This window comes from Sceloporus occidentalis, unplaced genomic scaffold (assembly GCF_023333645.1).
Source record: "Sceloporus occidentalis isolate IW3139 unplaced genomic scaffold, rSceOcc1.0.p SCAF_6, whole genome shotgun sequence".
Taxonomy (NCBI): Eukaryota; Metazoa; Chordata; class Lepidosauria; order Squamata; family Phrynosomatidae; genus Sceloporus; species Sceloporus occidentalis.
The window spans coordinates 101,450,297-101,588,892 of record NW_028316986.1 but is presented as its reverse complement, the minus strand read 5'-3'; the positions used below and the strand labels follow the sequence as shown (position 1 = coordinate 101,588,892).

At 41.6% G+C, this 138,596-nt stretch overlaps 5 protein-coding genes across 6 annotated transcripts; 3 read left to right on the top strand and 2 right to left on the bottom strand.

The window, feature by feature from the left end:
- The first annotated feature begins 18,463 nt into the window (after positions 1-18,463).
- LOC149311197 (dermatan-sulfate epimerase) lies at positions 18,464-66,881 on the top strand. Of its 2 annotated transcripts, XM_089530536.1 has the most exons (6): positions 18,464-18,542; positions 40,919-41,387; positions 54,935-55,188; positions 59,069-59,308; positions 61,775-61,982; positions 63,153-66,881. In XM_089530536.1, exons 2-6 carry the CDS (start codon positions 40,972-40,974, stop codon positions 64,918-64,920), a joined length of 2,886 nt encoding a protein of 961 aa, XP_089386662.1. In that variant the 5' UTR covers positions 18,464-18,542; positions 40,919-40,971; the 3' UTR covers positions 64,921-66,881. The 2 variants fall into 2 exon arrangements, with proteins under 2 accessions (XP_089386662.1, XP_089386663.1); XM_089530537.1 differs by lacking the exons at positions 18,464-18,542; positions 40,919-41,387; positions 59,069-59,308; positions 61,775-61,982 and having other exon boundaries at positions 55,042-55,188.
- LOC149311196 (uncharacterized) lies at positions 66,100-80,717 on the bottom strand. The gene is given in 3 exon segments (XM_089529486.1): positions 66,100-66,254; positions 72,601-73,492; positions 80,565-80,717. Coding segments are annotated over 3 exon segments (1,200 nt in total).
- Positions 80,718-82,938: 2,221 nt separating this feature from the next.
- Positions 82,939-93,136, top strand: CALHM6 (calcium homeostasis modulator family member 6). The gene is made up of 2 exons (XM_089528502.1): positions 82,939-83,475; positions 92,335-93,136. Exons 1-2 carry the CDS (start codon positions 82,939-82,941, stop codon positions 92,755-92,757), a joined length of 960 nt encoding a protein of 319 aa, XP_089384628.1. The 3' UTR covers positions 92,758-93,136.
- A 4,873-nt stretch (positions 93,137-98,009) lies between these two features.
- LOC149311194 (trafficking protein particle complex subunit 3-like protein) lies at positions 98,010-113,243 on the bottom strand. Its single transcript, XM_089528501.1, has 5 exons — positions 113,202-113,243; positions 109,244-109,341; positions 103,437-103,536; positions 98,939-99,124; positions 98,010-98,132 (listed from the first exon to the last, which is right to left on the bottom strand). Exons 1-5 carry the CDS (start codon positions 113,241-113,243, stop codon positions 98,010-98,012), a joined length of 549 nt encoding a protein of 182 aa, XP_089384627.1.
- A 9,092-nt stretch (positions 113,244-122,335) lies between these two features.
- LOC149311193 (RWD domain-containing protein 1) lies at positions 122,336-132,557 on the top strand. Its single transcript, XM_089530535.1, has 7 exons — positions 122,336-123,013; positions 125,083-125,148; positions 126,535-126,665; positions 127,667-127,810; positions 129,489-129,621; positions 130,698-130,760; positions 132,278-132,557. The coding sequence occupies exons 1-7, from the start codon at positions 122,941-122,943 to the stop codon at positions 132,388-132,390; spliced, it is 723 nt and encodes a 240-aa protein (XP_089386661.1). The 5' UTR covers positions 122,336-122,940; the 3' UTR covers positions 132,391-132,557.
- Positions 132,558-138,596: the final 6,039 nt, after the last annotated feature.

Here is a 138,596-nt window from a genome sequence, read left to right as displayed (position 1 = left end):
CTCCCACTGCCACCATTATTAAAAATTTCCAGTTAGACAGAACAAATAGCAAAGGGGGGGAGCATACAATGCCTTTGTAAAAAGGAACTACACTTGTCCCTCCATATTCGCTAGGGTTAGGGACACAAGACCCCCGTGAATATGGAAAAACCACAAATAACAAAAACACCATGTTTTTACCTAAGAGGAGACCTCTCTAGGAATCTCTAGGCCCTCCAGTGCAACTCTGTGGTCAACGTCTGACAGACACTGACCATAGAACTGCACTGGAAGAGCTACAAAGGCCTAGTAGAGTATTCTCTCTAGGAATCTCTAGGTCTTTCAGCGCAACTTTTAGTTAAAGTTGAATATAGAATTGCACTGGAGGACCCAGATATTCCTGGAGAGAATATATTAATCAAATCCATGAATAATCAAATCTGCAAATATCGAAGCCGCAAAGATGGAAGGATAAGTGTACTTTGACTGAGGAAAGCCTACATAGTTGAATTATTTTGTGGCTCAACTTAAGAATCAATAAATTGTTTTGTTTTGTTTCATTGCTGTTACATATAGAACTATAGTGGAGTCTGAAATAATGGGGGCATTCACACTAGCAAAAAGAAAGAAAGCTGATCCATGGCACCCACGGATGCACCCATCCCTGGGCTCAAATCCCCATGCCACACACACGGGTGCATCCATGTCAGGCGCAAATAGGCTCAAGCATGAACATGGCATATATAATCTGTTCTGATCCTCTTTGCAAACTGGTGTAAATCATGGTGTGAATGAGACCAGTGTAGAGTTTCCTGCTAGTATTCTTCTTCAGCTTAGATACACTATTCCATTCTTAACTGCTACTTAATCTGCTTATTGTTGAAATGTGTCATAGAGGTACTTAATTGTTAAAAGGGTGAGCTGATAGCATCACATAACTAAGGAATTCTAAGGTGAAAGCTTGTATTATAAATCACCCAGCTCCTGAACCATTTATATCTTGGTAATAAATTGGTATTGTAAGTCACAGTATCAGAAAGCAGATGTCAGATTTCATTGAACCAAGGATACAAACATCAAAAACCGTGTAAACATGGAGCTCTGTGTTTAATGCTCTTCTTATGTAAGAAAGACTAAAGAAATAAGAAGTTATTTCTAAAAGAATAAAAGATTGCAACCAGATGACTTCCAAGAAGTCTGGTACTGCCGTTGTTAAACAAAAGTTTTGCCAATAAATAATTGGAGTACTGTCAGTGTCATTAAAAGATTCACATTCCTCCCCAATGAGTCCCAAAGTCTTAGGAACAGCTGCTAATATAGTGTGTTTATAATGCATGGTAAAGTTAGGTTGAAATGGTCAGGATATTATGGGTATTCTATAGCATTTTTCCCAGGAATGCCCCAGTTCAAAACCATCAAGGGGTGTGTGTGTCTGTGTTAACTGAACAGATGTTATTGTTTACAGTTGCAAACATCTGAGGCTTGGTCAGTACTATAACAAAAGCATTTTCAACAAGATCAAGCTAAAGGCCTTCCTGTCTTCCCTAGGCAGAGTTCAAATGTAGGTCTCAGGACATGTGAATTTCACATATTTGTTCTTCTTGATGGGGAGATGAAAACCAAGCTAACCACTTCTAAAAGCTTTCATGGTTTAGGTTGCTTAGCCAAATTAAAGGGTAGAACACCCAAAACAACCATGTCACAAATGGGATATAAAAGCCAACACACTGCTATAAGAGGTCATCTCATGATTCCAAGCGGAATAAAACTCTTGTCCTTTAACAGTCTTGTCATTAAATCCATTTTTTAAAAAAGCATGTCACTAAATCAATACCGGGCTTTAACAAGTCCTACATAAGTCATTACATCAAAATTATAATTTCAGTGCTACTGGGGAATTGTTTTACAAAAGTAGAGAGGGTTGATCTGTTAGGGAAATGGAATTATAAACCTTTTCTTTCACAGAGATATTTAGGTGTTTTATTAAACTAAATAACAGGCCTTGTGTAAAAGAGAGCCTTGTGATCAAAATTCAGGGATGATACTATCTTACCATTACTTAACTCATTTTTCTAAGGATGGCCACATGCTTCCTCAGATAACAAGATAACCAGAAAGTGCACAGAGAACTGGCACTTAGTAACTATCCTCTAGATCAGGCACAAGTGTGGCATTCCCATACCCTAGCTTAGTCTAAATTAACCCAGTATTTTCCAAGATGAAACATATCTGTAATTGCCTGTATGCTTCTACATTCTTGGAACTAGCTAAGAGGGTGACCAGATGCCCTCACTGCAAAGGAGGGCAAGTCACAGCAAAATGTAGGACATTCAAAAACAATGTAGGCCATTACAAAATAAAAGCTAAAGACAGTCACAGAAATGTAAATCCATGCTTCTTAGTCATGTACAAAATGGAGGGCATTTTGGGATTCCTCCTGAACAGAGGTCTGAACTCTAGGGCATGTCCAGGAAAAAAAGGCCATCTGGTGACCCTGGCTCAGATGGCTGCCACAAGTAAACATAGCTATTGGATTCAACAGAGATCAAGCAATATAGATGGCACTAAAACAAAATGTAATGCTTAAGTAATGTAATATTGCTACAGCTTTCAGACTGTAACTTCTGATTAATAATTTCAAAAGGCTCAGTGGAAATTGGTGAAAATCAGTTTTCAAAATGTTGCATGAGAATGGCTATGACATATTATCAACAGGAGGGGAGGTGGAAGAGCACAGGGGAAGGAGTGAAACGAGGTATTTCAAGAAAGAGACGATGCAACTTGTAAATGAAGTAGGTACAGTCAAAACAAGAACTGGAAACGCTCAGTACTTCCAGAGAGTTTTTTTCCCACCTGAAGGCACCATACCATTTCCATATAAACTTATTTCATTTGCTTATGAAGAATCACCTGCATGATATCCACAACAAAACCTGCTGAACTTTTGGGAAAACCCATTTCAATTGACATACAATTGTTGACAACATTGACCAGAGCTGAACAAGATACATCAAAGTGTTGGTCAAGTGACAAAGACATAAGGTTGGATATGATAACAACAACAAAAAGATAATAAAATAAGACAACAAAAGTATTAATCCCTTGCAAGTCTTTGTATTAAGAACTTTCTTGGGTAAGTCTTGATGTATAACTCTTTTCTATTAAAATGTGAAAATAAAATCTTTAAAAGGGGAGGGGAGCATGAGCATTCATTTTTAAGCCTTCACCTACTATTCCAAACTGGATTTTTTTTTAATTTACCCATATTCCCTTCCTCTGAAGACTGGGACTGCAACATGGGAAAAACAATAGAGAAAGGTCTTGGTTTTTTGGAATGTGTGTGATCAAATTGGTTCATTTTTTTTTCCTTTTAGGGAATGTTTTATAGCTGTAGTTTTGAAATGTGGCCACTGATTCCTGTCAGAAATTTCTCCACATTAAACCAAAGATAACTCCTAAATCTATGTTGGCTGCAGGATCCTGGGAATTATAGTACAGATTAAGGAAAGCTGGCCTTGGATTCGTTTATGAAGAATTTTGTAGGCAATTATATAGAACAGAAATGTCTTGCTTTGATTTATATAATCAAAGTCTTCCAAGCAACCTTCTAAATTGCAGTGGGTGAATAGAATTCAACAGGGAGCCCAATGATTATTTATGAAGTTGCCCAGCAAAAGTACGGAATCCTTCTGTATGTGCATGTGGCTCCAAAAACAGGCCATCCCCTTTCCCTGTGGGATGGTGTAGCTCTGGGTGTGTGGACCACTGAATTGGGAGGAATGTTATTAGGGAATCTCAAACAGATTTCATTCTATACTTGCTTATTATCTTGACTCACTCTCACATCACAGAGAGTTTGTCATTAATTCTGCCCACACACACACATCAGTTTTTCTGGGAACTTTCCCTTTCAACACACTTTGGGCTTTCAAATGCCTAAGATCAGAAACTAAACTGAGTTGTGTTATTTCAGAAGATGAGTGTATATTTAAACAAACTCAGTGAGGAGCTTCACCATATGCAGTTCTGTGTTGTAACAGCAAGTGCTACAGTACACTTTTGGTGGGGAGCTCTTAGGAACTGTGTGTAGATGCCACTGATAATATAATTATCTTATTGCAGTTGCTAAGTGCTAATAGAGATAATGGTAAATGCTAACAGAGATAATGAATGATAATGTAGAGGAGGAAGAGACTTTCAGCTCCATATAGTTGAAAAGCCCTTCTTGAGCACTGTATGCTCTCTAAAGTTGCCCTTCTACTGTGTGGCAAAATTAGCATTCTATTCAGCTTGAACCAATGCTATTTGAAGGACCATATTTCCTTTTTATATTCCCATTAGAGTAATAGAAACTTCTGGAGAGGCCCTTCTCTCATTCCATCACTTTCTCAAGTGTTAGGTGGGAACAAGGAGAAAGGTCTTCTGGGTGGCTGTTCCCAGACTTTGGATATCAATTCAAATTACAAATCCTTTGTATATGGAAATGAAGTTGCAGGACCAGTTCTAATGGTGGTCATCTGTGCACAAAGGCATAAGAAACTGGTCTTTGTGCATGGAGATGAACTGGCAGATCCAGTTTTGCAATAGGACTAGCCTGTGGTGAGGGGAATAGATGAATGTAGGGCACTCCCATGAGGATGGGGTCAGACAGTGTTGAAGTGCACATAGTGTGTCAGGAAACCATTGTCTTTGTTCAATCCATTGCTGAGGGACTGTAGTTTGTGGATGAATTCCAGTTCTGCTGTTTCTCTTTCCAATCTACCTTTGTAGTTCTTTTGTTCAATAACTGGTGTTCTGAGGTCTGAAAGGAAAGCCCAGGGAGATTGAAATGTTCTGCCACTGTTTTTTGTGTATTCCCATTCTTAATGTCTGATTTATGTCCATTTATCCTCTGTCGCAGGGACTGGCCTGTTTGTCCAATGTAGAGCACTGGGAAGAATATATATTATAGAAATATATATTAATAATCTCTATAACCTACTAATATATTAATACATAATATTTTATTACCTAATACTATTAATCATCTAATTTAATCAAAGCAGACTTCTTTTAAACTAGTCAAAATACCCTCTGTCAGTAACTCCATTTTATTTGCTAACAATCTATCAGCTGTATTTCTCAACCACCCATAAAAGGAGTTACAGTTTTCATCCCTTTATCATTCCTTACCTGTAGTTTTCTGTGGGTTTTCCAGGCTGCACTGTGGAAGCATTTATTCCTGATGTTTCTCCTGCATCTGTGGCTGGCATCTTCAGAGGATGGTTGCATGGAAGTATATGCGCTGGTAACCTTACGTCTTGTTTTCTGGGGCTACCCTCGGGCTTGGTCTGGAAACTTCAATTAGTTCAGAACATGGCAGCCAGACTGGTCTCTGGTACATCCAGAAGAGACCATATAACACCGATCTTAAGATCACTTCACTGGCTGCCCATCAGTTTCCGGGCCCAGTACAAGGTGTTGGTTATCAACTTTAAAGCCCTAAATGGCTTGGGTCCAACCTATCTTCGGGACCGCTTCCTTCCATATAATCCTCCCCGCACACTTAGATCCTCAGGGGGAAATCTGTTACAGCCTTGTAAAACAAGGCTGTCCATGACCTCCCAGAGGACCTTCTCAGCTACTGTGCCCAGATTGTGGAATGGCCTGCCGGACGAATTCCGTCATATTACCACTCTGAACAGCTTTAAAAGAGCTATAAAGACGGATCTCTTCTGGCAGGCCTTTCCTGAATAGTTCTCTGGCTATCAGAAAGAAAATCTAACTGCTGACCTGGCTTCTCCACAGTTATCGTATTGTTTTTAAGTATGTTTTATGTTTTAAATTCTACATTATTTAATTGTATTTTAAGAGGGGGTGGGTTGAGGGTTAGGACTGTATATTTTAATCTTGTAAGCTGCCTTGATTGCATTTTGTAGAGAGGAGGGATATAAATAAATTTTATTATTATTATTATATGGGGTATACATACTTGTGTGCGCCTTGGTTGGAAGTGATTTTCATGTCAATCTGTGTGTTGGTCTGTTGTTGAATGACAAGGCCTCAGGGTGCGAGGATATGCGAGAAGATATGTGTAGCTATTTAATTAGCAATCCATTGCCTATGGAGAAACCCCCTGACCCTGGGTGGTGTTCATTTGCATTTGCTGAGTCATGATTTTGGTGTTCTTCAGGACTGGTAGCCAAACTTTCTTTGCATTCAATGTTTATTCTTGCCTGTTGAAGTTGTCCAGGTGCTTGTAGATTTCAATTGCCTCCCTGTGCATTCTCACCTGGAATTTCAGTGTTTTCAAACTGCATTCTATGCCTAGGTTGGTTTATGATGTGTTCTTCTACTGGCATCATCCTACATCCTTCTCCAAATGCCCCATCTAAAAAGGAACAGGGACTATTTGGTAGTCGTTCCCCCACCACCCTAAGAGAATGCCTTTCCAAGGGAGGTGTGCTTCATACCAGTACTTCAAAGTATATGAACGCTTATGTCAATCTCATTGCTTCAATTAGTCTATTCTACTTGGCACTGAAATTAGAATTAGGACTCTGATTTTTGTCTGCCAGCTATTTTGTATGTATTTAATGGTATTTTGCTTCTTTTTAATGCTTGCACACTTTGTTGAAATTATTGTGTAAAATATGCATGCTTCTCTTATACTTTGTCTTCCCCATCCCAATTTAGCAGCAAATTTCTAATTTGGGATGGATAAAAGCATTGCTTGGTTACTTTTCAAGTTTGAAAAATCGTTTCTGTTGGAGAATGGCATTTTTTAAAAAAAGAAAAAAATAGGTATGTTAAATCAATCATTATGCCAAAATAAAACCTGAAGAACATCTAGGTAGAATTTAAAGACTATGTAAAGAACTGATTTGCATTACTAAGCTTAACTGACAGGAAGCAGAGAAACTCTGAACTGAAACCAGGAACACTATTAGGAAAGAATGCAAAAAGATACTTATCTGTAGCCAAAAAAGGAAAGAAAAACATTGTTGGATGACAGATGAAACTTTTCAGATGGTTAAGAAGGGATGAGAACCAAAATTAAAAGATGACAGAAACAGGGTCAGGAACCTCAGCACAACTGTTCAGTGACTTCTGTCCGTTAGAATAATTAATGCAAAGAAATAGATTTCAACAAAAACATATAAGAAGAGACCTTTTCCACAAGATCTTTAAGAAATTAAAGGAAAATTCAAACAAAGAATAGGTATGCTACATGACCAACAGGGAAACATATGGCACCAGAACTGTCTCACAAAACTACAGTTCCCAGAATTCCCTAACATTGAGCGAGGGAAGTTAAAGCGGTCTCAAACTGGATTATTTCTGCAGTGTTTTGGGCCAAAGTAAGTTGAGGAAGTGTCAAGCAAGGGGGACAACTTAGTCCTGTCAATACTTTTCAACGTTCCAAAGGATAATGATGCATATTTTAAAATGTAGTTTTAAAGGACATGATAGAAAGAGGAAATTATCTTGGTGCCTGTTTCTTATTTTGTATCGTGAAATGAGAAAATGTGCAGGAACAATGCTACAGTATGTACTTTATGATAACTGTCTTCATGCCAGCTGTTGAAACATTATTCTTTGGGAAAGGAGTTGGATATTTTGCCAGAGTTCACTAAGCGTTTTCACCTTCCTTCATTCGCTGAACTTGCTGATGTGGCACTTTACTTTTGCCTGCAAAAATGTGCTGTGATATTTCACTCCATCGCTTCATCTAACTAACTGTTGGCCTCAAGCTTAAATTCCACTGAAGCTGGGTAGAGAAGGAGAACGGAGAGAGACAGAAACAGTCTGGGAGGAAAAATCCAGAGAGGAATGTAAATCATTGGGTTAAATTTCACAAGAAGAGGCCTTAAGGAAAACGGCTATGGGTTTCCCTTGCACTTACTGTTGTTTCTGTTCAACAGCATCAGCACAGAATAAACTAAGCTGCGGGGAATAATGAAAGTATGAAGAGTATGTGAGCTGGTGAAAACGTAGGCAGGGCTTAGATATTTATGCCACAATGCAACTAGATGAATTTGAATCACACACTTGAAGTAGAGAAAGCAGAAGATAGAAATGTGTCGGGCAATTTAATTCCTTTTATAGCACTATAAATTGAGGTGGCAACTTTATAAGCAATAAATAAAAAGAAAACAAATATCATGCTCTAGTAACATCTAGGCTCCTTTACTGTAATATGTTGTAATTGGGACTGCACTTGAAAACAGTTTGAAAACCTCCTGTGGTTTAAACACAAAATTGCGTATAATCCGTGCCCTGAGCATATCATGCCAACATTGAAAGTGCTGTGCTGGCTATCACTTCAATTTAAGATCCTGATCTTACTCTAAAGCTCTATATGATTTGAAGCTGGAATATTTGAAAGAGTTCCTCTCTACCCTTTACCCATGATGATGTTTACTAACTAATGTCTTCATCTAAGTGGCTTCCTTTTTAAAAGCTATACAGGTGGACTAGAAGAGAGGGGACCAGGTTGTGTGCCTTCAAGTACTTTCTGACCTATGACAACTCTAAGCTGAACCACAAATTTTTTTCAAAAAGGTTTCCCATTGCCATTTTCTGAGGCTGAGAGAATGTCACTTGCCCAAGGTCGTCTGGTGTTTTTTGTATGGCCGAGAAAGGATTTGAACCCTGCTTTCCAGAGTCATAGTCCAACACTTATACATCCCTAAATTAATTTGCTTCCTAAGCAGTTGTGTGCCTCAAGCTTTTTTTTAATCTTTGAGGCCCCAAAGTCTGCCATGTTTTCCCAGTCTTTTAAAGAAATCTGGGCTGGCATTTTCAAAATAACTGTTTTCTTGGTTTGTATTATTTTTATTGGGTCATGGTTTTTAAATGTCACAGAATTTATGTTGCATGTTATCACTTTTGTTATGTTGTCTTTGTTGTTTTGTTTTGCAGTATGAACCACCTTTAGACATCTGCAAGCAGGACTGGATAAAAATACTGACATACATTTTAAAAAGCCCTCTCACGTATGTGTAAACGCAAGCTATATCTATTCACCTTAAGTAGTAGTGGTTTGAGTACTGGACTCTGTAGACCAGGGTTCGATTTCCAAATCGGCCGTGAAACCCACTAGGTGGTCTTGGGCATGTCACATGCTCTCAGTCTCAGGGAAAAGCAATGGTAGACCTCCTCTCAACAAATCTTGCCAATGAAAACCCATGATGGGTTCACCTTAGGGTCACCATAAATTGTGAAACAGCTTGAACACACACAACAACAAAACCCTCAGTATTTTTTTTCCCATCATGGTCATGCTGCAGTCTTTCTCCAAGGAAGATTACATTATTCTTCCAAATACTGTCAGAGACGTGGCCAAATTACAATCCAGGTTTTTGCAATTCAGGTCCAGTTATTATTCTCCTATATCACAGAAGATCTAAAACAGCTTAAGTAAGGCAAAAATTATTATAATTATTAAAAGCAGTGGGAATGGGGAATGCAGAAATAACCATAGAGTAGCAAATGGCTTTAACTAAGATGCCCTTAAAAGCATACAAAGATTTTGATAAATAATTTACTTGCCCCAGGAGACAGCAATGGGTTGCCAAACTGCAGTAGAAATTAGTGCTTATACTGTATACTACAAGTGGCTGTGCATTCCTGCCTCCAGTAAAGAGATGCAGTATGTTCATATTCATTCATAACAAGTAGACTGTAGTGTTGCAACCAAGCAAAGGGAAACAAGTTTGTGAAAAATATCAAGAGCACATAATTAGAACAGTGGTTAATTGAATGGGGAACACTTTAAAACAGTTGATGGGAAGTAGAGAAGAAAATGGGGTGGGGTTCTCATGCAAATATTTTACACTTTAAAAGGGGGAAGGAGATTGTTGAACATCTGAGTACAAGCACAATCTGTACTCCAGTTTTATAATTTATATTTTTCTTATGGTTTTTCTGAAAATCTGGATTTTTCATTCCCCACAATAGTGTTTTTTCCTCCAAAATAGGACAAAGATCTCTTTCTTAGTCATTAACACATATACCAAGTCAAAGCAACAATATGTTCCTTGCTTTTTATAACAGCCACATGAAGAAAGTGGGAGAGAATGTCCTGATAAATGAGGTGAAGTCTTCTCAGTATGCTCATGATAGTATGGCTCTGCTTTAACACTCATCTGTCCAGGTGAAGTTGTTTCTGTGTGCCTTCAAGTCATTTCCGATTTATGGTGACCCTAAGATAGGTGTCTGAAGGAGTGATGAACTGGATCATAGTGTCATGAAACTCAGGCCAGAAGGAGATATCAGTAGTGAGGGATCCATCTGAACTCCACATTAGCATGATCTCTTCTATTAAATGGGGTCAAATTCGTCATAAAGTATTTGATCCACAGCTCGAAGATTAATTATGGCTAATGATACAGGGTTCTTCTGGCTCACTGTGACCAAGGTTGCCTTTAACCAATTACAGGACAATTATTAGGAGTTGTATGTTGATTACTAGAGAAAGAAGTGAGATGTTGGCTATGGGGATTGTGAAAAAAATCAGTATGGTTGTATTTATTTATTTATTTATTTATTTTAAAAGATAAAAATGGCCATTGGAATTCTGAGAAAAATAGGGTAAAGATAGAAAATATAGTTTGGGCAGCTGGAAGCTGAGGCATAGACAGAATTAATTGAGAAATGTGGAAAGTTAAAAAGGAATATTAATTAAACAATTTCAACATATTTATTAACATTTGTTAATCTTTACCCAACAACTCCCCATTCTGCCACAACAGATTCTGTCTTAGCAGGCAGGCAGAAAGTTCATTGTCTGAGTGGGAGATATGACCTCATAAACTCTCACTGTTACACTGTGGAAAGATGTGTGGCTACTACTTCCTCAGCACTGGAACTGAGAGATCAAGGAGGGCAAAAAGGAGGTGTTCAAAGACGTGGTTGAAGAGATTGTGTATACACAGTGATGTAGCCAGGATTTGAGAAGGGGGGCTCCAGACTAAGTGCCACCATTAGAATGGGGCTTGGCATTGTGGCGCGGCAGAGCACGCCATTCATTGTATTTAACGGAAGGGAGATCCGGACCCCATGGACACCCCCCCCCCCATGGCTACATCACTGGTATACATCTTCCTGGACCTGATGTTGCATATTTTCACTCTCATTTGGACTAGCATAAGAACCTGGGGGTGGGTCATCAGGATAATGGGGAAGGAATCTACTATGATAGCTCCCCAAATAGGAGACAAGCAAAGGAAACAATGTTTTCCCACACTTTCTCCCTGCTAGTGCTAACCTTGCAGGGCACAAGAAATGCCACTTCTCCCTACTGTTATGCTCCTTTGCCCAGTCGGATTGCCATCATTAACATTTTAGAAGTAGACTGGAGGAGATGCATCATATGGTGGACAAGTGAGGGGGGAAAACTGATACTGCTTATGCACCACCTAGTCTGCTACCCAACAGCTTTCATGTTCAAGCTGGGCAAGAGTCTTGGGTATGGAGATAAAGGAGACCAAAACCACAGTCTTCTATATCCATGCTAGTTTGTGTGTTTTAACTTTTGTATGTTTTTAATTTTATCTGTATACTGTTTTAACTGGGTTATTTTAATTGTTTTTAAAAAATGTTTTTAAGGTGTTTTTATCTTGTGAGCCACCTTGGGTCCCTTTTTGGGAGAAAGGCAGCATAAAAATTAAATAAATAAATAAATGCTGTACTTGCCTCTGGACTCGCTTGGGATTTCTTGGCTTCTAAGGTAATCTTTAAACTGTCTTGGGTTGTCATCTGTCCAACACTCAATAGGTCATACCTCATGGAATGTTTGATCTTCCTGCTAGACCACTGTAGGCTTCTGAAGAGGCACTCTTGGTGGTGCCACATGTTCCTGCGGTCTTCCTTATGGCTACCAAGAGCTAAGAGCAGAGCTTTTAATGCCTGAACTTCTGCTCTACAGAACCCACTATCCTATTGCAAGGTCAGCAGGTTAGCAGTCTGAGGCCCAACTACCATGTGACAAAGGCGCGTTACAGACCGCCTAAAAGCGGTGGTCTGCCGGCAGCGCCGGTTGCTGTGTCGGGAACCACAGCGGCCAAACCGTGTGATTCCCAGGTGCAGCCGAAAAGAAGCGCCAAAATGGCGCTTCTTATTGCGCCCTGGAATTGGTGCCGCAAGGTGCTAGTCGTGCACTCACGGCATCACTTCTGCCGTGCGACATCCGGACGCTATGCATCCACGGCGTCAACATGTCGGCCCCCGTGTAGACGGGCGCCGCCATTTTGTATGGACCCAGTCCATACTAGGGTTGAGGGGCGTCTAGAATACACACCCCTTTCTAACCCTAGCACGCCCCTTCCTAACCCTAACACGTTTTTTCAGCACCTGTGTAATGTGCCAAAGTGAACTCCCATCACTAGTCCCAGCTTCTGCCAACCTAGCAGTTTGAAAGCATGTAAAAGTGCAAGTAGATACATAGGTACCACTTCAGTGAGATGGTAACAGTGTTCTGTGCAGTCATTCTGGCCACATGGCCACAAGTCATCTTTTGATAAAGCTAGGCTTAGTAATGGAGATGAGCATTGCCCTATATAGTTTGACATGACTAGACAACCTTGTCAAAGGGAAAACCTTTACCTTTACATTTACCCTATTAATATTAGTGAGGAACCAACAGTTTTGCATTTTATATATTCACTTAAGGTGAATGTGTTCACTCGGGCTTTCCATTTAGTATGACTGAATAGTGTATATTGGCTTTATTTTTATGTGATTTTTAATATATATTTTTCTGCATAAGGGCATGCTGCTTCTGAACATCCTCCTTTGCAAGTAAGCCCCCCACTACCAGTTGGGAGGGGTGTTGGGGGTTAGGTGGGCAGTGACCCATCTGCCCAAACAGTAGGACCAGTGGTATAGAAATTTGAACAGATAAGGCTATGGACCAAAACAAATCCATGAAAATTGCTTCCAAGACAGATTAACTTGGGTGTGGAGAAAGTGATATGAGGAAATGACATTTGTGGAAGGAAGGCAACTGATCTACTTGGCCGTGGATGCAGACAGTGGAACAAACTCCCTCGGAGTGTAGTAGAGTCTCTTTCCTTAGGGGTTGTTCTCACTTAAGATTTGAAACGATTTAAGATAAAACGGTTTTAATAAAATCGATTCAAAATAACACTGTTCTTATCCCGCTATCCGAATCGCTTTTTTCATCGTTCCCATCTGGTTATTTAAATCGATGTTTTTACCTGCAAGCGTTCCTACTTGGCATGAAATCGGTGTTTAAATAAAGCGGTTTTTCTCCTCCATACCTTATTTGGAGCTGTCAATCAATAGTACGTCAGAATGACGTAACCTTAACCCGGATTATTTGGAAGCGATTTATCTTTCGTCCTTGTTTCCATTTTTTTGACCGTTTGCAACAGGCGCTTAGTTAACAGGGGATCCAGGAGCTTGAACGATTCAGTGATTGAGCGCCTCTGGCAAAAATAAAATATTAAAAAAAAAATAAAACGAGTCCTTACCTTTCTTTGCAAGATCAAGGCTTGAGCAACGGACAAAGGAAAGATGGCGGCGGTCACGAAGGATGGGGACAGAAAGGGCAACTCCCCCAAGGACAGCCCCCATCGCAGTCCGCTCCTCCCATCCATCTAACACGATTCCAAGGCTGTCGTTCCTATTTAAATACTCCGGTTCCTAACTCGAATCAATGGAAAAACGTAGGTCGGACCATAGTGTTTTTTTAACACGCGTTAAATGAGGAAGACTCGATTTAAATTTTTATCCCGCTTTACAATTCGATTTCTAGTGGGGACGATTGCGGGATGCTCTAGAACCGTTCTAGGTTTAAATCGGATCCTAATAGGAACTCCACTCCTTGGATTCGATTCAGAACGCGGGGTTTCACCTAGTGAGAACAACCCCTTTGAGGTCTTTAAACAGAGGCTGGATGGCCATCTGTCAGGGATGCTTTGATTTAGATTTCCTGCATGGCAGGGGATTGCACTGGATGGCCCTTGCGGTCTCTTCCAACTCTATGATTCTATGATGGAAGGCTTTTCAAGTAAGAATATTTAAAAAAACACCTAAAGTAAATAAATAAATCATAAAGGTAGAAGTGTGTACATCATGTAATTTATGGGTGTGGATAAAATGATAATGGTACAGACCAACGCATGGCTAGGTTAACTGAAACCAATAATTTCATTTCATATTTAAGTAGAACACCAAGTTATTAATACTTATTTCCTGATTTCCAACCCTACATGTCATGAATTTTGACAGTCCTCTTTGCTATTTTGAAAACTTGACAAAACCAGTCTGGACAAAATAGTCTCCTGAGGAAGTGAATAGAAGTCCCAGAGAACTTGCAGAAAACAGAAACACCCAGAGAAGTTTCTTCATATCTGCTCCTTGGGCAGGAAAATAGATTCAAAGGACTTTGGAATTTTGAAATTGAACTCCAATTAAATTAACACATTTTTTAAAAAGCATGCCAACTTTTATTTTGAAGGAAATGCAGCAGATCAGTAGATACTGCTAGTGAGAAGAGGTAAGTAAACAGGGAATGGTCATTCTGTCTGCCTTGGCAGTGAAAGAAATCCTACTGCCAGTGCAAGAAAGAGGAGACAGAGCAGTAAAGACTTTGCAGTAGCAAGATTTGAGCAAGTGATTTTTGTTATGCCTATGGTTTTCACCTGTTCTCATCCATCACCATGACCTAGGGAACACAAAGTAATAACTGTTAGTCTGTTTTACTATAAAGACATAAAGAAATCCAGTAGCACCTCAGAGACTAATTGGGACTAAATGGTCCACTTTATCATATGCATGAAGTGAAACATCTCTCACTCTTTCTGTGTACGTATATAGTATTGGAAATGCAAAACAAGTCAGCATGGTGGTATTAAACAATAATTGAAAGGACAAATATAGGAGACAGGTTTTTCATACAATCTCACAAATGCAGATAAACACATATGATGTATTATAATGGCTACTTTGGGGCCTTTGCAAGGGGAGAGGTGGAATGTAAAACAAATAAATACAAAGTGGAGGAAAGTCTTTGTCTTGCACATTGATATGGGTTCAGGACCTGTAAAATATTGTCACAAAGCAAACGTATGTGGCTGTGCTGAAAACTAGTATTTTAATATACATAAACCTCTTCTCAGGCCTGTGGAGATTTTCAAACAGGGAAAAAAAGCTGGGGAAAAAGGCATACTTCCAGCATAATTGTGCAATCATGCTGAAGATTTTCATACACCTTGCGCTCATCCAGGGACTCCTCGTGAATGGTTTGTTGCTGGAGCATTCATAGATTTTGTAAGTCCTGGATGAGCATGGCATCATCTGGAAATATTCAGTGCTATCGCTTGATTATGCCGGGAGTATGCCTTTTACTCCTGACTCATCCTCCCCCATCTGAACTGGATTGGAATTCATGGATACATGTCCTACCGTAATTAATTCAGTTGTTTCCCTGTCCAATTTCCAATTGGCCTAGTGAGGGGACATGAGGTATCTGTGCCTTTCAAAACTAAGTTTTCAGCCTCCACCACCCAGAGGCAATGAGTTGCTATTTAAGATGTTTAGGTAGACAGCAGTGTACTAAGCTGTTTACAAAGTGTAAGCTAATTGCCCCCAACAAGCTGGGTACTCATTTAGCAACCTCGGAAGGAAGCCAGACTGAGTCAACAGGAGCCCCTGGCTGGTAATGAATTTGCAACCTTGTGTTTTGTGAGTGAGTGGTTGCAGCATAGGCATTTAACCACTGTGAGAGAGGGCCATGCAGTATTCAGGGAGATTATAGGGTGACTTTAGGGTCACCATATGTCAGAAATGACTTGAAGGCACACAACAATAAAAAATGGGCGCATCCACACTGTAGAAACAATGCATTTTGACACTACTTTAACTGCCATGGCTCCATCCTCCTGGAACATTGTAGTTTTGTGAGGCGGCAACACTTTTTTGGCAGAGAAGGCGAAAGACCTTCTAAAACTACCAAATCCCAGGATTCCATAGAATGGAGGTGCAGCACCTAAAGTGGTGTCAAACTGCATTATTTCTATGGTATACATATACCACAAGAGAGAAGAGATAGAAGCAGAAGCAGCCAGTGTCCATTCTGATTTGTCTAGATCCCTTTCCCTCCCTTACCACCAAAGAGGTGGGGAAGAAGAGGTGCTGCTGGAAGCTTCAAGGAGACTTCCATGCCTCCTCACTTTTTGAAGTCTGTGCTGCAGGGCAGGAAAGTGGTTATTTCCTGTTATTGCCTTTCTTTAAGAGCAGCAGGATCAGGCTGAGTGGTGCACAGCCTGTTTAAAAACCCTGCTTAACAAAACATGTCCTGTATTTTCCTTTAAAAAGCTTTGCCTGGCAAGTCTGTGGCCAGGGTGACCAGATGGCATCATCATAAAGTAGGACAAAGCACAGGAAAAGGGAGGGCAATCAGGAAAAATGGAGGACATCACCAAACAAAAGCTCATGACACTCCTAGAACTGTAAGCTGCCTTCATTGTCTTTTTGACAGAGAGACGGAGTAAAAATAAAGCTGCTGCTATTATTATTATTATTATTATACACTTATTTATGAGTCCTGCTCAAAATGGAAGACCTTTTGGCATTTCTCCTGGACAGAAGGCTGAAACAGAGGACAGGTCCTAGGAAAGGAGGATCTCCTTGCTCAAAATGGAAGTCACTTGGAGATTCCTCCTGGACAGAAGAAGGCTTAAACAGAGCACAGGTCCTGGAAAAGGAGGGCCTCTGGTCACCCTGAGGGCAAAGCACTTTAAAATGGAGGACATTCAAGGGAAAAAGTAGAATATGAGCAGGTGAAAGCTCATATCAGTGTAAATCCATGCTTCTTCACCATGCTCCAAAAAGTGGACATTTGAGAAGTCCACCTGGAGAGAAGGCTGCAATCTAAGACATGTCCTCAAAAAGAGAGCATTTCTGGTCACTCTCTCCTTGAGGCCAAGACTATATGCCACTGATTTTGCAGTGTTCTTGCTCCTCTTCGGTGGGGCTGTGTGTCAGGGTGACCAGAGTCCCTCCTTTCCTTGGACCTCCATTCCAATCTTCCCTCCAAAATGCCCTTTCCGAGCCTTGACAGAGAAGTAGGGATTTCCATTCCTGGAAGTCAAATCTATAGCTATATGTGAGTCTGGAGCAGGCCTGCACAACTGAACAACATATGGCCCACCAAAAGATTTCAGGCGGCCCACGAGGATGTGGCGAACATTTGCTCCTCAAAGCTCCTCCATTGCTTGGCTTTCTCCCAAAAAGAGATCTGGGCAGAGGAAGAGAAAGACAGACAAGGCTCCTCTGCTCTTTGGCTTTCTCCTGAGAAAAGAGGGCTGGGCACAGGAGAAGGGGGATGTTTTACTAAACCCTTTCCTGTATTGTTATGTATTATTTATATGTATTATGCTACTATTTCTTAGATTGTATGCCATGGGCAGATTTATTCGTATCTATTTTATTGTTTGTATGTACATCTTTGTGCAAATCTACAGCGCTATATAAATAATGCATACTAATTAATATTAATTATTATTAATAGTAAATATTTAATTGAAATCTATCTGCGGCCCTAAGAAGTTTAGCTTATTTTAATTTTGGCCCCTATCTATGACCAAGTTGTGCAGGCCTAATCTGGAGCATCAGTATGGAGAGAGTCCTCTGGACTTTATCAGACAAGGGAAATTGGAAGTATAACCCAATGGCAATCTGAACGCAATCATGGGGTTTCATGTTATTGCAAGATAGACTACCACACGCAATTTTGGGCAATGGGAGACCTCTTGTAGCAGCTTTGGGACTCAAAAAGGAAAGAAAGAAGCGGGCAGCAGGCACTTTCGTAGAGTTCAGTCTACATTTATAGGTGGACAGGTCCTCCATTTTTTCCCCTTGCATCGCATGCCCTCCTTTTTGACCTCCTTTGGCAGCGAAAGCCTCTCCTCCTCACCCTGCTTGGGAAAAAGAAGGCATGCATCTGAGGAAGAAGACTGAAGCCTAGTAGGAAAGCTCATGCTGCCAATTTCTTTCAAGTGAGTCTCAAAGGGGCTACAAGCTCTCTCTACATTATTGTGGTGATGATGATGATGATATCCAACTGCATCTGAGGAAGTAGATCAGAAACCTAGGAAAGCTCTTGCTGCCATTGACTTTCTTTCAGTGAGTCTCAAAGGGGCTGCAAGACATTGGGTCCCCTTCCAAGAGACCCCTCTGCTTTGGCGGGAAAAGGCTTCCTCCTCCTCCTCCTCTCACTGCAGGGGGGGGCTGACCCCTCCCCAGAGACACAAACCCCTGCCCTCCTCCTCCTCCTCCTCCTCCTCCTCCTCCTCCTCCTCTGACGTGAGAGCCTCCTTCTCCTCCTCCTCCTCCTCTTCTTCCAAAAGCCCTTCTCCTTGCGCTGGCTCTCTCCTTTCTCCACCCCAAACCAGCATCCTTCCAGCGCTGCGGCCAGAGACCTCCTCCTCCTCCTCCTCCTCCTGCTGCTGCTGCTGCTTCTTCGTCCCGGAGAAGCCAAAGGAGGGGGCACCCCGGGCCTTGGTGGGCTTCCCCGCCATGGAGTGAGGAAGGCTGCGCCAGGAAGAGCAGAGGTAAAGAGGGAGAGGAGAGCAGAGGAGGCGCTGGCTTCCCTCTACTGCTGCTGCTTCTTCTGGGCTTGGAGGGGAAGTGAGGGGGAGAAAGAGAGCAGGGAGCATTGGGGGCTGCTCTAGGGAAGCTGGCCCTGGGTGCGTTGCCCACCCCCATCCCCCCGAGGGGTCGCCAGGAGGTGCCTCTTTGGGCATCTAAAGGGGGGGGCAACGCACCCAGGGCCAGCCTCCCTCCCTGGCTTGGGACACCCCCCCACACACACACACACTTTCTGCCCTCTCTTTCTAGGGAGACACGTCCCTTTTGAGGAGAGAAGTTGGAAGTTGGAGAAGACGAGTTCCAGGGATGGGAGGGAGAGGCCTTTCCCCTTCTTCCAAGCAAGTCGTGGGAAAGGAGCCGAGTGATTCATCTCCCTCCGTCTTGGGGACTCCGACCAAAACTAAGGAAGGGGAGTGGGTTGGGCCCGGAGGGGGTGAGAGAGAGAGAGAGAGAGAGAGAGAAGGGGAGGGAGGGAAAGAATATCTGTGTGTAAGTGTGTGTGAAAGAGAATATTTGGTTGTGTGTGTGAATGTTTGTGTGTGAGAGAAAATATTTGTGTGTGTGAGAGAGAGTATTTGTGAGAGAGAACAGTTGTCTCTGAGTGTGTGTGTGTGAGACAGAATATGTTTGTGTATGTGTGAAAGAACAATGTGTGTGTTGTGTGTATGTGAGAGAGAGAAAATGTGTGTGCCAGAGAGAATATTTGCGTGTGAAAGGTTTGTGTGAAAGAGTGTGTGAACGAGAGAAAGTGTTTGTGCATGTGTGAGAGAACAGTGTGTGTGTGTGTGTGTGTGTGTGTGTGAGAGAGAGAGAGAGAGAGAGAGAGAGAGAGAGCACTGTTCAGACTCTGACTGGTTCATCATTTTGGTTCTGCAGTCAAGAGGCCAGCCTCCCTTGTAGACCCCAAGAGCAAAACGAAAGCAGATCTTGGCACTTAAATGTGAAGTTGTTGTTTAGGCAGGGAAAAAAGGTCTAACATTTTAGCCTCTTGTGGTGATGCTTTCAGAGATCAGGGCTGCTCTGCAGCAATGCCACCTTGCAGCCAGCCACGGGTCTTCACAGAATGACCCTGTTGCATATTTGCTCAGAAATAAGAAGAAGACAGATTGGGAAGGGCAGCTGTGAAAGGACTGGACAAGATCATAAAGTGTAAAGATACATTTCTGAACACCAAAGTGAGGATTGTTGTTAACTGCCTTCAAGTCATTCCTGACTCATAGTGACCCTGTGGATGAAACAATTCCAAGACTGCCTGGCCTCCACTGCTCTCCTTGGATCCTGTAAGTTCATACATGTGTCCTGATTGAGTCTTTCTATCTAGCATGCAGCCTTCCTCTCTTTCTGTGCCCCTCCACCTTTCCTAGCATTATTGTCTTTTCTAGTAAGTCATGCCTTCTCATGATGAGTCCAAAGTGCAACAGCCTCAGTTTGATCATCTTGCCTTCCAGGGAGAGTTTAGGACCCTTGAAGTGAGAATTGTCCAAGTCGTCGTTTTCCTCATCACCATATACTAATGTGAAAGCTGGACAATGAAAAAGGCTGATAGGAAGAAAATCAATGTATTTGATATGTGGTACTGGAGAAGAGTGGTGAGGATCCTGTGGAAGGCCAAGAAGGCAAATAAGTGGGTTATAGAGTAGATCAAGCCTGAACTCTCATTGGAAGCAAGGATGAATAAATTGAGGCTCTCATACTTTGGCCACATCATGAGGAAAAATGACTAATTAAAGAAGACTAATTAAAAATACTAGGAAGGGCGGAAGGCAGTATAAAGCAAGGAAGACCACATGCCAGATGGTTAGACTCAATCGGGGAGGACACAGGTATGAGCATGTAGGACTTGAGCAGAAAGTTTGAAGACGAGTCTGGGAGATGTCTCGTCCATAGGGTTGCCAGGAGTCAAAGTCAACTGGAGGGCAGTTAACGACAAAATTTCCTCAAGACAAATGGGACTTACACCTGCATTTATTTTAAAAAACAGCCGCAGACCACTTTTATAGGTAATGCTAAATTGTACAATTGATCCTTTTGCACTGTCTGGACCACAAACAGCATATGGCTCTCCCATGTTGCTCCAAGTTCATCTGTGACTCCAGCTGGGAACAAATGTACACATTTGTGCATAAAGGCCCTTTCATACTTCAAAATTATAATGCTATGATTCCACTTTAAGGCCCTGTACAGACAGGCCCTTTGCAGCATCATGGTGACATGCTAGGGTTGCCTTGGGGCGGCACGTGCACATGCCCCGCAACCCTAGCACGTCGCCATGATGCCATAGCTGTGCGGCATTGTCCAGACGGCACACATAGCTATAACGTCACTGTTGCACAGCAGATGGAGCCGTGCAGCAACAACGTGCTTGCACCACTGCCAGATGTTTACAGCGGCGCAAAAAGGAGCTGCTTTTCACCGCTCCTTTTTTTGTGCAACCGCGCCACACAATTTGGTTGCTGTGGTGCTGCTGCATGAAAAAGAGAGGCGGCTCTCAGCCACCTCTTTCTGGCGGTCTGTACCCCACCTAAGTTACTTGGCTGCAGCCTATAGAATCCTGGAATTTACAATTCAGGTCGTTAGAATTCTCAGCCAGATAATTCTAATTAACTATGGCATGGTACAGACCGCCCAAAAAGGGCGGCCTGCTGGTGCCTCTCTTTGCTCTGCAGGAGCTCCACAACAAACAAATTCTGTGGCGCTGCTGCAGAGCAAAAAAGGATCGCCTGCAAGCGGCTCCTTTTTGCGGCGCCGCAAATCACCAGAGCTGGCACAATGACATGGCAGCTGCGCCACCCTGTCTGGAAGCGGCGCAGCTGTGACATCACCATTACGCGCCCCATCTGGTGGGCGCACCACAGCTGTGGCGCCCTCATCACATGCGAAGGTTGCCGGGTGTGTGGCTTCTCCACCCACCAGGCAACCCTCGCATGTGATCAGGGCACCGCAAAGGCCTGTCTGTTCTGGGCCTATGAATCCCAAAGTTCCATAGGATGCAGTCATGGCATTTAAAGTGGAATCATAGAACTGTAATTGTGCAGTGGGAATGGGTCCTAGGTAGGTTATGTAAGATTTCCCCATAAATTTGTACTACAGTTCCCAGCCTTCTCACCATTTAGTTTGCTGGCTAGGGTCTCTGGAAGTTGCAGCCTGATGATATTGGAAAGTTATGCAATTCTCATTCTGGTTTGACCAAGGTAGGGCTTTTTGTATTTGCATTAAAGATTGAACATCCCTGAGAATGAGGTTGGAGGTGCATGTTTGAGGTCAGGGTTTTTTTTTCATCAATATATGCAAATATTTGGAACAGTGTGACCCAATGTAGAAAGCTCACCCCATTCAGTGTATTTAAACTCTGGCTCAGTACACACGGGCACTATGTGGCGTGGCGGCAGCGATATTAGGGTTCAGGAGTGCACAGAAACTGCATGTTCCTGAACCCTAATACATATGGGCGCCAGCATCATGGTGGCCTCCCATCCAAACAGGGGCCGCCATGATGCCACCACCACCATACAGTGACCAGATGTCACTAGCAGGAAGTGGCATCATGGCAGTGCCCCTTCCTGCTTCCGGTATCACAAAAAAGAAGCTGCTCTAGGCAGCTCTTTTTTTTGAGGCACATCTATGCTGCAGCATGGGGATTCGGCAGCACAGACACAGGGCTTGCTGGGGCGGCACGGCACGGAGCCTCCTGTCTGTACTCCCTTCTGTTATTCTGAACTGTATTCTGTCCATACAGAATAGTTATAGTTCTAATTCTGTAACAATTGCTATCAAAACCACAAATACAAACTGCCAAGTTCTCTCAAGAAGTCATCAAAAAGAATCTCTAATAAGACTGTCAAAAGAAAGCTGAAAAAGAACTCAGGGTAGGTGTTTAGGGAAAAACTACATGTGAATACATTCAGCCCTCTACTTTAGCAATTTTGATTTCTGGGGATTTGATTATTCATGGATTTGATTAATATGTTCTCTCTAGAAATCTCTTGTTCTTCCATTGTGATTCTATGGACAACGTCTGCCAGAAGTCAAGCTGGAGGAACTAGAGATTCCTAGAGAGAACACTTCTCTAGCCATTTGTAGGTTCTCCAGCACAATTCTGTAGTCAGCTTCTGGCACTGGAGGATCTAAAGATTCCTAGAGAAGTATTCTCTCAGGTAAAAATATAGTGGTTTTCCAAATTTCACAGGGGTCTTGTTCCTGTAATACCAGTGGATGTGAAGGGCCACCCTACTTACCTGTAAGGGAGGCACATCAAAGTTGTATAATCTTTTTTAAAGGAATGTGGGTTCCATTTTAAAATGTAATATAGAAGGTGTCCATTCAGATGTCTCAGAGAAATGTCTCATGTGAAATGTGAAGTGCTTTTGGACATCTCTATAACTGAAGAGAAAAAAAGAAATGCATAAGATCCCTCCCTGGCTCCTGCCACTGCTGGTATAAACATGGACGCTGCAGATTATTCATTAATCCAGATCTAAATACACAGATACCAGATTTTGTAAACAAACTGGGAGCCTTATTGCAATTTTTGTTTTTCCTGTATTGCCGTGTTAAGAGTTTTAAGTTCCCTTTTCCCTCCTGTCACCCACAAGGTGATGCACACTTCTGAGTGGGATGTTCATATATTTTAAACTCTTTTTGCTTTGTAGAAGGAGCCACTATTAACAAGACGGTGTTATCTTTTGAGTTAGAAAAATGTGCTACCAGTTGGACTCTTTAACCATGGATTTTACTCTGATTTGTAGAGATCTGGGGAAAGAGAAGGGGCAAAAGAGGGAGAAAGCCCACTGCAAGTAAAGCAAGAGGTATCAGAAGCCACCATTGGAGATTTTCACCCAGGGACAGGATAGGGACGGGATTACTCCTCCATCCTTATCCCATCTATGACTGCGATGGCACAAAAGGCTTTCAAATTGTAGTGTTGATCCCACCATTAACCTGTCATTAAAGCAGCATTGCATTAATGCAAACTTCCTTTAATGCAAAATGCTGGCCAATGTTGCTTTAATGACAAGGAAATGGTGGGATAATGATGGATCTGCAGGACTTCATCTGAAAGCCTGAGCGCAGTCGCCATCATTCGCACTTCCCCAACGGGATAAGTGCGAATCCCGTCTGAAAGTCCTTTCCACATAGGGTTGCCATATCCCGCCTGGGGGTGGGACTTTCCCAGTTTGGGGTGTGGCCACACGGTCCCGCCCCAGTTTGGCCCCGCCCCCGGGACCCCCCACCACCCCCACCGATGCCAGGCAGGGAAAAGAGCCTCGCCTCAGCAAGGCTCGTTCCCTGCTTGGCCTCCTCCGCCGGCCAGGGAGGCAGCCTGGGAGGGCCAGGGGAAAGGGTTTCGCCTCGGCAAGGCCCTTTTCCCCTCCCTTGCCGCTTTCCCCGCCGGCCACGGAGGCTTCAAGGCAGGGAGGAAGGGTCTCTCCATGAGGGGAGACCCTTTCCTCTCTGCCTTGAAGCTTCCTCCGCCGGCCAGGGAGGCTTCAAGGCAGGGGAAAGAGCCTTTCTTCTTCTTTCTCCTCCTCCTCTTCTTCTGTCTCCTCTCCTCCTCCTCTTCTTCCTCCTCTTTTTCCTCTTCTTCCTCCTCTTTTTCCTCTTCTTCCTCCTCCTCCTCTTCTTCTCCACCTCATCCTTCCCCTCTTCCTCCCCTTTTTCTTCCTCTACTTCCTCTTCTTCTTCCTCCTCCTTTTCTTCTTCTCCGCTTCCTCCTCCTCTGCTTCTTCCATTCTTCCTCCTCTTGTGGTTTTTGGCCAGAAAGGGAAGCACATTTCTGCCATCTGTCTAGGAATAATGCCAAATGTCCTCCATTTTTATCATGCCTAGGAAACATGCATTTATATGAATTTTTTTAAAAAAACCATCAATTTTTGAGCGTCCTCCATTTTTTCAAAATGTGCCCTCCATTTAAAAATTCTGTCCTACATTTGTCCCAGTTTGGAGGTCCTGACTTATGGCAACCCTATTTCCACAATCACACGGGAAGGACAGGGACAGGACATCCCTCGTCTGATAATCTCCATTGTTGCTGCTGGTTTAGCCTTCTTGGACTGTGAGCTACTTCCTATTTGCTTTGTACTGTGGGAGATTTACAATATAATCCCATACATATCTACTCAGAATAATCATTTAATTATCTGAGATTTACTCCCACATATTTGTATAAAATGTTATTTAAAACAAGGTTGGGAATCATGTGGCATTCCATATGTTTTGGACTATAACTCCCAGCAGCCTTAGCAAGCATATGCATTTGTTAATAGGAATGCTGGGAGTTACAGCCTAGCAATATCTGGAGGGCTGCTTGATCCCCTGCTTTTAAAAATAATTGTCATTTGTGTGCCTGAAAATGTCTTGCTTCTGTTGTCTTTAAAAATTAGGAGTGATGGGTTAATGGAACTTTAAGATGTGCTGCTACTAAGATTCTGGGACACTACAAGCTAAAGAAGGAAAGGAGAAATGTAAGAGCAAGTGTTTTTAGTTTTCTGCTTCTATCCATTTCAAAGAAAACAAAACAAAAAATTAGAATTAAAAATGCCCCTCCCTTTGAGGACAGTCCTACATAATATAGAAGCATTATATAATGGAAGAGTAAGTTTTTGAGTAAGTTATTGAGACGGTGGTGTGCTAACTTCCAAATACACATGCATAGGATTGTGTGGCATATATAATGCTGTGGAATGTAGCTATCATTGTGTGATGCTCTGAAAATATTCCACTCTAAAATCAAAATATCGTCTTCCCAGGCTCTCTTACCAGCAAAGTCTGCAGTCATACTGCTCATCTCAACACACTCTGTATTTGTCAGTGTTAAAGCACATGTACAGTATAAAGAGTGAAGGGAAAAGAACTGTAGAAAGACAGTTTCTCTTATGGCAGGATTACTATCTTGAGATGGCCAAATAGAATCAAACAATTTAGAATTAAAGTTCTGAGCACTGCTTACCACTCTCCAGTTTGGATTCTAGTTTGAATGCTACAGGAAAGGGCTCTGAAAGGACAGGAACCCTGGTGATCAGTGTTGCCAATTTCGCGACTTTCACGCGAAAACGGGGACTTTTCAGAGCTTTTCGTGTGATTTTCGCGCCTGACTCTTTTTCAGTGCCTTTTCGGCGACTTTGGCCCTTTCAGCTCCAGACTGCTGCAGAGCAACCAACCCTGGGCTGGAGAAAAAACTCTCTCTCTCTCTCTCTCTCTCTAATGACTCCCTCTGAGAGCCAGAGCAAGCCCAACCAACCCCAACTGTTTGGAGGAATAGTTCAGCCAATCAGAGAGAGGACAGTGATTGCTTTCTTGGCTGGCTTAATCCCAATTGCCTTGGATTTCCAAGTAAGACATAAGTTTTAAGGCACACAAAGGCAATACTTGATCATGGTATCATGGCTTGATCTTGTGGACTTCTGTGTGTGCCTGAGAGTGACATTTGAATTTCTGAATTCCTGAGCTTGGGCAGAGTGCCCCAAGCCTACCTCTCAGGGTCGTTGTTGTACTGTCAGGACCATTTGGGTTGTGTGATGTGAATGTGATGTCCCTGAGTGTGTGTGTGTGTGTTAGTGATTAAATATGCCTCTGAGCATGGGCAGAGCACCTGGTCAGTTGGCATCCCTGCCCTGTCTTCCAAGAATTTTGTTTTGTGGCTCTCTTTTTCGTTCTCTTTTCCATTGCCATCCATACTGCAGAAATAATCCTGTTTGGCACTGCTTCTAACTGCAAGGCTCCCTGCGATGATGGGATTCTGGGCACAACAAACCACCAAGCCCAGAATTTCATGCATGGAGCCCTGGCTGCCGGTAAAAGCAGTGTCTCAACATGTCACAACAAACTACAATTCCCAGGATTCCCTGGTTGAACAAGGGAATTGCCTCCACGCTTCCAGATCACAGCCCCAGAGAATGAGTCTACAGGATATCAGTGTTGCCAATTTAAGTCCAGTTCTTCAGCTGCATTTGGATTTAATAATGATAATAATGGTGATGATGATAGAGAGATCTTGTAGCACCTTTGAGTCTCACTGAAAGGAAAGTTGGCAGCATGAGCTTTCTTAGACTTAAGCGTATTTCCTCAGATGCATGGGAATTGTAGTTCATTGTGGCACCAGAGCTCTTTCTCACAAAACTACAATTCCCAGTGTGTCTTGGACCCAACTCAGGTTGCATCTTCACTCCAGACTCCAGAGACAATCCAGTTTCATACCGTTTTTACTGCCATGGCCCAGTGCTATGAAATCCTGGGAATTGTAGTTTGTTGTCACACCAGAGTTTGCTGAGAGAGAAGGTTAAATGTCTCTGAAAACTAGAATTCCCAGGATTCCCTAGCACTGAGCCATGGCAATTAAAAGGGTGACAAACTGGATTTATTTCTACAGTGCGGTTGCAGCCGAACACATTTCTATTTGGCACAAAGCTTCCTGAACCCCCTTCATGTCAAAATGAATATCTTAAAAGGACTGAAAGATTCTTTGTTTGGTTCAATGGTGATTTTGAGGGTTGAAATAAGTTACAATTATTTTTATTCAATTATGTTTACGTTTATTTGCAAAACATCTGCCATTTTAACATTATGGGAATTTTCCGGGAATTGTGACTGAATATTCCGTGTGATCTGGGGGGATTCAGCGGGTTTTGGACAAACATTTCCAGGAATTATCTCCGAGGCTTGTTGGCAACACTGCTGGTGATAAAGGCATGCACAAACAGGGCAGCTATTCATCATTTGGGATTTGTTCCTAACAATCTCAAGATTGCAGTATGAATCCTTGAAAGATAGGTGGAGATTAATCTCTCCATTCTCTTCTAGATTTTTTTCTTCTTCCCTTTAGTATTGGATAATACAGTGTAAACCTCTTTGCTTCACAAGAGACTAGGTAACTTCCTGTGGCTGAATAATAACAGAGATTATTAAAGGTGTCAGAATAAAATGTTTATAGTTTTTTGTGGGTTTTTCAGGCTATGTGGCCATTTTTTAGATGAGTTTAGTCCTAACGTTTCACCAGCATCTGTGGCTGGCATCTTTAGAGAATGCTTTCTCTGCAGATGCCAGCCACAAATGCTGGTGAAATGTCAGGAATAAGCTCTTCTAAAACATGGCCACATAGCCTGAAAAACCAACAAAAATTATGTATGCCAGCCATGAAAGCCTTTGATTTCACAAAATGCTTATGCTTGTTTTCTGTCTGTTATATTTGCAGAAAATGCACTGTATATGCAAAGCATAGTGTGGAATCTGCTACAGTTTTGTAGACCTGAAAAATGGGAATAAAATAGTTATCAAATTGAAAATAGACTTTTAAAAATTAAGTTTTGATATTAAAAATTAACTCTTGTGAATAATCTAATTCTGTTCACTGGGCTAGCAATTTGGAAAATCTAATATCTGGATTTTGGAGTGTGTGTTTGCAAATACTTAATGATATCTTGGAAATGGGACTCAAGTCTAAACATAAAATTCATTTATATTTCATATATAACTTATACACATAGCCTGAAAGTAATTTTATAAACATTTTTTTAATGTTGTGCATGAACCAAAGTTTGCGTACACTAAACTATCAGAAAGCAAAGATGTCACTATCTCAGCCACAAATGAAAAAAGTTTTGGATTTTAGAGTATTTCTTATTTCAGAATGCTAGATAAGGGAGACTCAACTTGTAGTAAAAACTACAGTCGTGATTTGGACACTGTACAGTAAGTAATGAAATCATGATAATTGGAGATACTTATTTATGCTTTTAGTAACCAGGAAGAGGGCTTTTAAAATATTTTATTAGGCAAGAATATGTCATATTATGCTTTAATCTATAACCTGCCTGATATACAAATGAATTTAAAAAGACATGCTTATGTAACCCCAGGTTATATGCATATACTCATGTGTAAGTCTAGAAATTTAGGTCAAAAAATTGACCCAAAAAAACCTGAGTCGACCTGAGTCGGTTTAACCATGGGTCAGTGTAGGTACTGTGCTTTAACTCTCGTTAAAAAAGGAACAAATCCCTGGTGAAAGGCAAGAGTGTCATCTGCCCTGGAGTCAGTGAACCCCCTTTATTTTCTCATCCATCCAGCCTTTAGTATGAACACAAACAGTTATGCCTGCTGGAATTTTGTAAGTACTTTGGCATTGTTTTCCTTTGCTTCGTCCTTTACATCCTTTGTTAGATGCCTCTAAACTTTACTCTTGATTTATCCATGGGTCATATCAAAAACCATAATTTTGGTCCCAAAACCTGCCCTTAACTTATACATGAGGTCGACTTATAGTCAAGTATATATGGTATGTCACCTACAAGATTCCAGCTATTTTGCTTTTATTCTTTAAAAAAATACTTTCATTGTTTTAAATTCAATATTATTTTAAACTGTTTACACTGATTTTATTCATCCTCCACTTTGAAATCTTGTGATAAAGAGTGTGATGTAAATATTTTATTAAATAAAATAAATAACATACATGAACCCCCACAACATCCAGCCAGATAAAGGCCATAGCATCCATGGGAAATGACATTTTTCTGGAATAGCATGTGAAAATATTTTCTGCCTGCAGAGAAATCTGTAACTCAGCACACGATGGATGTGTGAGCACAGCTCTTTCTGTACAGGAGAAGGTTGAGGGACATTAGCAGAAGGAGGAATGAAAGCTACAGCAGGTACATTGTGTAGGTTGGCACCGTTAAGATGAAGGGTAGTTAAGTGGGAAAGGAAATTCAAGAGGAAACAGGAGATGAATGTTTTGAGTCCCTCTGGGGAAAGGCACATGTGGCCTCCACAGGGCAAAGCACAGTTTGGAGCATCCTGAGGGCAGCAATAAAGATATATATGAAAAGGGAAATCCCATTAGCCACAGAGGAGTAGGGAGAAGGCAATCTGAGGCTAGGGGGTTGACTGTGCAGGTGAAAAACCCTGTGCTCATCTTGAGACTGGTGCTGACTGTTTGCATGGTGACTTCTGGTGGACTACTGTGGACTACTGTGGGCTTTCCCCATTAAGTGGACTTTGTCCCAGAGTAGACAAAGACAAGGAAAACCCCAGTGTTTCCCCTAAAACCTGGGGTGAGTGCATGGTTTTGTGGCATGTGAACAGCTGGATTGAACCCAAATTGAGCCGAGCTTGCAGTTCACATGCCAGGTGCCGCAACATCCCCTTCTCCATGCTGAGAAGCACAAGGGAAAAGGATGACTTGTCCCAGAGCCAGCACTTCAGTATGGACAGGCCACCAGGTTCCTGGCTTCCTATGCTCATCATGACTACAGAACATACACAACTGAAATAGACACAGGTTGTTGTACTGCAGCACTTGCGAAGTAAGCTCTAACAAGGGGTGCTTCTAGATCAGTTGTTCTCAACCTTCCTAATGCCACGACCCTTTAATACAGCTCCTCATGTTGTGGTGACCCCCAACTATAAAATTATTTTTGTTATGTGTTTTCCGATGGTCTTAGATGACCCCTGTGAAAGCGTAGTTCGACCCCCACCCACAGGTTGAGAACTGATGTTCTAGATAAAGGATTACTGATCCAAACACACTGTGCAGCTGTATCATCATTTCTTCTTTAATTTAATTTCTGTGGAAATAAAAAGGAAGATACAGTGCACCCGTGACATAGGCAGGCACCCCATATGCAACTTCCTGCTTACGCAGAAGCCATACAATGGGAGAATGAATGGTGCGCCCATGCCCGTGGTTCACGTGCTCTCCCACACCGCGAGCACGAGCCCCATTCAATTGAATGGGACTTCAGCTTACACATTTTCCGGATCAATGGGGGGGCGGGGGTCCAGAACGGTAAGCCAAGGGACTAATGTACTAGGAGAACAAAGATAGTGAGAAATCAATCAATCTCTGCTGCTCCAGAGAACAGGACCTGGAACAATGGATGCAAGCTACAGGAAAAGAGATTCCACCTGAACATTAGGAGGAACTTCCTGACAGTAAGGGCTGTTCGGCAGTGGAATGCACTTCCTCGGAAGGTGATAGAGTCTCCTTCCTTGGAGGTCTTTAAACAGAGGCTGGATGGCCATCTGTCAGGGATGCTTTGATTTGGATTTCCTGCATGGCAGGGGGTTGGACTGGATGGCCCTAGTGGTCTCTTCCAACTCTAAGATTCTATGATTCTATGAACTTAACCTGAATGTTATGGGATTTGTGATATGAGAATTTGATCTTCCTTCAAACTACATAGCAACATCTGGTGGACATTGCTGCTAGAGTACCATATATATTTGATTATAAGTCAACCTCATGTATAAGGCAATGGCCGGTTTTGGAGCCAAAATTATGGATTTCAGCATATGCTGAAAGCCGCGTGGGGAGTATGATCAGCACACCCCAGAAGGGTTAATGGTGTGCGCGCCTGTGGCGTGAGCACCACACCACGGGCACAAGCCCCATTCTTTTGAATAGGGCTCGAGCATACACAGAATTTCCCTTATGGGGGGGGATCCGTAACAGATCCCCTGCGTAAGAGAATCTGTTGGGATTTGGTTCCAGGACCACTCATGGATAACACAATCTATGGATGCTCAAGTCCCATGCTGAAGTCCCATTAAATTAAATTAAATAGCAATAAATAAATAAATAAATAAATAAAATGGCAAAATCAAGATTTGCTATTTGGAATTTATACTTTTTAAAAATATTTTCAAGCCATGAATTCTTGAATCCGTGGGTAAAAAATCCGTGGATAAGGAGGGCCAGCTGTATTATGCTTTGTTGTCAGAAGTGAAATTTGGGAGCAGTCTTGTCTGACCCAGTAGATGGAATTCAAGAACAAAATTACTCTGTCACATTATTTTTGCTCGTTTGTGAAAAGTCCATTTGACTAAGATCATTGGTGTCTACTACTCTAGTCTGAATGTTATGTACGGTATGCACCCCTCGAGCAAATTGATAGGGAGTGGTCTTTCTGAGATTGTGGTCTAGTAATATTTGGAGAATTCACAGCTGCTATTATCATAATCATAAAAGGAAAAACTGCAAAATGTGTGCCTAGAAAGATCTGTTTACACTTTCGAAAAGGCAGCCAAATAACCAGAAACAAATTATTGAGGAAACATGTAACATCATTTCAAATCATGGGGAGGGAGAGTACATTTTTTCGAAGATGATGTCTGCAATACAGAAGTTATAGTTTATGTTTTTCAGTTTAATTGGTGAACGCTTTGCAGTTTTGCCCAGCCGAACCTTGTGGGAATATTTTCTGTTCTGATATGTCTCTCAGAATTGATAAAATAGTGACTGAGCATTTGTTTATTTTGGGCATTTAAGCTTTGCTACTGTTTTCAATAAATAGATGTTATCATGTCATTTGTATTACGTTCATACCATGTGTAGATACAAGGTAATTGAAGATAATCTAAAATAATTTGTTGTATTTTAAAAGCATTTTCATTTTTATTTTTTTAACTAGAAAATTAATCTTGGCAAAATCAAGGTTTGCTTTTTGGATTTTTAAAAAATTAATATTTTCATTTCATGATGGTTGAATCTGTGGATGCAGAATCTATGGATATGGAGGACTGACCTTATTTATGTACTCTCTCTCTCTCTCTGTGTGTGTGTGTGTGTGTATCTGTACATGTACTGGTAGTTGCATAGGGAGGAATTGACTACTTCCTATGCACAATGCACAATCCCTTCAAAACCTGCTTTACTTATGCTGCCCCCTTCCAACACAGCATTTCACTGGCCAGTGGGGAGTGGCTGAGAATCATTCATTTATGTGCTGGATGTACAATGTCATCCTGCATGGCAGGTGATTGGACTTTGTGGTCTCTTCCAGCCCTATAATTCTATGATTCTCTGTGGCCTCCTTGGGATCCTCTCGAGGTCCTGGAGAATCCTACTGCAGAGGAGATGGTGGCCGTTCTTGTCTGTGCTTGTCCAGTGCTCACACTGATGAATTTTGGGGTGACCATTTTGGCTGATTTGGGGGCATTGGACATGGAAGTTTTGCAGGCAGTTTTGGGTCTTTCAGGTTGGTTTGGGGGTGAGGAATCTCCTGAACATCAATTCCCCATAATTTAAAAAGAATTTTGTGGGTTCTGGGGGATTGAGGAAGCAAACCACCACTTCTTTGGGTGGTTTTTTAGGAGGTGGTCAGTTCAGGGGTAAAAAAAAATGCTCCAAAATCATCCTGAAAAAAATAAATACTGAGGGTTTGGGGACTTTGGGGGGTTTCAGGAGCTGTATGCAGCCTGATAGGACATAGTTCTACCTTAGTGGAATTTATGCCCAATCTCCCGATGTAGGATCTTGGCACCTGTCTTTTCATCTGATGGGTTTGGGGTCATAGGGAAAAACAAAATACAGATTGAGTCTCCCTTATCTGAAACGCTTGGGAACAAAAGTGTTTCATATTTTGGATTTATTTATTTATTTGGAATATCTATATTTACAAATACAGTATGTAGATAATGAGATATCTTGGAAATGAAACCCTAATCTATGTCTTGTCATTTATGTTTCATATACAAGTAGCCTGAAGGTAATTTTATGCAACATTTTTAATAATTTCCTGCATGAAACAAAGTTTGTGTACATTAAACCATCAGAAAGCAGAAGTGTCACTATTTTAGTCACCCATGAAAATTTTTGGTTTTTGGAGTATTTCAGATAAGGGCAGCTCAACCTATATATCCTGCAAGCTTGTGCATGAACTTTAGAATATGTTAATATAGTGATTACTTCACTGTGATTGTACACCTTGCAATTCACATGGTTGTTATGAGTGATGACACCCTTGGAAATGTTAAGCAATTCAGAACTGAATTTCCTGAGTTCATTGCCTGATCTCTAGTTGTAATCTCTTTCTCTCTCCTGTGATGGTACTGCTTGCTTGGGTGAATTTCTCACCACTGTTGGCTTGCCAGACTACTTTCTCCTTTGATGGAGCTAGTGGAAATGCTCTGTTCCTCATAAGTTCCAGTGCTCTGTTTCCAGACCTCCACTCCCCCATGCATGCCTTCCATATCTCAAATCTCTGCTCTTTAGTACCAGAAATCATTGTAATGTCCAATGATTCTTAAAAATCACTTGTTTATCTCTCTTGATACTTTTATTTTGTATATTTTATTACTACTTGTAACAACAAGCAACAACAAAGTTGCTGATCATTCATGCAGTCAGCAAAGAGCAAAGCTGGAAAGACAGGGCTGTGATGTTAAGTCTTCAAGGTTAGAGGTAGTTTGGGACTTCAGCTTCCCAAAGGCTCAGAAGCATGGCTAATACTCAGGTGTTCTGGAGTTGAAATCCAAAACCAGTAGAGCTTTTGCAGGCTTTCTGACCACAAGAAGCTAGGAATGCTAGAAAACAATGACAGTGGCACATAACTTTCAAAAGAAGGAGCACAAGCTCTTTAGCTTACCTTATTCAAGTAAGCTAAGTCCTGAAGCCCTGCACTGATGCATTCAAAGAAATCTTGAAATTCTCCATACCCCTCTGAAACAGGGAAGATCTTGTAAAATGACAGCTGGCATAATACTTATATTCATTCTTTTTCTTGAGGCGATTGATGTCTTGTTTCAGTGTTTGTGTCTGTATCTGACTGCCCTGGGAATGTTCAACAATTGTAGGAGTGATTCCCCACCCCCAAATGTTTGGAAGGTAGAAGGAATTTGAAACAGAATGTACCATACCAAAAATATTTCTGACAGATGTCTAACCAGAATTTATTAGAATGCCTGCAAGAAAGGAGTATGTATACCTATTCTTAAATAACTTGTGGAAGAACTGTTAAATATGTGCCATATAGGAGAAGAAGAATGCCTACTTCTTAGGGCAGTATGCTCTTTGTAAAAGGACTTAGTGTAACTTATTGGCGAAGCAGACTGGCACAATACACCAGCTTTGGGGCAGTGTGGGGGCATGTTGTTTAGATGGTGCACACCCCAACACCAACACCAAGCTGATCTCACACTACCCGCCTGAGCACTTGGCAGGAAATGTTACGGCACTCCAGCAGCACAGCGTTTATATGCCACACACCATAGAAACACCCAAAAGCCACCACTGTAGTGGAAAAGCCAGCAAAATGGGGTGTGGCGTGTAGTTGCTGTGGCCCCAACCCAGCGCTCAAAGGGGTCTGCTTTGGCTCTTAGTACTGTTTTAAATTTGTGAGCATATTTAGTTAAGAATATATACAATAACCCAATTGCTGCTCCTAGTTAAGAGTAGAAAATTGAAGAACTCGGGTTTATGCTAAGTGTTGACTTAACAAGCCACTGATTCACTGGACTTATGTTGAGAGCAACAATCGGCTTTAGGACTTAACATGGCCAGTCTTTTCAAAACCAAAAGCCTGGAATAAGACTCTGGAGTTCATACACAGAAAAAAAAACCATCCATTTCTAATTCTTCTTAAGTTGAGAGCACATATTAGATCATTAAAAATGACACACAGGATTCCATACAGAGGTTGGAAATAGGAAAACTGGGCCCAGATTTAACCTGTTACAACTACAGAAACAGATACCTTGGTTGCTGCTCCGTTAGTACCAACATGCTCCCTCTATCACATTTTTTTTAAAGGGGGAGGAGTATTCTTTGATGTGAGCAGGGAGTGAGATGAGACAACAGATCCTTTGGGATATCACTGATGCAACATTTATTAGTGTGTGTGTGTGCGCACGTGCGCATGCCATAATGTGGCACCAGTTGTAAAAGAGACCATCATTATTTAGGTGAATCCCCTTAGCTCGCATAGTACATTACTTAGATTACTTCAGAAGAAGCCTTCAGCATAAACCAGTTTATATTAGATCAAATTTAATGGAGTTAATCTATCATTTTCCATTAAGATTGCTCCCTTTGGCATGCAAACATGGTGGAAGTGCACTTGACATCAATGTAAACAATCTTGATAAGAGAATCAACAAGGAATTTAAATACAGTGGGACCTTGATATCTGCAGGGGATCCGTTCCGGACCACCCCCATGAATACCAAAATCCACAGGATGTCAACTCCCACTTCCCCAATAGTGGCAGATGCACATGGCCATTAGAGACACTCCCCGTTGTCCCCAGTGGTGGCACGGACACATGGCCATGTGCCACTATTAAGAACAACTGGAGGCTGACCCTAATGACAATGCGGTCATGTACCTGTGCCGCCATTGGAGATAACTGGGGGCTTGCCATCTGTGGATGCTGAAATCTGCAGATGGCAAGTCCATGGATAAGAATGCTCCACTGTAGTGAGGCAGTTTTTAGTTTGGCTACTGAAACATTGCTGTGATTTGTCATCAGTGGACTTCTTGTTAAACTTCATACAACATAATGGACAGAATTATGCCTATAGGCTAAGTATCCCTTACCCAAAGTGTTTGAAACCAGCTATTTTTGGAATATTTGCATATACATAATGAGATACCTTGAAGATGTGACCCAAGTCTAAACACAATATTCATTTATGTTTCATATACACCTTGTACATCTTGTACACATAGCCGGAAGGTAATTTTATACACAATATGTTTAATATTTTTTTTTTGCATGTAACAAAATTTGTGTAAATGGAACAATCAGAAAGCAATGATGTCACTATCTCGGGCTGTAGAGACCACCCCTTTTAATGCCAGATCAGGGCCACGGCAACCACATGCTGGTGTGGTGAAAGAGAAGTTGCCATTTTCCTACCAAGGCATTACAAAAATCAGAAGCATTACCATGGCAGAGAGAATATAAGGAGTGCACACTTCTTTCAGGTGGTCCTGGGATGGACTTAAGATCTTGCCTTTGAACACACTACTCAGAGAAAGGAATGGTTTGTTTTTTGAAAAGAGTTTATAGTCCACTATTTACATTGATCCATGGATAAGTTGATTCAGGTTTTTTGGAGGTCAATTTTTTAAACTACAATTTCTAAACTTACACATGCGTATACACAGTAAATACCTGAAAGGCACCAGATCCCATCTGATCTTCAAAGCTAAGCAAGTCAGCCCCAGTTAGGAATTGGAAGGGAGATTGGCAACAAATGCCAGGTGCTGTAGGCTATACAGTTATCCCTCAGTATTCACGGGGGTTAGGGGCAAAAGACCCTGCGGAAGTAAAAAATTCACAAATAATGTGGGGAGGACTAGTATTTTCACACGTCTCCCTTCCAAAGTCTCAAATAGCTCTAGCAGGCTGTTTGAGGCGCTGCAAGGGCAGGGGAGTGCGAGTTCATTGCTTCTTCCTTCCTAAGGATTCAGAGAGGTCCGGGGACTTCTCTGAAGCCTTGGGAAGGAAGCAAAGAGCTGCTGGGTTCCTCTTTTGCTTCCAAGGTTTCAGGGAGCTCATTTATTTCCGAGTCCCTAGCTGTGTGCATGCGCGCGCACACACACACACACACGAATTCTCCTTGTGAATTCTGTTTCATTCATTTGACACTTAATCTTGGCACCTTTCAGAAATGATTCTGCCCATCCTTGGAGGCCCAGTCTTCTCTGATGTCATTGTTCATATTGTTTCCATGCTCTGTGCCAGACATAGTTTTATCCGGATAGCAGGAAAACTATTTTCATTGCCTTTGAAGAAAAATAATGTCTAATATGTTCTATAATCGATATGGAATTCAGTTTTGCAATGTGGATGTAAATGAATTGCAATAATTAGTATTGGTGGTTCCATTGTATGCTCATAATGCTCATAATTAATAGAAAACATTTCTACTGGTTTTATATGTGTATCACTAAAGAAGTAATGCATATATTATATCACTATGTATAGAAACAATACAGCTATTTCCACTAGGTCATGCACTTAGATTCTTTGCATGTTTTCTGTGCAATTTTCTGAGCTGGTTATATGCCCCAAGGATGCAGATAATTTCAGAAGAAGCCTATTTAGTTATGTGTGTAATATTTTCCCTTGAATCCTTATTCCTGTGCTCGAACATGAATTTATTAGTTTAATTTTTGGCCACCAGATTTAGAGAACTTGATCTCTGTGTGTGGCTTCTGTTTACATTAGCTTCTTACATGCTTTCCCCTCTTTCTGAATTTTATGAAACAGCTTTTCTTCAGGAAAAATACTGTGGAATAGGCCTTGAATGCCATTTCTTTGCCCTCAGCCTAGTTCTGGTTTTAATAATTAAAAACTACTGTTCATTATTTACATAAATCCATCTCTCTTGGTCTTGCTTTCCCTAACCTTTCCCCTCTTGAGAATTTCAGGAATTCTTAGACTTTCCTCGCAGAGATCTTAGCCTTTTAAAATCTAAAGCCCAGGTTGAATTGGTTGGTAGTTTTGAAAGGTTTTTGTATATGTGATTATATTTAAACAGTTTTTTTAAAACTATAAGATTGCCATTTTCAACCCTGTTAAAACAGGCATACAGTTGTAGAAAATGTGTCCCCACCCCAACATCCCTCTTTTTTAGTGGTAGACTGTAAATCTCCACATGCAAATGGAAAGATTCTTTTAATCTAAATAAGATTTTAAAAACACACATGCCCTAAAGGCTAGTTATTTCAGATATATTTCCAGAATCCTATTCTGCTTTTTCCTCCCTCTTAATGAAGGCATGTCACAACTGGAGGCCTTATACAACAATTCTAAATGACCCCTGTGCAAACCTCCCACATTCCAGATTCTTTGCTCCACAGCTGTGAACATCAGCCAATTCAGCACAGTGTTGGCTGGTAATAACATAAACTCTCCCTCCTTACCCCTCCTCCTTTTGTACAAGCACAGTGAGAAATGGTTTACATTAGGCTATTTTAACTGTTTTGAAGGCAGAAAAATCTTTTTGTGCCTACTTAGGTTGTCTGTATATTAGAACAGTTAACCTAGAGTGGGGCTGGATTCGGATCACCCTGCGCTATGTAGGGAGGGAAAGGCTATTCAACAATTTCCTGAATGTGGTCAAAATTTGGTGTTCCCAACCAAATTGGCAGAAAGAAAAAGAGCACTTGGAAAGTTCCCACGTCTTGCGGGAACTTTTTTGTTATTCTCAGCACAGCACACAACACAACTCTGTCCATAGCTTTGGAATACAGAGCAACTCTCCAAGGCAAATTTGTACATGTAACTACTAAAATGACACAATTTTTAAAACATCTGAATGACTCAACACTGAAAAGGACAGAAAAGAGTTGAGCATTATTTGAATGATAAGCCTTAAAGTTGTGCACGTTAACTGTGAAAACTATGACTGTGAGTTTTCATGGCTGGCATCCATAGTTCTTCATGTTTTTTCAGGCTATGTGGCCATGTTCTAGAAGAGTTTATTCCTGACATTTCGCCAGCATCTGTGGCTGGCATCTTCAGAGCATTCTGTGAAGATGCCAGCCACAGATGCTGGTAAAATGTCAGGAATAAACTCTTCTAGAACATGGCCACATAGCCTGAAAAACCCACAAAAACGATGACTGTTTTTTTCTTGTAATTTGCTTCAGTCTTGCCAAGGATGGTCCTCTCTTGTCACCTTGCCCATTGCAACTCTCCATGCCCCCCTTTTTTCACTCCTTTCTGACCTGCCTGTTCACTGATTCTGGACGATGAGCTGAGAAAGAGTGGCAGAGAAAGGGGATAGGGGGTAGGAGAGGACCAGCCATGCCAGAGATGAAGCAAATGAGCAGGTATGAGAAGGAGAATCAGAGTAGGCAGGCAGGTTAAGAAAGGAGTTCAGACTCAGAGCCCAGATTGTTCAGGGAGCAAGTTGCACAAGAAACCAGCCCAGAGAAGGCAGTAAAAGGCAAGAGGGAACAGGGGAGGTGAGGCCTTGGCAGGGATGTAGCAAATTAGCAGGGATGAAAAAAGAATTGGGGAATCTGAGTTGACAAGAAGGGGAGCATAGACTCAGAGCCCAAAGAGTCCTTTGTTTGGGATTCCTTAGAGGGTAAAAGGGGGTTGATTGTGATTTTTGCTCCATACCTTGGCCCTTCTATCAAGCAAGACTATAAAAACAGCCCCAAAACTCCAGTATGCAGTACTCCTTGATTTATTAATTGCTGGTATCTAATCCATCTATTCCTGTGTTATCTTTCTCTCTTTCTCAAATCATTGTGCAAAATAAAACAGTTGTTTCTGGTAGCAGACGTGCAACTGTGCACATGTACTTCAGAAAAGTTACACAAGAAACTGCATGAGGGTTTTTTTTGTTTTGTTTTGTTTTGAAAATGTGCCATTTTTTAACTTTGTGGGGAGTTTTCCATCCTTTGCAGGAAAAAAAATACCCTGAATGCTTTGACAGTATGGGAAGAAATATCAATGCCTTTTCTCAACACCTGTTGGGAAGTGGAAAATCAAGAATTTCCATCCCTAGTGCTATCTGTCCATAATGGGATGCCTTCAGAAAAACAAAACAAAGTTGGGCAGTTCACAGTACAGCATACCCATACACTGGCTAGCACCAGCATAGGTTATTAACCCTAACTGCTAGTACAAAGGGAGAAACTGGGGAAAGTTGTTAGCAGAAAAAAGGTAGAACTCATGGAAACAATATGCTTTTCCATTTCTAGTAATATTGCATTTTACGTTGTCAAAAGGGATGGTTTAATCTCAAGTATTTCCACGAAGGTCAGCATAGTTAACTGGCTTCTCCCATGACTATGACAAGGATATGTATTCTTTGCAGTCAGTTATAGCTCACCACATAAACCAGACCAGAAAGCACAGAATTTTTTAAATTTATAAATCAAATCACATCTTTGTTGTCAGCAGTATGCTGAAAAGACATGCTGGTCTTTGTGAAAGTCATTTAGGTCTTTCCATGATGGCACTTAGATCACCAACTCTTCTATTCTCTTGCATTTTCCTTTTCCATTGACCTACCTGGCAGCAGCTTATAGTTATGCTTACCACGATGTTGAATGTACATATGTCCACCAGCTCTGTCCCCTGTCAAATATTGTACCTCTCAAGTAGTATCAAAATGTTTTATAGCTTAGATCATAAAATTTGTGTCAAGTGAAAGATTTCTTCTTGGATGTCTCTGGTTCTCCAAGCAGTCCTCCTATCCACCGCTCAAAGAAATCATCACCAAACAGGTAGATTCTGTTGTTTCTTTTCTGGTTTTCTGGTTGTGTGTGTGTGAGCAGGGAGGAAGGAAGGGTAAGAGACTGACATACTGGATTCATTTCCTCTGTGTATGGATAAGGTATGAGGTATTTTCTGTGTACATCATTATGTGTGGCAAATTTGCAAGTACTGTATGCCGTGGGAGTGCCTTTCAGTGTCATAAAATTCTGTTGGTTATGTTTCATTTCAATATTTGACATGTAAATGCAGGATTATTATAAATTATATCAAGTGCTAATTTAGGCATTGCAAGGATCTGAAGTATATGTGAATGATGTTTCTACTTCTAATTTTGATTTAGGATTAATTACCTTTCTATTCTTGTTTTTGCTGTCTAGGCTCCTTCAAAGATGGTTCGACTGCCATTGAGACCTGGAGCTCTAATGCCACAATGAGGACTCACACACGGGGGGCTCCTAGTGTGTTTTTCGTATATATGGTTTGCTTTGCAGTAGTCTACTGCACCAACAAAACTTGGAGCACTGTGGTTCCCTTCGTTAATGCCAACTACGATAGCTACCCAATGCTCTACTTTTCTAGAGATGAGATGCCAGATTTGCGAGCCAAGGCCACTACTACACACCAACACATCGCAGTGCGGTTGGTTGAAGCTGTACAGATCATGCTGTCAAATCCTTTGGAATACCTTCCTCCCTGGGATCCCAATGACTTCAGTGCTCGATGGAATGAAATTTACGGCAACAACTTGGGCGCCCTGGCAATGTTCTGTATACTTTATCCTGAGAACATGGAAGCCATCAACATGGCCAAAGATTACATGGAAAGAATGGCGGCTCAGCCTAGTTGGTATATTTTTGTCCTTTTTTTAAAGTGCAAAATTAATCTGTTCAGATTAGAATGATGTGAAAACAGTATGATATGAGAGAGAGAGAGAGAGAGAGAGAGAGATCAAGTAAAGTGGTAGAAAATTCCGGCTTCCTTTCTTAATGTGTTTTCCTTTCTTAATGTGCTTTCAGAAAACAAGTATTATCCAATACCTGTACCTAAAAAAACCATGAACAGAATCTTACAGCATTTTCTAAAATATATATATGATGTTATTCACATACTTAAACAGGCATACTTAACCTAATTCTTCCATTTTAGGAGGCAAACCGCCCCCCAGCAACTTTAAATCTTTGATCTGTGGAACCTGTTTCCTGTCTAAATTGGGTACTCCTGTTTTTCTATTGAATAATATTCTCCTATTTGGCTGTTATCCCTCGAGAGGTCGTCTGGACCAGCATTACTATACTCCAGTCTATATGGTGGTTCAGTTATTTTTCTTATACAATCAGTAATTCAGGTTAAACTTGATTTTTTAATATAAACACTTTATTTAATCATCATAACAGGAGGGATCTCCTTGAATGTAATAATAGTTTTGTGGTTTCATGAATAGTAGGTAAAAAAAACCCAACCATTTCAGCATTTATGCTAGTTTGTCACAGTGGGTGTGGACTTCTATAGGAGTTTATGTTACTGATACAAGAGTATGTTGTCTAGGTTATGACAAGCTAATATTAGGATGGCTGCCATTTTACATCAATTGACTGCATATTTGGCCACCAAGCTATCCTTTTGTATAGATAGTTTTTCCCGGTTACATTTATGGTTCTAGTTAATTGGAATTTTTTTTCTTATTTTTTGGCTGCATCCATCCTGCAGAAATAATCCATTTTGACACCATGGTTCAGTGCTGTGGAATTCTGGGAATTGTAGTTTTGTGAGACATTTAACCTTCTCTGTCAGAGAATTCTGGTGCCACAAGAAAATACAATTCCCAGATGGCTGTTAAAGTAGTGTCAAAATTTATGTAGTTTGGATGAAGCCTTCATTTATTATACATACTAGGAAAGTAATTAGATCCCTGCATGTGTTTGTATATAAAAAGTAATCAAAGGATCGAGACAGATGGGCGGGAAATGCCATCATCAGGCCGTAACTAGGGTTCGAGAGCACGCAGCATCCGCATGATCCTGAACCCTAGCGCATGGTGGTGGCCCCATTATGGCGGCCACCCGTCCACACAGGGCGGCAGCGTCCACACATCGTGGTGCCACACTTGCATCATGGGCATGCCACAGTGCACTAATGACGCATTAATGGTATAGGGAGAGGTGGGAAATATACATATTTATTATTATTATTATTATTATTATATGATATTCAAAATATTTTGGAAATATCATATATTCAGTAAGTGTCTATATATTCAGTGTATAGTAAATGTGGGAAGTCTTCATCTCTTCAAGCTTGGCCAGTGATACAACTCCCATTAGGCCCACCAACCCTCACTGATAGTAAAAGTTTATGAGAGCTGTGGTCCAAGATACATGGAGAGCCAAATGTTATCCACCCTTTTTTTTATATTGTATTGAATATCTGGAAGCATAGAATCCCAGTAGTAAATATTGCTTTTTCATATAAACAATGCTTTCAGCTAAGTCTTTGACAGAGAAGTGTGTTTAATAGACACCAAAGCAGAATATCTATATAAGACAAAAGTCTTGATCTGAGCCTAGCATTTATTTTGTGGCTAGCGATAGGAGTTAGATTTTCTGCACCTTAATAAAGACATATTAATTTGGAAGTAAAAAAAGAACACTTGGCACTAAATAAATAGTGTATGTGTGTTTCAAGTCATCTTTCAATTTACGATGACTCCATGAATTTCATGGGAATTTCTTAGGTGGTTCTGCCAGTTCCTTTCTCTGAACAACACCTGGTATTCATTGACAATCAGCCATCCAAATACTAACCAGTGCTGACTCTGCCTAGCTTTCAAGAGCAGGTGAGATCTGGTGCCTTTAGAATATTTAGGCCCCAAATTCCTTGGTACATGTCTCTCAATTTTTATGCCTTTCTCACCTTGGCTGAGTCCAGCACCCCCTCAGCATAGCATAAATATACAGAGATACACTACAGAAGCATTATGGAACCCCAATGCCAAATAACAACACATGATTGACTTGATGCCATTTCACTTTCACCACTGGCAGCAAAATATGGCTGTTGTGCCATGGCAAATAACTCACCCTGCATGAGTAGTGTGATTTACTGATGTGTATTTCACTAACAAGATACCAGCCCTTGTGCATTTATTTTAGGGAAACATTAGTGAAGTGTTGCTAGTTATCAAAATTATTTCAGAAAAAAAGCGAGTCCACTAGAGATGCCAAATAGCATGTCTGTATTGCTAAGATTGGTCTAGAAGAACAGAATTTAACATACAGTTAAAAGTCCTTTTTGGCCATGTTAAAACATTAATTTCAGCATACATCCAACCAACACTTGCTATCACTTTCAATTCCTTTTTATGATTATTATGATCCATCATGTTCCAATACATCTTTATACATTTCCTATTGAATTGTACTTTCTCTTCCTAGAACTTCATAAAATGACCAATTTGGAGGAGATGCTTTTAATAATCCTGAATTGAATTCCATTCCAGTAGACTAGAATAGAATTGTACATTTGCTTGGTACATAGCAGAGGGCTCTGTTCCAATCTCAGTGATGGTGCCAGCCAGGCTCTTGCAGGGAGCTGCTTGGCCAGTGAGGCTGCAGTGTAAGTGGCACTGAGTGGGAATGGCCAATGGGCCTTATGTGGTGATGGCCTGGCTGTTCTGTGTGCACAATGACATAGCATGCCACTAGATTCATCCAAGTGCATGTGGTTACCATCGTGGTCAGTCCAGGGCATAATGATCCAGGCCAGCCCTAGATTCAGTTGTCAGTGTAGATGTACCCAATGTCTAATTTTCTGTCCATAAGACTTGCTACATCCACACTGCAGAAATAATCAGTTTGACACTACTTTTACCGCTATGGCTCAATGCTTTTTGTGACACCAGAGCTCTCTGACAGAGAAGATGAAATATCTCACAAAACTACAATTCCAGAATTCCATAGCATTGAGCCATGGCAGTTAAAAATGTGTCAAACTGGATTATCTGTGCAGTGCAGATGCAGCCTTCACCTTTGTCATTCAGTGACTTCATCATTTTTTTGTTTTGTTTTGTTTTGTTTGGTAGGCATCTGCTTGTCTAGTTTATTTCTTCCATTTCTTCCTTTTTAGATTTTTTTCAATTTAATTCTATATCTTTCCCACCTTTTTGCTAGAGGTCTGAGTGGTTATGTCACTCATGAAACTAAAACAATGATTCTGTTTTTTTTTAAAAAAATCCTGTCAAGTAGGATATTTTATAAAAGAAGTTAGAAACATAATAATAATAGAAGGAATCTGGGCGGGTCACAACAGTAAAAATACATTAAAAATACAATAAAATTCAAAACTAATCCCTTCCCAACCCCCCAACCCAATTATAAAATTACAATATAGGATAATCATAATTTAAAAACACTAAAATACAATAGATAAAAATTGGGCTGATAGAGAGACATTGATCACGATCAAGTCATATTCATATTCGGGGAGAGGAAAGTAGGTTGGGAAGGCCTGCCGGAAGAGATCCGTCTTAAGGGCCAGAAACATATGGCTGTCCATAGGTTATTTGACTACAGCTCCCATCAACTCTATCCAGAACAGCTGATGCTGAGAGTTGATGGGAGTTTGCAGTCTAGGAACACCTGGATGGCCATATTCTATTTGTTTCTCAGTTCATTCTGAGGAGCTTCTTGAAATTCTTCAATATAGCAAAATAGATTTGTGTCACTGTAAAGAATAATGATTTTGCCTATCACTGTCTGTGGGACCAAAAGTAGAGCTCAGGAGAGTGGAGTGTCCTCATGCTTCCAAGCCCTATAGTGCACCACGGGCGCCATCTTAGTGCCCCACCGTTTACACAGCACGCATGATGATGACATGGCTCATCTGCCGCATCCAAATGTTGCAGCACACAAGGGACATCACAGCGCCACTCCAGGGTACTTATAGTGCCTCAGCAGTGGCGGAGAAAGGAGCCACATTTTGCGGCTTATTTTTCCTGGAAGAAGATTAACCATCCATTATGAAGCCAAGCCCTCCCTCCAGTCCATCTGCCTTGGTCCAGGCCTCGAAGGTAGAGAGGAACTGCTGGACCTCTTACTCTTTCCCTCCACCACTCCCTTCTCCTTCTGTGTCATGTCTTTTTAGATTGTAAGCCCGAGGGCAGGGAACCGTCTAACTAAAAAGATTGTATGTACAGCGCTGTGTAAATTTACAGCGCTTCATAAATAAAGGTTAATCATCATCATCATCATCATCATCATCATTGCTGCACTGTGTGGTTGCCGTGGCAAAGGTCCAGAGAAGAAAGGGGCAGCCTCTGTCTGCCCCTTTCTCCCAATCTGTCTATGCCCTGTTTCATAAAATACATGTCCTTGCATCTGATGACATGCATTTTGGGTCACAAAAACATATGCTATAATACATATTCTAGTCCTTAAGGTCCCAGACTGTTGTTTTTGCTACAACATTGCTGGTTCTGCTACAACTGTCCAGCTGTAAAAAAAAATTCTGTACCATGTATTTACCAACCCTCATGCTAGTAAAATAAATGTGATTCAGTAGTATATGCTGGATACAAAGCACCTGACTTTTGAAATAAAACACCATTGAGTTCTGTTTCTGTAAATATATCTCCACAAATGTGTGGCCTATGTTAAGATATGCATTAATTCAGGCTAGAGGCAGCTAGTGTTACTTTGATATATATCAGGAAAAGTTGGATAATCAGTCTTGGGCTGAAGCCATGGGAAACTGCAGCTAGTGTTCAAGAAACAGAGCACCTGGTTCACAGGGTTTTTAAAAGTATGATCTGCCAAAATTTTTCATACAACTATATGGGTTGTTTTAAGGGTCTCCAGACAGCCCCTTTGTACTCTAGATAGTTAGACTGTCCAACAGAAATCCTTAGGATAGATGTAAGCCACAAGACATAACTGTAGGAAAATGTGTACCTACACATGAATCATCTTGTGTTAAATCCTTTCTGCCAGGACCCACTATCAATTCATCTATATTCTGGACAAAAATGGACTGAATCCAGATTTGATCATAGGGGCGAAACAGACTGTTGCTGTCCAGGTGGCTTCAGAGTGTGGCGTTTTGATGCAACATGCTCTGAAGCCACCTGGAAGCAGGCTGCACTCTGTCCGGCTGCCCACATAACCAGCTGCTGGATACCCGGATACTGCACTCTGCCTGTCTTCTGAGTACATTGGCAATGTGTTGTTTAGATGCTGCACGCGGCCAGAGCACCATAAAGCCAGCTTCCAGCTGTGACAGGGAGGAAAAGCTTGCTTTTTGCCAAAGCAAAAAGAAGTGACTATTTGCTACTTCTTTTTTGGCTAGCAAAAAGGTGGATTGGGACTGCAGCTCACGGTTGGTGCAGCCCCAATCCACCTTCTGAATGGTCAGCTTCAAGCCACCTCTTTGGGGCAGTCTGTTTCACCCCATACTTACAAACACTATTAAGTCTCATTGATTTAAATAGGTCTATTTTCATCAGTGAGAGTTCATGAAAGTTGAAACATAATACATGGCAGACACTTCTGAGGCCTGGACCACTTCAACAGAATATAAATAGCAATGATATGGTTTAGTGAACCTCCAAGCCAAAATCCCCTATTGACATTATTCATGGTGAAATCTATGAAATGTGACCCATCATTGCTACATAACACTATTTTCTGGCTAGTCTTTAATCTTTTTCATGTATGGTTCCTGCATAGTAATAAATGTGTAAGAAAACTATTTTCATGTGGAGAATTTTGTAACTACCATATATACATGTCTATAACTCAACTTCATGTATAAGTTGAGGGCAGGTTTGGGAGCCAAAATTATGAATTTTGATATAACCCCTGTATAAGTTGAGGGTAAAATTTAGGGGCATTCAACAAAGGATGTAAAGAATGAAGGAAAGGAAAATGGTGCCAAAGAATGCTTCTATTTTCCTGCCCAAGCATTCAAAAAGGCCAGAAGCAGCACCAGAGTGGAAAGAATAGAGGAGGTTGGTGCTTCTTTTACGTCCTCCTAGAAGGGACTAAGCTCTTACCTTTTGCCTCTATTCAGAGAGGGAGATGGATCCTATTTTGAGTTAAGGCACAACACTTGCATTGACCCCATGGATAAGTCGACCCAGGTTTTTGGGGTCATTTTTTTACTCAAATTTCTAGACTTATACAGTGGACCCTTGTAATACGCTGGGGTTTGGTTCCAAGATCCCCCATGGATAACAAAATCTGGAGATCCTCAAGTCCCATTAAATATAATGGCATAGCAAAATGGTATCCCTTATATAAAATGGGAAATCAAGGTTTGATATTTGAAATTTTTACTTTTTTTTAATGTTTTCAAACCGTGGATGCTTGAATCCATGTATAAAAATATCTGTGTATTAGAAGGGCAGACTGTACATGAGTATACAGTGTGCCCACATCATACGCGGCTTTCAGCATATGAGTGCCACTGCTGCCTGAACCCCATTCATTTAAATGGGGCTCGAGCATAGACAGAATTTGCTTTATGCAAGGGAGTCCAGAACAGATCCCCCGCGTAAAGAAAGGGTGCACTGTATACAGTAATAAATATCCAACCAAGCCTTGAGATTGTGCATTTAAAAAGCAAATTTGTTGATACCATTAATTGTATCCCCTGTGATTTCAGTTTTGTTTTACTGGCTGGAAGTCGAAGCAAAACTGGTTTCTGTGCAGGTATGAGATGCTAGTAAATCTTATGGTTTTATCCATATGCTATCAAATAGAATGTATCAGTGAAAATGAATGCTGAGAAGGCAAAAACACAATGGGGACAGAGCCAAATTTGCCAACATATGATGGAGTCCAAACTTTGTAACGCAAATGTGTGCAGACTTGTTCACTGAGGCGAGTTTAGTACCTTAGTTAATTCATCCAAAAATAGCTTGATGAACTTGCATGGAAATGACAGGTTTCTAGGGGAAATGTTTATAAACCTGGCTTTAGAATCAAATCTCTTGGAAATGAGCCATAACTATTTTGATGGCTGCTTTTGAGAGCTTGATAAGGAAACGAATGATGGACAGTGTTTCAGACTGTGTACTGCAGGCACAGAGGAGAAGGCAAACACATATGGACCACATTAAAAGGAGCATTTTGTTAGGTGACAGCAACTTAGGTCTTGATTAGGAAGAAGTATTGTTAGGAAGGCAAACAAGGCTAGAAATAACAGTTTTAGTCCAGGTGATACAAGATGGCTTCATTAGTGTTTTCTGTCTCCACTTCATGGATTAAAAGTGGCTACATGCTGATCTGTAACATGTACCAATGAGTAGTTTGTTACATCTGTCTGCCTAGTTCTTATCATTACTGTCTCATTCTGCCCTAATCCTGCCCTATTGTGAATACCAGTGTGAAGATGATGGATTTGAAGGGCTGCAGTACAATACCTTTACACCATAAGCATCCCAAAAAATACTTTTGTATTGAGAGAGAGATCTCTCCTCCCATAAATTCTAAAAGTTGCTAGTTACACCATATTTGTGCTTTTCAACTGCACTTAGTTTTTTTATTGGTGCCAGCACTGGAAAATAACTAAGCATGTCCAATCATGCTGCATATGCTACTGCACAAGAGACTAGCAATAATTTAATATTTTAATTAGAATATTCCAACAATTTTCTTTATCATTGAAGGAATTGTATGGTTTAACCATATTCCTGTGATTGGAGGACCCGGAAATCTTTCCCATTTTACAAAGGGATATTTTACATAGTCAAACTGGGGCCCAGGCCAGATTGATCAAACAGAGGATGAAATTCTTCCCAGTAGCTTGCAGAAATTTAGCAACTATTCATCTGTACTTTAAGTCTGTGTGGGATTGCAATTTTGGCAGAATGAAAGTACATAAAATAAGCAATTAATGCCTCACTAAATGTAGGATTTATGGGGATAACTTTCTGAGGTCTAAAATATTTGTTTTGTGATAAACATGGAATAGTTCTCATTATTCATGAAAAATGTGGAGCAGTTCCACATTTTTCTGAAAGTCACTAGCATGGGCTGATTTTTGTGATACTGGCTTCTGTAAAATAAAAATCAATATGGTGGGAAATCGGGATGAAAGTTAAAAGTAAAATAGATGATGGGTAAATGACAGATAAACAAGAAAGAGAGAATTCTTGTCTTTAACTGAAAGGGCTGATGAAGTGACTATTCTGTTTGCTCAAGGTCTAATTCAAACATGAATGCATTGAGTTCATTAATTTTGTACATTTAGAGTAGAAGCATTCGCCAAAAAGAGAAGTAAACGAAAACATCTTTCTCAGTATATGTAATGTTTTAATATGGATGCACGTAGGGGTTGTTCCTTTCAGTTTGACACCCATTGATACAGTAGTACATTTTGAAGGCAAATAAATGACTCCACAGTCTTAATATATGAATGCTTCCATAGTTCCTTTCAGTCATCAGTTTTGCAGGATCATCAGTGGTTTACTCCAGTGTTTATGAACTAGAGTCTTTTAAGGTTTATGCAAACTGTCTGCATTTTTTTAAAAGTGCAGGCCTGCTATACAGCATTACATGAATATAACAGAATATAAAAACTCTATAGTTTTACTTTCTAGACTTTACCACTGCATATCCATGAATAGATTGTGTCAAGTTCTATCTTCTCTGCTGGTGGAAAGAGGCTTCAATGACCTGGAAGGGAGAGAGGTTATTTATTGCTGATTCACCCTTCCTACTGCAGTTCCCTACTGCAAATCTTCTTCAAAGATTTGGAGGATGCTTCAACACAATGAGGATAGTGCTGAAGACTGCAGCAGAAAGGATGAACTTGGAAAAATAATCTTTCTGTTTGCAGAAACCTCTGTGAAATCAAAAAGTCTTTTGCCAGCTGAGGGGGCACATTAGATGTAACACCTAATACTGCAACAGCCTAAAATAAAAAGTCAACTCACAGACTGTACAGATTGGCATTGGGGCAGAGTGGGCACATGGCGTCCACATGCCGGCTACCCAGATGCCACCACTACACCTCACGCCTAACTAGACAGCGGGTGGCCTCATGCCGCATCTTCGGCGCAGCGCTTAGATGTACTGCTCTGAAGAAGCGGTCACTGCAGCTAGGGTGCCCTTTCTGCAGCACAAAAAGGATCCTCTTTTTGCACCACAGAAAGGCCAGATCGGGGCCACGACAAGTAGTTGCAGCAGCCCCGATCCACCAAGGAAAGGGGTGGCTGCAGGCTGTTCCAAAGGGGCAGTCTGTTGAGCTCCTAAGAGTTCCTTCATTTACACCTGTTACTTTATGAGTCTGCCTACTCTGTTCCAGAATACACATTTATTTCAGTATTACTGTTGTACTTCGGACACATCATGGGAAGACAGGATTCACTACAAAAGACAATTATACTTAGGAAGATAGAAAAGAGCCGGAAAAGAGGAAAACCTCATTCAAAATGGATAGACTCAAGGAAGCCACAGTCCTGAGTTTGCAAGACCTGAGCAGAGCAGTTGAGAATGACTTGAAGGTCTCTCATTCTTTGGGTTGCTGCAAGTCAAAGACAGCTTGACAGCAATTAACAACAATAGACTCTTTTCATCCTTGGCAGGAACTGGTCATTCTGTTGGTTTGTGAGATTCTCATTTTTGTGTTCATTTTTTAAACATAGACATTTGTGTAGGCATGCATTGTATGCATGCACTGAAGTCACTAAAGTGTATCTGAGGATTTGGACAGGATCTTGGAGAGGCGAGAGCCACCACATGTGCACTAGCCCCTTGCCCTTCATGGCTAATTAAACAAGCCTGAGGAGGACTTGCTGAATGGGTAACGGAAGTGATTACTGCTTCTTTACATTAAGGCAGGATCCCAAGAGGTAAGACCTCTTCTGAAAAAACGTAGAAGCCCAAGTATCAGCAGTGACGAGGAGTGCATTTGCACAGTTAAAGCTCTTGGTTTTTACATGACAACAAGTTGTCAAATACTTCTTTCTTTGACAGACTGCACTGAAAACTCAGAAATGTACAGACTTCTAAATTACATGTGGTCCCATAGTCAGTTCCGGGTCATGCCAAACTGGAAGGAAAAGGTCTTAAGTCTGAAGAAAAAAGCAGCCCCCCATAGAATAAATTTCTAACCCATCTTTAATCTTTGGCAGGCAGTTTAGTTACATTATTATACAGTCTTTGCCACTGAATCCTGTGCATGCTTATTATGGTCATGCAGTCACAGTTACGCCTTTTATCTGGTTGTGTATTTTGTATGTGTTTTCCTAGGCACCAAGCACAACCCAGCCCAAACGTATTGCTTTAAGATACATTTTTTCCAGTGCTCAGAGGGTTGTTGTAATGCTAGAATGTTAAGGAAAAGGTGTCAGCATTTCCAGTTGAAATCAGTACAACATAAAAGTGCTTAGGTGTTATTATGTACATATTTGTAGTTATACATTAGTAAAGTTGGTAGCTTACATCTCCATAGATCCTAGCACTAAGCATTTAATCAGTTTGGAACACACAGTAATCCAATTCACTCTGATTTCAAAGAACCATAAACAACATTGCTACAAAAATAACTATTTATTTCTCCATTTGCAACCTGTAATTATCTAACTCAGTAGTGAAGACATTCAATACAAGGTAAAATGTCTTTGATACTATAGTCAGACACTAAATAGATGAGTTCTGTAAACATCAAAATTCATTCAAAGACAAAGCCACGTAAATCTGGATCAGTATGCAAAGAGATCTTATAGCACATTTAAGACTGAGAGAAGGAAAGAAAGCATAAGCTTCCATAGAGTTAAGTCTGAAAGCATATGCTTCCAGCTTCTTTGGCATTGCTTTAACTGCTGTGGCTCAATGGTATAGAATTCTGGGATTTGTAGTTTTCTAAGATACTTAATCTTTTCTTCAGAGAATGCTAGTGCCACAACAAACTACAAATCCAAGGATTCCAAAGGATGGCACCATGCCAATTAAAGAGGTTTCAAATTGCATTAATTCTGCAGTGCAGATTAGACCTTAGTCTCAAAGATGCTACAAAATCCCTTTGCTCAAAAATTATGTCAGCCTCCAAACCACTGCCTCACTAAAATGGCAGCCTCTTGTATGAAGTTATGAAAGGCATGCACTAATCAGAGATTACTGGCTTTGTCAGCTGCACTTGAGAAAAGCCATTCAATGGACGGCTTAGATCCAGACTATTTGAGTGACTGTACCTCCCTACATGAACTTGCTAGAGCCCTAAGATCTTCAGAAGATGGCTTTCCCTCAGTCCCACCAAGATCACAGGCTCACTTGGTGAGGACATGAGAGATAGCCTTCTTGGTCGCTGCTCCCAATCTGTGGAATGCCCTTCTGTGGGAGGTTGGACTGGCCCCCTCTCTGCTGACCTTTCATAGACAAGTAAAAATGTTTTTAGGCAGGCAGGCAGGCATTTGATATATAATGCATAGCTGGGTGGTATTTATGGAGCAGGTGGATTTTTAGTTTTTAACTTTTGTATATTTTTATGTGATTTTATATTGGGTGTAGATGTTTTTAATTGTTTTTAATTTTATTGTGATTTTAAATGTTTTGTCTGTGATCCGCCTTGTGTCCCTCTGGGAAGAAAGGCGGCATATAAATTAAATAAATAAATAAATAAATAAAATTCTTCCCTGCAGATGAAAATCAGATCAGGAGGTCCCCCATCCAGTGGTGGAGTTATGCTTAGAAGTTTTGGTGGATTTAACATCTTTACATGTAGTCATGCACTTCCAATAGGTTGAATGGGGAAAGATTTCTGAGTACATGGATCAGAACCACCAGTAAGTGGGAGAGCTCCCCATGTCCTGAGGATCACATGCACGTTGTTATTGGCTGTGGCTTGTTTATGCTAATTGTTTTCCAGTGTGTGGAACAACAACAGCTAGGCAAATCTGTCACTTGAAATCGGGAGTCAGGGAGGCTTGCCTGTGTCCCTGACTTGTCAGACGTCTAGGAGGTGGAATAGGTAGGAAGAATAATAAAATTCAAATGTTCTTGGAAATGAGCTAAGAGGGAAATAGTGGCTTAGCTGATTTCAGTTGAACTTGTTGAACATGAGCCACCTGTGACTGGTTGTATGCGTTCAAGTCATTTCGGACTTATGACCTTATGTGAGCACAAGATAGGTTTTTCTTGGCAAAATTTGTTCGAGAGGTTTGCCATTGCCGTTCTCTGAGGCCAAGAGTGTGCGACTTGTCTAAGGTCACCCAGTGGGTTTCCATAGGCATGGGGAGATTTGAACCCAAGTGTCAGGGAATTTCAGTCCAACATTCAAACCACTACACCAGTGGTTCTCAAGCTCCCCCCCCCCTTTACATTTACATGTGAATGCCAGGCCCCCATTCTATTGAGGTAGTAGATGTGATTTTGCCTTTGGAAAGAGCAAAATGCTCATTACAAAGACAGAAACCACACCAGTCATGGGATTTTGGCTTTGGATAGAGAAAAGGGAAAGAAACATTGCTCTTTCCAAAGTCAAAATCCCCACCAGCCTGGGATTTTGCTTTTTGAAAGAGCAAGGGGAAAGGAAAAGGGCTTAACTTTGCTTCTTCCAAAGGCAGAAATTAGGGAAATTAGAGAAAGGGAAGGGTTTAATTTTGCTCCTTTGAAAGCCAAAAACCACACCAGCTTGGTACTTTGCTTTTGGAAAAGAAAAAGGGAAAGGAAGAGTTAATTGCTTCTTGAGGGAATTTACTTTTGGAAAAAGCAAAGGGGAAGGAAAGGAGGGCAGTGAACTCTCCACCTCCCTCTAAAACTGCCCATGCGCACACAAGTTCCTGCCTCCCCACCCCACCTTGGCACTTTTCTTCCTCTCACTCCCTGCCACATGGTCTGAGCTGAAGGAGATGCTGAAAAAGTGTTCCAAGCATCTTTCCTCTCTGGAGGATCAGCTAATTCACATCTGAGGTTGGCACCCTCTTTGAGAAATTGCCATGCCCCTTGTTGGGGGGGGGGGTTGCCCCATCATTTGAGAAACTAGGCACTACACCACGCAGGCACTCTTATTGTTAACTTGATCATATCTAATTTAATATAGTTTTCCTTGACATGGTGATTGTTTCTTTCTAGACATGAGAGTACTGATAACTCAGATGTACTGTATTCCTCTTCCCACAAAAGCTGCCATTTTTATTTCTGCCAAACACTTCCAATTCAACGAAGGCAGTAAGAGTTCATGTGCACATGAGTGTTAATTTTCTTCTACTGTGATCATCCATGACATTCGTCTGAATTTTAGAGCCATTTGCTAGTCAGCTTGAGTGAATGAGAAGCTGATCTTGGCAGTGTGTATTAACATAGTTTAAAATCTTACATGTTTTTACAGTTACTTTTTTAGAATGTTTCTCTACAGCAAAAATGAGAGAGCGTTGATGCTTCTCCTCTCTTTGACAGGTTAGTAAAGGATGCACCCTGGGATGAAGTTCCTCTTGCTCACTCTTTGGTCGGATTTGCCACTGCCTATGATTTCTTGTACAACTACCTTAGCAAGTTTCAGCAGGAGAAATTTCTTGAGGTAATTGCCAACGCCTCAGGTTATATGTATGAAGCATCGTATAGGCGTGGATGGGGTTTCCAATACCTACACAACCATCAGCCTACCAACTGTGTGGCCTTGTTGGCAGGAAGCCTGGTTCTAATGAATCAAGGTATGTGGTAAACAATGAGACTCCCCTTTAAAGTGTATTTAAAACATTTGTGTTTGCTAGTTATGAATAACCTTTTTTTATTGTTACAAATACATAAAATTACAGTTGTTCACATGATTTAGCAAGATTATATATTTACAGCATATATTGTCTTTGTATTGCAATTTTTAGTCTGTATTCTGTATTTTGTCATTGCAATTCTTACTTGTACATCACTTTGATCACTGTGGAAAAGCGGTTTATAAATAAAACTTCTTCTTCTTCTTCTTCTTCTTATTATTATTATTGTATCCTTAAGTAATATTCCCCTAATAACAACTTCCTTCATTCCTTATCCCTTATTTGTGCTTAACATAGTCTTACAGTCGGTTTTTACATATAATTACATGTTATCTTGTTTTGTACCTCTGGAATTTTACTCTTAAATGTATTTACTTTGTCTTAGTTATAAAAAAAGAAAGAGAAAAAACCTAGATATCATGCACTAAAAAAGCAAAAAGAATGAGATACAACACGCTGTACAAGTACATGATTTTTCCAAATACATTTAAGTTTGTGTATGAACCCCTTCGATCAGCCATCTCGATTTACAGAATTGTATTTATCGGGAACCATTCTTTCTCTATCTTGTCAATGTTTGTCCATCTCAATTACATCCAATAACTTCTGAAGCCACACATCTAAATTTGGTATGTTGCAATTAATAACCTTTAGGAAATGGATACAGTTAGTTCATACATGTTAGTACTCAACATCTATTCTTATGCAACCAAGCGGAAGTATGTACAGGTTGAGTTTCCCTTATTCAAAATGTTTGCAACCCCAGATGTGTTTTGGATTACAGATGTTTTCAGATTTTGGAATATTTGCATATACATAAGGCAATATCTTTGAGATAGGACCAAAGTCTAAACAAGAAATTCACAGAATTATAGCGTTTGAAGAGACCACAAGGGCCATCCAGTCCAACTCCCTGCCATGCAGGAACTCACAATCAAAGCATCCCCGACAGGTGGCCATCCAGCCTCTGTTTAAAGACCTTCAAGGAAGGGGACCCCTTGAGGGAGTGTGTTCCACTGTCAAACAGCTCTTACTGTCAGGAAGTTCCTCCTAATGTTGAGGTGAGGTCTCTGTTCCTGGAGCTTGCATCCATTGTTCCATGTTCTAGTCCAGGGGTAGGCAATTTTTTTGAGCCGGGGGCCAGGTTGCTGTCCCTCAGACAACTGGGGGGCCGAAGCCAAAAATTAAATAATTAAATATTTTTTTTAAAAAAAAATTAAATAAATAAACCGGGACCAATGTAGGACAAAATTTTCAAATGGACGACATTTTTTTTTAAATAAATGGAGGACATGCAAAAAAATTTGCTGATTTTAAAAAAAATGTTAATATAAATCAGGGGTAGGCAACCTGCGGCCCACGGTCCTGCTGCCGATTGCCGCTGGGGCCTTTGGCCTCTCGCGCGCAGGGGCAAGGGGGGCAATTGTCTATAGACGCCTCAGAAACATGCATTTATATTAACATTTTTTAAAAAATCAGCAATTTTTTTTGCGTGTCCTCCACTTTTTTAAAAAAAGTGTCCACCATTTGAAAATGTTGTCCTACATTTGTCCCGGTTCATTTATTTATTTAAATTTTTAAAAAAATATTTAATTTTTTTTTTTGGGCTTCGGCCCCCCCAGTTGTCTGAGGGACAGCAACCCGTCCCCCGGCTCAAAACGGTTGCCTACCCCTGATATAAATGCATGTTTTGGAGGCTTCTATAGACCGCTTGCCCCCCCTTGCCCGCCTCCTCTTGATAGGCCAAAGGCCCCATGCCCTCACGCGAGAGGCCAAAGGCTCCGGCGGCAATCGGCAGCAGGACCGGGCGAGGGCCGGTCCCAAGGCCTTGCCGGGCCGCATCCGGCCCGCGGGCCGCAGGTTGCCTACCCCTGTTCTAGTCTCTGGAGCAGCAGAAAACAAGCTTGCTCCATCCTCAGTGTGACACCACACCCTTTCAAATACTTAAAGAGGGCTATCATACCATCCCTTAACTGTCTCTTCTCCAGTCTAAATATACCCAGTCTATCCTCATAAGGCATGGTTTCCAGACCCATCACCATTTTGGTCACCCTCCTCTGGACACACTCCAATTTGTCAACATCCTTTTTGAATTTTGCTGGCCAGAACTGGACACAGTATTCCAGGTGAGGCCTGACCAAGGCAGAATAGAGTGGCACTATTACTTCCCTTGATCTAGACACTATACTTCTGTTGATGCAGCCTAGAATCTTTTTAGCTGCTGCATCACACTCTTGACTCATATTTAACATGTGGTCTGCTAGGACTCCAAGATCCCTTTCACATGTAGTCTTGTTCAGCCAGGTGTCCCCCATCTTATATCTATGCATTTCATTTTTCCCCCTAAGTGCAGTACCTTACATTTCTCTGTGTTGAAATTCATTTTGTTAGCTTTGGCCCAACTTTCTAATCTATTAAGGTGATTTTGAATTTTGATTCTGTCATCTCAGGTATTAGCCTAATTTGGTATGATTTGCAAATCTGATAAGCATGTCCCTTATTCCTTCATTCAAGTCATTGCTAAAGATGTTGAATAGCACTGGGCCCAGGACAGAACCCTGTGGCACCCCACTGGTCACTTATTTCCAAGATGAAGAGGAGCCATTGCTAAGCACCCTTTGGGTTGGGTTCATGTTTCATATACATCTTATACACATAGCCTGAAAGTAATTTTATGAATAATATTTTAAATTCTTTTTTGCATGAAACAAGGTTTGCGTACACTGATTCATCAGAAAGCAAAGGTATCATTGTCTCAGCCATGCATGTGGACAATTTTGGATTTTGGAGTACTTCAGATTTTTCTGAAGTACTCCAAAATTCTGGGTCAGGGATATTCAACCTGTATTGGGGCTGGAATAGGTAGAGCACTGTTGTCTTCCATCTGAACACAATTTATTTGTCAATGCAGTGAGCACTTAGCATCCAGGGTTTAGTTCTTGGACCCCCTGTAGATATCAAAATGCATGGATGCTCATATCCCATTATATACAATAGCTTAGTAAAATTGTGTCCTTATATAAAATGGCAAATTCGAGGTTTACTTTTTATAATTTGTTTTTAATAGTTGGCCCTCCATATCCATGAATTATTTATCCACATATTCAGGCACTGGTGGTTTGAAAATATTAAAAAAATAAATAAATACAAAAAAGTAAGCCTTGATTTTGCCATTAGAAAATCAGCATGTGTTTTATAGACTGCATAGATCATGCAAGGCTGTGGAATGCTGTTAAAGACATGGGAGTACCAACACATCTGATAGTCCTGATGAGGAATCTGTACTCTAGACAAGAGGCTACTGTCAGAACAGAACACGGAGAAACAGAATGGTTCCCAGCTGTATCCTTTCATCCTATCTGTTCAACTTGTATGCAGAATACATAAGAAAAGCAGGCTTGGACACCACCCCCCACAATCAGTTATGACCAGACATTCATGTCAAGGGACTACCTTTACTTTTAGATGACAACTGCACATTAATCTCCCTCCTTTCTCTTGATCTAACTTTCATGCTATTTACCAAGGTTTGTATACATAGACAATTCAGACCACAAGTAACTTGTGCAAATATGTAGGAGAACGGATCATTCTGTTGCATTTGTTTTGATGGTTCAGAGACCCTTTTTAAAAAGAAAGCTGAAATTCAAGGGATAGTGTATTATTTGTCCACTCCCAATTTGGATGTAGACCCCATGTGCTTATATTTGCAATCCTCTCCATAGATTGCCATGTCTATTTATATCTATTTTTGAAGGATCTTAGTTAATCAATCATGTAGGGATGATATTGGCATTCCACTTACATTTTTTTCTTTCAGGTTATCTTCAGGAAGCATACCTATGGACTAAGCAAGTCTTAACCATCATGGAGAAGTCTATAGTTCTGCTGCAAGAAGTGACAGATGGCTCTCTCTATGAAGGAGTAGCATATGGCAGTTACACCACCAGATCACTTTTTCAGTACATCTTTCTTGTCCAAAGGCACTTTGACATTAACCACTTCAACCACCCCTGGCTTAAACAACATTTTGCTTTTATGTATAAGACAGTTCTGCCAGGCAAGTAGCTCAATCATTTTATTTTTCAAAATCTGTTACTATTAGATCATTACAGTGCCAGATTGTGTGTCTGTATCAAACTCTGCTCTCACTCAAAGTGGGATTCCTTTCCACTCAAGTATCCTCAAGTGACAATTGGTGTCAGAGCTAACATGCACCAGTTGTCTGTAAAGCAGTGCAAGCAGCACAAGCACAACTTCAGATCATACCAGCAGCAGTCCAGAACTTGGAAGAGTTATTGGTTTGCACTAATGTCCCCCCAAATCCCCCAGCCAGCATAGTGCCCAGACATCATGGATACTCAAATAGGTAACTTTTCCAACCTCTGAACTATAACACAGGTTAGAGTATCTGGATTGTTGCTCCACAGATGCACTTTTTCATGCATAAGATGCCCTATGTGCATCTTCTGTTTTATATCCTGTTTGTATCCTGTACAAATGAAATCCAATTATGTTTTTTTCATCCACACAACTTCTTTGACAAATGTTAAGATGTAACTGATATAGAATCTACTTGTAAGAGCAATGTGAGCAGTTCTTTTGCACATTGAATTGCCCTTGCTCTCACAGTGTTCTATATGCAATCTTTATCACACGGTGGAAAAGCGGGGTTTAAATGGACATTATCCCGTGAAAATCATGTGATCGTGGTGAAGATTTTCACACACATCTCATTTAAAGAGGACTTATCCCAGCAATAACCAGGTAATCAACAGCAACAAATCATTAACAGGATTTCCCCATGAATGATTTGTTGCTGGTTATTACCTGGTTACTGCTGGGATAAGTCCTCTTTAATCATGATGTTGTGTGAAAGTCTTCACTTCATTGTGTGATTTTCATGGGACAATGTTCATTAAAAACCCCGCTTTCCCCCCAATTTTGCCTGTGCGACAAAGTCCTTACACAACACACATGTACAGAGTTAAATGACAAAAATTTCATGGTAATAAAAAGCAGTTTTAGAATAAAATAGCCAATCCAAAGTTAGAAAAGTAGTCAAATGTGAACGAACAGGTCTTGAAGATCTTTGTAAATATTTTGACATTGGGACCTTCAGAAATTCCAGTTGGAAGCGCATTCCCTGTCCACTGATCAGTCTGTTGATAGCATTTCCTTCATTTAAAAGAATCATTTGAAGGAACTGAAAATAAATTATCATAATCCTGATCAAAGGAGGATTAAAATGCACACAGGGATGAAGCAGTGTTTAAAACTACTACAGGTACAACAACAACCAACATGCAGAAATGTGAAGCATTTTTAGACATCATCATCATCATCATCATCATCATCATCATCATCATCATCATTTGTTTTATTTATATACCGCTATTCCAAAGATCATAGCGGTGAACAGCAAGTAAGCTAATTAGCAAGTAAGCTAATTTGCCCCCAACAGTCTGGGTACTCATTTTAGCAACCTCGGAAGGATGCAAGCCTGAGTCGAGCTTGGGCCCTTTTGCTGGTCTTGAACTCGCAACCTTGTGATTTTGAGTGAATGGCTGCAGTACAGGCATTTAACCACTGCGCCAACAGGGCTCCTGAGATTTGGCAAGGTATCCTATATGGGAAGGGCTAGGGAAATGATGTAAGAGATTATGTGTTGTTTCTAAAGCTTTGCTGGTTCACATTGGTCAGAACAAAAGGTGGGAGGGGCTGAGCAGATGTTCACAAAAACAGTTCTATCAGATCTGTGTTGCTTTGATTCCGGCCCTGTCATGCATCCACTTGAAATAAGTAGGCCTTAGATTAGCATCGTTGATGGTCTTAATCCTGCAGGCCCTGGTTTGGGGCATAATGCCCTCAGACGTGCTGCTGGCAACAGATATAAACCCATCAAGGTTTTTTTTTTTGAAAAGCATTCCTTTGCAGAGGCACATGGAGTCCTCTTTGACACCAGAAGGACACTTCCACGGCTACCTGGGCTAGAAGAACTGCAGGTTAGGCTTCAACCCTGGATTGCCTGTGGCCCTTCCTCTTTCATAAAGAAGAGAAAGCAGAGGAAAGGCATTCTGTAATGTAAACAGGCACACTGTAGCAAGGACCAGTCGGGTAGTAAATCTGTTCCAGGTATCAGGTTAAATTTCAAAAGACTTACCCAGGGTGCTGAATCATATCCCCAAAATAGATCCATCCACTTGGATAACTCCTGTTAAGTGCTAAGTAAAACCCAGAGCATGAAAGCCACCAGCCACCACAGGCCAGGGGGCACATTTAAGATCTGTGGTTTAAAATGAGCTTAATTTGACAGTTCTAGAAGAATGCATGAGTCCTATAAGAACAAAGTGTGATAATTATGCTGACAAGGAAGTTACTAGTGTCTAGCACATAGCTAAACATAACATTATAGTTTCCTAGGCATCCTGGTTTTAGTGTGACAGTTCCATCATGATGCTTAGATAGTATTAGGTAATTTACTTGTGTGTATGGATTTGTTTTTCATTTTCACTTTCCCTCCTAGGATTCCAAAGGACAGTTGCTATTGCAGATTCCAACTACAACTGGTTTTATGGACCAGAGAGCCAGTTGGTATTCCTGGACAAATTTGTTATGCGCAATGGCAGTGGAAATTGGTTGGCAGATCAGATCAGAAGGAACAGAGTGCTTGAAGGCCCAGGGACTCCATCCAAAGGACAGCGATGGTGCACCCTTCACACTGAATTTATCTGGTATAAGACAAACAAATCCTTAGAATGTGGATTTTAAGAGGGAGAGGGAGGGTTTTGTTTTGTTTTGTTTTGTTTTTTTAGAGAGTCTTACTCATTAGTAATAAGAGTTGCACTCTCGTTATATTGAACCTGATATGCACCAGGACCTGTCCAGTCCTGCAGTACTGCTGCAGTTTACTTAATTATGCAGTCCAGTGCAAGATTAAAAAGTAAGTCAGTCTGTACTAAGTCAGGCTTACTCCAAGGAAACTGTGCACTGGATTAAAGTTTTAATCACACACATCTAATAATTAGCAAATAACAGTCATTGTTGCTTAAGATTAGAAGGAAAAAGGTGAAGATGCACACACTTTCTCTTCAAAAAGCGACCTTAGGGCCTGTACAGACAGGCCAAAATAAAGCTGCTTCGGGTCACTTTGAAGGTATGCTGTTTAAATGACACACACATCTTAAGAGGCCAGAAACTGTGCCAAAACTGCACTCCAGTCCTTAGGACTGGAGCGTGGCTTTGGTGTGGCTTCTGGCCTCTTAGGACGCATGCATCATTTAAACAGCATACCTCCAAAGTGACTTGAAGCAGCTTTATTTTGGCCTGTCTGCATGGGCCCATTGTTTAAAATGCAGCAATATAGAAAAAATAGCATTGTAGGATTTGGGGAAGGGAAAATATTCCTCTAAACCAAATAAATCTCTTTCACTTTTAACAATTCTGTATAACAGAGAGTGACCACTGAAATTCCATCTTCTACAAAAATATTAAAGATTGAGGACCCCTGCCACTTTTGCCATGATATCCCAATACAAAAAAAAAAAAAAAGCATTGGGCACAAACCCCTTTTCAGACCAAATTCATATTGGAAGGGGTATGCTCTGACCTGCAGCAGGGCACAGCTCTCCTGATGAGAAGTTTGCATCCTGTACCCACACTTTCCAATTCAGTTTCATCTCAGAAGTTGCCATTCCTCATGGCAACTCTTTCACAAATCACTTATTTCTCTGAAAGATTTCCTGACCTACTTTTCACCCTTTTTCAAAAATGGAGGGGGGGTAGTGTATGTTACTGTATTCTCCATGTACGGATAAGCAAGGTCTGTACTGACATCTGAGCATACCAATAATTAATACCAGCTGTTGTCATAACATGAGATTATTCTCTTTTATTTTGCTAAGGTATGATGCAAGCCTGGGTTTTGTACCTCCACCAGATTATGGTATTCCAAAGCTGCATTATTTTGAGGACTGGGGAGTTGTAACATATGGAAGTGCACTGCCAGCCGAAATCAACAGACCCTTCCTCTCCTTCAAATCGGGAAAGCTTGGAGGACGTGCAATATATGATATTGTTCACAGGAACAAATACAAAGACTGGATCAAAGGTTGGCGGAACTTCAATGCTGGTCATGAACACCCAGATCAGAACTCGTTTACCTTTGCACCCAATGGTGTACCTTTCATAACGGAAGCTCTATATGGACCAAAGTACACATTTTTAAACAATGTGCTGATGTTTTCTCCAGCTGCATCAAAGAGCTGCTTCTATCCGTGGGAAGGACAAGTTACCGAAGACTGCTCATCAAAGTGGTTAAAGTACAAACATGACTTGGCTGCAGACTGCCAGGGGAGAGTGGTTGCTGCTATGGAAAGAAGTGGGATCATCTTTATCAGAGGTGAAGGAGTAGGTGCCTACAACCCCAAACTAAAGTTGAAAAGCTTCCAAAGAAACCTTTTCCTTATACATCCTCAGCTGCTCTTGCTAGTGGACCAAATACATCTTGATAATGATAGTCCCTTGGAAATGGCAACCAGCTTTTTCCACAATGTGGATGTGCCTTTTGAAGAAACTGTGATTGATGATGTCCATGGGGCCTTTATTAGGCAACGGGATGGGCTGTACAAGATGTATTGGATGGATGACACTGGCTATAGTGAAAAAGCTGTTGTCAACACAAGAATGTATCCCAGAGGCTACCCTTACAATGGAACAAATTATGTGAATGTCACAACTCGCCTACGTAGACCGGTCACTAGAGCTGTGTACCTCTTCATTGGACCTTCCATTGATGTCCAAAGCTTCAGTGTCCATGGGGATTCTCAGCAGTTGAATGTTTTCATTACCACTGGTGAGCATGCCTATGCCATCTATTTGTGGACTGGAGAGGATAGAAGCCGCTCTGTCTTTGCACAAGTTATTGCAGACCGCCAGAAGGTTCTGTTTGACCGAGCTGCTTCCATTAGAAGTTTCCCCATATCAGAAGTAAGAGACTATGCAGTAGTTGTTGAACAGAACCTTCAGCATTTCAAACCTGTTTTTCAGCAGCTAGAGAAACAGATTTTGTCCCGGGTACGAAATACAGACAGTTTCAGAAAAACAGCTGAACGCCTGCTAAGATTTTCAGATAAGAGACAGACAGAGGAGGCCATTGACAGGATATTTGCAATCTCGCAGCAGCAGCAGCAGCAGCAACAGCAAGGCAGGTCAAAGAGGAACAGAAAAGTGGCCAAAGGCTATAAGTTCATTGATGCTGGCCCTGACATTTTTGCACAGATTGAAGTCAATGAAAGGAAAGTTCGGCAGAAGGCACAGACTTTGGCTCAAAAAGAGCTGCCTGTGGATGAAGATGAGGAAATGAAAGATCTTCTGGATTTTGCAGATATTACTTATGGGAAACACAAAAACAGTGTATCAGTCAAAGGCCGATTTGGCTTTGCACAGATGTTTGCAACTGCTCGAAGTAGTGCTCCTTCAATGTCAGCATCTTACACCCGCCTCTTCCTCATTCTGAACATTGTGATTTTCTTTATCATGCTTGCAATGCAAATCACTTGGTTTCAGAAAGCCAAGAGTCTCCATGGCCAAAGATGCCTTTATGCAGTCTTGCTAATTGACAGCTGTATATTACTGTGGCTGTATTCTTCTTGTTCCCAGTCACAATGCTAGCACAAGAAAAAAAAGGCAGGAAAAATAGGCCACAACTGTTAACTTGACCATTCTGTGGTTAGATATGCCTATGCAAAGCATTAACCCTAATAGGGCCAAAGAATGTTTTGTTTCTTTTGTGACACATTCCAGGAAACAGATTGGCTTTTTGCAGTCAGAGAACGCAAGTTTTAATGGGCATTGGAGTTTTGGGCACATTTCTCGGACTACCCCCTAGATACGGGTCAAGTTGGATTTGTCCTATGAATTAATGTCTCCTTGTTCTGAAATCCCATGTATGGCATTGCATTCCCTTCCTTAGAAACAAAATCCCATTTTGCTGAGTTGTTTCATGGTGTGTGTGTGTGTGTGTGTGTGTGTGTGTGTTTCAAAATTCAACTGAGATTAATTTAATATCATCCTGGCTATTCTCATGTGCTGCAGAGACTGGAATGGATGGTTGTATGAAAGCAGTGTTCCATTGCACTTCAAACTCTTTTATGCATGCTGCTGTCTATCTTAAAGCATTGGCACTCCAGCTGCCAGTGGGGCTTTATTCTCATCTCAGTCAGCCTTCCAAAGAAAATACTCTTTGCCTTGCCCCCATCCTACCACTCCATTCAATATGATGTGAAATCATTCTCCCTTCCAATGTGACTTGTTATGAGATAGCTTAACTTAAGAGATAAAGGTAGTAGGAGTAGCTTACATCCCTTGGAACATGAAGAGCTTGGTTGTGCATATCTTTTAAATTAGGGTTGGGAATATGTGGTCCAAAAAGCTTCCATATGTCTGCATAGAATGATAGAGTCATAGAGTGGGAAGAGACCTCAATGACCATCTAGTCTGCCATGCAGGAATACACAACCAAAACACTTCTGACAGGTGGCCATACAGCCTCTGTTTAAAAACCTCCAAAGAAGGAGACTTCACCACCCTCAGAGGCAGCATATTCCACTGTCAAACAGGTCTTACCATCAGAAAGTTCTTCCTAATGTTTAGGTTGAATCTTTTTTCCTTTATTCCTTTGAATACATTGCTCCATGTGCTAATCTCTGGAGCCTCAGAAAACAGGCTTGCTCCATCCTCAATATGACATCCCTTAAAATATTTAAATATGGCTGTCATTCACCTTCTCTTCTCCAGACTAAACATACCCAGTTCCCTAAGCTATTCCTCATAGGGCATAGCTAGCACTTGTTATTTTAAATGGTAGAGTATGATACCTTCACAGGTATTCTTGTCTCCAGTCCTTTTCCCCCATTTATGCTGTGGTGAGGGGGAAGGAGCAACAGTTTCATGTGATTTGGCCAGTGCCACACGCTTCTTCAGTGGGACTAAAAGCTCGCACATGCCTATAAAGCAAAAAACATTCCACATTGCAAGTTACAGAATTAGACACCATTAGTCCTAATACCACAGAGAACTCTTGTAAGACTCTCAAGTTCTTTTCAATAGAGTCTGTTCTCAGAAACCTGCTGCTGGTCATCTACAAATCCTGACTGGAGAATTGGTTTTTAAATTGCGTGAGAATGCCATCATAGCAGGGGAGGAAGAAATAATAGCTGCATAGGTCCAACCCAGTTGTTCAACTGAGAAAGATAGGAAGCAGTCAGGATGAAAGAATGGGATATATCTGTATCAGTGGGTGAGTGTTGGTACTGGGAGTGAGTGAAACTGGGAGTGTGTGGTGAAGTACATGATTGTTGAATGACTTCTGGAGAGGACTATCTTTTTGTGGGAATAGTTGGAGGATGCTCCTGACATTGAAGGCTCACCAGCTCCACAGGTACCCAGATTTTAAAAAAAACAAAAACGGGAAACAGCATTGCTTCTGTAATAAACAGATGTGATACTCCTGCGTGCAACAATCATAGGGATAATTTTTTAATCTTAGACATTTGAAAATGAGAAGCTGAAAAACTGCCTTATTATTGTATGACTTGAGGGAGATAAAACTTTTTTCCCAAATAATTTTTTGCTAAATAAACAGATTATACATAACTCAGTTGTGCAAATCTTTCACTTGATTATTTTTCTTCTTCAGGTTTATATTTCTATAATGAGTATTTTCTGGTCCTCTATATAATGGCCCTCATAGGATTTACTATTTACTAGGATTTACCTAGATTTTTAGAAAATCAACACAAAAACATCTTTAAGACTTATTTACTGTTTAAAATGAACTTTTCAAAATCTGTTATGTATATGTTACATGTGGCACGTTTCCCAAATAATCGTGCACATTGTTATGGACTACTGTTCTATACAATCTCTTTTTTCACAGACCTCTTGTGTCTTTAGCTCCTTACTGCTATCTAATACTTCCCTATCTTTCATAATTCCTATCCTTGTAGACATATTGCTATCCAAGGCTGCAATCTTTGGTGTACTTACATATAAGTCCTAATGAACTCATTAAGACTTGTGTCTAGACAGGTAAAAGGTGCTGTAAGTGTGGATGCAAAATAATTATGCACTAAATTGAACACAGGCACATTTTCTTAATATCATAGAACTGGGTTTTTATAAAATAATATTATAAAATGTTGTTATTAGACAAACTGCATCCTGTTCTATTAATGAGACCTGAAGGAATGCTAAATCTGATTATTGTTTGGACAAAATAATACACTATTTGAATTTGTTTATCCACTGATACAATAGATTGCTCATGGGCACTTTCTATGTTTCCTACTACTTTCCACTAAAGCATATCTTTAAGACTCTTGGGAGCAATCATGAGCACTTTTTTTAATGAGTTATTTATCAGGTAAGCAGCCTTACATGCTATTACATTATTATACAACAGGAGACCATGAAATAGTTGTAGATATCTTGAAAGCAAGAGTTCAAGCAAGGCAAGATGGGACATACTGGCCAAGCCTGGCAGGTGGATTTTAGTTCCTCTGTTGTGATATGTCCTGGTCAAAGTCTGTTCTAGCCTATTTCTAAACCAGTGTTCCAATTATGTAAGCTTCATTTAATAATAATAGATCAGGCTGTCTAATAATAATAATAATAATAATAATAATAATAATAATAATAATAAAAAATTTATTTTTACCCCGCCCCTCTGAGCAGCACAACTGGGGTGGCTAACAACATTAAAACATACACTCCATATCCCATAAACCCACCCACCCCATTTCCCTCTCCCTGTAAATGTGAAAATATGGGATGATGCACAGATAAGTAAATGAGGGATGTCTGTTTCTGACTTTAAACTCTGGGAGAGAAAGAATTACAAGTGACAGCAGAAGACAGGTTTTCCTGGTAGAACAGATGGGAAATGATTGTTTCTTTTCTAAAGGCATTTTTAATTTGTTTTCACTAATCACACTTCTCACTTAGTGGAAAACCTTAACAAAGAAATGGCTATTTTCTGCACCATCCTTCTCTCCATAAGTACAGTGTCATCCCCAGCCTGCAGGACTAGAGCTGGCTGAAGTAATGGGAGTTGTAGTTTAGCACATCAGGAGGCCACCAGATTTGGAAGGCTGTCTAAGAGCTTGTCAGTAAAAATGTGTTGATCTTTGCAAGATGGGATTAGTGCTGTTTATCATAAGCTATAAATGAATTATCTACTTCATTCCTACCAATGTATTTTTTATATATAAAAGTGTTTTCTGACTTTACTATTGTTTGTCTGCATTAAATGCACACAGGCAGTGATATTCTTTGAAGAAAACTTGCCTCTGTTTTACATGTGGAAACCAGACAAGAGGTTATGAGTATCTGTTTTGTGCCCTTTTATGCAAGGAACCCTAGGAAGAGTAACATTACACACACAGTGCCTTAGCAGAAGCTAAACTTTCCATTTATCTTCCTTTAATATACTTACTTGCACTTTTATGTGGCATAGTATTAAGTGTCACAATTTTCCACCTGGGGAAAAGATACATTAAAAGCACATTTTAAATACAAGGATATTCTGCTAATATAGTGAGATCCAAAGTTTTCAAGGGAAGTACTGTATTGCTGTGGAAAAGCAAATAGCTGCCTTTCCGTTCTATACCACCAGTATTCCTTTACCTAAAATTGTATAAGGATGCCCATGTAAGGTAGTAAGGCTAGTATTCTACACCAGCTACTTCTTTAAATATATTTAAATAAGTAACCTCTCTTGGCCTGATCCCTACCCCCACCTGAAAGAAAGGTCGTTCACCCATGCTGTGGCCACTTGCAAAATGGACTTCCTTCTCCCCAAAGATGATGCCTGGTAAAGGAGGGGAGTTATGACTGTAACATTAATGTCACAATTATGATTTAAGTAGCTTATCAACCATTTATGGCAGGAGTAGGGATGTGTGGTTCTTACTTTCCATTAGTTTTGGTCACAGAGGCATCATGTGGTGCAAGGAGTGGACTGCACTGGTTGACATTGGTGGGGCGGTACACCTGGAGGGACTGATTCAGCTACTGGGTGAGTGAGAAAGGGCATAACCTCCCTTATTCTCCCATCAACCACACAGACCCTGAATGGGCCCTCCAAAGGCTGCAGCGCCACCTCCCCTCAGCTGCAAGGAGTGCCTTCCATTCAGAATCTGGCACACCAGACCCTGAAAGGCCATCCAGGGTGGTGATGCAAGCAAGGCAGTGGGAGGAAGACAGAGGCAGCCTCCCTTTCCCCTGCACTACTTTATGGAACCTGCACCGGGTGACACCAACTTCAGTGATGCCACTGCTTGGCCAGCCTTTCCAATGGTGGCACATGAGAGGAGAGTCAATCTAACAATATTTGGAAAGTCCCCAAATTTTCCATTTCAATTTGTCAGATGATTGACATAACCACAGTGGCATTGCCACACATGATGCTGAATTCTTCAGACATTGTGTATATGTCAAAGGACCCCAAAGCAAAACTTTACATGGCTACCATTCCTTTCTGTCTTGTGGAGTTTATAGTCACTGGGTGAAAATGGCTTTAGACAACCTTGCCCTATGAGAGGACGCCATGAGGTTTCTTGAAACTTGTTTGTATTTCTTCTGTGGTCTTGCACAAAGGGTTCCTCTGTGTGTGTGCGCGCACACACGCACGCTTTCAAGTCACATGTCAACTTATGACAACTCCATGACTTTTCTAGGGTGTTAGGCAAGGAATACTGAGAGGGGGTTTGCTAGTTCCTTCCTCTGAAATATAGCGTACAGGATCTGATATTCAATGGCAGTCTGCCATCCAGGGCTAGCTTCCAGAGATCTGGTGGCTCTGGGCTATTTAGGCTATCCCTATTACTAGCAAAAGACATATGGAGATCATGCAAGGAAAAAAAAACATGCTATGAGCTACTGGATATATACATATGTGGATGTATTAAGCTGCAAATTTTAATAGTTCTAGAACGCAACATATGAGCTGTAACAGATCTAAAAAAAATTGAGTGCCTAAAGTAAAAAAAATCCAAATTACATTAGATAATAATAATAATAATAATAATAATAATAATAATAATAATAATATTTTATTTATATCCCGCCCCTTTGAGGTCAATCGGGGTGGCTAACAATAATACAATACAATATATATCAAAATCTACTTCCCTCCCCCCCTTAAAAAGTTATTAAATCAATTATAATTAAAACCAACAAATTAAAACAACATAACACATACACACCATTACAAAACAGACAAAAACAAAACAGCAAACTGTGGCAGCATTCCACTCAAATTTCCAGAGAGGACCTTAGGGACTCTCATGAGAAGAGGGTTCCTGAGGCTGGGATTATCTATCCAGGAAAGGCCTGCCAGAAGAGATCTGTCTTGACAGCCTTTTTAAAGCTGTCTAAAGATGTCAGTTGACGGATCTCGTCCGGCAGGTCGTTCCATAATCTGGGGGCGACAACAGAAAACGCCCTCTGGGAGGTAGCCGAAAGCTTATATCTTTGAGGCTGCAGCAAATTCCTCCCAGAGGACCGGAGTGTGCGGGGAGGATTATATGGGAGGAGGCGGTCCCTGAGATAGTTTGGACCCAAGCCATTTAGGGCTTTAAAGGTGATAACCAAAACCTTGTACTGGGCCCGGAAACTAATAGGCAGCCAGTGGAGGGACTTTAATACCGGAGCAATATGGTCCCTCCTCGATGTTCCTGACACTACTCTGGCTGCCATATTCTGCACTAAATGCAGTTTCCGAATCAAGCACAAGGGTAGCCCCATGTAGAGCGCATTGCAGAAATCTAGACGTGAGGTTACCAGCGCGTGTACAATAGTCTCGAGATCCCTTGCTTCCAGAAAAGGGCGCAGTTGGTGTATCAGCCCAAGCTGATAACAGGCGCTCCTGACTGTCACATTTACCTGATTTGTCATCAGGAGCAACGAGTCAAGGAGCACCCCCAGACTGCGAACACAGTCACTGGAGGAGAGTGTGATCCCATCCAGGACTGGGGATTGCAACCCAATTCTTGGTTTCGGGGCTGCTACCGTGAGCACCTCCGTCTTGTCCGCATTCAGTTTCAATCTGTTTTTCCTCATCCAGCCCATCACTGCCCGAAGACATTCATTGAGAGAAGAGACGCCATCAGAATTCGAGGCCGACGAACGAGACATAGAGAAATAGATCTGGGTGTCATCAGCATACTGATAACACCCAGCTCCATAACTCCGAATAATCTCACCCAGCGGCTTCATATAGATGTTAAATAACATCGGGGACAGTATAGCACCCTGTGGTACCCCACAGGATAGCTCCCTTTTACTGGAGCAGCTGTCCCCAAGCAGCACCCTCTGGGATCTGCCCGAGAGGAAGGACCGAAACTACTGCAATGCAGTGCCTCCGATACCTAACCCCCTCAGGCGGTCCAAGAGGATGCCATGATCTATTGTGTCGAAAGCCACTGAGAGGTCTAGGAGCACCAACAGGGTCACACTACCCCTGCCGATGCTCAGACGCAGATCATTGGTCAAGGCAACCATGGCAGTCTCAACCCCAAAGCCTGTCCTGAAGCCAGTTTGAAATGGGTCTAGATAATCGGTTTCATCCAAGACAGCTTGGAGTTGAAGAGCAACCGCCCTCTCGATCACCTTGCTCAAAAATGGTGGTAAAGAGACTGGCCTGTAATTATTCATATCCAGGGGGTCAAGGGAAGGTTTTTTCAGAGGCGGCCTAACAGCCGCTTCCTTCAAACAAGATGGAATATGTCCTTCCCTGAAGGACGCATTGATGATATCCATAAGGAACTTCCTCAATGCATCCCCCCCCCTGGATGGCCAGCCATGATGGGCAAGGGTCAAGAGGGCAAGTTGTTTTCTTCACCCTACCAAGGAGCTTGTCCATGTCATCAGTACTCACAGATTGCAGCTGATCCAGAATAACTTCATCGACGGAGTCACTGGACACCTCGCCTATAGTTTCTGTTGAAATATTGGCGTCTAAGTCGGCTCTTATCTGAGAGATTTTATCTACAAAGAAGTTATTAAATGCGTCGCAGCAGGCCTTCGTTGGGTTAAGTAAAGGATTTGGCGCAGGGGATACCTGCGTCAGCTCCCTCACCACCCTAAACAGCTCTGCTAGACGAGACTCTGCAGACGCAATACGTGCAGAGAAGAAGAATCTCTTCGCTGCACGTATTGCCTCCCGATAGGACCAAAGAAAGTTCCTATGGCGAGTTCTGTCGGATAAGAGTCGAGTCTTCTGCCACTTGTGCTCTAGTCGTTGTCCAAGCCGCTTCATATTCCTAAGCTCTGGTGTATACCATGGCTTACGGTTTGAAGCGGAATGGCAAGGACGCTTGGGAGCGATCGTGTCAATAGCCCTGGGGAGATCGGTGTTCCAAGTATTAACCAAAGCATCAACAGGATCACCGGCATTCCCAACCATTAAACCCTTTAAGGCTTTCTGGAATCAGATTGGTTCCATTAGCCTTCAAGGGGAGACCATTCTAATGGGTCCACCACCCCCGGAGGGGCGGATACAGGCTCTAAGTTCCATCTTGACCAGGAAATGATCTGTCCATGACAATGCGGAGGTACTAGTAACCTCCGCCCATGGATCTTTCTGCTCTGTACTAAAGACCACATCGAGTGTATGACCTGCACAATGTGTGGGCCCAGCGACCAATTGGGATAGGCCCATGTTTGTCATGGTCTCCATGAACTCCCGAGCCGCACCTGTTAAACTGGTCTCGAGAGGAATGTTGAAGTCTCCCAAAACTAAAAGTCTGGGGGATTCCAACAACAGCTCGGAGACCAGCTGTGTCAGCTCGGTTAGGGAGTCTGCTAGACAACGGGGTGGTCGGTAGACTAGCAGAATCCCCAAACTATCCCTGGTCCTCAGGCTAAGGTACATACACTCGAAGTGGACTGTATTCCGGACAGGTATCCTGGTCAAGGTCAGGTTGTTTTTGTAAACTAGAGCTACTCCGCCTACCCGCCCACTTCCCCTCACCTGCTCACTGACAGAATACCCGGCTGGGAGGGCCTGCGCCCAAGTGACTGCGCTGTCCTCTCCCAGCCAGGTCTCCGTAAAGCAAGCCAGGTCAGCATCCTCATCCAGGAGGAGATCATGAATGACATGAGTCTTGTTCTTAACCGACCTGGCATTGCAGAGAAGCAGAGTGAGGTTCTGTGGAATGGTTGGTCTGCTCTCCAAACCAATCTGGGAAACAGAGGGAACTGAAGGCGAGATAGCTATCAAACAGCAATCCCATCTTTTGTAACATTCGTTTGCTCTGTTCCAGCCATACCTCCCATTCCCCAGCACAGCTCCAATAGGCGCCTCCACCTCATTCCCAACCTCAGGTAAAACAGTGGAATTTGAAGCCACTTCTCAAGAATAAGGGGGGTGGGAGATGAAGTCCTTTTAAGGCCAGGAGCCCCAGTCTACGCCCCCTCATTCAGCTGCTGCCTGCTGCTTCTCTTGCCCAGGTGGAAGGAGGGAAAGGAGAGAAGCTTGCTAGGCATCCTCACTGGCTCTCAGGAAGGATTCCTGCCCGGTCTTCTTAGGGATAAGGGGGGTGGGAGATGAAGCCCTTTAAGGCCAGGTGCCCCAGTCCATGCCCCCTCACTCAGCTGCTGCCTGCTGCTTCTCTTGCCCAGGTGGAAGGAGGGAAAGGAGAGAAGCTTGCTAGGCGTCCTTGCTGGCTCTCAGGAAGGATTCCTGCCCGGTCTTCTCAGGGATAAGGGGGGTGGGACTTTCAAAGCCAGGAGCCAGATAAGAGGTATCATTTAATCATAACCAAACACAGCAACCCTAAACCCCAATCCACTGACTTGAAGGGTCCCTCTACCAGCAGAGAGGAAATGTGTCTATGGGAGAAGCATAGCATCTGGAAGTAAATTGTGAAACAGAGTGTTCCAAGGGCAAGTTGAAGGCAACATTGGATCTCCAGCTCCCAAACCCCAAGATTTGCAAGATGTTTATCACACTATACTCTTAAAGTGCTACTATTCCACTTTGGCTCCTCTAGCTGCCTCCTGTTGCATTCTGGGATTTGCAGTTTTAAGGAGGGGTATTTAGAATTCTCAGGCAGAGAATTCTAAATACCCCTCCTTAAAACTGCAAATCCCAGAATGCAACAGGAGGCAGCTAGAGGAGCCAAAGTGGAATAGTAGCACTTTAAGAGTATAGTGTGATAAACATCTTGGTTTGGAACTGGTCTCAAAAAGGACGAATTTGACTTCTTTGGGGAGGGGGGAGCCAGCCCCCCATCTCCTAGATCAGTGTGAACTAGAAAGGCTTTGGGTGGCGTAAGACATCCATTTCATCTTCCTTCAGATACTTTATAAATCAGAAACTGCTGATCTTTACAGGTGTCTCAAAATATGCCAATGAGCACTTATTGTGCTATGATGTTAATTATATGTTTCTTTAATTGAGATCATCTTCAGGATAAACTGATTTGTGAATACCTGTTAACCACAGAGATGCTATCCCCTTGGTTCATTAGCAAAAAACAGAGATTTTGTTCATGAGGGTGGGAGGGAGGGAGGGAGGTTTGTGTCACCACATAAAAACTAATGATATAGCTACTGCTTTCACAAGTTGCCAGGATGTGTAAAATGATAGAGAAATGCTTTTATTTTATAGTTCAATAAAACTTGCTGATAATAGATCTTCTTATAAGCAGCATGGCTTAATGCTGTAATATTTGCTAATAAAACTCATGTGGAAAGGCCAGAAAATTGGGGATGGGAGGAATTCCATAGTAAATAGTTTAATGTAAGGGAGAGTGAAAGAGATGAAATTTGGTGTTGGGAGTACATATGTAAAAAAATAATCACGAGATTGCTTCCCTCCTCCCAGCAAGCTCTAGTATCCTTTCACAAACTGTTCAGAAAATGGTACTTGTGCCAAAAGGCAGATGCAGAAGAAATGCTATAATTCTCTATTGTGTGCAGAGAAACGTAAATGTATGCCTGAGAAGAGAATTGGACAAACACTCTCCTTCCTTTATGTTAGGTAGTTAACACAGTAGAAAGGTATGAGCCTGCAGTCTGGGAGTGTTCATTCAGAGCATCCATTTTTATAACATGGGAAAATGTGAGACTGAAAGCTTCCCCCCCCCCCAAAAAAAAAAAAAAAAGAATTCAAGGCTAAAAGGTATTTTATACTAAGAACTGTTGGAAGACTAAAGCAGTGTTAAAAGTTGTGTGAGTTTTCTAGTTCATGGATAGAATGAAGGCTGAAGTTATGCAGCATTGGATAAGTCATTAGCATCACAGATAAACAATTTGCTCATTTCCCTAAGTCTGATTTTAAAAATATATACTAGCAACTCCTTTAAAGAGGGGTTTTTCCCCCAACACACAGAGTGTGTGTGTATATGTCTAAGTATCAGACTGAAGCTGCATGCAATGGGCTATAAAGTTTGTGGTAATGTCTAGTCACCCATCAGTTCCTTTGACAAGTTGGAGCTTCCCGGTTAAGTTGCCGCATCCCAAAAAGTTTACTTTGGAGAATAGCATTTACTTCTGGAACACGATGCTCAAACTGCTGTTAATTTCCTTTTGCTTAGTAAAAGAGTAATGTTTCCCCCCATGGAAAGCCTCAGCTGGCAATGTTCGTTCATGTACATAAACATTACATTACATTACAAAACTTCTCAGGAAAGAGTGACTAACAAAATAGCAGTTCTGAATGCTTCGTTTGTTATGACCTATGGGACTATCCAGTGGTAGGATAGAGACATTTCCATTCATGTTATGAATAATTCAGATTTACCCTTGTAGCCTCATCATAGGAGAAAATGGTTTTTTATTTAACATGTCACTCAGAAGCCTACTCTTCAACCAGAACGGGATAAATGACATTAGGGTGAGGATAGCAGGTTTTCTTCAAAACCTGCAATCTACAATCAGTTTCTGATTATAATTCACTTGGTTGTTGGTGAAGGTGCCTTTCTGTATTTCTTCCTCCCCTGGGAAAGTTTGGAATACTTTGAGGGCATTCTGCTTTCATGCTGGAAGCTTTTAAGAAATAAAGCCATTGCATTCTTAATGAATATGACCTATGAGCTGACAAAAATTATCCATGACCAAGAGCAGAACTTCATTCTGGACTAAATTTCAAAAAAGGTTGAAGAATAACCTTAAGGATGTAAGAAGCTGCCCTGTTCCAAGTCATAAATGTGGTAGAGATTCTATCTATATCAAGCAGGAGGAGTGTAATGGTCTGTCCTTGCAATCCCCTGTCTGTTCCCCAGTATGTTAAGGGACTATCCTCTAGCCTTTCATGCCCCATCTAAACCCCTGCAGCTGTCAAGCCTCAGAAAATGCAGTGGCAGCTGCTGCTTAGTGATGGGGAGAGAATGACTGGGGAAGCAAATAGCTCAACTCAGAGGGAGAAAGAAATGGGAAGGGAATGCCCTCATGGATGCAGTGCACTCTTCAGAACTACATCATATGAACTGCCTCCCCCCTTCCTTCTCTCCCTACTGTAAGCCACAGCAGCAATGCTCCCACTCAGGGCTTGACAGCTGAGGTGGTGATGTGCAAAGGGCTACAGGATAGCACATTCACTCCATCCACAAACAATGCCTGTAAACAGTTGCATGTGCTCATGTCACTAACTGGATTCTCTCCATGATGTTAATTGCATTTATTCATTGATTCATTCTGAACCATTTAGATACCACTTAGATCCAAAAATGTTGAAGTGTTCAGATTGTATGAGTGCAGTTCTTATACAGCAGCCATAGATGTCCCTAAATAGCATGAGAATTGGAACAGATGGGACCATCTTGTCCCCATGCTGTGTCCTGGCAAATACTGTTCCAACCCAAATGTAATTTGTTTTGTGAAGAAGCCTCTGTTGATGTCACTGTAGGTCAGGGTGGGAAATGTTCAGCTCTCCAGATGCTGAACTTCCACTCCAAGCATCCTTCCCCACTGGCTGTGCTGGCTTAGGCTACTGAGATTTACAGTCCACCAACATTTGGATGGCCAGCCAATTTCCACCTCAGCTATAGACTGATTGATTGATTGATTATTTTCTCCTTGTACAGGGTCCAAGAGTGCTTACATCAGTATACATCTTTAAAAATTATTTATACAAATGCTAAAAAAACCCCACATAAATGGAACAACAGTTTGGTTTAAAACTCAAAGTTAAATCAATATGAAACATAATGAAAACATAGTTAAAAGAGAAATGTGCAATCCCATCAAAAGCCCTTTCTCTCACACAAATTCTAAGTTAGAGGCCTGACTGAGTAAGGTGGTCTTTGGCTGCCCGTGGAAGGAGAAGAGAGATGAGGCCATCCAGTTCTCCTGTTTGAGGGCATTAACAACCTGGAAGCGACCAATGAGAAAGGTCTCTCCCATGTCCTCACCAAAAGTGCCTGTGATGGTGGTGGGACTGAAAGCTCTTTCCTAAAATCTTACAACTCTGACAGGCTTATGCTGGGAGATAGGGCTTTTCATATTATTTGAATCCAAGCCATCTAGCTAGCATACATTTTGCATTCAGTTTACAAATGTGAAAAGGAATATAGCAAACATTTAGCCAACAACCACACCAATGAAATTCAAAAGAATGACCTACAACCCTTCTGTAGACTCCATAGTGTGCTTGCAAGTTGATTTTAAATGAAAAAGTGGGTTGAATGTCCAAAACCTTCATGGAAAAGCAAAGCTATTTCCTGATTCATTTTTCTTTGCCTTCTTGTTTAAAGCAATGAAGGGTCAGTGAAAGTTTAAATATTCAAGCTTTATAAACTTCCTCAATTTTAGATTTTCTACTGAGGACAAATTAATTTTCTGGACCATACCTTTCTCTATAAATCAAAACTGCAGCTGCATTTGGGTAAGATTTCTAGATGTATTGGCTCAAAAAGTTTATTCCAAGCTTGATTAATTGGCTGCCCTCTGATTATTTGCCAAAACCTTTACGATTTTTCAGTCTGTTTTCTTTCCTCATTTGGATATTTCAGAGTGTTCCTTAAAAGCAGACACACTACCTCAATATTGGTGATACAATATGAATAGGATACATCTTGATTAACAATTTTAACAACTCTTTAGCTTTCAAAAGTCAAGTGTTCTGATTATTTTATCAACTTCTTGTTTAATTTTTTTTCTTGCTTATTTGGTTTTTTGCCTGTTTTATTCAACCATGGAAATGAAGATTACAGTGACAAGTACAAACGTGTATATATGTACATCCCATTCATATGTCTAGAGCAGAGCTGTGCATTCAGAAACAGACTAGATTTTTTAATGAGTGGGTTCACCATAACCCTGACATTTGATAGCTTTGTTTCCACTGGTGACAGCTTCATGAACTAAGAGAAGAGTGATACATCTCCTTTCCTGTCTGTGCGCTATCTCAAAATTATGGGGCAAAGAACAAAGTTTTTGCCACTACTTCAGCCCTGAGGTTAGAATTCAGCCCTAAAAACCTGAAAAATCAGGCCAGGAAGGAAGTAGGTTAAGAGGGTGGGAGAAACCATTTTCCTTTGAGGGAATGTACTGTAGGTAGGTCTCTTTTAGAAAAGCAAGCTCCACAGGCCCCCATCTTGTTCCACCAAGGGCAATCTCCTCTCCATTTCTCCTTTTCCAATTAATAAGACTTCATAAGACTTTTACTACTATCCAAACCAATTTAGTTTATACACTAAACCACATAAGCCCCAACTGTAATATATAGCTAGTTCCAAGCCTGTTTTTGCCATTACATCTGATGCTACGATCCTATTCTTTGCTGAATTTATATTGGCATAGATGGTGGTGGTTCAGCAGCAGGGGTTAAGTGGGAGGGTAGCAGAACAGGAAGCTGGTTTTGTCTGTGATAAGTAGTAGTGTATCTCACAAGCAGAATAATTAGTATTTGCAAGCAGATTGTGAGTAACATCCAGTCACACACAATCACCTACCCATAAGGTCTTCTTTGGATGAAGTAGGTATAATCTTTGCTTAAAAATAAGTAAAGTATCTTTACTTACAAATATGAAAGATTTCACAACATATCATAGTGTGAACATCTGTAATATGTGCTCTTCAAACATGGAGGAAAGATAGGCAGTGAATTATAGACTATGAAGCAGAGGATTAACACACTACAGACTATGATGCAGGAAGACAGAAGGTGTAGTTAAAATCAACAAACAGGAAATGGCACGAATACATGCTATGCCTAAACTCTTAGAAAGACATGCAAACTACCAGGTACTGCATATAGTTATGCTAGGATTGCTAACCTTAACACTATCAAGCGAGAAAGCTGCCACAGAGCAACTTTTTCTGGTAAAGGAGATGACTTTTTCTTCCATCCCTCAGCTGCTGTTGGATGCCACTCCAAAAAGTGCCTTAACGCTTATATTTACATTGTGCATACCCCACCACCATAAGGCACCAACAAGATTCCAGCCAACATATTGCAAGATTCCAAAGAACGTATATAATTTCACATATGTCTGCAAAGATACAGCAGTCGGGAAGCTAGATAAGAATTGTTATTTTAAAACAGAATCCTTAACTCAGTCTACATACAACTATATATGTTGCCACCTATTGACTAAACTATTTAATGACACTGTCTGCACATGAGGCCAGAATGAGTGGCGAAAAAGCATCTAAAACGGATGTTTTGAATCTCACATTTAGGTAATTTAAAGAGATACAACATTTTCTTTCATATAAATAATGTAAAATTAAATGGAAAGGGGAAACAGAATTTTCAGAGTATTCATGGCTCATAATTAATAGGGGATTATATAGAGGAATATTTAAAATAAGGATATATCTATATGAAAAGCTGGGGGGGGGGGTAGTGTGGCCTGTGCATACTCTGCAATGAGGCTAAGATGCCATGTACATATAAGGGGCACTTGTTGCTTAACTAGAAGTGATATTCCTAGTTGAACTCAGTTATTTTTAAAGATGCACTCCATATCCACATGAATCTGAACTCCAGTCCAAATTGTGGCATAGTTAGAAAGATGAATGGCATCACAAAAATCCAGCAGCAATAGAGATTTCACTGGACATCTCCACTGAATGTGCTTGTGCAGGGAAAATTCTTGTCAGCAAAAGAGCATGAGAGTATGGTCATACTGTTTTGACACAAGGAGCCTTGGCAAATGGGCCCTTTGATTTACTGCATCCAGTAACACACTTGGATTTTAGGAACTTGATGCAAAATAGAAAATTCACCCATAATTTTCTGGGATTACAAATTGAGAACCAGAACCAAGATGAAAAATAGACAAAAATAGAATGGAAGAGCCTACTAAATCTGTCCCAGTTGTGCTCATTTCTCCTTTGGAGTTATGTCCAAGTGAACCTTGCCTCACATGAAGCTTCTGGCAGGAATTAAATTCAGTAGCTTGGTGATTCCTTCCAGCTTTCTGCACTGGTTGATTCTGCTGCTGAACTGAGCTCATGTTTAAAGAAACAGCATATCAAAAGGATGAATAACACTTACACTATCCCTTGGATTCCTTGGTTCTAAACCAAGAGGAATGAGGAAGCATTGATCCACCAAAGCCAATAACTCCCATGACCCTATCCTGCATATGAACAGACTGTTGGAGTCTTAGTACAAAACATCTGGAGGGTCAAAAGCTCCCTGTGCCTGTTCTAAATAACAGGAGAGAGGGAGGCAGAGATGTATTACCGCATACGTAATGGCTAGAAAATAGCAGAGCTTTGAAATAAATTTATGGGCTAATCTGATCTGGTTTATACCAGCCTATCCATTACTGTTATGTACCTTCATAAAGGCTAGCCTGAAGGAAGAGGCTCCTCCCTCCTTAACTGTCATCTTCCGGCCTGAGAAGGAGTGATCAGGCAGACCCAGCTCCATCAGGGCTAGCCTGAAGAAAGAGGCTCCTCCCTCCTTAACTGTCATCTTCTGGCCTCCTATTCCCCTCCAGCTATGCTCTGACTGTGTGGGGGAGAGGCTTGCATACCCTAATGAAGTTGTGAGCTATGCTGGCGGTGGTATAATAGCTACCGGTAGGGCCTCCCATGCCAGACAGGTCACAACCGAAGGGTCTGACAAAGCGCACCAAAGGGTAGGATGGGCTCTCTAGCCTTATGGCAACCATCCTAGGAGAAGGAAAATGGAGATGGTGCTCGTCTAACCCTGTAAGGTCAACCATCTAAGAGAAGGAAGCTCTCATCAAACCTACGACCCGAGGACCTTGCTGCCACCGTCCATGCTTGTCAAGGCCTCAGCTGTCGAACCTCTGGTTTAAAGGGTGGGGCCAGTTCTGTGCACGTTGCACTCCAACAGAAAAATCCATTGCACAGGCTCGAAGGATACATCCAACAACATCAACACACTTGTAGAAAGCACCGACGAGTCCTTCCTGAATCTTCGTTCACGAAGTAAAGCCAAGAAGAAGAAGAAGAAGAAGATGTACCTTCAAGTCAATTTGGATTCATGGTGACCCCCTCAGCAGGTATTTATGGCAAGATTTATTATTCAGAGGAGGTTTGTCATTGCCTTCCTCTAAAGGTGAAAGTGTGTGACCCACCATTTTCTCCTGCACCAATCAGATCAAAACTCCAGTTTTGGAGGAGCACAAAGAAGTGTGTGTGTGTGTGTGTGTGTGTGTTTTCAAGATTAGATGGGATCTGGTGTCTTTAAGGTACTTAGGCCTCAAATTCTTTACAGAGGTTAAAACAAAAAGGGGATCTCTTAGGACAGTGGCATGGTCTTAGCAAATGCAGCCCAATGGAGCAAAACTGAAGCAAAAATTGTAACATCATGTATACACTGATAGGTTCTGAGCTGGTGGTAAGTGACCAGGAAGGAGATCTGCTTTTGTTTAAATTTTTTATTCTTATTGTTCTACTGTTCCTGTGATAGCTAAAAATTTATAGGTTAATGACCAAGAGCTTAATTCAAGCTTGAAAGGCAATAGGGAGACAATGCAGACACTGGAACCCAAGTGGCAAGTGCTTCCAATAGAAACCCCTCTCCCTCCATAATCACTCTCTCTCTCTCTCTCTCTCTCTCACACACACACACACACACACACACACACGCGCACACACACACACACACACACCATCAGAATGTAGGTTATGAAATTTTGTAATCGTTAAAGTTGAACCTTAGCATCAAATGCCAAATCAGAACCTTATTTATCTATTTAAAGCACTGGGCAGTTGTGCTCATTGGATATCTTCAAATATAATGTATTGTTATGATAACAAAACAGAAGAAAAGATTTTGTAAAAACAAAAACCTAACAAACCAAAAATAAACAACCTAATTATTTTTTTAAAAATTTAAAAATGTTTATTAAAATACAGTTATAGTTTGGACTAGTTAAATGCAGAAAGACTGGTAGGAAAATGTATTCTGCAGTTTTTCCTTGCATCATCATGGTTGTTGTTGACTAAATCTTGAAAAAGACCCAGGAAGTGGCTTCTTTTTAGAATCTCTGTACTCTTTGTTGTCTTTGCCTCATGAAAAAGAGAAATTGAAAGCTCCTGTTTTCTTGTCAGCAGATATTTTTAAACTCTTAAGTTTTGTCTTCCTCTTTCTTTTACACACTGCTTGTACAGATTTTTCTCCAGTTAGATTTCTTGCTCACTAGCAAGGCATACATATCAGGAGAAAGACCTGAAGCATTTGAAGGAATTCAAACAATGGAAAAGTTCCGCAGTGTTCTAGATTTCTGCCTCAGCCACCAGAAAGCACTAGGCTATGGTGCAGTGTCCTTGCTGACTCTTGGCAGTGAGCGCATCTTTTCCATTGTGGTGTTCAAATGCCCATGCAACTCCTGGAATTTGCTCTATGGCACAGTTTTCCTCCTGGTGCCAGCACTGATTCTATTTCTGCTTGGATGTCTGGTGAATACCCGATCGTGGAAGGTGCTCACTGGATGTTGTGCACCTGGCAGGCTGTGTCGATGTCCTCATGCAAATCGCCTTTGGCGCTACTTGCAAGTGCTGTGGCTGGTGATGGTCACGGCCGCTGTGGCTCCCTTCACATGGATTGCTGTGGCCTTACTGGGAGGCAACTTCTATGAATGTGCAGCGACTGGGAGTGCCATTGTGCAGAGCTATATGTGCAAAGACCAAGGGGAAGAGTGCTTCAAGAAGGTGCTTCAAGTGCCCTGCCAAAGCTCCTTGTCTTCTCAGGAGATGCAAGATATGCTTACAAGCTTTCGAGCCCAGTCTCAGGTTGGTACAACCTCTTCCTGAGGAAAATTTGATTGAGGAGACAAAAGGTTTTATTGAGAGCTGGAAGGGAAGCCAATCACAGAACTGTTTTGTTAGTTAAAAATCAATACTTGGAATGCTTCTTCTCTCCCATCCCACCCCAGTCACAGCTTAGACAAGTTGTGAGTATGGAAAGAGTTATTTCTCTTAGGCCCTGTGCAGACCAGCCTTAAAAGCTGGGTTGGGGGCAGAGTCAGGGCATAGCATCCATATCCCTAGGGCTGTGCGATGCCACACACCACACCACGCGGTGCGTGGGATCATGGTGCCCCTCTGGCTCTGTTTCTGCATGACGCAGCACCAAAATAATGCCATAAAGCCATGGCACTTTGGCTATTTCACCCTTTGCGGGGCACAGGCTCCTTTTTGCACCCTGCAAAGGCCAAATCGTGGATGTGGTGTGAGATTGCTGCGGCCCCGATCTGGCTGTAAAAGGGGCAGCTGCAGGCCACCTCTTAGGGGCAGTCTGCACAGCCCCTTAGTTCCTGAAATGTGTGATGAACTTGAGAAATCAGGCTAAGACTTTTTTTGTATAACCTTAACTTTGTAGCTTCTGCTCATGGGATCACCCGACTCACCAGGCTGGACCAGTTGCTGGGGGGGGAGCCCTGCCGGCTCTCCCTGGTGGTCCAGTGGCAGCAAGACCCAGCAGGGGCTTGCCTGCGGGCCCTGCCGGGTTACAGCCCCACTGTGGCACTGGAAGTCCAGGTGGGGCATGGACTTCAACTCCCAGGTACCCTGGGAGAAGAAGCACCGCGCAGGGGCTGCTGGGACCACTTCCAGGCCGGGTGACTACAACTCCCAGGCTCCCTTGCTGGGGCAGAAGTGGCCCTAATTGGTGGGCCGCCAGGGTGCTGCCAGGTGATTGGCCAGGAGGCTGGGGTGGGAGGCCCCTCCCTGGCCTTCCTGGCCGTTCATTGGTTGGCAGGCCTATTTAGGCCTTCGCCATGCCAGCTTTCAGCATCATTTTGCCGGCTCCTCACCTTCTCTCCCTTGGTGATGGTCTGTCACAACTTTCAAGGGTGGCAGTAGCATAGGTCTTGGATCTGGTGGACATGCTTTCCAGTGCTGCAGAGCACTGGATCAGGAGTCCCATCGGAACCCGGGGGTGCTGAGGGTTAGCAATGGCGCCAGTGCAGAGGTGACATCGATTCAGCGTTCCCCGGTGACATGGGGCGAAGATGCAGATTTGCACATAACCGGCTCCTTAAGTGGTGGATGTGCTCTAAGCTGGTTACCCCTCTGTCATCCTGAAGCCTGGCCATGACCAGGCATTTTGGTTCATTGACCAACACGGGTTGGTGGATGCCAGATCCAGACCTCATGCTTTCAGGCCAACCCTCTTTCCACTTGTTTGCTGTATTCAATAAAGTTGTGGCCTTTTTCTTGCCAAAATGATTGTCCATTGTGTTATTTTGCACTCTCTCCCCTTCCTCAGCAATCAGTTTTATCTTTGTTATCTGTTGTTTCTTCTCCTTTTCTGCTTTTGTGTTTTTCAAAAGTATTTCTCAGTCTTCAGACCTCCTCAGTTCCAAATCTATGCTTAATCCTCCCACCACAGCATCTTGCCCCATCTTTGTTGTGCTTCTGCTACATTATGCCATTATATCAGGAATGGTGAACCTTGTAGTCCTCTAAACATTACTGGACTGCAGTTCCCACCCTTCTTCACCATTGCCTATGCTGGCTAGGACTGATGGGAGTTGCTATCCAACAACCTATCTGCACAACCTTTAACATTTCACAGATGAAATCCTGGACATAGAGGAGATTATCGCACAGCCATTTTTGCCCTGTCCGTGCACAAGACAGGATTGGGTCGGAACAGGGGCAAACAGTAAATTCCTGCTGTGCTGCTGCCCAACCATCACCTAACTCCCAGGTGCACCCTGCTGGCTGATTTTGGTAGTACGGAACAAGCAAGAAAAGTTTCTGCCCCCTTCTCCCCTCTTCCCCTTGCTGAGTTAACTGAGTGCAAAGTACTTTTGCCCTTTGAGCTGAACATGAAGCAAGTGAAGTAAGCTAAGAACAAAGATAGAAAGTGGGAAGAGGAGAGAAAAACTGGGACATTTTAAAGGCAATTGAAAAAGTGGGATGACAGAAGATTAACTGGGACTCTCCCTGAGAAATTGTGACAGTTGAAGAAAATGCATCTGAAAAACACAAGTTCCTCTGATCTAGACATTCCAGGGCAGAAAGATGGATTTTCTGGAAAGAAATTTAGTGGATCTTCATTCTGAAAAATTGGTTGCCTTTAGATTGCCTAGCACAGTTATATTCAGTCCTTTGTTTACTTTTTATGCTTGCTTTTTCTTCTGCTTTAAGATGCTTCTTCCTGCATTCATGACGTTTATTGGTGGCTTTTATCCTTTTTTTGTTGTTTTCCTGTTTCTGTTTTCATCGTATTTTGCTATCATTGCAGATGATTAGAGGTGAAAATGAAGGCAGATAAGGCATAACTGTAAATGGTATCTAACGTAATTTCATTGCATCATTATCTGTTAAGCTGTCTGTCATTCTGTCCATCCATCCTGCCCTCCTTCCTTAGATAGGATCAGATATATCTGTACAAAGTTCTGAGGTCTAAAATCTAGAAAGTAAGCCAAAGCAAACATAGTATGTATTCAGAAAGCTTTGTGTCTTTACTCCCCAGTATAATAAGAATCCAATTCAGGGCCATATGAAGTGGGGCCTAGGGCCATTTCTTGTGGCCCCAAGACCGCCCTGGCCAAAAAAATTATTTTTTTATAAAAAATTTTATGCCCAGATGCCCTCTAGGGAGTATGTAGGGCATTTTAACCACTGTTTGGGCCCTCAGGGCCCTTTTAAGCTCAGCGGAGGTATTTTCTCCACCAGGAAATGAACAGGAGTTACTACCAGTCACTTCCAGTCATTGTAAAAGGCCTCCTGTGGGCCTAAAATAGCCAAGTTGGTCCAAAGTAATGGTTAAAATTACAATGACCCCACTTCACATAGAGGGTGTTTGGGGATGCTTGGGGACATTTTTGAAAGGGACTGAAGCCCTCCACAGTCTCTTGAAGGGGCTAATGCAATCCTTTAGCCATAATTGCACACCCCTGATCTAAATGGTTCCTCCCTTTCAGTATAGATCAAACATGCAGGGGAGCTATGCCATTGGAAAACCAGGGTTCCAGTGGAATTTATATGAGTTGATCAAGCTCCCCTCTGTCTCTGACTCATGAGAAATGGAGGAAGCTAAGTCATTTTCTCCCATTCTCTCTTCTTATTCATTACATCAACAATAAGCATTGGCAGGAATGGGAGTTATGTTGGGGAGTTATGGGTGAATAACCTGAGGTTATGCATTCATAACTATGTGAATACATGTATGGACTGAACATGTAATGACTGTAGGGAGTTACAAATGCATAACCTGGAGTTTGCATAATCTAGTTATGCATTCATAACTGTGTGAATACTTGTAGAGACCTGTGTGAATGCATGTAGGTACCGTTAAAGTTTTTCAAACCCCATTGGGCCCCACAGGAAGGAACAACTGCAACCAATCACAGTCTGTTCTTCTGTAACTCAGAAAGCAGCCCACCTCCAACTGCATGAGCAAATTGCAATAAGAACCTTTTAGAGACAGACTGCCGAAACTCAGTGACGTTCCTGCACCGGGTGGCACCCATTGCTGGGATGGGGGAACTTCCAGGGGACCAGGACTTGCAGGGGGTGGGAGGTGGATTTCCAGGGGTGGGAATTCAGGGGGGGGGGGGATTTCTGGGCAGGGGAACCCAAGGTACACTCTCTCAGCCTCAGGCTAACAGTAGCAAACCCCCATGATGAAACTTGTCACGAAAATCCCATGATAGTTTCACCTTAGTGTCACCAGGAACAATTTGAAGGTATATATACACACACACACACACGGCACACACTTCTTCTTCCTCCTTTTCCTCCTCCTCCTCTCCCTCCTTCCCTCCCTCCTGGCTCTCACTGGCAGCGGGCAGGCAGGCGGGTGGGTGGATAGGTAGTTTGCTGGCAGCATGGGACTGCTGCCACTGCCACCATTTCCTCCACATGTTCCTTCTCCTCCTCCTCCTCTTCTTCCTCCCTCACAGCTCTCACCAGTGGCGAGCGGGTGGCTGGAGGCATGGGGCTGGCACCCCACTTTCTCCTCCTCCTCTTGCCTCCCATCCCTCCCTTCCAGTTCTCAACAGCAGCCTTGTGTGCCGATAGAAAAGGCTCTACATGTCAACTCTGGCACACGTGTCATGATTCACCATGGCTGCTATAGAGCATCCCAGTTGTTCTTGGCTGTGCTAAATAATAGAAATATTAAATTACCAAATTCACCCCCTTAACTCCAGCCTTACCTTCCTCCAGCTGAAGCTCTCTCTTTCACCTCTTGCTCAGAATCCACCAATTGAGATGCCTATCAGAATGGGTAGGGGCTTTTGAGCCACAGCTTACTTTCTGGAGGATGGAAACAGCTTTGGGGTGGGGACATCAAACAGATCATTATATGAAGAGAATGGGTAAAATGTTTCCTACCCCCAGCTTCTGTGCCACTGTCCCAACATGATCTTCCCTACAACTGTTCTTTTTAAATAGCATATATCAGCTATAATAAAAATGATCACCCATTTAATGTAACATTACATTTTCACAAATGGTTTGGCTCACATCTAGGTTCAAAGTATTCCTAGGATGGAATTCCTGGGAAAGGGAAATGGCCTGTGCCTTCCCCGCAAACAGTATTTTCCTGGTTTCATCACCATTTTCCAATCAGTTACACTGTGTATTTGTAATTGTGTGTGTGTGTGTGTGTGTGATATAGGTGTGATATACATCCCTGTAGTCTCCTCTGCATTATTTTCTTCATCTCCTGCCATTCAGCACCCCACTTCCCTGTTTTCCGCCACCTGTGCTCATCTCCCTCCCACCTTCCCTTGCTGCCCCGCCCCACAACAGTAATTCTGGTTATAGTTTCTTGTAAATGTAAATAAGGAAGGGGAAGCCAACACTGGTATCAGTGGAGGGGATTTCCTCCTCATACAAAGAGATCCTTCAGAGGAAGGACTTTCCCTTGGGTTGCAGCAGAAAAGAAAAGGGGTACATTCCACCACTGTGCCTGCTCTGAACCACTTGTCTAGCCATCCCCTTCCTTCCCTTCCCTTCCCCTTCTTTCCTTTTTTTGTTTTTTCCCCTCAACAATTTATCTGAAGGCCTCTTCTCATAGTTTGGTTGATAGAATTTGGCCCCACTGCAAAGATACAAATAGACATTTGCAGTCTTGCAAAACTGGTAATATTTTGAATCAGCCTTCCACAAATAGGCCCCTCCCAGATATTTTGGACTCCCATTATTGACATGTAGTTGGGAATGATAGATTTGTAGTCTAGCGCATCTCAAGAGCATCTTGTTGGAGAAGGTTTGTACAAGATATTTATGAGTTGCATTCTAACTGATGCAAAAGCCTGTCATGCTTGCTCCAGAGTTTTGGATTCTCACTTGAAAGTAACTTTTTATATAACTTAGGCCCCATACAGACTGCCAAAATAAAGCTGCTTCAGGTCACTTTGGAGGTATGCTGTTTAAATGATGCATGCATCCTAAGAGTCCAGAAGCTGTGCCAAAGCTATGCTCCAGTCCTTAGGACTGGATTGTGGCTTTGGCGTGGCTTCCAGAGTCTTAGGAAGCATGCAACATTTAAACAACATACCTCCAAAGTGACCCGAAGCAGCTTTATTTTGGCCTGTCTGTATGGGGCCCAAGAATCACTTCACAAATATAGTACTGATACACATTCAGATGCTTGACTATCTAATCAACAATTCAACTATATTGTAAAGTAACAGGTGTGATCATGTACAAAGTTCCCAGTGATATCCTTGTAAAGAAACTAGTAAATTGTGGCCTAGACAGTGCTACTGTTTGCTGGATTTGTAATTGGCTGACTGACCGAACGTAAAGGTTGCACACCAATGGCTTCTCTGAATCCTGGAGAGATATGACTACTGGAGTGCCACAGGGATCTGTACTGGGCCCTATACTATTCAACATCTTTATATCAGTACTTGGATGAAGGAATAGAGAGCATGCTGGTTAAACCTGCAGATGACACCAAATTAGGAGGAGTAGCTAATACCCCAGAGGACAGGATCATAATTCAAAATGACCTGAATAGACTAGAAAGCTGGGCCAAAGCTAACAAAATGAACTTCAACAGGGAGAAATTTAAGATACTGTACTTAGGGCAGAAAAATGAAATGCATAGATATAGGATGGGGGACACCTGGCTGAATGAAACTATGTGTGAAGGGGATCTAGGAATCCAAGTAGACCACAAGTTGAACATGACTCAACAGTGCAATGCGGCAGCTAAAAAGGCCAATGCAATTTTAGGCTGCATCAATAAAAGTATAGTGTCTAGATCAAGAGAAGTAATAGTGCTTTGGTCAGGCCCCACCTAGAATACTGCGTCCAGTTCTGAGCACCACAATTCAAAAAGGACATTGAGAAACTGGAGCGTGTCCAAAGCAGGGCAACTAAAATGGTGAAAGGTGTGGAAGCCATGCCCTATGAAGAGCAGCTTAGGGAGCTGGGAATGTTTAGCTGATGAGAAGAGGGGACCTGATAGTTATTTTCAAATAACTGTGTAAATTTACAGTGCTTTATAAATAAAGGTTAATAATAATAATAATAATAATAATAACAACAACAATAATTTAAAGGGATGACATATCAAAGAGGGAAGAGGCTTGTCCAGAGTTGCAATGGATTCAAACTACAGGAAAAGAGATTCTGCCTAAATATCAGGAGGAACTTCCTGATGTTTGGAGTTGTTTAACAGTGGAATATGCTGCCTCAGGGAATGTGGTGGAGTCTCCTTCTTTGGAGGTTTTTCAACAGAGGCTGAATGGCATGATTTGATTGATGTTCATGCTTGGCAGGGGGTTGGACTGAATGGCCCTTGTAGTCTCTCCCAACTCTATAATTCTATGAAAGTCTCATCAAACAGTGTGGTCTGCATTGGTAATTATCTCCACACTGCCAAAATCTGTCACTTCATCTGGAATGTTTATGTAATATGAGGAAGAACACTGTAAGCACGTCCATGCTTTTCTTGGATCAAAATTCTGAAGTGGAGCTCAAATTATATGGTCTGGCCTCCTGTTCAGTATTTACAATTTTGTTGCAGTAGTTGTTGTATACCTTCAAGTCATTTTCTTGACAATATTTCCTTCAGGTTAAGAAAGTGTGGCTTACCCGAGGTCACTCAGTGGGTTTTCGTGGCTGAGTGGGGATTTGAATTCATGTCTCTAGAGTCCTACTTGAACAATGAAATCATGCTAAGTCTACTATTTACAATTTACAGCATCATAATTTTTGAAATTCATCTTTATGCTCATAGCACCATTGTAATGACTGACGGCACCACCAAAAATGTACCTTTACAACAGTGTAGCCCACACACACACCTGAAAGATTTTCCAAGGTTCTGGAAAGTGAGCAGTGTACAATGACACCTCCAGGCCTCTCCCAACAGCAAAGCATTTTGCAACAGGCAGCTGTAGAGACCCTGTGGGGTGGGAGGCGCACAGCTGGAAAGACAGCTTTTTTGGAGGAGCGGTTGATTTCGGAAGCAGTAGCTACAATGACAAAGATCTACAACTATAGTGTAGACTTCTGGACTTTTTGTTCACAGGTGGGGAGCAGGATCAATAGCTTAGTGGGTGAGCACAGGCAGACATCTCCAGATGCAATTCTTGACATTTTCAGTTTTGAAAGAACATCTTTAAAAAAAAAGAGGAAGGGAAAAATCTCTTTCCCCCTGACACCCTGGAGAGCCACTGCCGGTCAAATTAGACAATACTAGATGGGGAATTTCTGGGACCCAGTTGGTTTCTGCTGTCCATTGGCATGCTTCTTCTTCTGATTGCTATCAGTGAGAGGAGGCAAGAGACTGTTTAAAATCCAGGAAGTGGTTACATGGAAATGATCTGTGTTTTGCAGCCTGAGGACCTAGTGTATTCAAGAACAGAGGAGGAGAAGATGATCGTGATTTCTGACTGATTTCCAGTAGATCAGCAAAGTTCCCATCTACTTAATAATAGTAACAACAACAAAAATGACTGTTTTTCACTTAAGTTCAGCTGCTGTTGTGAAACAAACTTCGGGCAACCACAGTGCATCCATACTGATTGAAAAGTCCCAGAGTTTGTTCCTGTTCTTTCCAATTTGATACTAGGTTTAAATAAACCCACCTAGGGAGTTGGTATAAAAAGTCTCTGATCATACCAGGAGCTGACAGAAAATATTCTGTGGTAATCAAAACATGTATGAATCTCCAAAATAAAATTGGAAAGAACAGGAACAAAATCTGGGACTTTCTAGTCTTTTAAATCCATCTAGTTGCCACCTATGTCTTCTTCTGGTGCTGAAAATCATTTCCTAGGCTTAGAATGTCTTCAGAAGACTAACATCTTGAATGTGGTCTTTTTCACACTACACAATTTTGCTGCCACTTGAACGGTTGTGGCTGCTACCCGTGGAATCCTGGGGTTTGCCGTTTTTCTGAAATATTCTGAATTCTTAGTGGAGAATTTTAAACAGTTCATGAAAATACAAATCCCAGGAATCCAGAGGATGGAGCCATGGTAGTTAAAGTGGAATAAAAACTGTGTTGTTTAAAAGAACTATATAGTGTGTGTCTTTTGTACTTTGCTCTGGTTGCTGCAGATTGGGTCTGAATGTCTTTCCAAACTTTTTTTAGGCAAGAGCTTCAATGATGATGATGATGATGATGATGATGATGTAGTAGCCTGATCTCTCTCATTCTTCTTTCCAAAGGTGATGGGATGGATACTGATCGCCAGCGTCTTCACATTGGCCCTGGCAGCCACCTGTATCTCCCACTGCCGCTCTCCAGTCAGTATTCTTCAGCTTGCATTCTGGAAAATGTATCTGAAAAAGGAGCAGGAGCTTTTTGAAGCTAAGGCCAAGGAACATGCAGCTCACCTGGCAGAGAGTAACATCAAGTGCTTCTTTGATTCTACCCAGCCAGAACCATTTCACACTCCAAGTACCAAAGCCTGGAATAGCATTTCCTCCTTGTTTGCCTTTAATCCTGAAAAGCATTACTATAGCATGATACACAAGTACATTAGCTCCAAAACCAGCAGTGGCAGCATTAGATCAGTTGATGGAGATACCTTTCCCACTTGTCTGGGGTTTGTGGATGGAGCTGGACATTCTGAGTCCCAAGTGCTATAATCAGAACTTTAAAAGTCAAAGCGCTGGGGCTAGCTTCACCATCAACATGGATGATGGTGTTTTCTCTCACTTCTCTCAGATTTCGATTTAGGAATTCTCCCTATTGCTTTGTGTTAAATAGGCTACTCCTGGTACAGATCAACATTGCAAAAATGAGTGAAGTGGCAAAAGTTAACTAATATAAGATAACTATAGCTGATGGGTATGATTTGATTTCCATGCCAGAGAGAGGATAAATGTCTACTTTGTTGTACTGGATTTGTATAAGTCTTAATGTGATAATATTTGTAGGGGTATTTATGTCCAATGTTCTTTACAGAAGTTTTTAAAAGAGTCCCAATCCTTATCCGAGTCGTCCATCCATTTTCCATTCAGGTAGTTCATTAATCTATCAAGCTGTATCATATCTAAACTTTTTCTTAACCATTCGTCTATTGATGGTGTTTCTTTCTCTTTCCATTTTTTTGCATAAACCATCCTGGCGGTTGTTATTAAATATAGGATTATTCTTATATGCGTCCTCTCTTCTTTTTCTTCAATCATATTTAATAAGAAACTTTCTGGTTTAAAATTTATGTTAATGTGAAGTATTTTTTGAATCGAGTTATGAATTTTTTTCCAATATGAATTTGCTTTTGCGCAGGTCCACCAAATATGATATAGCGTTCCTTGATTTTTAAGACACTTCCAACATTTTCCTTTTTCTTTCTTTTTCATTTTAGCCAGTTTGTTGGGGGAGAGGTACCAGTGATGAATCATTTTATACAAATTTTCTTTCATGTCCACTGATAAAGTCAATTTTAAATCTTGGCCCCAAGCTCTTTCCCAATTTTGTAATTTAATGGTATGTCCGATGTTTCTTGCTCTTTCTTCTTGATAGTACATTCTTTAACTGACTCGTTTTCCATTTCTCTTTTCAGTAGCAGATGATAGAGCTTGGATATGTTGGACGTTTTAGCTTTTAAAATCATTTCATCTAATTCATTTTCATTGTTTGTAATACCTAATTTTAAATCTATTTTAAATCTTTCTTTAATTTGTCTGTATGGGAACCAGGAACATTTATATCCATTTTCTTTATTTTTCCATTCGATTAGATCTGAATATCGTAAAGGGGTTCTTGTGTCCAATGAAATTTCAATTTTCCAAGCCTCTTGTGGGGAAATCCAACATGGTATTTGTCTGTAAAATTTAGATTTACTTTTATTCCAAACTGACAAATTAATGCTTTCTGAATTTCAGTGCAGGTGTTCTGTATAATCCATTCAAATAAATAAACATGCCTTAATTCATCAGGTAAAGTCAACTAGATGCAGATAGGCATATGTCAATCTGAACATACTTTTGTTCCTGAATTATGGCAAAAAAAAAAAAAAAACCACAACCCACTAATGTTTTCTTAAATGTCCCAATACAACACTATTGCACAGCCAAAGCCTATGTGCACAAGGAGTTTTGAATTGGTGTGCATCGCCATTTGCTATGGGAAAGACTTTGGGTGTTTCCTTTTCTTGCTGATGTTCTCACAGACTAACTAAAACAGACTTTAGGTGACTTATGGACAATGTGTGCATAGCTGGATGCATTACTCATTCTTTGTTGTTGTGTGACATCAAGTGGTTTCTGACTTAGGGCATCTCTAAGGTGTTCCATCACAGAATTTTCTTAGCGAGATTTTTTCAAAGGAGGTGTTACAAAATTGCTAGGTTACCAAGATGGCACCCACAAATTAATATATAGTAAGGGAATTTTAATAGCTCAAATTAATTGCAGCAAGAGGACTCCAGGTAACTTCAAAGAGTTGGGATCTCGACTTCCGAAAAACTAAAGCTCCAGAGCGCTAAATACAATTTAGTTTTGCTGACTAACAGCAAAGGGGGAAATCACCATTCATGCAATACATTCACACACACACACACACACATGCATGAACTAATGAAATTAAAGGTAGTCACTTGTAGCAAGGTTGAGGTAAGGCAATACATTACCAATCCAGAAGTGGGGCTCCAGTCAGGGGATGATGGATGTGACAGTGGCTCAACAAGGCTGTCTGAAAAGTGGGAAGAGGGGGCTCTGCCAGCGTGTGTTGAGGGGTCAGTATGAAATCCAGCAGCATTCCTGTCTCATTTCAGACTGAGTGCCAAGGCTGGCTTTTTATAGTCTAGGAATCCTAAAAAAAAAATGGGATTTCCACCTGGTGGATGGTTTTAACTTGAGTTACAAAAGAAATATTTTTGGTTGATGGCAGTAACATTTGATTTAATTGAGCAGTAATAAGATTAGGACAAGCCCCAGAGAGTTTGGGAAAGGATGGGGTGTGGGAATATACTATGGGTGCTAGCAGAATGATTGGCTTAATGCTATGGACTGACAAATCTTTGTCTGTCACCTTCAAGAGGAAATGCACACAGCAGGGACCCATCAAATTATATGGGTCTTTTTCACATACCATCAGATCTATGATCAGTCAGAAGTTCACTTAAAAGACATTATGGCCTGTCCAGGTTCATGCTCTTTGGCCTCTCTGTAATTGCTATTATAATAAAATGTAACAAAATATTTGTACTCCAAAACAACATGGGATATGTAGGGTATGTTAATAAAGGTTTGCCATTGCCTTCATCTGAGTTGCAGTAGCGTGGGCTTTTTCTCAAGGTCACCTAATGGGTTTCCGCAGCTGAGAGGCAATTTGAACCCGAGTCTCAGGAGTCGCAGGCCAACATTCAAATGACTACACCACGCTGGTTCGATATTTTCACTCTGGCCCCTTGCAATCTGCAGCAACAGTTTACTAAGAGTTAGGATCCTTGGAAATTGTAATTTCCCAGGATTTCTTGCAGATAGTCTCTAAGGAGCCTTGGTGGCACAGTAGTTAAGTGCCAGTACTGCAGCCAAAATGTTGTGAGTTCGATCCTGCGAGGCTCCAGGCTGACTCAGCCTTCCATCCTTTCTTAGATCAGTAAAATGAGTACCCAGCTTATTGGGGGCAATTGGCGTACAGATTGTAAACTGCTTAGAGAGTGCTTAACACTATAAAGTGGTATAGAAATGTAAGTGCTATTGCAATTGCTATTGCTAGGAAAATTGAATTCTCAGGGATCCTTGAGTCCATGATTCTACTAAGCATGCTTGGGGAAGCATCCTTGGAACTAACATTACTGGGAACTACAATGTTCTAGGGCACATGCCTCCTTACAAAGGACTGGGAAGCTACATTTTTCAGAACCCTTCATACTTACAGTGCTTCTGCTGATGTACGCTACAGTAGAAGTTACCACAATGGGAAGATGAGAGATATTTCAGATGAAAACATTTGATATTATACTATCACAAATTTCCAGTACAATAACAAATGATAAATGCAGCAACATACATTATTTAAAGCACAACATTGTTTTATTTCTGCTTTCAACAGAACATTGATAAGAAAACGGTAAAATATATATGGCACAGCATTTTAAAAAAATTCAGATATTCAAAATAGAGGCCCAATTCAGATATCACCTTTTTTGGGTTTGGAGACAAGGAAAGTACCAGAGAGTTCTTCGTCATCTTCTCCATGCCCTCCTGAACATGGATTCCTTCTTCTCCACATGTAAATTCTCCTTTGCATCAATAAATCAATCATTTATTACAGTCATAGACTAGCATAAAGGATTCTCTCTTGGTTTGCAGAGCACTATAAGTTGCTATGGCATCTGAACTGAACAAGCATGGCATTAACCCAAATTTTCCTAGTTTACACATCAAAACAAACAATAGTCATGTGAACTAGGACAGAAGAAAGAAACTGCATGAGAGGGCCATGTAGAATAATTGCAGAATGATTGGATTTCCAGCCTTTGCAGCCAGAGCTTGTGGTCTGGAAGCACAGCATCTGAGATGGGATCATGTGCTCAGCCTGATATGCCACTAGGTGCTCAATGAAATTTGCATCCAAAGTAACATACTGCACTTAGGTAAAAAAAAATGAAATGCATAGATATAGGTATCCTTACACACCTGGCTTAACGAGACTACATGTGAAATGGATCTGAGAGTCCAAGTAGACCGCAAGTTGAACATGAGTCAACAGTGTGATGTTGAATTAAAAAGGTAAATGTGATTTTAGGCTGCATCAATAGAAGTATAGTGTCTAGATCAAGGGAAGTAATAGTGCTACTCTATTCCGCTTTGGTCCGGCCCCACCTGGAATATTGTGTCCAGCTCTGGGCACCACAATTCAAAAAGGATGTTGACAAGCTGGAGCGTGTCCAAAAGAGGGCCACTAAAATGGCGAAGGGCCTGGAAACCATGCCTTATGAGGAAAGACTTAGGGAGCTGGGTATGTTTAGACTGGAAAATAGACCATTAAGAGGTGATATGATAGCCCTGCTTAAGTATTTGAAGGAGTGTCACATTGTGGATGGAGTAAGCATATTTTCTGCTGCTCAAGAGACTAGAACATGGAACAATGGATGCAAGCTGCAGGAAAAGAGATTAAGAGGAACTTCCTGACAGTAAAAGCTGTTCAACAGTGGAACACAGTCCCTTGGGTAGTGGTGGTGTCTCCTCCTTTGGAGGTCTTTAAGCAGAGACTTGATGGCCATCTGTCAGGGATGCTTTGGTTGTGAGTTTCTGCATGGCAGGGGATTGAAGTGGATGACCCTTGTGGTTTCTTGCAACTCTATGATTCTAACATTTTCCTGGACAAGCAGAAAATCTGAGGGTCTCCTGTGTTTCTTGGAATTCTGCCAACAGAGTAACAGGACAATACCTGTATCTAGAAATGTGAGTCCAAAAATATCTCTGTGTGCTCAAATGGGCATACAGATTTCTTGTTCATTTGAGGAGTCCCTATTCATTCCCTACTCACTCAATCATTTCAAATTCAGTCCAGCAATTCTACTACTAAGAAATCCCTGCTCTTCAAAGCCACCCATCTAAATAATTCTACCTAGTCAGAGCATGTGTAGCAGAACCTCGTGACATAGACATGCAGGAATATTTTTGAGGGAGCAGAAATGTCTGTATGTACCTGGAACTCAACTGTTGCTGTCTCTTTGGGAGAACCATTTTATGTTCCGTGTGTGTGTGTTGGATGTGGAGTTCTTGCTCCTTATAACAAACCTTTTGGCATGCAGAGGCTAATCCAAAAAGGGACCTATTCACAGTGGATTTGTGGATTCTCCCTTCTGGATCAGGAAGATTCTAGGGAATTATAGAAGATGAATAGGTTAGGTATCCATACACAGGTACTTCAGTTACTGGTTTCACTTATTATTTTTTGTGTGTTTCTTGCTTTCGATCTTCTTTACGAATGTTATTCCAATTTCCGTCACATCATCCCCCTTTAAAGTGTCTTGAATGAAAGTAACTTCAGCAGTTAGGTGTACCTGAAAAAGAATGAAAGAGAATAGCAGTTTGCCTTATGGAAGAGAAACCTTCAGTAAGTGTTTTTCAATATTTTAGGCCCTTCTCATTATGGATGCAGTTTTATTGTACATTTATTGTCAGTATTCATATGCTGCCCCACAACAAAAAGGTTTCACGGCAGATAAGAAAAGCCATAAAAAGTAATTCTATTCAATCAGACAGTAATTTCTGGCCCATTTTTCATAAAATATTCCAAGCCACAAATACTCCATCCAACAAACAAATACAAATTTCAAGTGTACAACATGAAAATAATAAATGACAGCCATAGTTCAAGACAAGTTAAAAACTAATAACAACTACTGGAATTAAATACCAGCAAAGGCCTGGATGCATAAGGCACAAAAACAGATTGGTCTCTGAGTTGAAGGGGTAGGCCATTCCATATGGAAGAACTGGACTTTTTAAATGTGTTTCCTACCTTTCTACCCAATATTGCTTGGCATAAAATGTAATGTGGTACTGAAACACATCAAGTTCAACAACAGAGAAAAATAACTCATGAGAGTTAGAATGGATCTGAAACCACAGGAAAAATTAAGAGGCCTGGTATATAAGATTATCTTTGCCTGGTGAAAAGTCTGATACTGTACATGCATTATGAAATGATATTAATATTATTTAGGGAGGTTACACCCCCACTTCAATTGCAACATGTTCATATAATTACTTGTGCTCTGCCTAGTTACTTCTGTTCCCTGCACTATTTTATTTTATTTTAAAGAGGAAAAGGAGGAGGCAGGAGAATTAGAACAGCATTCCATACCATTTCCAGAGCACCTTTAATGGCACCACAGAGAAGACTGCAATAGCAAAGTGAAGATCTTCCTGCTGGCAGCTCCTCCACAAAGTCCACTAAGGGATTCTTTTCCAGAATGAGAGAAAACTCATTTCTTGCCGGGTTACTGCAAGCTACTGTAGGGGTGACACCTAGATACATCTTAAAAGCAACCTGGAAATGAAGAGAGAAATGTGAATCACTTAAACACCAGGTAAAGGTAGATATTATGATACATATGTAGCACCTATGGCTACAGTTTTAGAAAAGTAATAACTGTGGGTATGAATGGGTGTGCATGTGGAAAAGTTGCTACCAACCTCAGGGGGTATTTTGTACACAACTTTCCCCCCACCTCCCACAATATTGCATCTGCAATAACCAGGGCCAGCTGTATCATTATGCAGGATGAGTCAGCTGACTTGGAGAGTATCCACACTGCAGAAATAATCCAGTTTGACGTCACTTTAACTGCCATGGCTTAGTACTATGAAATCTGGAGAACTGTAGTTTGTTATGGCACCAGAGCTCTCTGACAGAGAATACTAAATATCTCACAAAACTATAATCCCCAGAAATCCATAGTGTTGATTTCTTAAATTGGTGTCAAACTGGATTATTTCTGCAGTGCAGATGCAGCCTCCGATGGAAGATACTGGAAGCTGCTGGTCATATAGCCTTGGAATTCTGGAAACTATTGTTGAATAAAGCCACTTTTCTAAATTGTGATAAAATAAAATTGAATTGCCAATCCAATCAGCTTTTCTATGGAGTTTATCCTATTAACAAATAAGCCAGGTTACCTCTTCCAGCTTGAATTCAGGATCCAGGATGCCTCTGGATGTTATCATACCTAAATTGCTGCCTATCTAGCCGGGCTGCTGCTGCCCGGATGCATCCCAGGTCAAAGCCTCACTCAGACAGCCAATTTTTGAAGTTGGAAGCTCTCTGACTTTGAAAAAGTGCTGGCTGAGCAAGGCTTCGACCCAGCATGCATCCGGGTGGCAGCATCCCGGCTAGATAAGCAACAATTTAGGTATAATAACATCCAGAGGCATCCTGGATCCTGAATTCAAGCTGGAAGAGGTAACCTGGCTTATTTGTTAATGGGATAAGCTCCAGCGTAAGTAAGGAGAGGTGGTATTTTGTCCTTTTTCTTAGGTCACCTCTGATAGCGACCCATAGATTGCTGTTCCCCCAACTGTATTATTTCTCTGCAGGAAAAAATGCACAATGCTGTGAAAAACACACTGTCATTTATTTGACCAGGTGCAAATGATGATCATTCCTTACTAATCAATACAGGTGTGGTGAAATATGAATGCTACACACTTCTTATAAAATGATGGTATACATGCTTTTGCCTGAATTGAATTGGTAGTCATGCAAGAACAGAGTCGCATGTGACATGATACTTCTTTATATAAACTATAAACTCTGTTAACATGATAAGCACTTTCATAAGCAGCTATTATGTATGATCACAGAAGACGGGCAACAATGTCATCAAAATAACTGAAGGAATCAATTACTAACCTTCATCACATGGCAAACATGATCTAAGCAAATACGTGAACTGAATCCTGCTTGGATTATTCCTTTTTTAAAAAGCCTCTGTTGTGAGATTCCCATTCCCATCTGTTTATAATATCATTTAGCTAGCTTGAATGTGATTCATTTAATATGGACCTTGTTTTGTCTGTTGTATTCATTTTTTTTTAGTTTTCTACGAACTGGAGTTGAAATGAAACAGATGCCATGGAGGAAGCAGTCAGCATCATTTTCAAGGTTCATACTTTCACCAATTTGTTAGGAGTGGAAATGAGGAGAGTTTGGAAAAGCTACTTTTTGAACAACAGCTCCCACAATCCTGCATATTTTTAGAGCTTAGAAAAGTCACTATTCTGGACTCCAATGTCCATGGCCACTGCATAGGCCAGTTGAGGGATTCTAGGAGTTGTCATATGCAAAAGTAACTTTTCTGTGTACTCTAGAAATCTATGACGATCCATGTATGTATCAACATAAAGAAGACAGCAGAAAAAGTGTAGGAAACATCCTCCACCTTTAGTATATGTCTGAGACCTTTAGTACACAAAATACTTCTGGTTGCCCAGATATTTGCCACTTACTTTAGATTTCAAAAATAAGAAAAAAAAGAAGAAGACATATATATATTTGTTCTAAACATTTTTGGCAACCAATAAAATATATTAAACAATAAGAAAAAAGAAAAAAGGAAGGAAAGAAGACAAAGGACAGAATAAGACACAGAATCCACTTGCTGTTTACTGTCTTCCTTGTGATAGTATGATGCCCCACTACTGGTTACTGCTCATTAATGACAACCACATGCTACCCCTCAGGGAGGTGTAACTATAAGGGATAGTTTTCAAAATGAAGGCACTTCCACTTCCACTTCCCAAGAGAATTCTACCCACCCAAATGAATTTTCCTTCAGTCCCCAAATTTCTAGCCTTTCAGAGAGTGAGGAGATTATTGCACATCATTCTGTGCTGGAAGGAATGCAGGATCTAAAACTCGATAATTGATTCCATCATACTGCTCTGTCACCAGGCGGTAGACAACCTGTGCTTCTTGTGCAGCTTTTTATACACGGGAAAATCTAGTGTATAAAAAGTTGCATGAGATGCTTGGAAGAAGCCTGGGTTGAATACAGGCTGCCTACTGCCCGGCGATGAAGCAATGCGATGGGATCCATTTTCAAGTTTTAGATCCTGCATCCCTCCCGGGCGGAGCAGAAACTGTGTGTTATAATCTCCCTAGACAATGAAAATCACTTACAATCCTAGAACTCTTATATTTTCTGTGTTTATATTCCTTAGGTAATTTTGCCTTCTCTCTCCCCCCCCCCCCCACTTTTCTTTAGAAGTAAACTGTAGCTTAAACTGTATTTCTAAATTAATATTTGCATTTCAAATGATGAACTGAAGTTTAAAGTTGCTGCAATCCTAGAAATTTTGGGATTGAAGGAAAATTTCATCTGGGGGCTTCAGAATTCCCTCTGGAGTAGCAACATGCTCATTTTGCCCTCCCTGTAGCCACAGCCCTGGTACCTGCCATACCATCTTATCTGCCAACAGCTGTGCATGGGTAGGTGGAAAGTGCTTCAAGTCTTCCCCTCCCCACACATCACTTTTACTGCTGTCATTAGCCACAGGGCTAACTTCCTCTCTTACAGACCCAACAATAGAAAGAAACATTACTAGAGATTTTTTTAAAAGCAGCTGAAGGAGTGTGATCATGACAAGAGCTGTCCCCATTCATCTTTTAATATTTTTTTTAAACCACTAGAACTACTGATGTCTCTGTGTGTATGTTGAAAACAATATACGTGGACTTATTGCCAGATTTTTTTTTAAAAAAAGCAATAACATTTTTCATTGTGTGCAGGTCTGAACTAGGAACCCACCCACCCAGATATTAAAGCTTCAAGTTGATTTATTTTTAATAAGCTATTTAATTTTTATGCATTTATAAACTACCTTCGGGATAACATTCTGGGAATGGGAGTACGTTCTACTGTAAGCCAAACAACTATAATCAAAAACACAATTAAAAAAAAAAACAGAGAGGAGAGGCAGGGAGAGATTGTAGTAGCAGCTGCAATGATTATTTAATAGAGCTGCAACACAAATAAAATCAGGTGCAGTGCACACTGTAGTGTCTGCTGCTGAATAGCCAGAGGCTAAAAGAAAAAAGGGGAGACTGCAGTGGCTGAAGAACATGGTAGCTATTTCCTTATGCTCCAAAGTAAGAGCAATCCAAACATACCCCATGCCAGGCAGCATTAGCCCCAGGAGTAAAACAAAAAGGCGTTCCTGTTTGCTACACCACCAAGAGTTTGCTACAGTCCAATTGACTGCACCTCTGATCTTCCCTAGGCTCCACTTCCAACCCTACTCAGGTATGAGAATTCTTTGAAATCTGTTCTGATTCAACTCATATAAGGAATCTATTGGTGCTTGCAAACCAATCATTTTTCTTTCAACACTGCCAGTTATTGACAGAATTATGAGTTGGAACAGAAATACGCTAGTATATAAACACATAATAGATACATTATGTATGTGTGCATGTGTGTGTCAAAATACTTCTGTAGTAGCCAAGCAAAAAGTCTAAATATCCTAAAAGTGCCAGATCCCATCTGATATTGGCAGCTAAGCAGGGCCAGCCCTGGTTAGTACTTGATGGTACTAGCTGTAGGCTGTATTTCAGAGAAAGGAACTGGCAAGAACAACCTCTGAGTATTCCTTGGCTAAGAAAACTCTATGAAATTCATGTGGTCATTGTAAGTCAAAAAGCCATTTGAAGACACACACACACACACACTCAGTAGTCAAGCATATACCTGGAAACCAGATAGTGGTGTGAAATGCAGCTGGTATAATCATTACAAGACAAGAAAATAAGATTTTAAGCAGACTTTCCCGATCAAGGCAGTGCCACCTATATCTTCCCATACCTGTGCGATTACTTCTGCTGTTTCAGAATAACTTCGGCATTTCTTCACTGCAGAGTGAGCCAAAAAGTCTTCAACCAACCGAATGCCAATGCTGTGTCCCCTGCCAGCAAAACAGTACAAAAATTAGCTAGAAATACTCATTTCTGATTTCTATCATTTACTTTCCTCCTCTGCTTTTTATTTCATGACAGAAAATGCTCCATTGACTGAGGCAGCAAAAGGTGCATTGCTCTGCTGGCATCCTAAATAATTTGGAGCACTTGCATGTTTTGTTAATAGCACTTTGGAAACACTATTACACAGGACAGCTTTTTTTTGGGCGGGGGGGAGGCAAAATGTCCCACAATGAATGCTTGTAAAGGGCATTTACACATGTTTGGAGTTCTACCAGGAATACTCCAGGGTCAAAATGAAACTTTTTGAAAAATTTGTTTTGCTTTGAAATTTCCCAAAATGCCCTTTATGCCCCACAAAATGCCCCCATATTCTATAGAGGGTGTTTGGGGGCAAAACCTTTTTTTATTTTGCGGGAGCAGAGGTGGTGCTACAAGGTCTCTTGGAAGGCTAATGTGGCCCTTTAATCTTCTTCAGTTGCTAGATCCTGGCTTTGAGTGACAGGACTTTTTCACAATACACACAAAGGCCTGTTACAGACTGCCAAAATAAAGCTGCTTCGGGTCTCTTTGGAAGTATGCTATTTAAATGACGCATGGGTCCTAAGAGTCCGGAGGTCACGCCAAAGCCACACTCCATTCCTAAGCACTGAAGTGCAGCTTTGGTACAGCTTCCGGATTCTTAGGATGCATGCATCATTTAAACAGCATACCTCCAAAGAGACCCCAAGCAGGTTTATTTTGGCAGTCTGTAACAGGCCTTACAGAACTAGTGTTCTACTGTGCTTTAACTGCAATGTTTTCAGCCAATAGAATTGTGGGATGTGTAGTTTAGGGAGGAGTACATAGGATCACTGCCAGAGAGTTCTAGTACATCCTCAAACTACAAACTCCAGCATTTCACATGATGCAGCCATGGCAACTAAAATGGAATCATGGTGTATTATGCAGAGTTGAAGAGAGTCAGGTAGATCCAGGATCACATCATTCATTTATCAAGATATTTATACCCCCTTTTTAAAAATGGTTCATGGTGCTTTACAAGGAGTGTAACAAGAAAATGAACAATCAACAATTGAAACAGGATCAAAGCAGATACAAACCATGAAAATAGAATAAATCTGGCTTTTTAAAATCCTTCATATGTAGCCAACAGTTATCAGTGGAGGGTTGATGGGGAAAAATAACCCCCAAAAAGAAAGTGCTCCACAAGATCATGAAAACCTTTGGAAAAAAGGCAAGGGATGTTTCATGAAGCAAGGAGTTCCCTATCTAGGTGCAGCCACAGAGAAGGCCTTTCCTCACCTTCCTCTCCACCAGTTATAACTCTGCTGTAGGTAGGATGAGAATGAAAGCTTGACCTCAGTGAACAGCAGTGTTACTTTGACACACATGCTGAAAGACATATCCTTCAGCTGCCTCAATTTACAAAGCACAGTTCCAATCAATTAGTGTCATTCCACTTTTTTTAGCTGCTTTTAAAAATTTCCAGTTTCTCCTTCCTTCTTCTCCTCCTCCTCCTCTCCCCCTTTGTCCTGAGCTTGCTGCAAACTGAGTTCAAAATGCAAAAGGAGTTTGTGCTCGATTAAGTCAGCAAGGAGGAGAGGGTGGAATCTAGCCCTTCCCAGTAGGCTCAGGCAAAGGCAAACTGCTGCAGTCTGTTCTGGCTTGTTTGTTTTTCCACATTAATAACTTTTGTCATCTTGACCACATTCTGATGTTGCTTGGCCACATATGTCCTGAATTTCACCTGTGCAATACTGAGGAGGATATAAAAAGTTTCTATAACCTAGCACCAAAAGTTATTTATTCATCTCTTTCCTGTTTGTGCTTTTGATTTCATTTATTAAATCCCATCACCTATATTCATTGAGGTCTTCCAGCAACCAAATTTCCTCTTGTATAGAAAACACTTCAAATTATATATTTTAAAAAAATATGAGCATGAGAAAGTTGGTAGGTAAGACTAGGAATTAAGAAGACCTTTTACCACAATCTTCATAAAACAGATTCACATTCTGCTACCTTTACTCTGTCTCAAAGGTATATTACGCCTTCTCCATTGGATGTGATGAGATGGAGTGGGGGCTCTGCCACACTCTCAAAAACCAGCCCTGGCTTGATCTTATGCTTTAAGCAGCTTGACATGGAAGAATTCAGGAAAATCTGGAGCATTAAATGCCATGGAGAGAAACATTATCCCTGCTCATTTCTGCAGATTATCAAGTAATGTTTGTAACCAAACTAGAAGGATCTGATTCATAAATTGGCAGTCTTAGCTGAAAATCAGCTGCAGATCTTTTCCTCAGCAGAGAAAAGCAGTTAAGTGGCTGTTTTCACTTTCTGAATTTCTGATTATTATCTCAATAGTAAAGTCCAAAATACCTTAAAATAAAGACACCTGATCCTGTCTGATCGTGGAAATTAAACAGGGTCAGTTCTGGTTAGTACTTGGGTGGGAGACCACCAACAGATACCAGGTGCTGTAGGCTATATTTCAGAGAAAAGAACTGGTAAAACCACTTCTGAGTATTCCTTGCCTAGGACAATGCTAAAAAATTCATGGGGACTGCCATAAATTGACAGGTGACCTAAAAACATATACAAAATCCCAGAAAGAAAGAGTTGGCCATTCTAAGGATGAAAGTGATGTTGGATTGCTTAATACAGAAGAATTATGAAGGAGTTCTCAATAAAGCACAGGAGATTTTTTTCAATAAAAAGACCACCACCACCACCACCACCACCCTCCAAAAAAAGAAAAAAAGAGGCATACATAAGTCTGAAGATCTTGAATGGATCTGAGTAAGAGCTCTATTACATTCTTTCTCTCAATATATCTTGGTCATTGAGCTGGGCTTTGACTGGAAAAGCAATTCATGCTAATGGGAAAGCATTAAGCAATAGCAGACTACATAATAAAATACCAAACAGAGTGTAATAGCCAGTGCAGCCAAAGCATTCCTGGTTTCTCAACGGAGCATTGTGCAATCTATCAAGTCTTGTAATATTTGTTTATTCATAGGAACATTAAATTTCAGCATTAGCAGTACTGGAAAATATCTGAATAACAGATGTTCAAATATTGCTATGTTTCCACAATGTTTATCAGCACACCCACAAATGCACCCACTCACTTTCTAGTAATGTTTCTGACACTGGACGAAATCACACGGGAGGAATGTCTCCCAGTTTTGGGAAAAAAAGAAAGTAGGGCCAGTTCAAAAATGAATGCTATTACGCTAATGGTTGTCAAACGCACAGAAGAACACAGTGCCCACTCCAAAGCCAAAGTAGTGCGAACGCAAAAGAAGTTATCATATGAGTACATACCCTTCGTAGTCTAGAGTTTGAATTAGCATCCTTGCACATGCGCAGTGAGGGCAGAATTGGATTGTGAGCTTTTTATACTTCCAGTGGGGCTTGCCTCTGCTTCCCGTGGTTTTCCCTTGTTTCACATTATTTGTTCATTCATTACTCTTTATTTCACATTATTATGCAATTCACATTACTTGTTCATTCATTACCACTTATTTCACGTTATTTAGGGAATTCACATTATTTAGTCATTCATTACCATTTCACGTTATTTAGGCAATGCACTTTATTTGTGCATTCATTACCCCTCATTTCACATTATTTAGGCAATTCACCCACTTAAAATCAGTCCAAAGCAACCTTGTGCTTGGTTTGAGCATTGGACTATGAAGATTTTCACACAGCATCGTTATATCGTTCCTTTATCATCCCAAAGTGTAGTGGAATCGTCTTAACAGATAGACAATTCCAAAAGATTTTCACATGAAGCTGTTAGTGTTCTTAAAATGTTGATATATCAGAATTCAGCAATAAATGATTACAAAACGATTTCAAAACAGTTACATTCACACACTGGACACAGCAATGATTTAAGAATGATTTAGCAATGATTTAAGTACACTAACAGCCTCATGTGAAAATCTTTTATCACTCTAGAAGGCAGGGATGGAATCCCACTGGGTGACCCCTGGTGCAAGTCACACTCTCTCAGCCTCCTCAGAAAATGGCAATGGCAACCCCCATCTGAATAAACCTGCCAAAAAAACCCCAAAAGCGGGTGGAGGTTTCCAGATGGTTTTGTGTGTGTGTGTGTCTGTGCCTTTAAGTCTCCAGCTATGGGGGGAATGAGGGAGAGAAGGAGTCCCTCCCATTTGGGAGAGCTTTGCTGCAGCCAGGTTGGGGGGGGGGGGGAGCTGGGTCCTCTCAGGTTCTAACCTGGCCCATTGGGAGTCCCATTGAAGGCAATGGTGCTGCCTCCTCACCAGGAGTTGGAGGATGAGGAGGAAAGGGGAGGGGAAGCTGTGCAGGAACCAAAGCTGGCGACTAAGGCTACATCCACACTGGAGAAATAACCCAGTGTGGCACCACTTTAACTCTTTATGGCTCAAGGCTGTGAAATTCTGGGAGTTGGAGTTTGTTGTGAGCCCAGAGTGATGCCCCTGAGGGGAGGAAAACAGATTCCCATTCCCCAGGCTGCCCCACTCCATCGTCCCCCAAAGGAGAAGGAATGAGGAAAGAAGAAGAGCTCTTTGGGGCTAATAAAAAAGGAGGGGTGTTTCTCTCTTTTTGAAGCCCCTTGGCCCTGGAGGAAGCAAGGAAGGTAGGGAGGCGAAAAGGTCCCTGAGGGGCACAAGGGGCCAGGAGCAGGGCAAGCCCCAAGCCCACCGTTTTGGGCAGAGAGAGAGAGAGAGAGAGAGCTTGCAGGGCACCGCACGGAGAGCCTGTCTTTCCTGTCAAAAACAGCTGATTTTCCTCCCAGCTGCCAGGGATGACCTAGGAGCCCTGGAAGCCAAAACAAAATGGAGGATCATGGGAATTGATGCAGTGGGAATACCAGGGCCACAGCAGACATGCATATCACACTGAATGATATCACAGTGAATGCGAAGTAGCCTGGGAACAGGATTTGTGAATTTCCTAGTTCATCGAATTTACTTAAGTGTGGATTGATGTGTGATTGCGTTGGGAGTGCATTTGGAATGCCAGCGAATGCATCTGATAACCTTTCGTGCAATAACGTGAATACCCATGATTGCATTTGGAAGGACACTGGATTATACTTCCACTTTCAGTCGTGTGATAGCAACCAATGTCATGTTACTTTTGGTTCAAGTAAAAACAGTTCTTCTGTTAGGCTCACATGGGAATTGCATCTCTTTGACAATAGCTAAGAAAATAATTCTGGCCATCCTTGGTCAAAGGCTGTAGTTATCACATATCTTTTCCCACCACAGACTTTAAACTTTTCATACAGATACAACCAGGGAAGGTTTGTCGGATAAACTGGGTGTGTAAGAGTCATGAATTTCAAACTGATTCAAAAACTGATTCATCATATAAAAATGAGTTGTTTTGATCATCAGTTTTTCATGTAAAGAATCATAGAATCATAGAGTTGGAAGAGACCGCACGGGCCATCCAGTCCAACCCCCTGCCATGCAGGAAATCCAAATCAAAGCATCCCCAACAGATGGCCATCCAGCCTCTGCTTAAAGACCTCCAAGGAAGGAGACTCCACTACACTCCGAGGGAGTGTCAAATGTCAAATGTCAAAGTTGGTTTTGCTTGAATTCCTGGAATAACTGTTTTTATATATACTTTTGATCAAACTACTGTTCCTTGGTCACTGTAGTGGGGTATAACCTTGCTACTTACATGGTGTCCAAACATTTGTTCACATCTTCATCATTTTCATAATCCTTACACAGCTGAGCCACCAGAGCACCATAGGTGAGTACAAACAGTTCTCTGCTCTGTCAATTACAGAAAACATTGAATGAAGGACATGGTTCAGAAACATATCAAATTAGAAAAGACCTTTCTTTAATACACCCCCAGCACTCTAACAGAAATCTTGTCAATGAACAGAAGTATGTGCTGCATAACTACACATATTATAAAACCACAACAAAAATAAATTGGCCCAACCTAATGTGATGGTATTTCTTTCAAATGCTCCAGCATAATCCATACTTTCCCCCTCTTCCTTCTACTGAAAACCCAGTGATGTTTGAAACACGGTGATGGGTTTATTGCAGTATCAGCTCTGGGAATCTTAAAGAAGGCTGGTGAAACAGATTTCAGCAGTATGTCTCCAAACAATCCAGGAAAGCTTGAGCTGGGAAAGAATGTGGTTTTACTCAAACCATTCCTAAAGAAGCCATGTCTGCCTGCTCAGGACAGAGAAGGTACAGGAGCTACCTCAAGAATCCCTTACTCAGAGTGCATGAAAACCAAACACGGATAGAAAAGGGAAAAGCAGGTAAGCCTACCTCACCAGCTATCCCTACCATATTAAAAAAGCATACATCTATATAGACCACAAAGAAAATCATAAGAAAAATGGAGGCTGACGAAATAAAAAATTATCTCTGGATGGAATTAAAAGAAGCTTTCTCTAGAAGGTTCAAAATGTTTTTGTTTACGTATGCAAGGCTGATTCAACCAGGTTGTTAGATCTGAATAAAGGTTCATTGAAACATCATCAATGAACCTACTACTATTCTGTCCATTTTATTTCAGCCTTTAGTACTGAATTTTCTGTTAAAGAGTTCAAGCCCAAGAACACATCTACTTTGTTAATGGAGTTATACCTATGCTCAACTTCTTTAACATATTATCAGATCTAGCTTCATAAGTCATGATTGGAACAAATTCCTTTGAATTTATTTTTTTATTATTCTTGGTGTGATGTAAGAACTATTCATTTATTATTATTATTATTATTATTATTATTATTATTAATGGTATTTATACCCCGCCCTTCAGCCCAAAAGGCTATCAGAGTGGCTTACAATTATTATTTTTAATTAGATGGTTCCCTGCCCTCAGGCTTACAATCTAAAACACATGACACAAAAGGAGAAGGGAATGGTGGTGGGGAAGGGGATGAAGTCCAGTGGTTCTTCTCTCCCTCTGAGGCCTGGACCAAGGCAGATGGACTGGAGGGAGGGCTTTTCTTCTTCAGGCTAGCCCTGATGGAGCTAGGCCTGCCTGGTCACTCCCTCGCAGGCTGAAGCATGACAGTTATCATAGAGGGAGGGCTCTTATATGTTAATCACATAGTTGCCTCTCCAATAAGAATCCTAGAAATCTATTCAAGTGTGTGTGGTTGCATGCATTTCTTCAGTTCACCTGTCCTTATGACAAAGCCTTGAATTTCATAGGATTTTGGCCAAATATCAATTACTAAAATAAAGCTCATGGCACTAGCAATATTTATGGTGCCATCTAGTGGCTAGGAAGAGAAATTAGGACTGGGCAACTGGTGGCCCTTCAGATGTTGTTGGACTATAACTCCTGGCTATAGCAGTTAGAGCAGATGGGAGTTGCAGTCCATTGGCATTTGGAGGTCCACCCCATTTCAAGCTGCTCAAAATATAGAGAGAAGGAAAGATGGAAGTAAAATTAGTACAGTGGGCCTTTGGTATCTGCTGGGATTTGGTTCCAGGACCACCCCCACCCCCCCACCACCCCATAAGTACCAAAATCCATGGATGCTCAAGCTCCATTATATACAATGGTTAGTAAAATGATGTCCCTTATGTAAAATGGCAAAATCAAGGTTTGTTTTTTGGAATTTATATATTTTTGAATATTTTCCTAGCTGTGGACTTGAATTAGTAGATTAAAAATCCATGGATACAGAGGGCCAACCGTATCTTGAAAAATAATCACTAAGCTTTCTCTACAAATAAGTCACATATTTGAAATTTGATGGTCATGATGTAGGATTTGAATGGCATGCTTTTCTTTGCTAAGTCAAAGCGCATGCCAGAATTTAAAATCATTTTATCAGAAGGCACTTTTGCAAGGTATAAATACAAGATAATACTAGTTTCCACATCACAGAAAGATTTCTTTTTAAAGGAAAGAATGAGTTTATAATCAGAAATGGTTACATTAACATGATAATTTGTTTTGGAACAAGGTAGTTGGGAGCTTAAATCAAGAGAGATTATCTTTAAGGAGGGGATAGATCTTAATGGGGTTTGCTTATTTGCAACTTAAAGATAAATTCAACCAAAATAAGAAAGATCTTACCAAAAAAGCTCAGGAAAATGAGTTTTCCAGTAAGACCTCATACAGCATGAAAAATATATTCCAAGACATTTCATATATAATGAAAATCACATATAATTGCAATTTTTGTTTGTTTGTTTTTACTGGAGAGAACACATCTTATAGCTCCCTGGCACAATTCTATGGTCAACCTCCAGTGGAAGCATACCATAGAATCATGCTGGAGTACCTAGAAATGCTTAGTGCCATGGTGCCACAGTAGTCCTGGACTCTGTCCTTTGCATGCTAACCTACATAACTCACCTTCCTGCTCCATTCCCTTCCCAGCATGCCATTCAGGCTGTTTCCACCCCCAACCCCCTCAAATGCATCATTACAGCAATTAATTAAGTGAAAATAAAAGAAAAGAAACTGTGAGGGGCAGGAGAGAAACAGCCTGCTTAAGAATAGGAAGTGGGACAGAGGAGATGAGCACAATCCCACCCATTCCCACTATATGACTACATACACATCTTATCACATGTGAATCAATAGTCAAAATGCTCCCCCCCATTTTGCCATTTATTAATCTTTTAGCAATACCAGCTTTTTAACACAAACAATCTAATTCAGATATTCAAAACATTTAACATTAAAAAAGAGAGGAAAACAGAAACAATTTTTTAAAACAGAAAAGACTTTGTATATATAACTTGGTATATATGCAGTCTTTTCTTCTTATTTAATTTGTTTTTTCAATCACACACACACACACACACACACATGCAAAACAAAAACATTTTTCTTTCACCAGCACCCACTTGTTTAATGATTGCCTTTTTGATGGTAAATCTTAATAGATGTATGCATTTTAACATGCTGGGGAGCTGGTGCAACAGGCTTATCTGCTTTACTTTTTTCTCTCTGGTTTGCTGTTCACACATGTTCACACATGTTCTGAAGGAAACTGCTGTTTACATTGTCCATTGTGGGTAGACTCACACAGCTACAGTAGGATCTTGTTCTTCCCAACTCAAAATTAATTGAATTGTTCACTGTATAAATGTTGATGCAACTCAGCACTAAAAATCTGTGTTTCTCCAGCATTCCTCTATTATCTTCTTCATGTTGATGCTGCTAAAAGGCTTTGAGCTAGATAAAGAACTAGGAGAAAAAGTCATGCTAGGCAAGGATAAAAGACTTTGTTAAAAGGTGCTTCTTTGTCAGTGGCTTTGTTAACTGTGTATGCCTGCATATGGAGACACTTCCTTCACCTTCTTCTTGATGCCAGCAGCATCCTCACCACCACTATATTTTCTAACACAGTAGACACCACTTAATGCTTGTGGTTTCCTAGATCTTCTAAAGATCTACTGCTATGGTAACTCATCACCACAGCTGTCACAAGCAATGAAACTTGAAGTCAAGTCAGAAATGCTCTCTGCTGGACCAAAACAATGCATAGGACAGCAATCTGTATACCTTAAAATATGAGAATAAGCTGTTTGCCTCTAAAATAGATTCATTTTATATATATATATATATATCAGTGCATTGATTTAAAATTACCCAAGAATGTTAAGAAACATTTGCAAAGTAAAAAAAGCCTTACAATTTTGGGGTTCTCTGGTTTTCTGTTTGCTGGTCGGGACATTTTTCTCATGCAGTGGCAGAGTATACAATCCTTCTTTCAGCTTTGGGAAGCATTTCCCCGTTCTGTTATGGCATGTCTTCTTTTATCCTGGCTAAAACATTCATCTCTGACTGCAAATGAGCACTCAGATTTTGCTGCTCTGCCTCCTATCCTCTCCTATAAACCTTGAGAAATGTGTTTGGCAAGAAATCAAGGCTGCTCTAGAAGACATCCTGACTCAGATCAGCCACTGAGCCATTTAACAACAGAGATTGCAAATCACTCACATAGTAGCTGACTTCACAGTGTGAAGTCAGGACAATAAAACCAGAAGAGTCTGATTATGCCAGCTGTATCTACCTATATCTACTGTATATCCAGATCCAGCATGGTGTGGTGGTTTGAGCATTGGACTAGGACTCTGGGTTTGATTCCCTGCTTGACCATGAAACCCACTGGGTGACCTTGGACAAGTCACACACTCCCAGTCTCAGGGGAAGACAATGGCAAACCTCTGGACAAATCTTGCCAAGAAAACCCCATGATAGGGTCACTATAAGTCAGAAATGACTTAAAGGCACACAACAACAACAACAACAACAACAACAACAACAACAACAAATACATATTTGCCATCATTTAAAAAACTGATGAGAAAAAACTTTGTTGTGCTCTGGCAAGAATAAGTATTGGAAGTACCTTGATGACATCATCATTACAACTACTACCATGCTTGGTATGTACACAACCACTTTACGTGGTTTCTATGTTACAGTTAATCCCCGCAGCAACCTTTTAGGTACATTTTCGTGCCAGGCTTATGTTTCTCCAGGCAGATAAAAGTTTAAATTTCAGTCTGTACTCAGGGTCCCCAGAACTATTTTTAAGGTAAAGATAGTGGTGGAAGGAGGGAGCAAAACTGGCAGCCCATTATGAATTTCATATACTTGCATTTATGTTTTTATAAAACAGTAAAACACATAATACAGTGAATCATAATAATACTAACACCAACTAGAGTAATTAACAATGAGACTATCAGGAAGACGGTGGCAAAATAATTAATGAAATATCTATAATCAGTTAAGGCATAAAATTATTATATAAACAAAAGGGGAAATATGTAAGATTCTATTTAGTTAATTAAAAAATAGCTATAAATTTGGATACTTCTGATCAGTAGTTCCTCAGGAGGTTGAACTACATAGGAGTCTTGAGCAGCATCTGCATTGCAGAAGTAATCCAGTTTGACACTACTTTTAACAGCCATGGTTCAACACTATGGAATTGTGAGACATTTTGGGGCCATTCAGACTACACTTTATCCCGGATCAGAAATCGATTCTTCCACGTGAAGTTCATTTTCGCTCCGAATCTGTCACAATCCATTTTGAGGCATGCACAAGCGTTTCATGGCAAATGCCCCTTAGCGCGGGTCATTTAGAATCGGGGCAAAAGCCGTTTCTTTTGGGGATAAAAACGGGTTCTGCGAATATGAACTTGCCCCCAATCATGATCGGGGGCAGTTCAGGGGAGGGATTTAGGTCAGAGGGAGGGCAGTGGGCAGGGCATTCCCTCCCTTTATTGGGGTGAAGGAGGAGGAGGAGGAGGAGGAAAGAGCTGGAGGAAGGATGCAAAAAAGGGGAATCTGACAGGAGGCAAATGACAAGAGGTCAAAAGAAGGGATCAGGGTGACTGACGGGGGCTACAGAGGGTAGTCAGAGGGAGGGCAGAGAGGGGAACTGGAGAAAGTGACGGAGGAGAAGGAGAACTAGGATGAAGGAGCCGGGGGGGAAGAAGGGGGCCATGCAGGGCATTCTGTAACGGAGCAGGAGGCGAAGAAGGAAGAGGCAGGAGGAAGGGTCAATTCAGGGCAGGTCAGAGGGAGGGCACAAACGGAGCTAGCACCAGGCAGCTTTCCCTTTAAAAAAAAAATTTAAATTATTTTTGGCAAAAAATGTGCATGGTTTTTGCAATAGGATAGATATATAGATAGAATGTAAGCAGGAGGAAGGGTCAATTTGGGGCAGGTCAGTGGGACAGAGCAGGCCTCCCTCTCACACCAGGCAGCTTTCCCTTTTTATTTTTATTTTAAAAAAAATTTTTTTGGCAGTCTATGCACTTGGTTTTTGCTTCAGGTAGATATATATTAGATAGAATGTGGCTAGCTACTTGTTCACTTTCCCTTTCATTTCCTTGCTTCTAGCAAAGGGGACATGCTGAAAGGAGCACTTAGCAAAAGGCTTTTTTCCTTTGCGAATGAAAGCTACAATGCCAATGTTACAACGTTTCTCTTTCCAATTTGGCAAATTGATACACAGAATGCTTTTGCTACTGTCTCTAAGGAATTCAGGGGTAGCCTAGGAAAAGCCAAGAATGCATGGCATCACATTCTTTTCTGGCATTCCGAGGTGAGGAAATTATTATTATTATTATTATTATTATTATTATTATTATTACATGTGTATGAGGCATTCTGGGGTGGCAAGGAGGGAGGATACAGGATGCAGAGATGGCATTAGCTTGCATTTTGGGGTTGAAAATGGAGCCAAGGGCAGATCATAACCTGCACTGACCCAAATACCCACAACACACACACACACACACACACACACACAAGGTTTTTAAATTTGACAAAATGTGCGCATTCTGGCGCCTGGTTCTTTTTTTAAAAAGGAGGGGGGAAGCACACTTCTGATGAGCCAATGAGTGCTGGAAACATCACCTATGACGACTGCAGAACTAAATTTGATTGACAGCCAGGCGCCTTCATTTTAAACCCGATTTCTCCAAGAGGGCATTCAGGGTTAAAATACCCCTGAATTGGTAAGTCAGCACTTGCTTATGGAGAGATCCAGGGAGGGAGAAACTGAAGCTTCCCAGTTCCCTCCAGTGCAAAAATGCCAGTGAGAATGGGGCCTTAGCCTTCTCTGCCAAAGAGCTCTGTTGCAACAACAAGCTACAGCTCCCAGAATTCCATAGCACTGAACCATGGTAGTTAAAGTGATGTCAACCTGCATTATTTCTGCAGTGCGGATGCAGTCTTGGTAGTCCCGATCCTTGGTTTCAGATCATTTTGGAGGGGCAACTCACCCCAACTAGCCTTAGGAGCAGCTCTGTCCACCTCCCATAATGTATGTTCTTATCCCTGGTTGAAATAGTCTTCTCCTGATTGAAACACTGAATTTTACTGCAATGATTGTACTATTTTTATTACACTGAATGTTTGGGTTTTGTACACACTGCGATGGAAAAACAGAAATATTTCAAGATGCTTAAAATATGGTCTTCTACTAGCTTAAAAGCCAAACATGTTTCCGTTTATGTATGCTCTTAAAGCCTCTTAGATTCAAAGCTGCAGATATTTGTTCGTCAGATTTTCATTCTCTTTGTAAATTTGGCTCAAAATTTTTTGCAGTTTCTTAAGAAGGCCATTAGAGCATACAAGAACATTTTCAGCTAACAGAAGACCTTCTTTTAAGCATCATGATATGTGTTTGCTTTTCTCTTGTGGATTCTCTGCTCCTTAGTTGTTGCTCTTTTTGTAGTTGTTGCTCTTTTTGTCCCTAGGAAATCCTCTCTTTGGCTAAAAAAAAAAAAAAAAAAAAAAAAACCTTTATTTTTTTTTAAAAAAAGTTAAATAAAGAAATCATTATTTCCTAAGATCCAGAGTATTTTACTCCTCCTCTCCTTTACATTCTCCCTCAAAATCATCATCATCAACAACTCTCACACTCCCATCCATACTTGGCCTTTTATGATAAACTGTAGATAAAATATTATCTACTTATTGATGGGCCACATGGTCTACATAATTGCTTTTCAGATGTTAGCAAGCTGGTAATGCAACACGGCTACAGAAGAGACTCTTGCTATTGGCTGCCCAGATTTTCTGTATCAACAGTATTGATGTTTCACTGTCCTCTTGAGCATTCTTTCTTGACTAATGCACTTTCTAAGTTAAAAATTAAAGCATGGAAAAGCCTCACTTAAGGGGGGGAGAAATAAGCCATTGCTTCAGACAAAATCAATGGAGGAACAGAATATTACTGAGGTTTGAAGAAAACCAATTAAATAATGCACAAGGGTAAAAATAATAGAATTTTAAAGTTCTGTGACTCATATAGAGTATCTAGTACAGGAAAGTCATTAGCCAGGAATTTTGAAATAGTTCAAGACTGGAAACTAAGGCAGGTTATAGACTGCCCATTTGGGGTGGTCTGCACCTGCCCCTTTCCCCGGTGTATTGGGGCCTCAGTGTGCAGAACGGCAGCCGCTGAGGCCCCGATCCGCCACTTTTCAGGCTGCGGGGAAGCAGCAAAACGCCGCTTCCCCGCAGCCTGAAAAGGGGTGTCCCTGGGGCTTCAAGCCCCAAGGACACCCCGCGGTGGCGGGGAGAAGAGAAAGGGGCCGCTTGGCCCCTTTCTCTTTTAGTCCGCTGGGCGCAGCCGTCTGAAGGCTGCGCCCAGCGGACTAAACCAGGAAGGAGCTCCGAAACGGAGCTCCTTCCTGCTCCATGTTCAGGGTGCATTAAGCGCCCTGGCGCGGAGCAAGGATGTCACGTCTGCGCCACCCCGTCTAGAGGCGGCGCGGCCGTGACGTCCTCACGGCGGCGGCCATATGGAAGGGCCGCCGCCGTTTAGTGCGTGACAAGCACGCACTAGGGTTAGGGCGGTGCAGAAGCACCACCCTTTTGTAACCCTAGTGCGTGCTCGTCACGCACTAAAGTGCCGGTCTGTAACCGGCCAATGATTCAACAAAGTTCTGTTTCAGTCACGATTCTTGTATATTGATCTATTTTCCCACGTTACTTTCACTACATATACTTAGTCTCAGCATGCTCAGAGTACGCATAGAGCTGTCCCCAGCTGCCCTCCGGATATGCAACTGTGCTGCTTTCATACCTCCCAGACTGAGCCACTCCAGCATTTTGTGGTCCACTATTGGACAGGTAAATATCACCCCACTGCAAGCCCCTCAAATGCTGCTATCCCATTTCCATATTTCTGTTTCAGTTCGTTCTCAGTGCTGTGTCTGTGTGAATTTCTATCATGTATGTATTAATTCATTCTTCCTTGAAGAATCTGTCATCCATTCATCTCTTCTGTATAGTTTTTCAGTATACTTCTTCCATTTCTTTTTATTTTGTCCTGATCATATAATGTGCTCCTCTGTTGATCATCCAGCGTCCCTACTTGTGGTTTACATTTCAGTTTGATTTCTCTGAAATTTCAATGGGCTCCCAGCCATCTTTTTTGTTGTGTTCTTCTATTTATTTCCAATGATTATTATAGCAGGGTTTTTTTGTTCACATGTACAAATCACTGAACAGTTTTATTCAGGATTCTAACTCTATTTTTGTCACCTTTTATTTTTGCTTATTATCATTCACTAACAGTTTGAAGAATTTTCATCAGTCAACCAATGGAGTCCTTCTTTGCTTTTGAATACAGTCATTGTATGTATGTATATAGGTGCCTTCAAGTCACCTGTTAACTTATGAATTTCATGGGGTTTTTTTGGAAGCAGTGGTGTCCCTGCAATGGGTGACAGCCAGTGCAGGGGTTGGGACGTCCTGGGGTGGGCAGGACGTCTGACCCCGGACTTCCGGTGGGGTTTCTGGAAGTCTGGAGCTGGAAGGACGTCAGTGAGGGCCACAGCTGTGCCCCCACAGGCCCAGGAAGAGCCAACATAGCCTGGGGAGAGCCAGCATGGCCCAGAGAGAGCCCACCAAGGCCCGGGGAGAGCTGGTGCAGACCAGGAAGTGCCCACCCAGGCCAGGGGAGAGCCATTGCAGCCCGGGTGAATGCTGGTGTACATTTGAGCAGTTCCCGTAGGGGGCAGAACAGCCCCTGCTTGGACCAAACCAACATGTGCAGGGGCAGTGAGACGACTGGGTATCACCACCCATCCTGGGTTGTCACCCCCTTCAGGGGTGTCACCCAGTGCAATCTGAACCCCCCACACCCCTTAGTAACACTACTGGGAGGAAAGAATATTCAGAGGTGGTTTACCAGTTCCTTTCTCTGAAATATATCCTATAGCAACTGGTATTTGTTGCTGGTCTCCCATGCAACTACTAAGTAGGGTTTTAGGATATTTAGGCTCTCTCATTGTATAGGGACAAGTTATCTATTGTCCCCTTCCTCACTGGCCTTAGACTCCACTGTTTTGGACCTTAGAAAGAAGGGAGCAGTTTTTCACAAGATCATGCTTGTGGAAAGAAGCTTATTTCCATAAGCATGATCCTGTGAAAAACTGCTCTCTTCCTTCTAAGGTCCGAAACAGTGGAGTGGGGGATTTGTTGTCACTGTTGTTATTATTTTTTAAATGTATTTTGGGAGGGAAGAGTTGAATGCTCCCCCTCCCTATGTGCTGTAGTACCAATGAAAATCATCCCCCCATGCCTTTAGCATTAAATAAGTAATTTAAAGACCAGATATAATTAGACATTATATATTTAATGAATAGGTAGCCTGACCCTCAGAAAATACATCCAGAGTTAACAGAACCGGTGTGTGTTTGTCTATAAAAGTATAGTTTATTTCTTGTAGGGTGATATAGGCTTTTAAAGGGTTTTTTGCATATCAGGACAATCAGTGAGTTGCATTGAGGATGACCGCACCTGTTGACAGCTGAATCATCACATTGGAATTTACTTTATATATGTACTGCCAGTTAGCTACCTCTGCAGCACAGATGGTGCATATTCCTCTTCCATTCTAAGAACATATGTGAACTGAAGAGAAGGGGATGATGTCATGTGGAGGTAGGAAGATACTGTAAGGTTAAAACCTTACAGTGTATTTGAAAACTGCATGGCAGATGCTCCCCATCTGGAGCTATGAAGGCCTGGAAGACATCAGAAAAACTTGGAAAAGGATCCCTTCCCACAAATTTCCCCCCCAAACCTTTCCCCCAGAAAAATGGAAAAAGAATACTATAGATACTTTCCCCCTATTATTCTATGTAACAGGTGGACTTTTATGTAATACCATGTGCAGTATCACTTATAACTGGTATACCTGGTTTGGCTTCCCTTTCGGCAGTCTTTTTAAAGAGCATGAGTTGTCTTCCTGGCACTTTAGAAGACTAGAAGAGGGGTGTGTGTGTGTGTGTGTGTGTGTGTGTGTGTAACACACACACACACACACACACACACACACATGCCTCTTCTAGTCTTCTGCTCTTTTAGTTTTCCATAGTGCCAGGGACACAACACTTGCCCATTAAAAAGACTGACAAAAAGGAAAGCAAAACCAAGTGTACCAGTATAAGTGCACCTGTATGTAGAGAGATCTTGTAGCACCTTTCAGACATCAGTTAAAAAAGAAGTTGGCAGCATGAGCTTTGGTAGTTATGTCTATGAAAGCTCATGCTGTCAACTTCTTCTTTTAGTTAGTTTCAAAGGTGCTACAAGATCTCTCTACAATGCTATTCTACAGACTAATGCAGCTATATCTTTTAATTCTATAAGTGTACCAGTTATATATACATACGTGTGTATATACACAAGCACATACACATTCTCTCTTCATAAACTGGCAAAAGCAAAGAGGTTCCCTACAGTTCAAGCGGGTCTTTACAATTCAGGACCCTGTAGCTTCATTTTTAACCAATAATAATAATAATCCCAAGTCAGCATGTTATGATTTTCTGAACAGACTGTACTTTTAATAGATCGAATATTATTATTAACCTTTATTTATAAAGTGCTGTAAATTTACACAGAATATGATACTTTTATGCCAAGTGTGTTATGCGTAATACATTTCATGCTCCTCAAGTAACAAAGTAACTTACAGGCACTCAAGGGTGTCAATACTGTATTTTTCTTTATTTTTTGGAAAACCCTCTTTCCCTTGAACGTGTTTTTCCTCCATGGCTTTCAGAAGTTCCAGAAACGTTACCTCTTTACCTCCATTACTAAGGAAACCTTAGTAGTGACCAGAGGACCACATCGCAAAGGAGGACGAGGCACCACAAAACGCAGGACATTCCAGAAAAACGGAGGGCATGACCAAACAAAAGCTAAAAACACTCATAGAAATGTAAATCCATCTTTCTTAGGCTCAAAACTGAGGGTATTTTGAAATATCCCTTGGACAGAAGATTGGAATGGAGGACAGGTCCTGGCAAAGGAGGCCATCCGTTCACCCAAGGAGGGCATTCAGAGACCCAGCTGTCTTAGCCTGGGAAATAAGTATGCAAAGGGATCTTGTAGCATCTTTTGAGACTAACTGAGCAAAAGACATTGTAGCATAAACTTTCATAATCTTGGTCCACTTCCTCAGATGTAATATATTGTACATGTATATTTTGTTGTTGTGTGCCTTCAAGTTGTTTCTGACTTATGGAGACCCTAAGGCTGCCGCGTGTCTCTCAGGCTGCATCTGCACTGCAGAAATAATCCAGTTTGACATCACTTTAACTGCCATGGCTCAGTTCTATAGAATTCTGGGAACTGTAGTTTATTTTGGGCACCAGAGCTCTCTCACAGAGAAGGCTAAACTACAATTACCAGAATTCTTCAGCATTGAACCAGAGCTGTTAAAGTGGTGTCAAAATGGGTTTATTTCTACAGTGTGGATCACTTTTAATTTATATCATAGGGTTTCCTTGGCGAGTTCCTTCAAAAGGGGTTTGCGTTTGCCATCCTCTGAGGCTGAGAGAGTGTGACTTGAACATGTTCCAGCAGAGATTTGAACCCTGGTCCCTAGAAGTGGAATAGCAGCATTGTAAGAGTGTAGTGTGGTAATGTGGTACATGACCTTGGGTAAATCATACTCTATCACCACATTACTGCACTACCCTCTTATAGCGCTGTCATTCCACTTTTACTGCCCTGGCTGCCTCCTGTTGCATTCTGGGGCTTGTAGTTCAGTGAGGCCTAAGACCTCTCTGGCTGAGGATTCTAAATGCCCCTCCCTAAACTTCAAATCCCAGAATGCAACAGGAGGCAGCAAGAGCAGTTAAAGTAGAACAGCAGCACTATAAGAGTATTCTAATCACTAGTAGTCAGCCTCGTTGGCTGGCAAAGGAAACCCCGCCCGCTCCCAAGACGAAACCTGCCAAGAAAACCCTGTGATAGGTTCGTCTCAGGGCTTGACAAGCCACGCCCCCTCAGAAGAAACCAAACTCCGCCTCCTAACTGCCCAAAGTCTTTCAGCGGGGGAGGCATTACCCTTTACAAGCCACGCCCCCTCAGAAGAAAACCAAGTCACGCCTCAGAAGAAACCTAACTGCCCATCGTCTTTCTGTGGAGGAGGCGTTACCCTTTACAAGCCAAGCCCCTCAGAAGAAACTAAGCCGTGCCCCCACAGAAGAAACCTAACCTCCCAACGTCTTCCTGCGGGGGAGGGGTTACTCTTTACAAGCCACGCCCCCTCCCCTAAAAACCCCTCCTAACGTCTGTTTGAAAGGAAAGCATTATAAAGCGGCAGGCAGGCTTAATCGATTACAGAACAACGGATGCCCTTGCCAGGCCGCGGAGTTGCGACTGGAGGAGCGACTAGAGGAGGCGGGGAGGCTCAGTGCGCCTGCGCGTGTCAGCGTCGTCCTCCTGAAAGCACACGCTCGCTCCCCTTCCGCCATTTCGGGGCCATTCCCCGCCTGCGCCTTCCCCTCTTTCCTTCCTTGCCCGCGGGCGCCCTCTGGCGGCGGCGGCAATAGCGGGGCTAGTTCGGGGTCGGGCGTTTGATGGCTGTCGTCGGGGGCCATGGCCGATTACGGGGAGGAGCAGCGCAACGAGCTGGAGGCCCTGGAGTCCATCTACCCGGACTCCTTCACAGGTACCTCCCCTGAGAGGCTGAGAGAGTGTGCTCTGGGCAGGATTCGAACTCAGGGCGCCTCCTTGGGGCGATGCTTGGAGGGCCCCGCGTTGCCCACGCCTCTTCCACTTGCTCTCTTCGGAAATGCTCCTAAGGAGGGAGGGCCAGGCCCCTGAAGAGGCTCTCCTTGCTGCCCTGGGAAAACGAGACATCGTGCCTTCATTGTAATTCATTTACGGCATGTATTCCTGGGCCGCCTGTCTCCCAGGGCGGCGGGCTCCCCTTGCTGGCCTGGAAAGGCAGAAACTGGGTCTTTTATTTTAATCCGTTTATTCGCTTTATTTTATACGCCGCCTTTCTCTCAGACTGGGACCCAAGGCGGCTCACGGTAATGCATTAACATGTCTGCAGAAAAGTCCAAAAGAAATTTGGGAAACGCCAAACACCCCAGGACTGGTTTTTTAAAAGTTAAAAGCAGATGAAAGGTACCCTTGAAAAAGCCAACCCAGCTTCAGCATTAAACAGCTTGCTTAAGTAGGGCTGTATCTGCACTGCTGCAACTGCCCTGGCTGAATCCCAGGGAATTCTGGGAACTGTAGTTTTGTGGGAGATTTAAGCTCCTCTGTCAGAAACTACAGTCCCCAAGATTCCTTAGCACTGAGCCAGGGCAGTTAAAGCGGCCTCAAACTGGGTTCTTTCTGCAGCGTGCAGCCACTAGAAAGAGCCAGGCTGCCAGCTCTGCCCCAGGGACCCCGCATTTGCCTCTTTGACTTTTGCAGGTTTGATCCTTTAGGGAGTTGATTAATATATTCTCTGTGGGCCCAGCACGACTCTGCTGGAAGCTGACCATAGAGTCACACTGGAGGACCTAGAGGCTCCTAGAGAAAGAAGACACTCCCCTAGGCATTTGTGGGCCTTCCAGTGTGGTTCTGTGGTCAGCCTCTGGCAGAAGTTGACCATAGAGTTGCGCTGGAGGACCTGGAGGTTCGTAGAGAGGCGTTCGGTCTCTCAGGTTAAAAAAGTGGGTTTTTATTTGCGTTTTCCCCAGTTTCACCCCTAGCCCCAGCCAATGTGGAGGAGGGCCCACTGTAAAGGGAGTAGTCTTTGTGTCATGAGGGATGCAGTCATGATATTGGCTACTGTTGGAAAGAAAGGATTAGACCTACAAGGTGCAGGACATCCTACTTGTGTGTTGCTAATCCTGAGGATCAACTCTGCAGTTGCTTCACATGCAGCCCTGGGGGCTCAGTGGTCAAACGCCTGTTCTGCAGCCACTCACTCACTCACAAACCATAGGGTTGCAAGTTCAGTACCAGCCAGGCTCAAGCTTGACTCAGCCTTGCATCTTTCCTAGGTTGCTAAAATGAGTACCCAGATTGTTGTGGCAATTCGCTTACACGTTCTAAACCACTTAGAGACTGCTTAGGCAGAATGAATCGAGTATACAAATGAAGCTGCTATTGCTATCCAGCCCTACAATTCATCAACCTCTGTAGGTTCAGCTGCCATCCCAAGGCCAACCAGGTTCATTGTAGTACAGTGTGGCCCTCTTAAACATTGGGTCTGTCCAGCTAAATCTGCACCAACTAGCAGCTCTACTAATTGGAGATTTTAAGGTTTGTTCCTTTGATCTTCAGCATGAAAAGAATGTGTAGTTGTATTGAGTTGTGCTGGTTATTCAAAGGGTTGAGCCAGACATTGCCAAATTCTTCCAGATGTTTTGGACTTCAACTCCCAGAAGGACCAACCAACTTGGCCAACAGTCAGGAATTCTGGGAGAGGAAGTCCAAAATATACAGAGGAGCAAAGTTTGGGAATCGCTGGGTTAAGGCTTCTGGATATGGCTTCCCTTCAAATTATGACAAATCGGAAGGCTGTGATCATTTGATCTCCTTGGACCGCCTGTGAAGTTGAAACCAATTTGAAGTTTAAATCCATTTGCAGGAGAAAACGGCATTTCTGAATCTGCTTAGCTTTGTATTGTGGCTGAGCAAGTCTTCGTGTAAATTGCTGGTGGTACAAAATAAAGCTACCCTGTGTGGAAAAGTATTTTGTGGGGTTTGTTAATTACTTTTTACTTTCTTCCACAGTGTTAGCAGAAAAGCCCCCAACTTTCACTATCACTGTGACGTCTGAAGCAGGAGAAAATGACGAAAGTGAGTTTGTTGCTTATAAACAGTCAGATGGATGAAGGTCTCCCATTAGAGAACTGAAGTACTTGAAAGTATGACATCATGATTTCAAAAGCTGATGGAAGCTACATGGCAAAGTGATCAATTTGTGAGGCAGTAGCCTACAGATCTTTGTTTTTTTCTGAATGGTGGCATATTTGAGGTATTTAGCTGGAAAATCCAAGCTCATAATAAGCACTAGATTGGCTTGGGCAAGTCACCATGGTAGGGTTTCAGCTAAGTAGGACCTTGTAGAGTGTTAAAAACGAATGTGCAGTGAAGAGTAGGATCCCACCCCCAGAGTTTCTACTCCATTCTTAACACATGAGTTCAAAAAGGAGTCTTAGTGTGATGGCAAAACAGCCTGATGGTAACCTTGCTGTATTTCTACCCCAATCTTTCTGACTTTTTCTTTCAACAAAAATACAGTGAGACCTTGGTATCCACAGGAGATCCATTCTGGACACACACACACCCCATGGATACCAAAATCCACAGATGCCCAAGTTCTGCTGTCCCCAATGGCGGCACTTGCATGTGGCTGCGCCGCCATTAGGAACAATGGCATCCAGATGCATGCGCCGCCTTTGGGGACAACACGGGCTTGTCGCTAGTGGATGCTCAAATCTGAATTATGGCCCAAAACACACAACCACATTGGGGGCATGCTGTTTACATGACTCATAATTTGAACCTAGCTTGAAACCGCACAGAGGCTGCGTCATTTGCAAAGAACTGGGCCAAGAATGTGCGTACAGAATCCATTCCTGGCGGCCTGGTTCAGGACTGTGTTGAAAGCAGCTGGCGTATAGCTTGCTTCCTTACCTGATATAGCTTTGTTAGAATTGATTTGTGTTGATGGTATGAGATGTACAGCTGTCTTCAGACATCACCACCATAGCCCAATGTGGTGATGCACAATGTTCAGTATCTCTCACTTGACTCTCCCTGCAGTCTGGAGATACCAAAGAACTGCAGACTTGCCCTCCCTGGTTTGTTCATTTTGATGTGTGAACATGAAACTGTGCTTTCTTTGTCTATAGTTACAAACCATGTGTTTGTTCCCACTTTATGACTCTGACTTTGTTTTATGAAAAGCCAGAGTACTAGAGTCACACAACATGATGAAGATACCACAAATGGTAGATCTGCACTTTATTCAGTTATTACCATTTGCTTGAGGAGCAGTTGAGCACAAATGTGTTGCATGTCAACAATATGCCAAAGCTTCCTGCTCCTGGACATGTGCACCAGGCTGCTTACAGTTTCACTAGTGTTAAATGTTGCTAGCTAGAATTGAAAGTTTGAGCCAATTATCATAATATTGGGTTTTATTTATTTATTTATTTATTTATTTATTTTGCATTACAGCTGTTCAGACAACCCTCAAATTCACATATCCAGAGAAATATCCAGATGAAGTCCCACTTTATGAACTTCTTTCTCAAGAGAATCTTGAAGATGGTGATGTTACAGACATATTGAAATTATTACTGGCGCAAGTGAGTAGCATCCAAAACAAACACATGTACCAATGTACATGTGAATATGTTTCAGGAATAGGAGAAACAGAATTTTATGTCATGTTCTTCCCTCATTTTCTCCCAGGGCTCATGATATGCAAAGACATATAAAATAATTCATGGATAAATAGTTAAAGGAAGGACAATTCAACTGTTGTTGGTGTCTCATCTGTACAGCCGGTCTTTGGTATCCACAGTGGATCCGTCCCCCACCCCCCGGGGGATACCATAATCCGTAAATGTAAAAAAAGAATAAAAATATATGCAGGGTTCTAAATGCCTTTGACTGTTATTGTGATTATGGTGTGATTATGGTATTAAATTGGCCAGCATACCTTCATTCTGTTATGGGATGCTCCATCCCACCAACATAGTTGGAAGTATATAGATAGGGGACATTAGGCTAGTTTTTTGCCAGTTGAAAATCTCAGATTTACCACATTAGTCTTACTAAGTACAGGTAGTTCACAGGGAGTCATCGTCTGAGAGCAATTGTCCTGTTTGAATTTTACAGTAAACGGATGAAGATCCAACATTATATGAGAGGGCTCCTGTCTGTAGCCTCTTGAATCCCTCCCTCTCGAGACTCTCTTTAAAGATTTGTAAGGACCTATATCTTAAGAGACCAGATCATGTCTGATCTTGGAAACTAAGCAGGATCAGCCCTGGTTAGTACTTTGATAGGAGACCAACAACAAATACCATGTGCTGTCGGCTATATTTAAGAGGAATAAACTGGCTGAACCATCTCTTGAGTATTCCTTGCCTAAGAAAAACCTATGGAATTCATAAGGTTGGTAGAAGTCAACAGGTAACTTGAAAGTACATACACATAGTCATTGAACACGGTGTGTGGGAACTGCTTTCTATTTGGGAGCTGCTTACTATGAAATGTTTTTTGCATTAAAAATTAACACAGATCTTTTATTTGCTCTACCAAGCTCATTTTGAGTGATGATACTCTCCCTTTGTAATTTCAGGCAGAAGAGAACCTTGGTATGGTAATGATCTTCACACTAGTATCGGCTGTGCAAGAGAAATTAAATGAAATAGTAGATCAGATAAAAACAAGAAGAGAAGAGGAAAAGAAACAGAAGGAGAAAGAAGCAGAGGAGGCAGAAAAGGTGAAAAGCAATACTATCAATACAATGTTATAAGTATCCACCTTTCTAGTGATTACATGCAGTCTTTAAATGCACTAATGCCCTGTAAAGCAAAGAGAAGTAGTAAAGAGAAAAACATGGTAGTTTTTCAATTAGTATGGTAGCAATGGATATTATTTCTGTATGAAATCAGTTGAAGCCAAATTGGGTAATATGTTCTAATGGTTGGCGGGATTATTGCTTTTAATTTACAAAATATATCAGCACTTATTGGTAGATCACTCTTTTTTGGAAGCCTAAACTTGGTATTTTCCAAAGGATATGGAAAAATTTAAGTCAGTATCATAATACATTAGAATAAGAACCATATAACAGCCATAGCATAATAATGTTGCTGAAGAGGTTGGCTTCCCACTTGTCAGGGATGATTTACCTAAGGATTCCTACTGGTTAAATTATCTTGGGGGGGGGGGGGGAGGCGGTGAAGTAACTTCCAGTTCTGTAATTATAGAAGAACCTTTTGGTGTCTGTACGGATGATTATAATTGGCCCAGTTTGCAGGTTATGACAAACTGGTGTGCCCCAGCTGATCACTGGCACTTAGCCAGTACAGCTATAGGAAGTCTGTTGTGTCCAAATCCAGCAGAAGCCACAAATCTACTTCTCTCTCTTCTAAAAAAAACTAGAGGAAGATGCCAAGCTTTGTCTCAGGCTTGTTCCTCTGGTTTCTTTGGGAAGAAACAATTGGGAACAATAAACGCTGCCAGGTTTGGGTGGTATACTAAACAACCTGTGGACTTAAGTTTCATGGTTTAGTTACATAAATGATCTGCCAGTGTGCACCAGTGAATTTGTTCATTGTGCCTTCTTGTGTTTGTGTTTCTTTGGTTTTCCAATTATCAACAATAAATTTGCTTCCATTTAGCATAGAAGCAGGTTCATAAATGAATGCTAACTGTGCATATGAAATTTTTATTTTTGTATCGGAAGCTATCAACTTGCAGATGTCACATCTGAAGACAAATTGACACCAAAGCTTGCATTATGCTTGGAGGAGGCACTGTATGATGGAGGCGTTGCATGATTGTTGGAAGTGGAGCATGCTGTGGGTTCAGCTGCCAGTCCATGTTCACATTCTCTTGAACCATCTGAAGCAGGGTGGGGATTGTGCACCCCTTCAGATATTGTTGTTCACCAGCTCCCAGCAGCCTGAAGCAGCATAACCAGTGGTGAGGAATGCTGTGAGTTTCAGTTCAACAACATCTGGAGAGTTTCACAGTTCCCATCCCTGATCTGAAATAAATAGCTGTTTGCTGGTAAGCTTCTTCACTGTAGAAGGAGGTTTGCGGTTTCTGAATCTCTGACGACTAGATTGGCATTTGGTTTGTGTGGATTATAAAACCTGGTCCCATTCTTTTGTTGCTGTTCCTCATTTGTGAACAGGATTATTGTAGTTTTCCACACTATTACTGTTAAGAAAGTAGTTGTGTTTCCTGCTTGGGTAGCATTGTCCCACCATGATCACTCTTGGTGTAACTTTTTATGAGGGAATACATGTGTTTGCAGTTCTGTTTTTCAAAGTTGGAGATAAATATGCTCATAACATGATTGGAGCATTAAAGGGCTCCCATGTCCATGGTTGTGTTTTTCAGCAGTTATCTTGATCTCTTTGCCTCTCTTTCCTCCTCTTCTTGCATAGCATTGTTTCCATGGCACTCCGGTCACCATTGAAAACTTTTTAAGCTGGAAAGCAAGATTTGATGCTGAGCTTTTAGAAATTAAAAGAAAAAGGATGAAAGAAGAAGAGCAGTCTGGTAAAAATAAGCTAACAGGTAGGACGTTACATTTTTCTGAGTCTCATATCTTCCAGAGCAGGGGTGGGCAAAGTGTGGCCCTCAAGATGATGTTGGACTGAAACTCCCATAATCTCTAGCCAGCATAGCCAGTGGTGAGGAATGCTGGTAGCTGTAGTTCAGCAACATCTGGAAGGCTTCACTTTGTTTCTGTATTAGAGTCAGGCTTCAAAGAGTTACAGCACAGACTTGAATGGACTATTTTCCTTCTTTATGTTTTGAACACTAAGCTCATGCTGTAGCAAACTGGTTAAGATACTATCTTATTTAAAAAAAAATCCCTAACACAAAATAAATTACTGTGTGATTCTTTTGATCCAAGCCACCAATTTGAACAAACTACAAAAAGGTAGTAACAAGAGTATTAGTAGAGGCTTCTGTTGAAGGTAGTAGGAAGTGTCTTAATAATTTCACAGATACTGTGGTCTTGTAATTTAACTGTTCCCTTTGTTATAAGTCAAAGAGAAATGCGATCAATGGTGTAGTGCTGACCATGTTACTCAGAGCAAATCACAGTTGAAAATAGGGCGTAAGGGACAGGTTCTTATACAGTGCTTTGCTATGGTTGAGTGGTATGTGATACGGATGGATCTGCCTGATCCTATTCCATCCTGTTCTCGTGCAGTCCTAGGAAGACTGGAAACATCCACTGTTAAATAAGTGTTCCTTGTTCTGTCTGAACTTGGCTGAATTCTGGTTTCAAAGTAGAAGCCAAAGCTTCTGGTCTTTTCTTGTGTGTTTGATGAAGAGAAGCATGTGTATACTCAAGACTTGTGCCAACTCAAAGGGCCTGTGCATGCAACACTAAATTGTTGTATAGCATTATGTCTAAATTGGCCCATCTTTTAGGGCACAGGATTGCAGCATTGGACGCTGAATGTAAGAGACAAGAATATTACAGAGAGAAAAATTAATTCATCTTTGAACAGTGCATTTTCAATGACTTAAATGGGGCTTACTCCCTGGTTAGAGATGCATAGAGCCTAAAGAATATATTTATAACTGTCATAATTCTAGTAACTGTGAAACAATTTATCCCTATTTTTCTCTTACAGGAAAACAGCTGTTTGAAACAGATCATAATCTTGACACTTCTGACATTCAGTTTTTAGAAGAAGGTAACTTATTTTATTTGCAGCTGTTGACAGGGAAGAAAATTCTGTTGCTTTAAGTGCAGCTTCCTTTTAAAGTGTTGCTTAGATTGCAGCCTTGGTATAAGTAGGATGAAGTTAATTCAACAGATATATAGTAATAGTAAATAAAAGGGAGCCAGTGCGCTTTAGTAGTTTGAGTGGTGGACTAAAGCTCTGGGAGATGTGGGTTCGAATCTTTGCTGGGCCATAGAAACCTGCTGGGTGACGCCGGGCAATTCATACACACTCAGGCTTAGAATAAGGCAGTGGCAAATCCTCTCTGAAGAAATCTTGCCAGGAAAGGTTTGCCGTGTGTGTGTGTGTGTGTGTGCATGTCTGTGTGCACGCATGTGCATGCCTTCAAACCACCTGTTGACTTGTGGTGACCTCATGAATTTCATAGTTTTCTTGGGGTCGTAATAAATCTGAAGTGACTTGAAGGCACACAGCAGCAATAACAAATCAAAGGAAAGCTGTTAGAGTTCCAGTCCAGAAGAGGTCACCCTAGCTCCACTGTGATATTCTGTAACCTAGAAATGGGAAGGAACATCACTTTCTAGTTTGGTTTAAGTTATAATCAGACTCTAGTTCAGTTATCTTTTAAACTGAAATAATGAGCAAACAGTGAGTGGAAAATAGGAGAGTGAAGAGCAGATGCTTAGTCTTTTCTACCCATCCTCATATAGTTTTCATTTCAAAATCACTTTCCCAAGCTACATTTTCAACTACAGTGGGTGTTATGAACACCCAATATGTGCAGTTGGAAGAACAACCTCAGGAGAGTAGATACTTTCTCTTCCATCTTCTGTTACTCTGTTAGTCTCTTGATTAGCTCAGGGTTGCTTTAGACCAGCGGTTTTCAACCTGTGGGTCGTGATCCCTTTGAGGTCGAACGGCCCTTTCACAGGGGTCACCTAAGACCATCGGAAAACATAACATAACAGTAGCAAAATTACAGTTATGAAGTAGCAATGAAAATAATTTTATGGTTGAGCATCACCACAACATGAGGAACTGTATTAAAGGGTTGTGGCATTAGGAAGGTTGCAAACCACTGCTTTAGACTGAGAAAAGAGTTTTAAATACAGATCAAAGGTTGAGGAACTCTATATTCTTTGCCTTTTGAATATGTAGCCTGTGCTTCCCATAATGGAACTGAAGATCGTATTTACATCTAAATTATCATCATTTCAGTATAAGCATATAAAGCAAAGGTGGGGAATGTTGGCCCTCTGGATGTTGCCGGACAGATGTTCTTGAGCTCTCAGTCTTAGCGAGTATGACCAGCTTTCAGAGATTATGGGATCTGGAGATCACTTGTTTTTGCAGCCCTGTCACAGTACTTTCAATTGTTTTTGCCCACATTATGGATGATGTCTTCACATCCCCTAGAGTGCAGAATTTTGCTAAAGTATCTCAAAAGCCTTCCTGGGCAGCTCATTTGGTACTGGTTTCTTCTTTTATAAAATTCTCAGCTTCCTCTTTTCTTTTTCCTCCATCAGTTGGAAACAGTGTGGAAGTGGATGAATCCTTGTTCCAGGAAATGGATGACTTAGAATTGGAAGATGAAGAGGATGATCCAGATTACAATCCTGTCCATCTAGACAGTGACTAGACTGAAATTTCTGTGCCATCTATACTTACCTAGAGATTTGAACATTTGTACAGAGAGACACCAAGATATGTTTTGGTTCCCTTTGGAAAAATATTTTCATGCCAGGGAACCTCTCCTCTGGCATCTTTCATCACTGATAATAAACCAACTAACATTTGAAATATAAATTGCTTATCTCTAACATTCTTAAGGAAACTGGATTATATTGCAAGTTTAAAATGTACTTCAAGTGAATTGTAATTCAAAGCTTGTTGCTGCTTTGGATGCAAATCAAAACAAAACAATTTTCATATTTTCTTCAGTCTCCAGATACAGGAATTTATCTTTGAAGGAACAGTTATTCTAAGAAGCAGCACCCTGGAACTTATCTTTGTAAAAGCACTACTCCAAATGTTCCAGAATATGTATGGTATGAGGATAAATTGGGAGAATGGAAAGGATGAAGTTTAAAGACTGACTTGAAAAAGTATGATGTCTCTGCTGTGTCTCCCGTCTAAAAGTTTAACACATTATCAGTGACTATGGTTGAGGATGTTGAGTACAGTTTTCCTGAAGGATGCTTTGCTGAAATCCAGTAACTGTATATGCCTGGAGTTTGCACACTTGTCCTGCACTTCAATTACATTTAGGCTGGCAAACAAGCAGGTCCTCAAAGATGTTGTTTCCCATCCCCTGTAGGCAGTGATGGGGCTGATGGGAGTGGTACTGCAGAAAAATGTGGAAGATCATAAGCTGTTTAGCCCTGAATTACAGGGCCATTCCTTTATTTTCATAGGAAATAAACTACCATGGGGAAAAATCATGCTCAGTTCATTTATTATAAATGTGGCATGTTAGGTCACAAACAGTACTGTCATTTATTTATTTTATATAAATATTTTATCCCTCCTTGGACAGAATCCATTAAGGACTTGCTGGTAGAGGCCGAGAACCCTGAGGTCATCACATATAGTGATGTCTGCACTAGACTCCAGGAGGGACCATCCTGTGTGTCAGCATGGTTGGACTTGGTCCAAAAAGGCAGCATATAAATAAATATCAAGATGAACATGTTATTAACCAGAAAACTCAAGCTTGTTCCCATTTTGCTGCTACCATCTCACTTTGGCTCTGAATCGAAATCATCATTCTGTAACAATTGACTGTCAAGTGAGAACAAGGTGTCAGGGATGATGGGAGTTGTAGCTCTTCACCTCTGGCTCGAACTCACCACCTTGTTACGCACCGGCGCTGACCAGTTTTGGCCAGTGGTTAAAGCTTTGCTCTAAAGCAGCAGAGTTACAGCGAATAGGCTGAAGACCCTGACAAACTCTCCAAGCCTTCTCACTCTTGCTTCCACAGAAGTCTTCCCACTTCTTCAGGATCCAGCTGGCTCTTGTATCTTCACTCAAGACACCAGACAACTCAGTAGTCTTATATAAAAGATCTACTTTATTCTACTATATACAGCTCCAAAACTATCCAATACAACAATACTACCCACACAATACATTGGGATTCATAGCCATTATTATAGTCCTTGGATAATACCACCCACTCTTGTCAGTTTCCACCCAGTGGTCGTGTACATCCACTCTCATTGGTTCTCTTGTTTCTACCCAGAATTAATGATTTCATCATCTCAGCCTTGACCACTTAACAATTCTCAGGTGTGTTCAATTATCCACTTTGCATTTCAGTCCTTGGCATTTAGGACTTTTTAATTCCATTACCTTCTACACCTGTGTGGCTCTTAATTGCTTCTGCTCATTCACCCTGACTCTCACATACATGTTTTATTTCATTCACTGTATATCCCATGTTGCTTTTTCCTTAACAGGTAAAACCTTTCATCAGAAATGGGTGGAAAATGCAGAAAATTAGATGAAAGACATGATCAAACTTTTTTTAATAGTAGCTATCAGAGAACCTAACCTAGGTTTGTACATTTTCATCTTTTCCCCCCATTCTATGCTCTTAATGAAAATCTCCCCACTTTCCACCCCTTGTAGAGCTCTGAGCCCACCCAGGTAGGTAGTTCCTGTGGTTATGGGTAGCATGCTGTTTAAATTCTTTTGAAGAAAAGAGAGGAAACCAATGTAACTACAATGCACCCTTTTTTTTACGTGGGGGTTCTGTTCCAGACCACCTCCCCCACGTAAAATAACAAACGCCTATGCTCGAGCCCCATTTAAATGAATGGGGCTCATGCACGTGGCAGCGTGGCAGTGTGGGGGCGCATGCGTCCCATGAGAGCACGCCCCATTCATCCCTATGAGACGTGCTGCCCCTTTCTCACCACGTGATTTTCAGCGTATGCTGAAAGCTGCGTAAAGCTCGCCCGCATATAATGTGGGCGCACTGTATATAAATTTAATAAAATTTACTAAAGGTAGGGTAATGCTATTAGATTAGCTGTTTATGTATTTGTAGATTATGAGAAGTTCAGAATATTGGTTAGCAGAAAGGGTGAGTGAAGTAATTTCTCTTAAATCAAAACTGCATGTTACTTTACATGATCATGCATATGGGTCTATGTTTAATAGTGCCTGTCAGGTTTGGATTGAAGCCCACCTGGAAAAGATTTCTTTAAAAACAAATTCTCCCACATCTATGACCTGGTACAGATGGGCCTTTTGTGATGCCCTCATCACGTGCTAGGGTTGCCTGGGGACGCCGCCACTGCGGGGTAAAAAGAACCCGCTTTTCGCAGGTTCTTTTTCCTCCACAGGGAAGCCGCACGGTTTCCCTGCAGAGGAAAAACAGGTGCCGGCAGGCCTCCCCTATGTTACCAATGAAAATCTGCATCTCTTACAGAATTCCAAGCCCAGAAGAAAGTTGCTGTTGTTATGATTAACATGTGTGAAGAACAGAGAGAATGCATGTATGTTATTGCAATCATTGCAAGCTATGGGGGTCTGTTCTGTCAGCAAACTGATGGTTGCAACCCTTCCCAATGAATGATCTCTGGCACAACAGTCAAAGATCTCTGTTGCAATATGTAATGCACTGAAGATTCCTTCCAGGATGGAATGGTGGCAATGTCAGACTGCTGCATCCTGATCAACAGAACAGCTCCTTGTTGCTCACAGTGGCTGATGCCTGACAACTCAGGATAGAGAGATATTTATGATCCCCACTCATCCCTGCACTATTAAATCCATAAAGAATGTAAATGGGAATCAATATGAATGCATAAATGTCATTGGGAGGTCCAACCATTCCACATATTCTTCAATTAGGAGGTGTTACCGGTAAGATAGGCTTGGGGGCTACCCCTCCTCTTATAATATCAAGAGTTGTCATAAACTCAGCTTCTATGAGCCTAATGTGGACACCATGAAGTGTAAGTGAGCAAGTCATGTTGGCCAGCTTGGGAATTGCCAGGATGTTTATCATAGAATCATAAGAGTTGAAAGAGACCACAAGGACCATCCAGTCCAACCCTCTGCCATGCATGAACTCTCAATCAAAACATACCCGACAGATGGCCATCCAGCCTCTGCTTAAAGACCTCCAAGGAAGGAGACTCCACTCTGAGGGAGTTTGTTCCACTGTCAAACAGCCCCTACTGTCAAGAATTTTCTCCTAATGTTGAGGTGGAATCTCTTTTCCTGCAGCTTGCAGCCGTTGTTCAAGGTCCTGTTCCCTGGAGCAGCAGAAAACAAGCTTGCCCCACCTCAATATGACGTCCCTTCAAATATTTAAACAGGGCCATCACATCACCTCTTAACCTTCTCTTCTCCAGGCTAAATATCCCCAGCTCCCTAAGGTGTTCCTCATAGGGCATGGCTTCCAGACCCTTCACCATTTTAGTCACTCTCCTTTGGACCTGCTCCAGTTTCTCAACATCCTTTTTGAATTGTGGTGCCCAGAACTAGACATAGTATTCCAGATGGGGCCTGACCAAAGCAGAATACAGTGGCATTATTACTTCCCTTGATCTAGACACTATACTTCTATTGCTGCAGCCTAAAATTGCATTGGCCTTTTTACCTGCCGCATTGCACTGTTGACTCATGCTCAACTTGTGGTCTACTTGGAAAAATAGATCCCTAGATTCCCTTATGGTCTACTTGGACTCCTAAATCCCTTTATGTTCCAAACATGTCAGAGGAGGTGAGGAAACGCCATAAATAATAGGATGTCTCTGATTGGAGTAAACAAATATATCCGCTTGATACCGTAAGCAGTTTGTTGCAGGAATACACCCATTTACACCTCACACCTTTGGAAGATCCTGCTTCAAAGTGCCTTTTACTCATATCAAATTTTTAGCCCATTTGGCCCCAATCATTTCTCTGGACTTTGCCCCAGGGTTCAAAACCTCTATAAATTGGGTAACCTTTCCTTTGTTTGTTGGATTAACTTGCTTCACAGGTAGAAGTGCTGCAGGTTTGTACTTTGCTAGACCCCTCTGTCTCTCACCAAACGCCTCAAGGCCTGAGAGTGATTGAGTTCCCATTGCCTCCCCCTCAGAACACCTTCAGGAGGAGCAGCATTCCTTCAGGTGCCGTATCTCAATTAGAAGGCCCAATTCTGTTCCACGCTAACACCTTTGTTTCCCAGTTCTTTTGTGCTTGTTTGAGTGATTGTGAAATGTTTATTTTTATATTCCCCCTTTAATCAAATACAATTTATTGAGAGTATGTCTCTGCAATCTTTCTTGCCTCCAGCATCAGCATACAGGCAGCTTGTTTTTGTTCCCGGGAGGGAGCGCATCGTTGCCACGCCATTTGGTGGCTGTGGTAACTATGCAGGGCTAAAAAGGGCTACAGTACTGCATGGAGCTGCCCGTCCATCGAGCCCCTGTGTGAACTGCTGAGAAGACATATTCCCCATAATGTCTCCTTTCACCCTCAAAGTCATGGATCAGAAAAGAGGTAATAATTCTAGGGCCCTAAGCCACTCGTATTCCAGGCCACCACTCCTGTTCTGGAAAGTGCAGGCAAAGTGAGGGAGGGAGGGAGGGAGGGAGCACGCAGATGGAATGATCACCAATCCTAACAATCAAACAATTTCTCAAGAATTGTAAGATGGAGACATCCTTACTATCACTATGCACTGACCTTTGCATAGCCTTCCAGAGAAAACGTTTTGCTATAAGCCTACTTGTTTAACTAGTAAATTTGAAGTTCTTAGGTTACACATCCCATAAGCATATTTGAATGCTTTTGCTGATTTCTAGCTTTTCTGGTTATTCCTACACTTAGGGTCACCATACATTGACAGGAACTTGATAGCGTGTGTAGACACACAAAAATGATAAGAAGAAATGTGAGTTATTAGTGAAATATGCTCTTGCTAAATATAGTATCCTCTTCTTTGGCTTGTAAAATTTATTTTATTTTGGGGGCTGTTATTATACTTTACTTGAATAATTGTTTCATCTGCTGCTATGACATAAAAATTGCTGAATGTCTTAATAATAATAATAATAATATGTTTTATTTATAGACCGCTATTCCGCAATGATCATAGCGGTGTACAGTAAAAATCTTAATGCAATACAAAATACAAGGTGACAAAGGAGGGAGAAGTCTCGTCCTACAGGCAGTCGCTGATGTTGCTGGGTCTGCCTGATCGCTCCGTCTGAGGCCAAGATGACAGTTGAGGAGGGAGGGGCCTCTTCCTTCAGGCAGTCCCTGATGTTGCTGGGTCTGCCTGATGGCTCCCTCTGAGGCCAAGATGACAGTTGAGGAGGGAGGGGCCTCTTCCTTCAGGCAGTCCCTGATGTTGCTGGGTCTGCCTGATGGCTCCCTCTGAGGCCGAGATGACAGTTGAGGAGGGAGGGGCCTCTTCCTTCAGGCAGTCCCTGATGTTGCTGGGTCTGCCTGATGGCTCCCTCTGAGGCCGAGATGACAGTTGAGGAGGGAGGGGCCTCTTCCTTCAGGCAGTCCAAGATGTTGCTGGTCTGCCTGATGGCTCCCTCTGAGGCCAAGATGACAGTTGAGGAGGGAGGGGCCTCTTCCTTCAGGCAGTCCAAGATGTTGCTGGTCTGCCTGATGGCTCCCTCTGAGGCCAAGATGACAGTTGAGGAGGGAGGGGCCTCTTCCTTCAGGCAGTCCTTGATGTTGCTGGGTCTGCCTGATGGCTCCCTCTGAGGCCGAGATGACAGTTGAGGAGGGAGGGGCCTCTTCCTTCAGGCAGTCCAAGATGTTGCTGGTCTGCCTGATGGCTCCCTCTGAGGCCGAGATGACAGTTGAGGAGGGAGGGGCCTCTTCCTT

What these genes read in the sequence shown, in the direction of transcription:
- LOC149311197 (XM_089530536.1), top strand. Translation starts at nt 40,972, where the DNA reads ATGAGGACTCACACACGGGGGGCTCCTAGTGTGTTTTTCGTATATATG. An exon ending in ATGGCGGCTCAGCCTAGTTG is followed by an intron (nt 41,388 to 54,934) that starts GTATATTTTTGT and finishes TCTCTTTGACAG; the next exon opens with GTTAGTAAAGGATGCACCCT. An exon ending in GTATAAGACAGTTCTGCCAG is followed by an intron (nt 59,309 to 61,774) that starts GCAAGTAGCTCA and finishes TTTCCCTCCTAG; the next exon opens with GATTCCAAAGGACAGTTGCT.
- CALHM6 (XM_089528502.1), top strand. Translation starts at nt 82,939, where the DNA reads ATGGAAAAGTTCCGCAGTGTTCTAGATTTCTGCCTCAGCCACCAGAAA. An exon ending in GCTTTCGAGCCCAGTCTCAG is followed by an intron (nt 83,476 to 92,334) that starts GTTGGTACAACC and finishes TTCTTTCCAAAG; the next exon opens with GTGATGGGATGGATACTGAT.
- LOC149311194 (XM_089528501.1), bottom strand. Translation starts at nt 113,243, where the DNA reads ATGTCCCGACCAGCAAACAGAAAACCAGAGAACCCCAAAATT. An exon ending in AACCAGAGAACCCCAAAATT is followed by an intron (nt 109,342 to 113,201) that starts GTAAGGCTTTTT and finishes TGTAATTGACAG; the next exon opens with AGCAGAGAACTGTTTGTACT. An exon ending in CAGCAGAAGTAATCGCACAG is followed by an intron (nt 99,125 to 103,436) that starts GTATGGGAAGAT and finishes CTTCATTTCCAG; the next exon opens with GTTGCTTTTAAGATGTATCT.
- LOC149311193 (XM_089530535.1), top strand. Translation starts at nt 122,941, where the DNA reads ATGGCCGATTACGGGGAGGAGCAGCGCAACGAGCTGGAGGCCCTGGAG. An exon ending in AGCAGGAGAAAATGACGAAA is followed by an intron (nt 125,149 to 126,534) that starts GTGAGTTTGTTG and finishes TTTGCATTACAG; the next exon opens with CTGTTCAGACAACCCTCAAA. An exon ending in CATTCAGTTTTTAGAAGAAG is followed by an intron (nt 130,761 to 132,277) that starts GTAACTTATTTT and finishes TTCCTCCATCAG; the next exon opens with TTGGAAACAGTGTGGAAGTG.